Genomic DNA, 144,179 nt, shown 5'->3' on the forward strand with positions numbered 1-144,179 from the left:
AAATACCAGATATACAGTTGAAGTCGGAAGTTTACATATACTTAGGTTGAAATCATTAAAACTCGTTTTTCAACCACTCCACAAATTTCTTGTTAACAAACTATGGTTTTGGCAAGTCGGTTAGGACATCTACTTTGAGCAAGACACAACTCATTTTTCCAACAATTGACAATTGTTTACAGACAGATTATTTAACTTATAACTCACTGTTTCACAATTCCAGTGGGTCAGAAGAATTCCAGAAAATGATGTCATGGCTTTAGAATCTTATGATAGGCTAATTGACATAATTTAAGTCTATAGGAGGTGTACCTGTGGATGTATTTCAAGGCCTACCTTCAAACTCAGTGCCTCTTTGCTTGACATCATGGGAAAATCACAAGAAATCAGCCAAGACCTCAGAAAAAAGATTGTAGACCTCCAAGTCTGGTTCATCCTTGGGAGCAATTTCCAAATGCCTGTTGGTACCACATCCATCTATACAAACAAGAGTACCCAAGTATAAACACCATGGGACCACGCAGCCATCATACCGCTCAGGAAGGAGACACGTTCTGTCTCCTAGAGAAGAACGTACTTTGGTGCGAAAAGTGCAAATCAATCCTAGAACAACAGCAAAGGACCTTGTGAAGATGCTGGAGGAAACAGGTACAAAAGTACCTTTATCCACAGTAAAACGAGGCCTATATCGACATAATCTCAGCAAGGAAAAAGCCACTGCTCCTCCTCCTCCTGCTGCCAACCTTGATAAAAATGCCAGACTACGGTTTGCAACTGCACATGGGGACAAAGATTGTATTTTTTGGAGAAATGTCCTCTGGTCTGATGAAAGAAAAATATAACTGTTTGGCCATAATGACCATCGTTATGTTTGGAGGAAAAAGGGGGAGGCATGCAAGCCGGAGACCATCATCCCAACCGTGAAGCATGGGGGTGGCAGCATCATGTTGTGGGGGTGGCAGCATCATGTTGTTGGGCTGCTTTGCTGCAGGAGGGACTGGTGCACTTCACAAAACAGATGGCATCATGAGGGAGGAAAATTATGTGGATATATTGAAGCAACATCTCAAGACACCAAATGGGTATTCCAAATGAACAATGAGCCCAAGCATACCTCCAAAGTTGTGGCAAAATGGCCTAAGGACAACAAAGTCAAGGTATTGGAGTGGCCATCACAAAGCCCTGACCTCAATCCTATAGAAAATTTGTGGGCAGAACTGAAAGCGTGTGCGAGCAAGGAGGCCTACAAACCTGACTCAGTTACACCAGCTCTGTCAGGAGGAATGGGCCACAATTCACCCAACTTATTGTGGGAACCTTGTGGAAGGCTACCTGAAACGTTTGACCCAAGTTAAACAATTTAAAGGCAATGCTACCAAATACTAATTGAGTGTATGTAAACTTCTGACCCACTGGGAATGTGATAAAGTAAATAAAAGCTGAATTAAATCATTCTCTCTTCTATTATTATGATATTTCACATTCTTAAAATAAAGTGGTGATCCTAACTGACCTAAGACAAGGAATGTTTACTAGGATTAAATGTCAGGAATTGTGAAAAACTGAGTTTAAATGTATTTGGCTAAAGGTGTATGTAAACTTCTGACTTCAACTGTACACCATTATTGAGAAGCAAACAAAACAAAATCAGTTTTTTGACTCAAGTCGGCATGAGGCTTGATACAAATTGATGGAAAGCGGTGTTGGGGGGAAAAACACATGACATCATAACATCAACGTACACAAACATCAAGTGTGGGGTTACAATAGGCAGTAAACATACATTTATTTCCTCCTGTGAGACAGGGATGCAGCTTGAGCCCCACCCTCGAACAGATTGCAGCACCTCTTCAACAACAACTACATGACCGAAAGTTTCTGAGGTCTGTTGAGAGAAAGCAGCACCGTGTAGTCAGCTGGTCTGTTGAGAGAAAGCAGCACCGTGTAGTCAGCTGGTCTGTTGAGAGAAAGCAGCACCGTGTAGTCAGCTGGTCTGTTGAGAGAAAGCAGCACCGTGTAGTCAGCTGGTCTGTTGAGAGAAAGCAGCACCGTGTAGTCAGCTGGTCTGTTGAGAGAAAGCAGCACCGTGTAGCCAGCTGGTCTGTTGAGAGAAAGCAACACCGTGTAGCCAGCTGGTCTGTTGAGAGAAAGCAGCACCGTGTAGTCAGCTGGTCTGTTGAGAGAAAGCAGCACCGTGTAGTCAGCTGGTCTGTTGAGAGAAAGCAACACCATGTAGCCAGCTGGTCTGTTGAGAGAAAGCAGCACCGTGTAGTCAGCTGGTCTGTTGAGAGAAAGCAGCACCATGTAGCCAGCAGGTCTGTTGAGAGAAAGCAGCACCGTGTAGTCAGCTGGTCTGTTGAGAGAAAGCAGCACCGTGTAGTCAGCTGGTCTGTTGAGAAAAAGCAGCACCAGCCAGCTGGTCTGTTGAGAGAAAGCAGCACCGTGTAGTCAGCTGGTCTGTTGAGAGAAAGCAACACCATGTAGCCAGCTGGTCTGTTGAGAGAAAGCAACACCATGTAGCCAGCTGGTCTGTTGAGAGAAAGCAACACCATGTAGCCAGCTGGTCTGTTGAGAGAAAGCAGCACCGTGTAGCCAGCTGGTCTGTTGAGAGAAAGCAGCACCATGTAGCCAGCTGGTCTGTTGAGAGAAAGCAACACCATGTAGCCAGCTGGTCTGTTGAGAGAAAGCAGCACCGTGTAGCCAGCTGGTCTGTTGAGAGAAAGCAGCACTGTGTAGCCAGCTGGTCTGTTGAGAGAAAGCAGCACCGTGTAGTCAGCTGGTCTGTTGAGAGAAAGCAACACCATGTAGTCAGCTGGTCTGTTGAGAGAAAGCAACACCATGTAGCCAGCTGGTCTGTTGAGAGAAAGCAGCACCATGTAGTCAGCAGGTCTGTTGAGAGAAAGCAGCACCGTGTAGTCAGCTGGTCTGTTGAGAGAAAGCAGCACCGTGTAGTCAGCTGGTCTGTGGAGAGAAAGCAGCACCATGTAGCCAGCTGGTCTGTTGAGAGAAAGCAGCACCATGTAGTCAGCTGGTCTGTTGAGAGAAAGCAGCACCATGTAGCCAGCTGGTCTGTTGAGAGAAAGCAGCACCGTGTAGTCAGCTGGTCTGTTGAGAGAAAGCAGCACCATGTAGCCAGCTGGTCTGTTGAGAGAAAGCAGCACCGTGTAGTCAGCTGGTCTGTTGAGAGAAAGCAGCACCGTGTAGCCAGCTGGTCTGTTGAGAGAAAGCAGCACCGTGTAGCCAGCTGGTCTGTTGAGAGAAAGCAGCACCGTGTAGCCAGCTGGTCTGTTGAGAGAAAGCAGCACTGTGTAGCCAGCTGGTCTGTTGAGAGAAAGCAGCACCGTGTAGCCAGCTGGTCTGTTGAGAGAAAGCAGCACCATGTAGCCAGCTGGTCTGTTGAGAGAAAGCAACACCGTGTAGCCAGCTGGTCTGTTGAGAGAAAGCAGCACCGTGTAGCCAGCTGGTCTGTTGAGAGAAAGCAGCACCGTGTAGCCAGCTGGTCTGTTGAGAGAAAGCAGCACCGTGTAGTCAGCTGGTCTGTTGAGAGAAAGCAGCACCGTGTAGCCAGCTGGTCTGTTGAGAGAAAGCAGCACCGTGTAGTCAGCTGGTCTGTTGAGAGAAAGCAGCACCGTGTAGCCAGCTGGTCTGTTGAGAGAAAGCAGCACCGTGTAGCCAGCTGGTCTGTTGAGAGAAAGCAGCACCGTGTAGTCAGCTGGTCTGTGGAGAGAAAGCAGCACCATGTAGTCAGCTGGTCTGTTGAGAGAAAGCAGCACCATGTAGTCAGCTGGTCTGTTGAGAGAAAGCAGCACCGTGTAGCCAGCTGGTCTGTTGAGAGAAAGCAGCACCGTGTAGTCAGCTGGTCTGTTGAGAGAAAGCAGCACCGTGTAGCCAGCTGGTCTGTTGAGAGAAAGCAGCACCGTGTAGTCAGCTGGTCTGTTGAGAGAAAGCAGCACCGTGTAGCCAGCTGGTCTGTTGAGAGAAAGCAGCACCGTGTAGCCAGCTGGTCTGTTGAGAGAAAGCAGCACCGTGTAGCCAGCTGGTCTGTTGAGAGAAAGCAGCACCATGTAGCCAGCTTGTCTGTTGAGAGAAAGCAGCACCGTGTAGTCAGCAGGTCTGTTGAGAGAAAGCAGTCAGAGGTAGTAAATGTCAAACAGGGATTACCGGATTAATAACACCTTTAAATATCCCTCCAATACTCCCTGTGTCGTCCCAAATGGCACCCTACTCCCTTTATAGTGCACATCTGTTGACCAGGGCCCATATTGGGACTATTGGGACCCATATCTTTCCTCTCATATAATTTCATCCATTTCTTCTTCTTCTTCTTCCTTCTCTCTATTCTGTCTGTTTCACTGGTCTAGAAGAAGAAGAAACGTACACCTATTTAGGCGAGGTGCAGGCTAGCGGAGTAGAAAACTTGTAAATAAAGGAGAGCCGCACACTCTAGGTCAGATGCAAACATTTAATACCAACGTTTTGACAGCCAAGCTGTCTTCATCAGGGTATGATCACAAACACTGTGGGATGACTTGTTTATATAGTGTCGAAAGACACACAGGTGTCTGTAATCATGTCTCTTCCCTCTCATCAAATTTCATCCATTTTTTCTTCTTCTCTATTCTCTCTTCTTCTTCTTCTTTATTCTCACTTCTTCTTCTTCTTCTTCTTCTTCTTCTTCTTCTTCTTCTTCTCTATTCTCTCTTCTACTTCCTCCTCTCTACTCTGTCTGTTTCACTGGTCTAACAGGGGCTGTTGAGGGAGGTACGGGAGATAAGACCCAGTCACAGGCAAAAAATTCCCCAAAGACTTTAATCTCTCTTTCCATCCTCTCTCTGTCAGTCTGACAGTGTCCTTTCTCCACTAGTCTGTGTGTGTGTGTGTGTGTGTGTGTGTGTACAGTGAGAGGAGATTGGGTGGGGGGACATCATATTAGGAAGACAGAACCATCTTTACATTCAACCTATATGTGATATTGAGACAGACACATACACATGTTCACAGACCAAATATACATGTGATATGGAGCTGCTGCCAGGTAGTGGGGAGATTGTTTACATGGGTTCTCCAGAAAATGTCAGTTATGCCCGCTTGTATTTCACACCAAGGACCAGGTGGTAGTTTATTTTACAGTAGGAATATCGAAAAGTCAAGGGGGAGAGAGAGAGAGAGAGAGAGAGAGAGAGAGAGAGAGAGAGAAGAGAGTTTCTGACAAGAGAACTGTCAAGTTCTCCAATTGCAGATCAATAAAGGTCTCCCAAAAATGTACTTAGAAATACACTAACCATTAGGACCTTTATTACCTTATTACCGTATTACCTTCCTAATATTGAGTTGCACCACCTTTTGCCCTCAGAACAGCTTCAATTCGTCAGGCATGGATTCTATTATGTGTCAAATGCGTTCCCCAAGGATACTGGCCCATGTTGACTCTGGCTGGATAACCTTTGGGTGGTGGACCATTCTTGATACACATGGGAAACTGTTGATCAAAAAAAAAAACAGCAACGTTGGAGTTCTTGACACACTCAAACTGGTGCGCCTGGCCCAGTTCAAAGTCACTTGCTTATTCACCCTCTGAATGGCACTCATAAACAATCCTTCTTTAACCTGTCTGCTCCCTTCAAGACAAAGGAGATGATTGCGGACTTCAGGAAAAAGAGGATCGAGCCCCACGTTCTCATCGACAGAGCTGTTGTTGACCAGGTTGAGTTCAAGTTCCACATCACCAACAAACTAACATGGTCCAAGCGCACCAAACATGTTGTGAAGAGGGCACGACAAAACCTATTCCCCCTCAGGAGACTGAAAAGATAATGTTCTACAGCTACACCATCGAGAGCATCCTAACTGGTTGCATCACTGCCTGGTATGGCAACTGCGCTGCCTCCGACCACACCATCGAGACCATCCTAACTGGTTGCATCACTGCCTGGTATGGCAACTGCTCTGCCTCCGACCACACCATCGAGAGCATCCTAACTGGTTGCATCACTGCCTGGTATGGCAACTGCTCTGCCTCCGACCACACCACCGAGAGCATCCTAACTGGTTGCATCACTGCCTGGTATGGCAACTGCTCTGCCTCCGACCACACCATCGAGAGCATCCTAACTGGTTGCATCACTGCCTGGTATGGCAACTGCTCTGCCTCCGACCACACCATCGAGAGCATCCTAACTGGTTGCATCACTGCCTGGTATGGCAACTGCTCTGCCTCCGACCACACCATCGAGAGCATCCTAACTGGTTGCATCACTGCCTGGTATGGCAACTGCGCTGCCTCCGACCACACCACCGAGAGCATCCTAACTGGTTGCATCACTGCCTGGTATGACAACTGCTCTGCCTCCGACCACACCATCGAGAGCATCCTAACTGGTTGCATCACTGCCTGGTATGGCAACTGCTCTGCCTCCGACCACACCATCGAGAGCATCCTAACTGGTTGCATCACTGCCTGGTATGGCAACTGCTCTGCCTCCGACCACACCATCGAGAGCATCCTAACTGGTTGCATCACTGCCTGGTATGGCAACTGCTCTGCCTTCCGACCACACCATCGAGAGCATCCTAACTGGTTGCATCACTGCCTGGTATGGCAACTGCGCTGCCTCCGACCACAAGGCACTACAGGGATCAGTGCCTGGTATGGCCCAGCTCTATCACTGGGGCCAAACTGGTCCTGCATCATGCCAGGACCTCTACCACAAGGCAGTGTCAGGGAAGGCCTGGTATGGCAAATTGTCAAAGACTCCAGTGCATCACTGCCGGTATGGCAAGTGCCAAGTCTAGGTCCAAGAGGCTTCTAAACAGCTTGCATCACCCCCAAGACATAAGACTCCTTCCTGAACATCTAATCAAATGGCAACCTGAACTATTTGCATTGCTCCTCCCCCCTCTTTACATCTCTGTTACGCTCTGTTGTTATCATCTATGCGTAGTCACTTAATAACGCTACCTACATGTACATATTACCTCAACGCACATTGACTCTGTACCGGTAACCCCCTGTATATAGTCTTGCTACTGTTATTTTACTGCTGCTCTTTAATTAAAAATGCAACCTGAAAGCATTCATTTTCTCCCCCTCTTTACATCTCTGTTACGCTCAGTTGTCTATCTACACCTGTTGTATTCATGTACATATTTCACATTGAGGTCTACTAACACCTGTATATAGTCTTCAGTTATTTTACTGTAAGGTCTTTAATTACTTATGACTGTTGTATTCTAATTCTTATTCACTTTAAAAATACATATATATATTAAACTGCATTGTTGGTTATTCAAGAAAGCATTTCACTGTAAGGTCTACGTAGACCTGTTGTATTCGGCACATGTGACTAATAACATTTGATGTGATCATCTACATTGATTGAAGTGCATTTAGGGACATCATTAAGGGATGATAGCTTTCATCTGCATTCACCTGGTCAGTGTATGTCATGGAAAGAGCAGGTGTTCCTAATGTTTTGTACACTCGGTGTGGGCTGTGAATTTGTCTCGACAGCCAGTGACATCTTTTCAATAATTGCTTGGATGTTGAATAAGATTTTGCCGATTTTTCATTTTTTTTTTTTAAGTATGTACCTGTGCACGCAACCTTAAGACTTTAAACTTTATCAAATATCATAAATATATTCCATTGTTTTAATTTGTGACGAAATGTATTGCGCAATAATGTATTATTATTATTATTATTATTATTATTATTATTTAAATAAGTCGCTCTGGATAAGAGCGTCTGCTAAATGACTTAAATGTAATGTAAATGTTAAATGAACAGAGGTTTCGTATTCGCGCCCCCTAGCGTCCGTGGGAAACAGTGGGATTAAATTTGTCATCTCTCGCCCTCCGTATTTCTCATGACGACATATCGTCTGTGAAGAGCAGATTCTGGAAAGCCAGGAGAGAAAGAGGATTTACTCTTTATTTCTAAACAACACACGAAGTATCTGTCATTTGAGATAAAAAAATAAATAAAAAAAAATGGGTAAGTTACGATCTTGTGTTTCTAGACCACACGGGGCGAGAGAATAACGAGCGTTTGGATCCAATTCTTGTCAAATCCCTGCTAGCTAAGTTCGCTAAGTGAACTCCCTAGTCGACGTAGCGAGCAAACCAAAAATATTGTTTATAATATCGTAATGACTATGGGTGCTCGTCTACAAATTGGCCACCTTTCCTGGTAAAATGTTGTTCTTTTAGACGACGTTTCCTTCAACAAAGCAGCGTTATGAGCTAATTTAGCCATTTCAACAGCTAACGTTACATGCGTCGTCTGTTAGCTAGTAATACGCGTTTTGCTGTGTGTTAGAAGGTAACGTTAGCATGGAAGCGAACTAGTACGCAGGTGGTTAAGCTAGTTAACTGTCAATTTAACTAGGTACTGAAGTTAGCAACCAGCCATACCACTGGTACGTTTTATATTGACTGAGTTAACTAGGGTGGACCACACCTACGTTATTTTTTTGTTTGTTGACAAGCTACAGTTAACTAGTTGGCTATCTAGCTAGCTACATATACTCAAACGTTGCTACCACAAGGTTCATAACTGAACTAACTGAGCTTGCTCGCTAGCTATCATACTCCATTGAATTTAATGCATTGTCACATTTGTGTCACAAGACTGTGTGACCCAAGTGAAGACTGCTGCTCAAGACCGCTAGCTAGCCAGAAGTTATTTCCAGTATGTTTTATTTTGAACTCGACGTTAGCCACATGTCAAACTCAAGACACGTGGAAAATGGCTGAATTTCTATTGATAGTGTAATAGAGATCTCTCAACTATTTAGGCAGGGAGGTGTCAGTTGTTTACTTTTAGTTTGAGGGGAGAGAGGGGCACTGATAGAAAACACTGGAAGTGTGTGTCCAGTAGAGAGAACGAACATTATCACCTAGCCAAATGAGTATCATCACTTTTTCCAGGTTCTCTTTGTCCTCAACATATCTGACCACCTTCTCACTTGCTGCTTCTCTCTCCACCTTTCCTTCTGACCACTGACTAGTAGTGTTTCCCTCTGACCACTGACTAGTAGTGTTTCCCTCTGACCACTGACTAGTAGTGTTTCCCTCTGACCACTGACTAGTAGTGTTTCCCTCTGACCACTGACTAGTAGTGTTTCCCTCTGACCACTGACTAGTAGTGTTTCCCTCTGACCACTGTAGTGTTTCCCTCTGACCACTGACTAGTAGTGTTTCCCTCTGACCACTGACTAGTAGTAGTGTTTCCCTCTGACCACTGACTAGTAGTGTGTCTGACCCTGACTGACCACTGACTAGTAGTGTTTCCCTCTGACCACTGACTAGTAGTGTTTCCTTCTGACCACTGACTAGTAGTGTTTCCCTCTGACCACTGACTAGTAGTGTTTCCTTCTGACCACTGACTAGTAGTGTTTCCCTCTGACCACTGACTAGTAGTGTTTCCCTCTGACCACTGACTAGTAGTGTTTCCTGACTAGTAGTGTTCCCTCTGACCACTGACTAGTAGTGTTTCCCTCTGACCACTGACTAGTAGTGTTTCCCTCTGACCACTGACTAGTAGTGTTTCCCTCTGACCACTGACTAGTAGTGTTTCCCTCTGACCACTGACTAGTAGTGTTTCCCTCTGACCACTGACTAGTAGTGTTTCCCTCTGACCACTGACTAGTAGTGTTTCCCTCTGACCACTGACTAGTAGTGTTTCCCTCTGACCACTGACTAGTAGTGTTTCCCTCTGACCACTGACTAGTAGTGTTTCCCTCTGACTAGTAGTGTTTCCCTCTGACTAGTAGTGTTTCCCTCTGACTAGTAGTGTTTCCCTCTGACTAGTAGTGTTTCCCTCTGACCAGTAGTGTTTCCCTCTGACTAGTAGTGTTTCCCTCTGACTAGTAGTGTTTCCCTCTGACTAGTAGTGTTTCCCTGACTGACTAGTAGTGTTTCCCTGACTGACTAGTAGTGTTTCCCTCTGACTAGTAGTGTTTCCCTCTGACTAGTAGTGTTTCCCTCTGACTAGTAGTGTTTCCCTCTGACTAGTAGTGTTTCCCTCTGACTAGTAGTGTTTCCCTCTGACTAGTAGTGTTTCCCTCTGACTAGTAGTGTTTCCCTCTGACTAGTAGTGTTTCCCTCTGACTAGTAGTGTTTCCCTCTGACTAGTAGTGTTTCCCTCTGACTAGTAGTGTTTCCCTCTGACTAGTAGTGTTTCCCTCTGACTAGTAGTGTTTCCCTCTGACTAGTAGTGTTTCCCTCTGACTAGTAGTGTTTCCCTCTGACTAGTAGTGTTTCCCTCTGACTAGTAGTGTTTCCCTCTGACTAGTAGTGTTTCCCTCTGACTAGTAGTGTTTCCCTCTGACTAGTAGTGTTACCCTCTGACCACTGACTAGTAGTGTTTCCCTCTGACCACTGACTAGTAGTGTTTCCCTCTGACCACTGACTAGTAGTGTTTCCCTCTGACCACTGACTAGTAGTGTTTCCCTCTGACCACTGACTAGTAGTGTTTCCCTCTGACCACTGACTAGTAGTGTTTCCTTCTGACCACTGACTAGTAGTGTTTCCCTCTGACCACTGACTAGTAGTGTTTCCCTCTGACCACTGACTAGTAGTGTTTCCCTCTGACCACTGACTAGTAGTGTTTTTCTGACCACTGACTAGTAGTGTTTCCCTGACCACTGACTAGTAGTGTTTCCCTGACCACTGACTAGTAGTGTTTCCCTGACCACTGACTAGTAGTGTTTCCCTGACCACTGACTAGTAGTGTTTCCCTCTGACCACTGACTAGTAGTGTTTCCCTGACCACTGACTAGTAGTGTTTCCCTCTGACTAGTAGTGTTTCCCTCTGACCACTGACTAGTAGTGTTTCCCTCTGACTAGTAGTGTTTCCCTGACTAGTAGTGTTTCCCTCTGACTAGTAGTGTTTCCCTCTGACTAGTAGTGTTTCCCTCTGACTAGTAGTGTTTCCCCCTCTGACTAGTAGTGTTTCCCTCTGACTAGTAGTGTTTCCCTCTGACTAGTAGTGTTTTTCCCTCTGACTAGTAGTGTTTCCCTCTGACTAGTAGTGTTTCCCTCTGACTAGACTAGTAGTTTCCCTCTGACTAGTAGTGTTTCCCTAGTAGTGTTTCTGACTAGTAGTGTTTCCCTCTGACTAGTAGTGTTTCCCTCTGACTAGTAGTGTTTCCCTCTGACTAGTAGTGTTTCCCTCTGACTAGTAGTGTTTCCCTCTGACCAGTAGTGTTTCCCTCTGACTAGTAGTGTTTCCCTCTGACTAGTAGTGTTTCCCTCTGACTAGTAGTGTTTCCCTCTGACTAGTAGTGTTTCCCTCTGACTAGTAGTGTTTCCCTCTGACTAGTAGTGTTTCCCTCTGACTAGTAGTGTTTCCCTCTGACTAGTAGTGTTCTCCACATATCTAAATGTCCTTCACTTGCTCCTCCTTTCTCACTCTCTGCACTTTTAAAAGTAGTTTAGTTTCATCATGCATGAGCTATCATGTCGTTATCAGACAGTTGCCCTTGTGTTGAGTGGCTCACTTCTCCTCTGGTCAAACTAGTTTGTACTCACTGAGCAACATCAACATGCCAATCGCCCTCTGTGCTGTGTGTGTTTCAAGAGTTCAAGTTGTATTAATCATATGTACATGGTAGAGGTCGACCGATTTATGATTTTTCAATGCCGGTACTGATTATTGGGGGACCAAAAAAGCAGTAGAGTAATCGGTAATTTAAAAAAAAAAGTGAATTAATTAATTTATTTGTATTAATGATAATTAAAACAATACTGAATGAACACTTTTATTTTAACTTAATATAATGCATCAATCAAATCAATTTAGCCTCAAATAAATAATGAAACATGTTCAATTTGGTTTAAATAATGCAGAAGCAAAGTGTTGGAGAAGAAAGTAAAAGTGCAATATGTGCCATGTAAAAAAAGCTACCGTTTATGTTCCTTGCTCAGAACATATGAGAGCTGGTTGTTATAGGACAATTTCTCTCTATACCATTTGTATTTCATATACCTTTGACTATTGGATGTTCTTATATGCACTATAGTATTGCCAGTGTAACAGTATAGCTTCCGTCCCTCTCCTCGCCCCTACCTGGGCTCGAACCAGGAACACAACGACAACAGCCAGCCTCGAAGCATCGTTACCCATCGCTCCACAAAAGCCGCGGCCCTTGCGGAGCAAGGGGAACAACTACTCCAAGTCTCAGAGTGAGTGACGTTTGAAACGCTATTAGCGCTCACCCCGCTAACTAGCGAGCCATTTCACATCGGTTACACCAGCCTAATCTCGGGAGTTGATAGGCTTGAAGTCATAAACAGCTGCTGGCAAACGCACAAAAGTGCTGTTTGAATGAATGCTTACGAGCCTGCTGCTGCCTACCACCGCTCAGTCAGACTGCTTTATCAAATCATAGATTTAATTATAACATAACACACAGAAATACGAGCCTTTGAATCCAGAAACTATCATCTCGAAAACCAAACGTTTATTCTTTCAGTGAAATACGGAACCGTTCCGTATTTTATCTAACGGGTGGCATCCATCAGTCTAAAATTCCAACCTTCAATGTTACGTCATAATTATGTAAAATTCCTGCAAATTAGTTCGCAATGAGCCAGGCAGCCCAAACTGTTGCATATACCCTGACTCTGCGTGCAATGAACGCAAGAGAAGTGACACAATTTCACCTGGTTAATATTGCCTGCTAACCTGGATTTCTTTTAGCCAAAATATGCAGGTTTAAAAATATATACTTCTGTGTATTGATTTTAAGAAAGGCATTGATGTGTATGGTTAGGTACAGTCGTGCAACGATTGTGCTTTTTTCGCAAATGCTCTTTTGTTAAATCATCCCCTGTTTGGCAACTTGGTAGTAGTCTTTGTTAGGAAGAAATGGTCTTCACACAGTTCGCAACGAGCCAGGCAGCCCAAACTGCTGCATATACCTTGACTCTGTTGCAAGAGAAGTGACACATTTTCCCTAGTTAAAAGAAATTCATGTTAGGAGGCAATATTAACTAAATATGCAGGTTTAAAAATATATACATGTCTATTGATTTTAAGAAAGGCATTGATGTTTATGGTTTGGTACACGTTGGAGCAACGACAGTCCTTTTTCGCGAGTGCGCACCGCATAGATTATATGCAACGCAGGACACGCTAGATCAAATCAGATTTATTTATATAGCCCTTCGTACATCAGCTGATATCTCAAAGTGCTGTACAGAAACCCAGCCTAAAACCCCAAACAGCAAGCAATGCAGGTGTAGATGCACGGTGGCTAGAAAATACTCCCTAGAAAGGCCAAAACCTAGGAAGAAACCTAGAGAGGAACCAGGCTATGTGGGGTGGCCAGTCCTCTTCTGGCTGTGCCGGGTGTAGATTATAGCAGAACATGGCCAAGATGTTCAAATGTTCATAAATGACCAGCATGGTCCAATATTAATAAGGCAGAACAGTTGAAACTGGAGCAGCAGCACGCCCAGGTGGACTGGGGACAGCAAGAAGTCATCATGTCAGGTAGTCCTGAGGCATGGTCCTGGGGCTCAGGTCCTCCGAGAGAAAGAGACAATTAGAGAGAGCACACTTTAATTCACACAGGACACCGAATAGGACAGGAGAAGTACTCCAGATATAACAAACTGAACCTAGCCCCCGACACAAACTATTGCAGCATAAATACTGGAGGCTGAGACAGGAGGGGTCAGGAGACACTGTGGCCCCATCCGAGGACACCTTAAGCCATGTGTCAGTCAGGCCAATCACATCAAGATTATGATCAGTGATTAGTTCATTGACTATAGATAAACTAGTAATATCATCAACCATGTGTAGTTAACTAGTGATTTAAGATTGATTGATTGTTTTTTACAAGATAAGTTTATATATATATATATATAAGTTATATATATATAAGTTTAATGCTAGCTAGCAACTTACCTTGGCTTCTTACGGCATTTGCGTAACAGGCAGGCTCCTCGTGGAGTGCAATGTAATCAGGTGGTTAGAGCGTTGGACTAGTTAACCGAAAGGTTGCAAGATTGAATCCCCCGAGCTGACAAGGTAAAAATCTGTCGTTCTGCCCCTGAACAAGGCAGTTAACCCACCATTCCTAGGCTGTCATTGTAAATAAGAATGTGTTCTGAACTGACTTTTCTCGTTAAATAAAGGTGTATAAAAACAAACGAAAACAAGAAATAATTTGCCAAATCACTGCCCAAAAATACCGATTTCCGATTGTTATGAAAACTTGAAATCGTTCCTAATTAATCGGCCATTCCGATTAATCGGTCGACCTCTAGTACCTGTATTCACCGTCCAATGAAATGCATTCCTTGCTGGTTCTGTCTTGACAATGCAACAACACTAAATGATAAAATATCTGAATAAGAACAAAGTAAATATCCTAGTAGAATATATATATGTATGTATGTATGTATGTATGTATGTATGTATGTATGTGTGTGTGTGTGTGTGTGTGTGTGTGTGTGTGTTTAAGCAGAACTATAATACAGGAAGGCACAATTTATATTGTAATATTTACACATGTATCAAGGAGAGGGGATTTGGGGGGGCAAGTGTTTTAAATTATGCAATATTAGCAATGATAAACAAGAGTCTGGTAGCATCAGTTGTGATGTGGGTGTGGATATATGTACTGTTTTGTCTATGTGGGTGTGGATATACAGTGGGGAGAACAAGTATTTGATACACTGCCGATTTTGCAGGCTTTCCTACTTACAAAGCATGTAGAGGTCTGTAATTTTTATCATAGGTACACTTCAACTGTGAGAGACGGAATCTAAAACAAAAATCCAGAAAATCACGTATGATTTTTAAGTAATTAATTAGCATTTTATTGCTTGACATTAAGTATTTGATCACCTACCAACCAGTAATAATTCCGGCTCTCACAGACCTGTTCTCCACTCATTACCTGCATTAACTGCACCTGTTTGAACTCTTTTACATGTATAAAAGACACCTGTCCACACACACTCAATCAAACAAGGCTCCAACCTCTCCACAATGGCCAAGACCAGGGAGCTGTGTAAGGACATTAGGGATAAAATTGTAGACCTGCACAAGTCTGGGATGGGCTACAGGACAATAGGCAAGCAGCTTGGTGTGAAGGCAACAACTGTTGGCGCAATTATTAGAAAATGGAAGAAGTTCAAGATGACGGTCAATCACCCTCTGTCTGGGGCTCCATGCAAGATCTCACCTCGTGGGGCGTCAATGATCATGAGGAAGGTGAGGGATCAGCCCAGAACTACACGGCAGGACCTGGTCAATGACCTGAATGGAGCTGGGACCACAGTCTCAAAGAACCACACACACTACGTTGTCATGGATTAAAATCCTGCAGCGCACGCAAGGACCCCCTGCTCAAGCCAGCACATGTCCAGGCCCGACTGAAGTTTGCCAATGACCATCTGGATGATCCAGAGGAGGAATGGGAGAAGGTCATGTGGTCTAATGAGACAAAAATAGAGCTTTTTGGTCTAAACTCCACTTGCCGTGTTTGGAGGAAGAAGAAGGATGAGTACAACCCCAAGAGCACCATCCCAACCGTGAAGCATGGAGGTGGAAACATCCTTCTTTGGGGATGCTTTTCTGCAAAGGGGACAGGACGACTGCATCGTATTGAGGGGAGGATGGATGGGGCCATGTATCGCGAGATTTTGGCCAACAACCTCCTTCCCTCAGTAAGAGCATTGAAGATGGGTCGTGGCTGGGTCTTCCAGCATGACAACGACCCGAAACACACAGCCAGGGCAACTAAGGATTGGCTCCGTAAGAAGCATCTCAAGGTCCTGGAGTGGCCTAGCCAGTCTCCAGACTAAAAATCTTTGGAGGGCGCTAAAAGACCGTATTGCCCAGCGACAGCCCCGAAACCTGAAGGATCTGGAGAAGGTCTGTATGGAGGAGTGGGCCAAAATCCCTGCTGCAGTGTGTGCAAACCTGGTCAAGAACTACAGGAACCGTTATGATCTCCGGCCTCCTGACCCTTCCTTCCAGGAACAAATAGTGGTTGAGTCTCGTTTATGGGTTGTACAGGTTGAAGCCACACCCTGCCCTGCCCTCTCTTTACACACACAAGGGCCGGAACCATACCAGTATTACCATATTCGTTAGTATCGTGGCAAGGAAACAAAACACAAATCAGATGTAACTTTATTAGGAAAACATTATTGTAGTCCAGAGTCGCATGTATTTATTTTCCGATCTATAGCAGACACTATTTTACATACAGCAGGTTTGAAGACTATATACTGCTTCATGTTACATGTTTTGCTCTGGTGTTGCTTCTGGTAACGAGTCCGGCTGCTTCTGGTAACGGGTCTGGTGTCCAGTCTGGCTGCTTCTGGTAACTGGTCTGGTGTCCAGTCTGGCTGCTTCTGGTACTGGTCTGGTGTCCAGTCTGGTGGTAACGGGTCTGGCTGCTTCTGGTAACTGGTCTGGCTGCTTCTGGTAACGGGTCTGGTGTCCAGTCTGGCTGCTTCTGGTAACGGGTCTGGTGTCCAGTCTGGCTGCTTCTGGTAACGGGTCTGGTGTCCAGTCTGGCTGCTTCTGGTAACGGGTCTGGTGTCCAGTCTGGCTGCTTCTGGTAACGGGTCTGGTGTCCAGTCTGGCTGCTTCTGGTAACGGGTCTGGTGTCCAGTCTGGCTGCTTCTGGTAACGGGTCTGGTGTCCAGTCTGGCTGCTTCTGGTAACTGTCCAGTCTGGCTGCTTCTGGTAACTGGGTCTGGTCTGGTCCAGTCTGGCTGCTTCTGGTAACGGGTCTGGTGTCCAGTCTGGCTGCCAGTCTGGCTGCTTCTGGTAACGGGTCTGGGCTGGTTCCAGTCTGGCTGCTTCTGGTAACGGGTCTGGTGTCCAGTCTGGCTGGTAACGGGTCTGGTGTCCAGTCTGGCTGCTTCTGTTAACGAGTCTGGTACCATGACTGCACAAATGCTGAGTTGGGGCAGTTTGCACAGTGGTCAGTCGGCTGGCTGATCAGGCACTTCCTGCTAACTCAGCAATTAACTCTCCTGAATCAATGTTTTTGTCTGCCAGCTGAATGCTGGAGAATAGAGCCTCTGTCTGTGGGCTGCATCTCTGTGTCTGTGGGGCAGTGTTGTCTGTGTGTTTCCACTGTCTGTGTGTGTTTTGGTTTATGACAAGTCAGAGAGAAGTTAACTTGGGCTATATGTAAGTCTCTATTTGAATATCCAGTGTAATTTTACCCATGTGGCAGTGCTCTGTTTCCAGGAGATTGTTTATACTGGGCTCACATACCCCCCACCCCTGTGACCTCACCAAGCCTATACTCTGGGATCTGAGACACACACAATAGACTTCCTGTGGAAGAGTCTTGTTCCTTGGGAAATGTGTTACTTCTCTTGAGTGTTTTTCCTGACGACTGTTGCTAGACTTCAATTTGTTGAAGGCCTAACCGTTCTATGATAAACTTTGTAAAATAAATAAAAGTTCTGTCCTTAAGATCGGATTAGTTGGACTTGTTGTTATAAAGATGATCTAACGTGTGTGTGTGTGTGTGCGCTTCAGAGCCGTCAGCCAGTCCAGCGAAGGATAACCACAGGATGAACAGCTACAAGAACAAAGCCCTGAATGTGGAGGAGATGAGACGCAGGAGAGAGGAGGAGGGTGTCCAGCTGAGGAAGCAGAAACGAGAACAACAGGTACACATCCTAGAGCCCCTAGCCTAGAGCCCCTAGCCTAGAGCCCCTAGCCTAGAGCCCCTAGCCTAGAGCCCCTAGCCTAGAGCCCCTAGCCTAGAGCCCCTAGCCTAGAGCACCTAGCTCACTGCTAGTGTCTAAACAGGAGAGGTACAGAACCTAACCCACCTGTATAACACCTAGCCTAGAGCACCTAGCCTAGAGCACCTAGCCTAGAGCACCTAGCTCACTGCTAGTGTCTAAACAGGAGAGGTACAGAACCTAACCCACCTGTATAACACCTAGCCTAGAGCACCTAGCCTAGAGCACCTAGCTCACTGCTAGTGTCTAAACAGGAGAGGTACAGAACCTAACCCACCTGTATAACACCTAGCCTAGAGCACCTAGCCTAGAACACCTAGCTCACTGCTAGTGTCTAAACAGGAGAGGTACAAAACCTAACCCACATGTATAACACCTTTTTAAAAACATTATTTAAACTTTTATTTATACAGGTTTTTCTCATAGCAGCAGGGAGAACAACGTTTCAGACAGAACAACATTAAACAAAACTATAAACACACATACAGTACAACAAAAACATTTTTACTTTAAAAACACAAACATCTGGACTAAAAACAGCTGTCCTAAAAACAATTACACTCTTCTGTGATTATATACATCGATCAAGTGTTTAAACTCCACCAACGAAACTAGATCGTCACATTTTTAAATGTTCAGGAGAGAATTCCAGGACCACGGAGCTGAATAACTAAAACTATTTGAACCATGTCCTGTTCTAATGTTTGGTACTGTTAGAAGCAAATAAGAACGGGACCGTAATTTATATTTATTTACTGACCTGACTAAAAAAAGAACAGAGATAAAATGGCATTTTACCCAACATGGCCTTATAAATGAGTGTATACCAGTGTTTAAGCCAGGAGAGGTCAATGAGAACCAGCCAACAGCTGTATAACACCTTTTAAACACATTTTCAAATGATGTGTACAGGTTTTTCTGATTGGATAAACCTTTTGAGGGCTAGCAATGATAGACTGAATCAGCAGGGAGTGCAGACAAAACAACATTAATCAAAACTATAAACACTACAGTACAACAAAAACATTTTTACTTTAAAAACACAATCAAGTGCTCTCAGGGTGTGGCTGAAAACTGCAATGATTATACTGAATCAAGTGTTTAAACTCCACCAAGGAAACTAGATCGTCACATTTTAAAATGTTCAGGGCTGCATGATACACTGAATAAAACAAGTGCTCTAATGTTTGGTCGTTGGCTGTAAGGGCTTTATATTTATTTACACTGAATAAAAGTGCTTTCAGCCTTATAAATGGTCAGTGGCTGAGAGGCTGCAATGACCAGCCACTGTAGACAATCAATGATGTGTTAGGGTTGTGGCTGTGGGCTGCAATGATACACTGAATCAAGTGCTCTCAGGGTCGTGGCTGAGGGCTGCAATGATACACTGAATCAAGTGCTCTCAGGGTCGTGGCTGTGGGCTGCAATGATACACTGAATCAAGTGCTCTCAGGGTCGTGGCTGAGGGCTGCAATGATACACTGAATCAAGTGCTCTCAGGGTCGTGGCTGAGGGCTGCAATGATACACTGAATCAAGTGCTCTCAGGGTCGTGGCTGAGGCCTGCATATATAGGTAACATCTGTAAAACCGCCAGTAACCACCATCGTAACCAGCTCCTTCCTGGCCTCAAAAGAAAAACCATCCTTATGCCGGTAATAAAACCTATTCTCAGCTTGAGCTTCCTTACATGCACAGTGAAGCTCAGCTTATATCATCAACCCACACACCCAAATATTTGTACACTTTTAATTAACTTGCTCTATAGTATGTCCAGCCAATGTAGCAATGACATGATTAGTAACATGCCTGGCATTTGAAAATACCATGCATTTAGTTTAACCTGAATTTAGAACCAGCTTTAAATCATACAGATTCTGTTGTAGGATGTTAAATGCTCTTTGGGCATTTTCAAAAGCTAACACCTAGCCCGACAACACCTAGCCCGACAACACCTAGCCCGACAACACCTAGCCCGACAACACCTAGCCCGACAACACCTAGCCCGACAACACCTAGCCCACTGCTCGTGTCTAAACAGGAGAGGTACAGAACCTAACCCACCTGTATAACACCTACCACAGTTTACTATCCTCTTCCGAGGCAGAATACACACACACACACACACACACACACACACACACACACACACACACACACACACACACACACACACGCACACACACACAGAGAAACTGATCTGCTGTTGCTCTCCTGTATTCGGCAGCTGTTCAAGAGGAGAAACGTTGACATGTTGAACGAGGAAGGAGTCATGTTTGAGAGTCCACTGGTCGACTCGTACGTGGACTCCACAGCCACAGAGGAAGGTGTCCTAACGAGACGCCTGGTGGAAATGCTCTTCTCAGAGGACCCAGAGCTCCAACTCACCACCACACAGACGTTCAGGAAACTACTGTCCAAAGGTACCAGGCTGTTCAGTGAATATCACCAGGAAACTCTGTGGTCTCTGTGTATAGCCGTGCCCTTCACTCCTTGTCCAAGGGACTCTCGGGCTGTTGTCCCTCCTGGGGGGCTGTTGTCCCTCCTGCTCCAAGCCCAGCACTAACTCTGCTGATTCGGCGACCTCCCTCTAGGGTGGTAAAGGTTGAGTCCTTGGTGCTAATTGTTACATCATTACTCATATATTCTGTCTGATGTGTTCCAGAACCCAATCCACCTATTGACGAGGTCATCAACACCCCAGGCATTGTAGAGAGGTTTGTAGAGTTCCTCAAGATGAGCGTCAACTGCACATTACAGGTGAGACCTTGGAAATATTAGGAAACAGTTTGTACTGGTAAAATAGAAAAGTTATAACCCAGACAAATCCTAGAAACTTAAGAGGATGGTCAGGCTTTTCATTTACTACTAATACATAGTGGATATCGTTGTGAATTATTGCTGTCTACAATAACATTTATGTCGAGTTTTATTACACAATACCGATGTGTTATTAATACTGTGTGTGTGTGTGTGTGTGTGTGTGTGTGTGTGTAGTTTGAGGCAGCCTGGGCCTTGACCAACATAGCATCAGGTACATCCATGCAGACTAACATAGTAATCGAGGCAGGAGCAGTCCCCATCTTTATAGAACTACTCAACTCGGACTTTGAAGATGTTCAGGAACAGGTAAAGGCCCCCGTGTTCATATAAACAGTCATGGAGTTGTTTTATTACAAGACCGGCTATAATTTATACCAAGCTGTGGTGTTGGAACAGTACGATCAGAACCTGCTCTCTCTCCCCCTCTCTCTCCTCCTCTCCCCCTCTCCTCTCCCCCCTCCTCTCCCCTCTCTCTCCCCCTCTCTCTCCCCCTCTCTCTCCCCTCCCTCTCCCCCTCTGCAGTACCCCCCTCTCTCTCCTCCTCTCCCCCCTCTCTCCTCCTCTCCCCCTCTCTCTCCTCCTCCCCCTCTCTCTCCCTCCTCTCCCCCTCTCCTCTCCCCCCCTCTCTCCTCTCCCCCTCTCCTCTCCCCCCTCTCTCCCCCTCTCTCCTCCCCCCCCTCTCTCTCTCTCCCCCCCTCTCCTCTCTCCCCCCTCTCTCTCCCCTCTCTTCTCTCCCCCCTCTCCCCCCCTTTCCTCTCTCAGGCAGTGTGGGCGTTGGGTAACATAGCAGGGGACAGTGCAGTGTGCAGAGACTACGTACTCAACTGTAATATCCTGCCACCACTATTAATGTGAGCGCACACAATCACACACTACTGTTTATGTTGATGTGTCAGTGAAATCAGAGTGGAGGTCCTGTGTCCTCTGATATCTACTACTCTCATGGTTCCTCTCCCCGGTTCCTCTCCAGGCTTCTGACTAAATCCACCAGACTGAGCATGACCAGGAATGCAGTGTGGGCTCTGTCTAACCTGTGCAGGGGGAAGAGCCCCCCACCTGTATTTGAGAAGGTAACACACTAATCCCACCCACTGCCCCCCCCCCCGGCCCCATCTCTATATTAGATGTATCCAAAGAGCCCTATAGAAGTCTAAATGAAACCATCTCTATATTAGATGTATCCAAAGAGCCCTATGGAAGTCTAAATGAAACCATCTCTATATTAGATGTATCCAAAGAGCCCTATAGAAGTCTAAATGAAACCATCTCTATATTAGATATATCCAAAGAGCCCTGTTGAAGTCTAAATGAAACCATCTCTATATTAGATGTATCCAAAGAGCCCTGTTGAAGTCTAAATGAAACCATCTCTATATTAGATGTATCCAAAGAGCCCTATGGAAGTCTAAATGAAACCATCTCTATATTAGATGTATCCAAAGAGCCCTATGGAAGTCTAAATGAAACCATCTCTATATTAGATGTATCCAAAGAGCCCTATGGAAGTCTAAATGAAACCATCTCTATATTAGATGTATCCAAAGAGCCCTATGGAAGTCTAAATGAAACCATCTCTATATTAGATGTATCCAAAGAGCCCTATAGAAGTCTAAATGAAACCATCTCTATATTAGATGTATCCAAAGAGCCCTATGGAAGTCTAAATGAAACCATCTCTATATTAGATGTATCCAAAGAGCCCTATGGAAGTCTAAATGAAACCATCTCTATATTAGATGTATCCAAAGAGCCCTGTTGAAGTCTAAATGAAACCATCTCTATATTAGATATATCCAACCAGGAAAGATTTGAGGGGCTAGGGAAGGAGGATGTTAAGGGGGAAGGCAACCCTCTGCTTCATCGTCTCTGCATATGTCTCCACTACTTTAACACAGCTTCTGTTGTCTGATCCCCCCCAGCTGAAAATAGGCATGGTGTCAGACATAGTTCACATTTGTAGAATGGTTTGGAGCCAGGAAGGAATGTTGGTGTAGTCAGAACATTCTAATAGGATAAGGATTAGTGTTCTATAAATCTGATCTCTGATTGGTGTGTCCTTATTATCACTACCCCTCTCTCTGTGTGTCCTTATTATCACTACCCCTCTCTGTGTGTGTGTCCTTATTATCACTACCCCTCTCTCTGTGTGTGTCCTTATTATCACTACCCCTCTCTCTGTGTGTGTCCTTAATATCACTACCCCTCTCTGTGTGTGTGTCCTTATTATCACTACCCCTCTCTCTGTGTGTGTCCTTATTATCACTACCCCTCTCTCTGTGTGTGTCCTTATTATCACTACCCCTCTCTCTGTGTGTGTCCTTATTATCACTACCCCTCTCTCTGTGTGTGTCCTTATTATCACTACCCCTCTCTCTGTGTGTGTCCTTATTATCACTACCCCTCTCTCTGTGTGTGTCCTTAATATCACTACCCCTCTCTGTGTGTGTCCTTATTATCACTACCCCTCTCTCTGTGTGTGTCCTTAATATCACTACCCCTCTCTGTGTGTCCTTATTATCACTACCCCTCTCTCTGTGTCCTTATTATCACTACCCCTCTCTCTGTGTCCTTATTATCACTACCCCTCTCTGTGTGTGTCCTTAATATCACTACCTCTCTCTCTGTGTGTGTCCTTAATATATATATATATATATATATATATATGCCATTTAGCAGACGCTTTTATCCAAAGCGACTTACAGTCATGTGTGCATACATTCTACGTATGGGTGGTCCCGGGGATCGAACCCACTACCCTGGCGTTACTGTGTGTGTCCTTAATATCACTACCTCTCTCTCTGTGTGTGTCCTTAATATCACTACCTCTCTCTGTGTCCTTAATATCACTACCTCTCTCTGTGTCCTTAATATCACTACCTCTCTCTGTGTCCTTAATATCACTACCTCTCTCTGTGTCCTTAATATCACTACCTCTCTCTGTGTCCTTAATATCACTACCTCTCTCTCTGTGTGTGTCCTTAATATCACTACCTCTCTCTGTGTCCTTAATATCACTACCTCTGTGTCCTTAATATCACTACCTCTCTCTCTGTGTGTGTCCTTAATATCACTACCTCTCTCTGTGTCCTTAATATCACTATCTCTCTCTCTGTGTGTATGCTACAATCTAAACGGTAACAGCTAGCTAAGCCTAAAGAAGTAGGTTAACTCCATAATTGGTATAAAGACTTTCCAAACCGCTTGTAGTTGAAAGCAGTGGACTCATTGAGTTCTGAATGTGAACCATAACCTCTAGCTCGGTGAACTCAGTCTTTTGACTCCTATAGGGCACTACTAGTGACCAGGGCTCTATGTAGGAGATGAGGTTTTATTTGCCTCAGTCTGTAATGCTGTGTTATTCCCTGCTGTTAGTTAGTTAGCTAGCTAGCTACTGGTTTAATCTACTCGTGACCAGGGCCCTATGTAGGAGATGAGGTGTTATTCCCTGCTGTTAGCTAGTTAGCTAGCTAGCTACTGGTTTAATCTGCTAGTGACCAGGGCCCTATGTAGGAGATGAGGTGTTATTCCCTGCTGTTAGCTAGTTAGTTAGCTAGCTAGCTACTGGTTTAATCTACTAGTGACCAGGGCCCTATGTAGGAGATGAGGTGTTATTCCCTGCTGTTAGCTAGTTAGCTAGCTAGCTAGCTACTGGTTTAATCTGCTAGTGACCAGGGCCCTATGTAGGAGATTAGGTGTTATGTGCCTCAGTCTGGAGTCCATGGAGCTGGTCTGTAATGCTGTGTTATTCCCTGCTGTTAGTTAGTTAGCTAGCTAGCTACTGGTTTAATTTGCTAGTGACCAGGGCCCTATGTAGGAGATTAGGTGTTATGTGCCTCAGTCTGGAGTCCATGGAGCTGGTCTGTAATGCTGTGTTATTCCCTGCTGTTAGTTAGTTAGCTAGCTAGCTACTGGTTTAATCTACTAGTGACCAGGGCCCTATGTAGGAGATGAGGTGTTATTCCCTGCTGTTAGCTAGTTAGTTAGCTAGCTACTGGTTTAATCTACTAGTGACCAGGGCCCTATGTAGGAGATGAGGTGTTATTCCCTGCTGTTACTTAGTTAGCTAGCTAGCTACTGGTTTAATCTACTAGTGACCAGGGCTCTATGTAGGAGATGAGGTGTTATTCCCTGCTGTTACTTAGTTAGCTAGCTAGCTACTGGTTTAATCTACTAGTGACCAGGGCTCTATGTAGGAGATGAGGTGTTATTCCCTGCTGTTACTTAGTTAGCTAGCTAGCTACTGGTTTAATCTACTAGTGACCAGGGCTCTATGTAGGAGATGAGGTGTTATTCCCTGCTGTTAGTTAGTTAGCTAGCTAGCTACTGGTTTAATCTGCTAGTGACCAGGGCTCTATGTAGGAGATGAGGTTTTATTTGCCTCAGTCTGTAATGCTGTGTTATTCCCTGCTGTTAGCTAGTTAGTTAGCTAGCTACTGGTTTAATCTACTAGTGACCAGGGCCCTATGTAGGAGATGAGGTGTTATTCCCTGCTGTTACTTAGTTAGCTAGCTAGCTACTGGTTTAATCTACTAGTGACCAGGGCTCTATGTAGGAGATGAGGTGTTATTCCCTGCTGTTACTTAGTTAGCTAGCTAGCTACTGGTTTAATCTACTAGTGACCAGGGCTCTATGTAGGAGATGAGGTGTTATTCCCTGCTGTTAGTTAGTTAGCTAGCTAGCTACTGGTTTAATCTGCTAGTGACCAGGGCCCTATGTAGGAGATTAGGTGTTATGTGCCTCAGTCTGGAGTCCATGGAGCTGGTCTGTAATGCTAGCTCATCGTAGCTAGCTACTGGTTTAATCTGCTAGTGACTCAAGCCAGCCAGAACATAAAAGCCCCAGTGACTAACTGACAGCATGTGACCAGGGGGGACGGTATGTGAGGAGGTGGGAGTTTCTCTCACCCTGTGTGACTCTCTCAGTTGGCTGAAGTGTTATACCTCTTCGTCAGCCCTGTTTCTCTGTTGGCATTTAATACAAGAGGGACAGGAAGCCATTTTTAAAACTTGAGATTCACCCTGGGTGAGGAGATCAGTCTCTGTGTCCCAATAGCCTTTGACTGTCACCTTTCCCTTAGTCACAGTAACTCCATTTAATGGGCTGTTATAGTGGCAGAGAGGGCGTAGTATTCAGCCCTATCAGTTGTACTAAATGAGATGAGGAGGACAGAGCATGTTAAGAGTCATTTTTTCATATTGAAATCATTGACTTAGCACAGAATGAATCCCTACGCATTATACAAAGAGAATATCCACATTCAGAGCGTGATGTCAGCTCTGTCCTATCAGAATATCAGTGTTCAGAGCGTGATGTCAGCTCTGTCCTATCAGAATATCAGTGTTCAGAGCGTGATGTCAGCTCTGTCCTATCAGAATATCAGTGTTCAGAGCGTGATGTCAGCTCTGTCCTATCAGAATATCAGTGTTCAGAGCGTGATGTCAGCTCTGTCCTATCAGAATATCAGTGTTCAGAGCGTGATGTCAGCTCTGTCCTATCAGAATATCAGAGTTCAGAGCGTGATGTCAGCTCTGTCCTATCAGAATATCAGTGTTCAGAGCGTGATGTCAGCTCTGTCCTATCAGAATATCAGTGTTCAGAGCGTGATGTCAGCTCTGTCCTATCAGAATATCAGAGTTCAGAGCGTGATGTCAGCTCTGTCCTATCAGAATATCAGCATTCAGAGTGTGATGTCAGCTCTGTCCTATCAGAATATCAGAGTTCAGAGCGTGATGTCAGCTCTGTCCTATCAGAATATCAGTGTTCAGAGCGTGATGTCAGCTCTGTCCTATCAGAATATCAGTGTTCAGAGCGTGATGTCAGCTCTGTCCTATCAGAATATCAGTGTTCAGAGCGTGATGTCAGCTCTGTCCTATCAGAGTTCAGAGCGTGATGTCAGCTCTGTCCTATCAGAATATCAGAGTTCAGAGCGTGATGTCAGCTCTGTCCTATCAGAATATCAGTGTTCAGAGCGTGATGTCAGCTCTGTCCTATCAGAATATCAGAGTTCAGAGCGTGATGTCAGCTCTGTCCTATCAGAATATCAGTGTTCAGAGCGTGATGTCAGCTCTGTCCTATCAGAGTTCAGAGCGTGATGTCAGCTCTGTCCTATCAGAATATCAGTGTTCAGAGTGTGATGTCAGCTCTGTCCTATCAGAATATCAGTGTTCAGAGCGTGATGTCAGCTCTGTCCTATCAGAATATCAGTGTTCAGAGTGTGATGTCAGCTCTGTCCTATCAGAATATCAGAGTTCAGAGCGTGATGTCAGCTCTGTCCTATCAGAATATCAGTGTTCAGAGTGTGATGTCAGCTCTGTCCTATCAGAATATCAGTGTTCAGAGCGTGATGTCAGCTCTGTCCTATCAGAGTATCAGTGTTCAGAGCGTGATGTCAGCTCTGTCCTATCAGAATATCAGTGTTCAGAGCGTGATGTCAGCTCTGTCCTATCAGAATATCAGAGTTCAGAGTGTGATGTCAGCTCTGTCCTATCAGAATATCAGTGTTCAGAGCGTGATGTCAGCTCTGTCCTATCAGAATATCAGTGTTCAGAGCGTGATGTCAGCTCTGTCCTATCAGAATATCAGTGTTCAGAGCGTGATGTCAGCTCTGTCCTATCAGAATATCAGAGTTCAGAGCGTGATGTCAGCTCTGTCCTATCAGAATATCAGTGTTCAGAGTGTGATGTCAGCTCTGTCCTATCAGAGTATCAGTGTTCAGAGCGTGATGTCAGCTCTGTCCTATCAGAATATCAGTGTTCAGAGCGTGATGTCAGCTCTGTCCTATCAGAGTTCAGAGCGTGATGTCAGCTCTGTCCTATCAGAATTCAGAGCATGATGTCAGCTCTGTCCTATCAGAATATCAGAGTTCAGAGTGTGATGTCAGCTCTGTCCTATCAGAATGAGAATATCAGCATTCAGAACGTGATGTCAGCTCTGTCCTATCAGAATGAGAATATCAGAGTTCAGAACGTGATGTCAGCTCTGTCCTATCAGAATATCAGAGTTCAGAGTGTGATGTCAGCTCTGTCCTATCAGAATCAGAATATCAGAGTTCAGAACGTGATGTCAGCTCTGTCCTATCAGAATATCAGAGTTCAGAACGTGATGTCAGCTCTGTCCTATCAGAATATCAGAGTTCAGAACGTGATGTCAGCTCTGTCCTATCAGAATATCAGAGTTCAGAGCGTGATGTCAGCTCTGTCCTATCAGAATATCAGAGTTCAGAGCGTGATGTCAGCTCTGTCCTATCAGAATGAGAATATCAGCATTCAGAACGTGATGTCAGCTCTGTCCTATCAGAATATCAGAGTTCAGAGTGTGATGTCAGCTCTGTCCTATCAGAATGAGAATATCAGCATTCAGAACGTGATGTCAGCTCTGTCCTATCAGAATGAGAATATCAGAGTTCAGAACGTGATGTCAGCTCTGTCCTATCAGAATATCAGAGTTCAGAGTGTGATGTCAGCTCTGTCCTATCAGAATCAGAATATCAGAGTTCAGAACGTGATGTCAGCTCTGTCCTATCAGAATATCAGAGTTCAGAACGTGATGTCAGCTCTGTCCTATCAGAGTTCAGAGCGTGATGTCAGCTCTGTCCTATCAGAATATCAGAGTTCAGAGCGTGATGTCAGCTCTGTCCTATCAGAATATCAGAGTTCAGAGCGTGATGTCAGCTCTGTCCTATCAGAATCAGAATATCAGAGTTCAGAACGTGATGTCAGCTCTGTCCTATCAGAATATCAGAGTTCAGAACGTGATGTCAGCTCTGTCCTATCAGAATATCAGAGTTCAGAACGTGATGTCAGCTCTGTCCTATCAGAGTTCAGAGCGTGATGTCAGCTCTGTCCTATCAGAATATCAGAGTTCAGAGCGTGATGTCAGCTCTGTCCTATCAGAATATCAGAGTTCAGAGCGTGATGTCAGCTCTGTCCTATCAGAATATCAGCATTCAGGGTCTTTTCGGGAAATGTCAAACTTCACTCACACACTCTTAGAACCCAGACCAACAGTTCCTCTGTCCCCCCAGGTGTCCTCCTGTCTGTCCTCTGGTCTGTCCTACCTCTCTGATAGAATACACTAACTGTCCCTGTCTGTCCTACCTCTGATAGAATACACTAACTGTCCCTGTCTGTCCTACCTCTCTGATAGAATACACTAACTGTCCCTGTCTGTCCTACCTCTCTGATAGAATACACTAACTGTCCCTGTCTGTCCTACCTCTCTGATAGAATACACTAACTGTCCCCCTGTCGGTCCTACCTCTCTGATAGAATACACTAACTGTCCCCCTGTCGGTCCTACCTCTCTGATAGAATACACTAACTGTCCCCCTGTCTGTCCTACCTCTCTGATAGAATACACTAACTGTCCCTGTCTGTCCTACCTCTCTGATAGAATACACTAACTGTCCCTGTCTGTCTGATAGAATACACTAACTGTCCCTGTCTGTCCTACCTCTCTGATAGAATACACTAACTGTCCCTGTCTGTCCTACCTCTCTGATAGAATACACTAACTGTCCCTGTCTGTCCTCTCTGATAGAATACACTAACTGTCCCTGTCTGTCCTACCTCTCTGATAGAATACACTAACTGTCCCCCTGTCTGTCCTCCAGGTGTTCTCCTGTCTGTCCTCTGTCCCCCTGTCTGTCCTACCTATCTGATAGAATACACGAACTGTCCCCCTGTCGGTCCTCTGTCCCCCAGGTGTCCTCCTGTCTGTCCTCTGTCCCCCTGTCTGTCCTACCTCTCTGATGGAATACACTAACTGTCCCTGTCTGTCCTACCTCTCTGATAGAATACACTAACTGTCCCCCTGTCGGTCCTCTGTCCCCCAGGTGTCCTCCTGTCTGTCCTCTGTCCCCTGTCTGTCCTACCTCTCTGATAGAATACACTAACTGTCCCCCTGTCGGTCCTCTGTCCCCCAGGTGTCCTCCTGTCGGTCCTCTGTCCCCCTGTCTGTCCCCCCTGTCCTCTGTCCCCCTGTCTGTCCTACCTCTCTGATAGAATACACTAACTGTCCCCCTGTCGGTCCTCTATCCTCCAGGTGTCCCCTTGTCTACAGGTCCTGTCTAGACTGTTGTTCAGCAGTGATTCAGATCTGTTAGCAGATGCCTGCTGGGCTCTGTCCTACCTCTCTGACGGACCCAACGAGAAGATCCAGGCTGTCATCGACTCCGGCGTCTGCAGGCGCCTCGTAGAGCTGCTCATGTAAGTGTGTGTGTTTCTGCAGACGCCTCGTAGAGCTGCTCATGTAAGTGTGTGTGTTTCTGCAGGTGCCTCGTAGAGCTGCTCATGTAAGTGTGTGTGTTTCTGCAGGCGCCTCGTAGAGCTGCTCATGTAAGTGTGTGTGTTTCTGCAGGTGCCTCGTAGAGCTGCTCATGTAAGTGTGTGTGTTTCTGCAGGCGCCTCGTAGAGCTGCTCATGTAAGTGTGTGTGTTTCTGCAGGCGCCTCGTAGAGCTGCTCATGTAAGTGTGTGTGTTTCTGCAGGTGCCTCGTAGAGCTGCTCATGTAAGTGTGTGTGTTTCTGCAGGCGCCTCGTAGAGCTGCTCATGTAAGTGTGTGTGTTTCTGCAGGCGCCTCAGAGTTGTGTGTGTTTGTGCGTGCAGACTTCAGGGGCCTCAGCGCAGTGAGTTTTGAATGTTCCCTCTGTCAGGCACACAGACTACAAGGTGGCGTCTCCTGCTCTGAGAGCAGTGGGGAACATCGTCACGGGAGACGACATCCAGACGCAGGTGGTGTTGAACTGTTCAGCCCTGCCCTGTCTGCTCCACCTGCTGAGTAGTCCTAAAGAATCCATCCGGAAAGAAGCCTGCTGGACCGTCTCCAACATCACCGCTGGCAACAGGGCTCAGATACAGGTGAGGTCCAGACTTTATGCATCACCGCTGGCAACAGGGCTCAGATACAGGTGAGGTCCAGACTTTATACATCGCCGCTGGCAACAGGGCTCAGATACAGGTGAGGTCCAGACTTTATGCATCACCGCTGGCAACAGGGCTCAGATACAGGTGAGGTCCAGACTTTATACATCACCCCTGGCAACAGGGCTCAGATACAGGTGAGGTCCAGACTTTATGCATCACCGCTGGCAACAGGGCTCAGATACAGGTGAGGTCCAGACTTTATACATCACCGCTGGCAACAGGGCTCAGATACAGGTGAGGTTCAGACTTTATGCATCACCGCTGGCAACAGGGCTCAAATACAGGTGAGGTCCAGACTTTATACATCACCGCTGGCAACAGGGCTCAGATACAGGTGAGGTCCAGACTTTATACATCACCGCTGGCAACAGGGCTCAGATACAGGTGAGGTCCAGACTTTATGCATCACCGCTGGCAACAGGGCTCAGATACAGATGAGGTCCAGACTTTATACATCACCCCTGGCAACAGGGCTCAGATACAGGTGAGGTCCAGACTTTATACATCACCGCTGGCAACAGGGCTCATACAGGTGAGGTCCAGACTTTATACATCACCCCTGGCAACAGGGCTCAGATACAGGTGAGGTCCAGACTTTATACATCACCCCTGGCAACAGGGCTCAGATACAGGTGAGGTCCAGACGTTATACATCACCCCTGGCAACAGGGCTCAGATACAGGTGAGGTCCAGACGTTATACATCACCCCTGGCAACAGGGCTCAGATACAGGTGAGGTCCAGACTTTATACATCACCCCTGGCAACAGGGCTCAGATACAGGTGAGGTCCAGACTTTATACATCACCCCTGGCAACAGGGCTCAGATACAGGTGAGGTCCAGACTTTATACATCACCCCTGGCAACAGGGCTCAGATACAGGTGAGGTCCAGACTTTATACATCACCCCTGGCAACAGGGCTCAGATACAGGTGAGGTCCAGACTTTATGCATCACCGCTGGCAACAGGGCTCAGATACAGGTGAGGTCCAGACTTTATACATCACCGCTGGCAACAGGGCTCAGATACAGGTGAGGTCCAGACTTTATACATCACCCTGGCAACAGGGCTCAGATACAGGTGAGGTCCAGACTTTATGCATCACCGCTGGCAACAGGGCTCAGATACAGGTGAGGTCCAGACTTTATGCATCACCGCTGGCAACAGGGCTCAGATACAGGTGAGGTCCAGACTTTATACATCACCCCTGGCAACAGGGCTCAGATACAGGTGAGGTCCAGACTTTATACATCACCCCTGGCAACAGGGCTCAGATACAGGTGAGGTCCAGACGTTATACATCACCCCTGGCAACAGGGCTCAGATACAGGTGAGGTCCAGACTTTATACATCACCCCTGGCAACAGGGCTCAGATACAGGTGAGGTCCAGACTTTATACATCACCGCTGGCAACAGGGCTCAGATACAGGTGAGGTCCAGACTTTATACATCACCCTTGGCAACAGGGCTCAGATACAGGTGAGGTCCAGACTTTATACATCACCCCTGGCAACAGGGCTCAGATACAGGTGAGGTCCAGACTTTATACATCACCCCTGGCAACAGGGCTCAGATACAGGTGAGGTCCAGACTTTATACATCACCCCTGGCAACAGGGCTCAGATACAGGTGAGGTCCAGACTTTATACATCACCCCTGGCAACAGGGCTCAGATACAGGTGAGGTCCAGACTTTATACATCACCCCTGGCAACAGGGCTCAGATACAGGTGAGGTCCAGACTTTATACATCACCCCTGGCAACAGGGCTCAGATACAGATGAGGTCCAGACTTTATACATCACCGCTGGCAACAGGGCTTAGATACAGGTGAGGTCCAGACGTTATACATCACCCCTGGCAACAGGGCTCAGATACAGGTGAGGTCCAGACTTTATACATCACCGCTGGCAACAGGGCTCAGATACAGGTGAGGTCCAGACTTTATACATCACCCCTGGCAACAGGGCTCAGATACAGGTGAGGTCCAGACGTTATACATCACCCCTGGCAACAGGGCTCAGATACAGGTGAGGTCCAGACTTTATACATCACCCCTGGCAACAGGGCTCAGATACAGGTGAGGTCCAGACGTTATACATCACCCCTGGCAACAGGGCTCAGATACAGGTGAGGTCCAGACGTTATACATCACCCCTGGCAACAGGGCTCAGATACAGGTGAGGTCCAGACGTTATACATCACCCCTGGCAACAGGGCTCAGATACAGGTGAGGTCCAGACGTTATACATCACCCCTGGCAACAGGGCTCAGATACAGGTGAGGTCCAGACGTTATACATCACCCCTGGCAACAGGGCTCAGATACAGGTGAGGTCCAGACGTTATACATCACCCCTGGCAACAGGGCTCAGATACAGGTGAGGTCCAGATACCGTTCTCTTCAGATGCGTAACACAGACTGGTACAGTACAGACACTACACAGGTCCAAAGAGGTCTTCAGGATCTGGGTCTTATCTCAGTCTTCGGTCTGCATTAAGGGCTTGTGTTGCCTCTCTCCCGTTTAGGTTGCGGGCATCTCTGTCTCCACTCAACCGTTTTCACTTCCTCTCGTTTCTCCTAAGACGGTGATCGACGCCAACATCTTCCCTGTGCTGATCGACATCCTGCAGAAGGCAGAGTTCAGAACCAGGAAGGAAGCAGCCTGGGCCATTACTAACGCCACCTCTGGAGGAACACCTGAACAGATCAGGTAATAAAGCCACGCCCACATCACCAGAACAGATCAGGTAATAAAGCCACGCCCACCTCTGGAGGAAGAACAGATCAGGTAATAAAGCCACGCCCACCTCACCAGAACAGATCGGGTAATAAAGCCACGCCCACCTCACCAGAACTGATCGGGTAATAAAGCCACGCCCACCTCACCAGAACTGATCGGGTAATAAAGCCACGCCCACCTCACCAGAACTGATCGGGTAATAAAGCCACGCCCACCTCACCAGAACATATCGGGTAATAAAGCCACGCCCACCTCACCAGAACATATCGGGTAATAAAGCCACGCCCACCTCACCAGAACATATCGGGTAATAAAGCCACGCCCACCTCACCAGAACAGATCGGGTAATAAAGCCACGCCCACCTCACCAGAACAGATCGGGTAATAAAGCCACGCCCACCTCACCAGAACAGATCGGGTAATAAAGCCACGCCCACCTCACCAGAACAGATCGGGTAATAAAGCCACGCCCACCTCACCAGAACAGATCGGGTAATAAAGCCACGCCCACCTCACCAGAACAGATCGGGTAATAAAGCCACGCCCACCTCACCAGAACAGATCGGGTAATAAAGCCACGCCCACCTCACCAGAACAGATCGGGTAATAAAGCCACGCCCACCTCACCAGGACAGATCGGGTAATAAAGCCACGCCCACCTCACCAGGACAGATCGGGTAATAAAGCCACGCCCACCTCACCAGGACAGATCGGGTAATAAAGCCACGCCCACCTCACCAGGACAGATCGGGTAATAAAGCCACGCCCACCTCACCAGGACAGATCGGGTAATAAAGCCACGCCCACCTCACCAGGACAGATCGGGTAATAAAGCCACGCCCACCTCACCAGGACAGATCGGGTAATAAAGCCACGTCCACCTCACCAGGACAGATCGGGTAATAAAGCCACGCTCACCTCACCAGGACAGATCGGGTAATAAAGCCACGCCCACCTCACCAGGACAGATCGGGTAATAAAGCCACGCCCACCTCACCAGGACAGATCGGGTAATAAAGCCACGCCCACCTCACCAGGACAGATCGGGTAATAAAGCCACGCCCACCTCACCAGGACAGATCGGGTAATAAAGCCACGCCCACCTCACCAGGACAGGATTAGAGAGGGAGGGGACGCTCCTCACCAGGACAGGATTAGAGAGGGAGGGGACGCTCCTCACCAGGACAGGATTAGAGAGGGAGGGGACGCTCCTCACCAGGACAGGATTAGAGAGGGAGGGGACGCTCCTCACCAGGACAGGATTAGAGAGGGAGGGGACGCTCCTCACCAGGACAGGATTAGAGAGGGAGGGGACGCTCCTCACCAGGACAGGATTAGAGAGGGAGGGGACGCTCCTCACCAGGACAGGATTAGAGAGGGAGGGGACGCTCCTCACCAGGACAGGATTAGAGAGGGAGGGGACACTCCTCACCAGGACAGGATTAGAGAGGGAGGGCGCTCCTCACCAGGACAGGAGAGGGAGGGGCTCCTCACCAGGACAGGATTAGAGAGGGAGGGACGCTCCTCACCAGGACAGGATTAGAGAGGGAGGGGACGCTCCTCACCAGGACAGGATTAGAGAGGGAGGGGACGCTCCTCACCAGGACAGGATTAGAGAGGGAGGGGACGCTCCTCACCAGGACAGGATTAGAGAGGGAGGGGACGCTCCTCACCAGGACAGGATTAGAGAGGGAGGGGACGCTCCTCACCAGGACAGGATTAGAGAGGGAGGGGACGCTCCTCACCAGGACAGGATTAGAGAGGGAGGGGACGCTCCTCACCAGGACAGGATTAGAGAGGGAGGGGACGCTCCTCACCAGGACCTCACCAGGACAGGATTAGAGAGGGAGGGGACGCTCCTCACCAGGACAGGATTAGAGAGGGAGGGGACGCTCCTCACCAGGACAGGATTAGAGAGGGAGGGGACGCTCCTCACCAGGACAGGATTAGAGAGGGAGGGGACGCTCCTCACCAGGACAGGATTAGAGAGGGAGGGGACGCTCCTCACCAGGACAGGATTAGAGAGGGAGGGGACGCTCCTCACCAGGACAGGATTAGAGAGGGAGGGACCGCACCTCACCAGGACAGGATCAGAGAGGGAGGGGACGCTCCTCACCAGGACAGGATTAGAGAGGGAGGGGACGCTCCTCACCAGGACAGGATTAGAGAGGGAGGGGACGCTCCTCACCAGGACAGGGGGACGCTCCTCACCAGGACAGGATTAGAGAGGGAGGGGACGCTCCTCACCAGGACAGGATTAGAGAGGGAGGGGACGCTCCTCACCAGGACAGGATTAGAGAGGGAGGGGACGCTCCTCACCAGGACAGGATTAGAGAGGGAGGGACGCTCCTCACCAGGACAGGATTAGAGAGGGAGGGGACGCTCCTCACCAGGACAGGATTAGAGAGGGAGGGGACGCTCCTCACCAGGACAGGATTAGAGAGGGAGGGGACGCTCCTCACCAGGACAGGATTAGAGAGGATTAGGAGGGGGGACGCTCCTCACCAGGACAGGATTAGAGAGGGAGGGGACGCTCCTCACCAGGACAGGATTAGAGAGGGAGGGACGGGACGCTCCTCACCAGGACAGGATTAGAGAGGGAGGGGACGCTCCTCACCAGGACAGGATTAGAGAGGGAGGGACGCTCCTCACCAGGACAGGATTAGAGAGGGAGGTGACGCTCCTCACCAGGACAGGATTAGGGAGGGGAGGGAGGGGACGCTCCTCACCAGGACAGGATTAGAGAGGGAGGGGACGCTCCTCACCAGGACAGGATTAGAGAGGGAGGGGACGCTCCTCACCAGGACAGGATTAGAGAGGGAGGGGACGCTCCTCACCAGGACAGGATTAGAGAGGGAGGGGACGCTCCTCACCAGGACAGGATTAGAGAGGGAGGGACGCTCCTCACCAGGACAGGATTAGAGAGGGAGGGGACGCTCCTCACCAGGACAGGATTAGAGAGGGAGGTGACGCTCCTCACCAGGACAGGATTAGAGAAGGGATTAGCTCCTCACCAGGACAGGAAGAGGGAGGGGACGCTCCTCACCAGGACAGGATTAGAGAGGGAGGGGCTCCTCAGGACAGGATCACCAGGGGATTAGAGAGGGAGGGGACGCTCCTCACCAGGACAGGATTAGAGAGGGAGGGGACAGTAGCTGGACATGTAATGAAACCTAGTCCATGTCAGAAGAGGGAGGGGACGCTCCTCACCAGGACAGGATTAGAGAGGGAGGGGTCTATGGGATTGGTGGTAGTTTTTCCCCTGTTTCCTCCTGGAGTCTGTGATTCCAGTCTTAGCGGTGTTTCCATGGTCTGCATTCGGTAATACCAAGGTTGTCCCCGTTATACCAAACAGGAGCTTGTGTGTGTGTGTGTGTGTGTGTGTGTGTGTGTGTGTGTGTGTGTGTGTGTGTGTGTGTGTGTGTGTGAGGCTGAAAGCTTTTTGTCTATGTTGAATTATGCAGCAGTTCTTGTTCCCTCCGTCAGTGGAATGTCACGAGACACTGACACACGTTCTGTCTCGGGCCGCTGCATTTTGTCAGGCGTCTGGATTGTACCGAACACATTCCATATTCATTATCGAGGGTTCATGTTGCAGTCACTCACACAAGTCCTGCTCTCTCTCTCTCTCTCTCTTCAAAGGGCTTTTATTGGCATGGGAAACATATGTCTACATTGCCAAAGCAAGTGAAATAAACAATAAAACAGTAGTCCTCCCAGTGTTGCGCATCGTTCTAAGGCACTGCATCGCAGTGTTGCGGCGTCACTACAGCCTGGGGTTGGATCCCAGGCTGTAGTCATTACCAGCCGTGACCTGAAGTCCCGTAGGGACAATTGGCCCAGTGTCGTTAGGGTAGGGTTTGGCCGAGGGGGCTTGGCTCATCGCGCTCTAGCGACTCCTTGTGGTGGGTTCGGGCACCTGCAGGCTGACTTCGGTTGTCAGTTGAGCAGTGTTTTATTTATTTTATTTAACCAGGTAGGCCAGTTGAGAACAAGTTCTCATTTACAACTGTGACCTGGCCAAGATAAAGCAAAGTAGTGGGACAAAAACAACAACACAGAGTTACACATTAACAAACGTAGGGTCAATAACACAATAGATTTTTCTATGTGCAGTGTGTGCAAATGTAGATTAAGGAGGTAAAGGCAATAAATAGGCCATAGAGGTGAAATAATTACAATTTAGCGTTAACACTGTAAGATGTGCAGATGATGATATGCAAGTAGAGATACTGGAGGGCAAAAGAGCAACACAAAATAATAGCTATATGGGGATGAGGTAGTTAGATGGGCTGTTTTACAGATGGGCTATGTACAGGTGCAGTGATCTGTGGGCTGTGTACAGGTGCAGTGATCTGTGAGCTGCTCTGACAGCTGGTTCTTAAACCAATTGAAGGAGATATGAGTCTCCAGCTTCAGTGATTTTTGGCCATTTGTTCCAGTCATTGGCAGCAGAGAACTGGTAGGAAAGGCGGCCAAAGGAGTTGTTGGCTTTGGAGATGACCAGTGAAATATACCTACTGGAGTTAAATCCAACACATTGGTGCAGCTGGCTTCCGGGTCAAACGAGCAGGTGTTAAAAAGCACGGTTTGGCTCTCCCGATCCTGCAGCAATGAGACAAGATCGTAATCATGAAATTGGGGAGAAAACATTTGTTTTTATAAATATGAACAGTAAACATTACATTCTAATCCGTCAATTCAAATAAAATTATTTTGGAATTTGAAGATCTTGCCTTGTCTCTCAGAGCTTTGTGGTGGTGATGTTTAGGCTGAGGTATGTGTAGTTGTTTGTGGTGGTGATGTTTAGGCTGAGGTATGTGTAGTTGTTTGTGGTGGTGATGTTTAGGCTGAGGTATGTGTAGTTGTTTGTGGTGGTGATGTTTAGGCTGAGGTATGTGTAGTTGTTTGTGGTGGTGATGTTTAGGCTGAGGTATGTGTAGTTGTTTGTGGTGGTGATGTTTAGGCTGAGGTATGTGTAGTTGTTTGTGGTGGTGATGTTTAGGCTGAGGTATGTGTAGTTGTTTGTGGTGGTGATGTTTAGGCTGAGGTATGTGTAGTTGTTTGTGGTGGTGATGTTTAGGCTGAGGTATGTGTAGTTGTGGTTGATGTTTGGCTGATGTTTAGTTGCTGGTGGTGATGTTTAGGCTGAGGTTGTTTGTGTGGTGGTGATGTTTAGGCTGAGGTATGTGTAGTTGTTTGTGGTGGTGATGTTTAGGCTGAGGAGGTATGGTGGTGATGTTTAGGCTGTATGTGTAGTTGTTTGGTGGTGATGTTTAGGCTGAGGTATGTGTAGTTGTTTGGTGGTGATGTTTAGGCTGAGGTATGTGTAGTTGTTTGGTGGTGATGTTTAGGCTGAGGTATGTGTAGTTCTTTGTGTGCTCCAGGGCAACGGTGTCTAGATGGAATTTGTTTATTTGTTGTCCTGGTAACTGGACCTTTTTTTGGAACACCATTCTTTTTTGTCTTTCTGAGATTTACTGTCAGGGTCCAGGTCTGTCAGGGTCCAGGTCTGTCAGGGTCCAGGTCTGTCAGGGTCCAGGTCTGTCAGGGTCCAGGTCCAACACAATCTCTTCCTGTCTCTCCCTTTTTCTTCATCTTTAATTCTCTCTCTCTCTGTCTCTCTCTGTCTCTCTCTCTGTCTCTCTCTGTCTCTAGGTACCTGTGAACCTGGGCTGTATCAAGCCTCTGTGTGACCTGTTGACCGTGATGGACAGTAAGATAGTCCAGGTGTCTCTGAACGGTCTGGAGAACATTCTGAGACTGGGAGATCAAGAGGCCAAGCAGGATGCAGGACCCAGTGGTGCCGGCATTGTCCCCTACTGCTCTCTCATAGAGGAGGCCTACGTACACACACACACATCAACCCCTACTGCTCTCTCTCTAGTCTTTCTGTCTCTGTCTCTCTCTCTCTGTCTCTGTCTCTCTCTCTGTCTCTGTCTCTCTCTGTCTCACACACACTCATCAACCCCTACTGCTCTCTCTCTAGAGGAGGCCTATGGTCTCTCTGTACACACACACATCAACCCCTACTGCTCTCTCATAGAGGAGGCCTATGGTCTGTACACACACATCAACCCCTACTGTCTCTCTCTGAGGCCTCTCTCTGCTGCTCTCTCTAGAGGAGGCCTCTCTGTCTGTACTCTGTCACACATCAACCCCTACTGCTCTCTCTGAGGCCTATAGTATGTACATACACACATCAACCCCTACTGTCTCTCTCTCTATAGTCTGTCTCTACATCTGTCTCATCTCTCTGTCTCTACTCTCTCTCTGAGGCCTCTCTGTCTCATCAACCCCTCTGAGGCCTATAGTATGTGTCACACATCAACCCCTCTGCTCTCTCATAGAGGAGGCCTATAGTATGTACATACACACATCAACCCCTACTGCTCTCTCATAGAGGAGGCCTATAGTATGTACATACACACATCAACCCCTACTGCTCTCTCTGAGGCCTATAGTATGTACATACACACATCAACCCCTACTGCTCTCTCATAGAGGAGGCCTATAGTGTGTACACACATCAACCCCTACTGCTCTCTCATAGAGGAGGCCTATAGTATGTACATACACACATCAACCCCTACTGCTCTCTGAGGCCATTACAGTGAGGGGAAAAAGTATTTGATCCCCTGCTGATTTTGTACGTTTGCCCACTGACAAAGAAATGATCAGTCTATAATTTTAATGGAAGGTTTATTTGAACAGTGAGACAGAATAACAACACACAAATCCAGAAAAACGCATGTCAAAAATGTTATAAGTTGTTTGCATTTTAATGGGGGAATGTAGGTATTAGACCCTGTCTCAATCAGAAAGATTTCAGGCTCCCAGGTGTCTTTTATACAGGTAATGAGCTGAGATTAGGAGCACACTCTTCAAGGGAGTGCTCCTAATCTCAGTTTGTTACCTGTATAAAAGACACCTGTCCACAGAAGCAATCAATCAATCAGATTCCAAACTCTCCACTATGGCCAAGACCAAAGAGCTCTCCAAGGATGTCAGGGACAAGATTGTAGATCTACACAAGGCTGGAATGGGCTACAAGACCATCGCCAAGCAGCTTGGTGAGAAGGTGACAACAGTTGATGTGATTATTCGCAAATGGAAGAAACACAAAAGAACTGCCAATCTCCCTCTGCCTGGGGCTCCATGCAAGATCTCACCTCGTGGAGTTGCAATGATCATGAGAACAGTGAGGAATCAGCCCAGAACTACACGGAGGATCTTGTCAATGATCTCAAGGCAGCTGGGACCATAGTCACCAAGAAAACAATTGGTAACACACTACGCCGTGAAGGACTGAAATCCTGCAGCGCCCGCAAGGTCCCCCTGCTCAAGAAAGCACATATACATGCCCGTCTGAAGTTTGCCAATGAACATCTGAATGATTCAGAGGACAACTGGGTGAAAGTGTTGTGGTCAGATGAGACCAAAATGAAGCTCTTTGGCATCAACTCAACTCGCTGTGTTTGGAGGAGGAGGAATGCTGCCTATGACCCCAAGAACACCATCCCCACCGTCAAACATGGAGGTGGAAACATTATGCTTTGGGGGTGTTTTTCTGCTCAGGGGACAGGACAACTTCACCGCATCAAAGGGACGATGGACAGGGCCATGTTGGGTGAGAACCTCCTTCCCTCAGCCAGGGCATTGAAAATGGGTCGTGGATGGGTATTCCAGCATGACAATGACCCAAAACACACAGCCAAGGCAACAAAGGAGTGGCTCAAGAAGAAGCACATTAAGGTCCTGGAGTGGCCTAGCCAGTCTCCAGACCTTAATCCCATAGAAAATCTGTGGAGGGAGTTGGAAGGTTCGAGTTGCCAAACGTCAGCCTCGAAACCTTAATGACTTGGAGATGATCTGCCAAGAGGAGTGGGACAAAATCCCTCCTGAGATGTGTGCAAAGCTGGTGGCCAACTACAAGAAACGTCTGACCTTTGTGATTGCCAACAAGGGTTTTGCCACCAAGTACTAAGTCATGTTTTGCAGAGGGGTCAAATACTTATTTCCCTCATTTAAAAATGCAAGTCAATTTTATAACATTTTTGACATGCGTTTTTCTGGATTTTTGTTGTTATTCTGTCTCTCACTGTTCAAATAAACCTTCCATTAAAGTTCTAGACAGATCATTTCTTTGTCAGTGGGCAAACGTACAAAATCAGCAGGGGATCAAATACTTTTCCCCCTCACTGTAGTACGTACATTTGGAAAGTATTCATACCACTTAAATCTACAAACCCCATAATGACAACAGGTTTTTAAAACCGGAAATATCACATTTACGTAAGTATTCAGACCCTTTACTCAGTATTTTGTTGAAGCACCTTTTGGCAGCGATCACAGCCTCCATTCTTCTTGGGTTTGATGCTACAAGCTTGGCTCACCTGTATTTGGGGAGTTTCTCCCATTCCTCTCTGTAGATCCTCTCAAGCTCTGTCAGGTTGGATGGGGATCGTCACTGCACAGCTATTTTCAGGTCTCTCCAGAGATGTTTGATCGGGTTAAATTCCGGGCTCTGGCTGGGCCACTCAAGGGCATTATGAGACCTGTCCCAAAGCCATTCCTGCGTTGTCTTGATGGAAGGTGAACCTATGACGCTACAAGCTTGTCACGCCAGCATTTGGGGAGGTTCTCCCATTCTTTTCTGTTGGAAGGAGAACCTTTGCCCCAGTCTGAGGTCCTGAGCACTCCGGAGCAGGTTTTCATCAAGGATCTCTCTGTACTTTGCTTTAGGTACCTTTTGGCAAACTCCAAGCGGGCTGTCATGCCTTTTTACTGAGGAATGGCTTCCATCTGGCTACTCTAACAAAGGTCTGGTGGAGTGCTGCAGAGATGGTTGTCCTTCTGGAATGTTCTCCCATCTCCACAGAGGAACTCTGGAGCTCTGTCAGTGATCATCGGGTTCTTCACCTCCCTGACCAAGGCCCTTCTACCCTTATTGGTCAGTTTGGCCAGGAGGCTAGCTCTATGAAGAGTATTGGTGGCTTCCATTTAATAATGATGGAGGCCACTGTGTTCTTGGGGACCTTTGATGCTGCAGAAATGTTTTGGTACCCTTCCCTAGATCTGTGCCTCGACACAATCCTGTCTCTGAGCTCTACGGACAATTCCTTCAACCTCATGTCTTGGTTTTTGCTCTGACATGCACTGTCAACTGTGGGACCTTATATAGACAGGTGTGTTCCTTTCCAATGTCCAATCAATTGAATTTACCACAGGTGGACTCCAATCAAGTTGTAGAAACATCTCAAGGATGATCAATGGAAACAGGATGCACCTGAGCTTAATTTTCGACTCTCATAGCAAAGGGTCTGAATACTTATGGTATTTCTGGGGGCGTTTAATCGAAAAACATGTTTCGCTTTGTCATTATGGGGCGTTGTGTGTAGATTTATATAACATGTGGAAAAGGTCAAGGGGTCTGAATACTTGCTGAAATGCACTGTATAATACCAACAACTGCTACTGTTCTGAGGTACATGTACACAAACGCATTCATACAGTATAGGCACGTGACTGACTGACAGAGACAGACACGTTCGTACAGTACACAAACGCACTTCCGCAGACAGACAGACAGACAGACAGACAGACAGACAGTTGCATAATCTACCGCGGTGTATGAATAAATAAACTCTCCTCTCCATCTCCAGGTCTGGATAAGATCGAGTTCCTTCAGAGCCATGAGAACCAAGAGATCTACCAGAAGGCCTTTGATCTGATAGAGCACTACTTTGGAGTGGAGGAGGAGGACCAGAACCTGGCTCCTCAGGTAGACCAGGTCAACCAGCAGTTCCTCTTCCCCCAGCAGGAAGCACCCATGGAGGGCTTCCAGCTATAACGCCCTCCCTTCCCTTTGGTTCATCCAAACATCACTCATTTACCTACCCATGGATCCCATTGGAAGGCTTTCGGTTAACTTCTTCCCCCATATCCCCTACCAATGGAGGGTTTTGAGGTAAATTAGGGTCCCTGTGTCCCTCCCACCACCACCCATCCTATATGCCCCAGCCCGTGGCTAGCTCTGCTACCCCAAACCTCTCCTGTGCACTATCCATTCTCCACTGTGACCTTCCAGGCTCAACCGTGGAAGATAGAACGTTGTCCTCTCCCTCCTCTCCCATGGAAGGCTTTATCCAACCTATATTACCCAATCCCCGTGAGCGTGTCTCTACCTACCCAAACAGATCAGACACTTCTAACAGAACACCACGCCTCGGCCGAGGAGCCAATCGGAGAGCTGAACTCGCACCACATGACCTGATGATAAAAACACAGCTCTTCCAGATCGGTGATCACACACCAGGGCCGTGATCACACACCAGGGCCGTGATCACACACCAGGGCCGTGATCACACACCAGGGCAGTGATCACACACCAGGGCAGTGATCACACACCAGGGCAGGTTTGAAACGCGTAGATACATTGAGAAATACCGCCAGTACTGTTGATAGTCCTGATTTTCTTCTGACAGTAGCAGTGGCTTGTTGTGGTTTTTACTGCTCCCTGTCAGCCCGTAGGGATGACCTTTAGGATGTGGGGGGTCAAATCTGACCTCGAGTGATGAGTGTTATTTCACTTATTTATCCTTTTGTCAGCCCTGTCCCCCCCCCTGGCCTGTTCTGAAGCACATCTCAGTGTACCACCTGAAGACTAGTGTCCCCAGACTGAAGGCTTCCTTACTGTTAGCAATAGAACTCAGAGGCCAAGCCCTCATTCACATTGGTTTCTGTCTGATCAGACATGCAGGGTTCCACTAAAACAATTCTGGGGATTCTTAGTAATTCTAGAATTCTGGTTTGGAGTGTTGACCCAAGGTTCTCTCCTTCTAGAACTGACGGTCCTTTCTCTACTATTTAATTTCTTACAACTTTTAGCAACTTTTTTTTTTTGTTTGCATCAGATGATTTCTTGGACCTGGGGAGGGATGACGAGGGTGGAGCAAAATGTTGGGGTCTAAATCGTAAAACCAGGAAAACTTCTGGGCGTGGAGTGGGATGGGGAAGAGGATTTAAGGTGAGGGAGGGGGGGTCCATATTGAATCGTATAACAGTTAAAATACCTATGTTGCTAGCTTGATCTGAAGTTGATATAGCTAGAGATATAATGTTCGTTGTGTGCTGTGTTCTTAATAACCATAGATTTGAATTATGACGTGAGTCTAGCTATTAAAATGGCAGACCGCTGGGGGGCTACAGTAACTTGAGATAAAAACATGTAACTCAGCTTCACGTAAATCAGGCATCAATGTCAGATTCACTGTGATATCCTATTTACTCACCTGCATGGGACGCGTTCTGAATGGCACGCTAAGCCCTATGGGCCCTGGTCTAAAATAGTGTAATATATAGGGCCCTGGTCTAAAATAGTGTACTATATAGGGCCCTAGTCTAAAATAGTTTACTCTATAGGGATTAGTGTCCTGGTCTAAAGTAGTGCACTATATAGGGATTAGGGCCCTGGTCTAAAGTAGTGTACTATATAGGGCCCTGGTCTAAAGTAGTGTGCTATATAGGGCCCTGGTCTACAATAGTGTACTATATAGGGCCCTGGTCTAAAGTAGTGTACTATAATAGGGAATAGGGTGTCATTTGGAACAGAGATCCAGTGTAAATAGATATGTTTGTGCTGGCTGAGTTGCATTAGGCCCTGTGATTTGGTGTGTCCCCCCCGGTGTGTATGTATGCTGGGGTTTGGTGTGTCCCCCCCGGTGTGTATGTATGCTGGGGTTTGGTGTGTGTCCCCGGTGTGTATGTATGCTGGGGTTTTACCCCCCCCGGTGTGTATGTATGCTGGGGTTTGGTGTGTCCCCCGGTGTGTATGTATGCTGGGGTTTGGTGTCCCCCCGGTGTGTATGTATGCTGGGGTTTGGTGTGTCCCCCCGGTGTTTATGTATGCTGGGGTTTGGTGTCCCCGGTGTGGATGTATGCTGGGGTTTGGTGTGTCCCCGGTGTGTATGTATGCTGGGGTTTGGGGTGTTTATGTATGCTGGGGTTTGGTGTGTCCCCCCCGGTGTGTATGTATGCTGGGGTTTGGTGTGTCCCCCGGTGTGTATGTATGCTGGGGTTTGGTGTGTCCCCCAGGGTGTGTATGTATGCTGGGGTTTGGTGTGTCCCCGGTGTGTATGTACACCTGGGGTTTGGTGCGTCCCCGGTGTTTATGTATGCTGGGGTTTGGTGTGTCCCCCGGTGTGTGTATGCTGGGGTTTGGTGTGTCCCCCCCGGTGTTTATGTATGCTGGGGTTTGGTGTGTCCCCCCCCGGTGTGGATGTATGCTGGGGTTTGGTGTGTCCCCCCGGTGTGTATGTATGCTGGGGTTTGGTGTCCCCCCGGTGTTTATGTATGCTGGGGTTTGGTGTGTCCCCCCGGTGTGTATGTATGCTGGGGTTTGGTGTGTCCCCCCCGGTGTGTATGTATGCTGGGGTTTGGTGTGTCCCCCCCCGGTGTGTATGTATGCTGGGGTTTGGTGTGTCCCCCCCCGGTGTGTATGTATGCTGGGGTTTGGTGTGTCCCCCCCCGGTGTGTATGTATGCTGGGGTTTGGTGTGTCCCCCCCCGGTGTGTATGTATGCTGGGGTTTGGTGTGTCCCCCCCCGGTGTGTATGTATGCTGGGGTTTGGTGTGTCCCCCCCCGGTGTGTATGTATGCTGGGGTTTGGTGTCCCCCCCCCCGGTGTGTATGTATGTCCCCCTGTGTGTATGTATGCTGGGGTTTGGTGTCCCCCGGTGTGTATGTATGCTGGGGTTTGGTGTGTCCCCCGGTGTGTATGTATGCTGGGGTTTGGTGCGTCCCCCGGTGTGTATGTATGTCTCCCCCTGGTGTTTGGTGTGTCCCCGGTGTGTATGTATGCTGGGGTTTGGTGTGTCCCCCCGGTGTGTATGTATGCTGGGGTTTGGTGTGTCCCCCGGTGTGTCCCCCCGGTGTGTATGTATGCTGGGGTTTGGTGTGTCCCCCCGGTGTGTCCCCCCGGTGTGTATGTATGCTGGGGTTTGGTGTGTCCCCCGGTGTGTATGTATGCTGGGGTTTGGTGTGTCCCCCGGTGTGTATGTATGTGTGTCCCCCGGTGTGTATGTATGCTGGGGTTTGGTGTGTCCCCCGGTGTGTATGTATGCTGGGGTTTGGTGTGTCCCCCGGTGTGTATGTATGCTGGGGTTTGGTGTGTCCCCCGGTGTGTATGTATGCTGGGGTTTGGTGTCCCCCCCGGTGTGTATGTATGCCCCGGTGTGTATGTATGCTGGGGTTTGGTGTGTCCCCCGGTGTGTATGTATGCTGGGGTTTGGTGTGTCCCCCCGGTGTTTATGTATGCTGGGGTTTGGTGTGTCCCCCCCCGGTGTGTATGTATGCTGGGGTTTGGTGTGTCCCCCCGGTGTGTATGTATGCTGGGGTTTGGTGTGTCCCCCCGGTGTGTATGTATGCTGGGGTTTGGTGTGTCCCCCCGGTGTGTATGTATGCTGGGGTTTGGTGTGTCCCCCGGTGTGTTGTATGCTGGGGTTTGGTGGGGTTTGTCCCCCCGGTGTGTTTGTATGCTGGGGTTTGGTGTGTCCCCCCCCGGTGTGTATGTATGCTGGGGTTTGGTGTGTCCCCCCGGTGTGTATGTATGCTGGGGTTTGGTGTGTCCCCCCCCGGTGTGTATGTATGCTGGGGTTTGGTGTGTCCCCCCCGGTGTGTATGTATGCTGGGGTTTGGTGTGTCCCCCCCGGTGTGTATGTATGCTGGGGTTTGGTGTGTCCCCCCCCGGTGTGTATGTATGCTGGGGTTTGGTGTGTCCCCCCGGTGTGTATGTATGCTGGGGTTTGGTGTGTCCCCCGGTGTGTATGTATGCTGGGGTTTGGTGTGTCCCCCCTGGGGTTTGGTGTGTCCCCCCGGTGTTTATGTATGCTGGGGTTTGGTGTTCCCCCCGGTGTGTATGTATGCTGGGGTTTGGTGTGTCCCCCCCCGGTGTGTATGTATGCTGGGGTTTGGTGTGTCCCCCCCCGGTGTGTATGTATGCTGGGGTTTGGGTGTCCCCCCGGTGTGTATGTATGCTGGGGTTTGGTGTGTCCCCCCGGTGTGTATGTATGCTCCCCCGGTGGGGTTTGGGGTTTGGTGTGTCCCCCCCGGTGTGTATGTATGCTGGGGTTTGGTGTGTCCCCCCCCGGTGTGTATGTATGCTGGGGTTTGGTGTGTCCCCCCGGTGTGTATGTATGCTGGGGTTTGGTGTGTCCCCCGGTGTGTATGTATGCTGGGGTTTGGTGTGTCCCCCCGGTGTGTATGTATGCTGGGGGGTTTGGTGTGTGTCCCCCCGGTGTGTATGTATGCTGGGGTTTGGTGTGTCCCCCCCCGGTGTTTATGTATGCTGGGGTTTGCATGGTGTTCCTATTGCCCTGCAGTCACACAGTATCCTTTTGCCAAACACCTGGAATTATCGTTGGGAGAGGGTGTGAGAGTGCCATAATTTAAGTCTTAGAAAATTCAACCAAGATATTATTTTTAAGCAATAAGGTCCGAGGGGGTTGTGGTATATGGCCAATATACCACGGTTAAGAGCTTTTCTTATCCACGACGCAACGCGGAGTGCCTGGAAACAGCCCTTAGCCGTGTTATATTGCCCATATACCACAAACCCCCAAGGTGCCTTATTGCTATTATAAACTAGGTGGTTCGAGCTCTGAATGCTGATTGGCCCGACCATATGTGGTATATCAGACCGTATAAAACGGTTATGACAACATGTATTTTTACTGCTCTAATTACATTGGTAACCAGTTTAATAGAGCCCGAGGTGTGGTGTATATGGCCAATATACCACAGCTAAGGGCTGTGTCCAGGCACTCAGCGTTGCATCGTACTGGGTATCATTGTGATGGCGATACGTATTGGGTACCATTGTGGTGGCCATACTCACTGGGTACCATTGTGGTGGCGACACGCACTGGGTACCATTGTGGTGGCCACACGCACTGGGTACCATTGTGGTGGCCACACGCACTGGGTATCATTGTGGTGGCCACACGCACTGGGTACCATTGTGGTGGCCACACGCACTGGGTACCATTGTGGTGGCCACACGCACTGGGTACCATTGTGGTGGCCACACGCACTGGGTACCATTGTGGTGGCCACACGCACTGGGTACCATTGTGGTGGCCACACGCACTGGGTACCATTGTGGTGGCCACACGCACTGGGTACCATTGTGGTGGCCACACGCACTGGGTACCATTGTGGTGGCCACACGCACTGGGTACCATTGTGGTGGCCACACGCACTGGGTACCATTGTGGTGGCCACACGCACTGGGTACCATTGTGGTGGCCACACGCACTGGGTACCATTGTGGTGGCCACACGCACTGGGTACCATTGTGGTGGCCACACGCACTGGGTACCATTGTGGTGGCCACACGCACTGGGTACCATTGTGGTGGCCACACGCACTGGGTACCATTGTGGTGGCCACACGCACTGGGTACCATTGTGGTGGCCACACGCACTGGGTACCATTGTGGTGGCCACACGCACTGGGTACCATTGTGGTGGCCACACGCACTGGGTACCATTGTGGTGGCCACACGCACTGGGTACCATTGTGGTGGCCACACGCACTGGGTACCATTGTGGTGGCCACACGCACTGGGTACCATTGTGGTGGCCACACGCACTGGGTACCATTGTGGTGGCCACACGCACTGGGTACCATTGTGGTGGCCACACGCACTGGGTACCATTGTGGTGGCCACACGCACTGGGTACCATTGTGGTGGCCACACGCACTGGGTACCATTGTGGTGGCCACACGCACTGGGTACCATTGTGGTGGCCACACGCACTGGGTACCATTGTGGTGGCCACACGCACTGGGTACCATTGTGGTGGCCACACGCACTGGGTATTGATATCTATTATTCACTGTCACATTAGAAAAGTGTACAGCTCCCCTTATTCTTCTCATAGGCTGCATTTTAAATGACACTTTGTTCCTCTTAGTGCACTCGTTTCGCCACCTAGGGAGTCTCTGGCCAGAGGTAGAGGCCACTCGTTTCGCCACCTCGGGAGTCTCTGGCCAGAGGTAGAGGCCACTCGTTTCGCCACCTCGGGAGTCTCTGGCCAGAGGTAGAGGCCACTCGTTTCGCCACCTAGGGAGTCTCTGGCCAGAGGTAGAGGCCACTCGTTTCGCCCACCTAGGGAGTCTCTGGCCAGAGGTAGAGGCCACTCGTTTCGCCACCTCGGGAGTCTCTGGCCAGAGGTAGAGGCCACTCGTTTCGCCACCTCGGGAGTCTCTGGCCAGAGGTAGAGGCCACTCGTTTCGCCCACCTAGGGAGTCTCTGGCCAGAGGTAGAGGCCACTCGTTTCGCCACCTCGGGAGTCTCTGGCCAGAGGTAGAGGCCACTCGTTTCGCCACCTAGGGAGTCTCTGGCCAGAGGTAGAGGCCACTCGTTTCGCCACCTCGGGAGTCAGAGGTAAAGGCACTATATCAGACAAGGTGTCATGCATCTAACGACAACCAGGGTTTGGCAAAGGATAAGTGTTTTTATTTTATTTAGACCGTGACGAACCTAACCGCAACAGAAATGAAGTTAAGATGTATTTGCACAGACACTTCATGCACACTGCACACGGCTCACACGGATGAGTGCTACACACGGAGAATCAACTTCCATTATCCACCTTGTTGAAGGAACATTATTGCATTTTTTCTTTCTGTGCTATATTGGGTTTTCAATGCGGTATGTTCACTCAATGTTTTGCCACTTCCTTATCGCCACTATTGAGATTGTGCTTCGATTTTTATTTTTAAGAATGCACCAACCCACAATGCATCACATTCACAGCATCCTTTAAAATCTCTTTTTTTTTCTTTTCTTTTTTTTTAGGAGAAAATGTCATTTTTAGTTTTGACTTTTTTTTTTTCTTGAGGAAGTGCAGGGGTGTGTACTGTCTGGTAATATGCTCAGTTAAAAAAATATATACAGGATAAAAACATAGTCATTTCATGTGGAGAGTTGGAAAATAAACACATTCGTTAGATTAGCATTGAAATCGTGACCATCAACTGGATGGAAAAACTGTTTCAAATTCATAGAATGAAAATGTAAAAGTTGTTTGCTGAGCAGTTAGCTGAAATCCAGTGTTTATTTCCCACTTTGTTGGCGAACTGCTTTACATTCACTTTGTCATTTTCAAATAATAATAATAATAATAATAATAATAATTCAAACTCTTCCACATGTCAATTATTACGTTGTCTTTTAACCTTGTTTTTTTGTTATCTTCAACCTAGGTATTATGGAAGCTTTTTTCTCCTTTCTGTTACCTGACTGAAAAGATGGTTCGATTGATATGCCCTTATTAAGACACAGATCTAGGATCAGCTTGCCCTCCTTTAAATCCTGACGTGTAAACATTTTAACGGGGCAAAAGCTAAACTGATCATAGATCAGTCTCTGGGTTGAGTGGAGCCTGAAACAGTTTAGTGGTGACAGTTTGACTGACCGGCACTGTGTGTGGAAGCGATAGATGTACAATTTGCATGTCCTCATCAGTCGCAGCTTGTTCTGTGGATCAAATGTTTCCCCTGGTTGAGCAGAACCAAACTGGTTTGAGGTAAACAAAATCAGAATTTACAGAGCTGTTTTTATTTCAAACTTAATGCCTAAACTTTCATTTTTGGAAGGGCATCTGTAACTCATCTTTAAAAAAAAATATATATATATATATATATATATATATATATATATTTTACTTGATATGCTAGCTATGAGGACCCTAGTCATTGCACATGTTTATATAGAAAGTCATCCCCTATGGTTATATTGTCCTTCCTGATGTGATGTCTCGGCAGGTTGACCCTGTGAGGATGCGGACCATGACTTTGTACAATGTCATAGCTTGTTATTATGTTCAATTTGCAAAATGGTGGTTTTTCATGGTCTGCAAAATGGTGATTTTTTTTTTTTTCATGTTCTACAAAATGGTGATTTTTTTTCCCCATGGTCTATACAAAAGGGTGATTTTTTTTTTTCTCCATGGTCTACAAAATTGTGATTTTTTTTTTTTCCATGGTCTACAAAAGGGTGATTTTTTTTTTCATGGTCTGCAAAATGGTGATTTTTTTTCCATGGTCTGCAAAAGGGTGATTTTTTTTCCATGGTCTACAAAAGGGTGATTTTTTTCCATGGTCTACAAAAGGGTGATTTTTTTCCATGGTCTACAAAAGGGTGATTTTTTTCCATGGTCTACAAAAGGGTGATTTTTTTCCATGGTCTACAAAAGGGTGATTTTTTTCCATGGTCTACAAAAGGGTGATTTTTTTCCATGGTCTACAAAAGGGTGATTTTTTTCCATGGTCTACAAAAGGGTGATTTTTCTTCATGGTCTACAAAAGGGTGATTTTTTTCATGGTCTACAAAAGGGTGATTTTTCATGGTCTGCAATGGTTTTGGACTCGTTGACCTTTGGTTGACATGCAAAATGTATTGACGTTGGTGAGAGACTAAGCGTGTCATTGATCTGTCATGGACAGGAAAGTAACAGTAATAGGCTATTATAGGAGTCTATGCACTTTGGTCCTCTAAAGGGAAATGGTTGTCCACAGAACAAGTGTTCCAAACTGACATTTTGAGACTAAATAAATCTTGGAAAACGTGAAAAAATTTGCTAAAGAACTTTTGACTCTACATCACTAACACATGTGGGAGGAGCATTTTTAAATCAGAAGTCCTCTCCTTGTTTTTGTTTTTTTTCTCTCGACTTCTGCGTGCAGTCTACCAACAGACTTCCAGGAAAGTAAAATAAAAATAAAAACACAAAATAAACAAATATATTTATATTTATGAAGAAAAACAAAAGTGCCAATCCTGACCAACTAAAGACTTGAGGGTGATTTACATAACTTTTGACTTGATTCATTTTTCAATTTTCTTAATATTTCCTTGAATGTGCACACGTTTTGTGCAAAAACATTGCTGCTCTATTTTCTATTATAGTTCCATGATGTGGTTTCTCTGAAAGTGGCATTCTCTACTGCTTTTGCACTGTGGGATTGGGTCAGAACAGTCATTTTAAATCGGCAAAAAAAAAAGAAACTAATTTATTCCATCATGCTGATCCGTCTAACTAAATATTGATGCTCTCTTTTCTTTTTTTGTACAGTGTAATGCATTGTTGATTTCACTGTGCAGACCTCACACTGCAGCTGGGGGACAGACAGCCTAGACGTTCGTTAGAAAGATGCAGGGCCATCAAGTGTAATTTTAGCCTGAGGCAAAGACTGCACTGCACATTATTAGGGCCCTGAGTTTTTCCTAGTCAGGTCACATGGTCTGGAAAAGCTCCCGGCCCTGTTTATCAGGTCAGTTATCGTATCAGGCCAATACAGGGCCACGTTCAGTAGCCAAACGTTGTTGCATATTTAACATGTCATGTTTGGTTTTACGTAGATAGAAATATTTCTGAACGTTTGAAAATGTTGCGTTCCTGCTGAACGTGCCCCGGGGTTTCTTCACCTAAACTACCATGTTTGCACATAATGAGTCAAACCCATCTTATCACAAAGAACTAAACAGCCAATTCAAAATGGACACTACTCACTGAAGTTTTTTTAAATAAAAAAAAATTAAATAAATTAACATTATTTTTTTCTTTCTTGATTTTGAGCAGCTATACCATTACATGGATATGGATGGTTCTAGAATGTTTCAGTGGCATAATCTTCTTGGCTGTCCAGACCCAGTCAATCAACCAAAACAACCAATCACTTGTCCTGAGACTTCTCTCAGCTATTTCTTGATTTAGCACAAGGACTCAGAGACACTTCTCTTGAGATGGGAAGCTAAATGGAAGCTACGTTATTGGCTGAGAATTAACAACCTAACAAGTTACAAGTAATAAATATTCTCCAAAAGTCGGCCATCCCAAGAGGTTTATTCTGCGTCCCGAAGTGCACCCTATTCCCTATTTAATGAACAACTTTTGACCAGGAGTCCATGAAGTTCTGGTCAAAAATAGTGCACAATATACCCCCACAGTGGAGTTGTAATAATACCCATAATACCTAGTGGTCAAACGGAAATAATTCTAATTGTTTTTTTCAACCATTTGATTTTTTTCCCCCATAAGAGATTTTTAGAAACACTTAAAATAAGGGCTGTGTTTTGTGTAGGCTTTACCCCGGGGTGACATGTGAATAACCGTGTAGATCTCTCTAGGACAAGGTGACTCAATATTAATCGGCTCTTTTTTTACTCGCAGAATTGAAAATACTTAAAGTAGACGACATGCAAGACTACAAATCCCTGCATGCTTCTCCATGTCATCTCTAGCTGACATCTTTGCTAACAGGTATTGTGTCAATTTAAAACGTGCACAAGACAGTTCACAGAATTGTACATTATTTTATTAAAGAAATGTAGCTAATTTATTCATTAATCCATTTAGCTAGCATTAGATAATTAATCCATAGATTCTTACCTTTGCCTCGATACGTCAGTCATCATGGTATTTGTAGTTCTTTATGATAGCCACATTAGTAGCTAATTAGCGTTTCGTTTTGGTGGGGGAGTACAGGCAAACATATTAAGTCACCTTGTCCGGTTGAGATTTGAGCGGTTATCAAAACGTGACTCCCACTGAGACGACTGCAGGGATTCGGGTCACGGCCAGGGTAAGCCTACCCTGGCGTGACTCCCACTGAGACGACTGCAGGGATTCGGGTCACGGCCAGGGTAAGCCTACCCTGGCGTGACTCCCACTGAGACGACTGCAGGGATTCGGGTCACGGCCAGGGTAAGCCTACACGGAACACAGCCCATGTTTTAAGTGTTCCTAAAAATAAAATACAACTGGGAAATATGAATGATGGGAAAACAATTGGTGCCATTTTCCTGTTTGACCACTATGTTTTTATAGGCATTATGACTCATACTGTGGTACATTTTATAGAGGGAATAGTGGCATTTTGGGAGGGAGCTTAATACTTATTTTTCAGGTGTTTGCCCTCTTCAAGAGGGCAATTAACAGAGATGACTGGTCAACAGTTTTCTAGAACAAATCTGGGATGCAGGAATGTGAAATTTACATTAAAAAAATGATAATCAAGTGTCCAAGTGGAACTGTGTGATTTATAATTTGGGGGGTGCTTATATTTTGTTCTCTTACACACAAGTGTGTAATGGAAATATATATATATTTTGTTTGTTGCATATCTGACTTCCACTGAGACGACTGCAGGGATTCGAGTCACGGCCAGGGTCGCTATTGTACAGTGCCCCTGGAAATATGTACATGAGCTGGAGGGATCATCCATATTTTTTTAATGACAGCTGAAATCCTTTTTAAGGCATAGTAAAGGGATAGGGAGTTTTTCCCCTGACCAAATGACAAGGAGAAACTGGCTGTGTCCCAAATGGGCACTTATATACCCTATAGAGTGCACTACTTTTGACCCAGAGACCTATTAGGTCCTAGTCAAAAATGGCGAACCACATAGGGAATGGGGTGCCATTTGCTCTAGTGTCTGTTTCCCTGTCAGGGCCTTTGGTCAGGAACAACTCCAAGGCATGGATTTGAAAAATATATATAATTAAGATACATGTCTTCTGGCCTAGATTGTGTAAATGTGTATAACTGAGACAAAGGTGTCTGAAAATCCCAAGCCACGCCTTAGTGCTTGGCTTTGTCAAATAAATTATGCTATCTAGGCTATAATTGTTTACAATGCTACGTGTTTATAAAGTGTTTTTTCATATGTCATAACTGACCAGTCCTGATGTATTCTCTGGTCCTCTCTCATTTCGCTCTCTTTCAATGTATTTATTTACAAAACAAATATTTTTTTTCTTTTTTTGCTTATGATAACCCATATTATACTGTGACTTGACATTACCGACGGTATGAATGAGTGACTGATACACTTCAACTGAACATGACACACAAACATGAACACACAAACAAAACAAACGAAAAACAAATGCATTAACAAATATTAGAAATGTATAAAAAAAAATTGTCCAGTGGAAACTGTACAAAACAAATCCCCGAGAAATAAAATGTTGCAACCCTTTTTCTCCTCTTTTTCCAATTCTTTAACAAGTTTTGAATGACTAAAAGATACGAAAACGTACTTTTGCTGCCACATGTGTAAGATGTTGAATGAACGTTTTTGTAGTTCTGAGTTGAGGGTTTGAACTACATTTTCCACAAGATTGTCAGTTACGCACTTCCGTGGTTCATTGCGTATTTCCTGTATCGGTTGGCAGGAGGAAAGGCAGCAGGCGACGCCGGAGTGTGTTTATTGAGTTGGATCAAGAAGGTTATCAGTCATTTTTATGTTCTAATAAAGTACCGGAGAAGACGGTTCCACTTTGACCCCCAGCTGGAGGCGTAAACAGAAGACCAGCAGCAATACATCCCTGTGTCAACAGCAAGTCAAACTTCTCAGCTCAGGAAGACTTCTACAGACGGAGAGGTTTAAAATATACTCAGGAAGACTTCTACAGACGGAGAGGTTTAAAATATACTCAGGAAGACTTCTACAGACGGAGAGGTTTAAAATATACTCAGGAAGACTTCTACAGACGGAGAGGTTTAAAATATACTCAGGAATACTTCTACAGACGGAGAGGTTTACGGAATTGTTTAAAATAGTTGGGAGGAAAGGAAGCCACAGAATAATTTGGTCATCAACAAATAGCCCAGTTCCTTTGTTTCTCACTATTCCAGAGTATTTAAACGGATTCTCCTAAATAAATGGAAATTGAGCTGCTACATGATTTGTCTGTATTATGCACAATAATCTGGCACTAATCAGACCTTCTGATTTAGTTCATTTTTAACGACTACCAAACACTGAAAATGGTCACTAACCAGATTTCCATACCAGTGAAGTACAGGCCTGATGGTAAACTTCCCAGAGGTCGACTAAAACAGACGGGATCTTTTACGTTGTGGACCTCCCACTATGACTCAGGCTACGTTCAAGAGGTTTGATATATGGCTAAGGGCTGTCCTTAACCATAATATATATATATAAAACCCCCAGAGTTGCCTTATTGTTAATGTAAACTGGGTAGCAACGTAATTAGAGCCGTACAAATAAAATGGTGGGCTGTTAGCCAATCAGGCTTCAGGGCTCGAACCACTCAGTTTATAATAGGAATCTCATTGAGGTGGGAGGAGTCGCTATATTGTGACAGAACGATCAGTAGTTAAATAATGGCATGCCGCTCATCTCAGCTTTTTTTATATATTTTATCTGCAACATCAGTTTTATACTTGCATGGAAATGAGCTGCCAAGTTGTCTAGATAAACCAAATGATTTTATCATTTTCAAAGATCATGTTATTTAGAACACAAAAAGTACGAAGTCGATGACAAATGTTTTTTTTTTTTTCTATATAAAAACAAGTTATATGCACATTTCACAACTGAACACCCAAAACAAGCACCATATCTGTTAACCTTTACAGTAGAAAATAGCAGGGGTTTAAAACGTGAGCCGGTTCCCAACGGTTGAAGGCTGGAGTTGCCTCTCCATGCTGATCTTGGGGTTTTTCCTTGATGGGAAAGCTGGATTGTTCCAGGGGTCATAAGTCAGGAGAATTACTTTCTAGACTGGGTTGTTGTTGTTGTTGTTTTGCAAACAGAGTTTGACTAACACATTACGATCACATCTTACGTGGGAATACTTGGTGTTTTTACAGTCTTTATGTACAACAATGAATAATAATACGACAAGTTCAGCCTGTCAGTTGGTGAAGCCCTGCCCTCTGTGTGACCTAGTAAAGACAAGTCAACATTTTGTTAATTTTAGAAATATAAAACGAGGAAGCCAGCATGGAGCGTACAGTCAGAAACTAACCCTGGGAGAAGAGGAAGCCAACATGGAGCGTACAGTCAGAAACTAACCCTGGGAGAAGAGGAAGCCAGCATGGAGAGGAACAGTCAGAAACTAACCCTGGGAGAAGAGGAAGCCAACATGGAGAGGAACAGTCAGAAACTAACCCTGGGAGAAGAGGAAGCCAAAATGGAGCGTACAGTCAGAAACTAACCCTGGGAGAAGAGGAAGCTAACATGGAGCGTACAGTCAGAAACTAACCCTGGGAGAAGAGGAAGCCAGCATGGAGCGTACAGTCAGAAACTAACCCTGGGAGAAGAGGAAGCCAACATGGAGAGGAACAGTCAGAAACTAACCCTGGGAGAAGAGGAAGCCAACATGGAGCGTACAGTCAGAAACTAACCCTGGGAGAAGAGGAAGCCAACATGGAGCGTACAGTCAGAAACTAACCCTGGGAGAAGAGGAAGCCAGCATGGAGTGTACAGTCAGAAACTAACCCTGGGAGAAGAGGAAGCCAACATGGAGCGTACAGTCAGAAACTAACCCTGGGAGAAGAGGAAGCCAACATGGAGTGTACAGTCAGAAACTAAACCTGGGAGAAGAGGAAGCCAACATGGAGCGTACAGTCAGAAACTAACCCTGGGAGAAGAGGAAGCCAACATGGAGCGTACAGTCAGAAACTAACCCTGGGAGAAGAGGAAGCCAACATGGAGTGTACAGTCAGAAACTAAACCTGGGAGAAGAGGAAGCCAACATGGAGCGTACAGTCAGAAACTAACCCTGGGAGAAGAGGAAGCCAACATGGAGCGTACAGTCAGAAACTAACCCTGGGAGAAGAGGAAGCCAGCATGGAGCGTACAGTCAGAAACTAACCCTGGGAGAAGAGGAAGCCAACATGGAGAGGAACAGTCAGAAACTAACCCTGGGAGAAGAGGAAGCCAGCATGGAGCGTACAGTCAGAAACTAACCCTGGGAGAAGAGGAAGCCAGCATGGAGAGGAACAGTCAGAAACTAACCCTGGGAGAAGAGGAAGCCAGCATGGAGCGTACAGTCAGAAACTAACCCTGGGAGAAGAGGAAGCCAGCATGGAGCGTACAGTCAGAAACTAACCCTGGGAGAAGAGGAAGCCAACATGGAGAGTACAGTCAGAAACTAACCCTGGGAGAAGAGGAAGCCAACATGGAGCGTACAGTCAGAAACTAACCCTGGGAGAAGAGGAAGCCAGCATGGAGCGTACAGTCAGAAACTAACCCTGGGAGAAGAGGAAGCCAACATGGAGCGTACAGTCAGAAACTAACCCTGGGAGAAGAGGAAGCCAGCACGGAGAGGAACAGTCAGAAACTAACCCTGGGAGAAGAGGAAGCCAACATGGAGCGTACAGTCAGAAACTAACCCTGGGAGAAGAGGAAGCTAACATGGAGCGTACAGTCAGAAACTAACCCTGGGAGAAGAGGAAGCCAGCATGGAGCGTACAGTCAGAAACTAACCCTGGGAGAAGAGGAAGCCAACATGGAGAGGAACAGTCAGAAACTAACCCTGGGAGAAGAGGAAGCCAAAATGGAGCGTACAGTCAGAAACTAACCCTGGGAGAAGAGGAAGCTAACATGGAGCGTACAGTCAGAAACTAACCCTGGGAGAAGAGGAAGCCAGCATGGAGCGTACAGTCAGAAACTAACCCTGGGAGAAGAGGAAGCCAACATGGAGAGGAACAGTCAGAAACTAACCCTGGGAGAAGAGGAAGCCAACATGGAGCGTACAGTCAGAAACTAACCCTGGGAGAAGAGGAAGCCAACATGGAGCGTACAGTCAGAAACTAACCCTGGGAGAAGAGGAAGCCAGCATGGAGTGTACAGTCAGAAACTAACCCTGGGAGAAGAGGAAGCCAACATGGAGCGTACAGTCAGAAACTAACCCTGGGAGAAGAGGAAGCCAACATGGAGTGTACAGTCAGAAACTAAACCTGGGAGAAGAGGAAGCCAACATGGAGCGTACAGTCAGAAACTAACCCTGGGAGAAGAGGAAGCCAACATGGAGCGTACAGTCAGAAACTAACCCTGGGAGAAGAGGAAGCCAACATGGAGTGTACAGTCAGAAACTAAACCTGGGAGAAGAGGAAGCCAACATGGAGCGTACAGTCAGAAACTAACCCTGGGAGAAGAGGAAGCCAACATGGAGCGTACAGTCAGAAACTAACCCTGGGAGAAGAGGAAGCCAGCATGGAGCGTACAGTCAGAAACTAAACCTGGGAGAAGAGGAAGCCAACATGGAGAGGAACAGTCAGAAACTAACCCTGGGAGAAGAGGAAGCCAGCATGGAGTGTACAGTCAGAAACTAACCCTGGGAGAAGAGGAAGCCAACATGGAGAGGAACAGTCAGAAACTAACCCTGGGAGAAGAGGAAGCCAGCATGGAGTGTACAGTCAGAAACTAACCCTGGGAGAAGAGGAAGCCAGCATGGAGTGTACAGTCAGAAACTAACCCTGGGAGAAGAGGAAGCCAGCATGGAGCGTACAGTCAGAAACTAACCCTGGGAGAAGAGGAAGCCAGCATGGAGCGTACAGTCAGAAACTAACCCTGGGAGAAGAGGAAGCCAACATGGAGCGTACAGTCATAAACTAACCCTGGGAGAAGAGGAAGCCAACATGGAGCGTACAGTCAGAAACTAACCCTGGGAGAAGAGGAAGCCAACATGGAGCGTACAGTCAGAAACTAACCCTGGGAGAAGAGGAAGCCAACATGGAGAGGAACAGTCAGAAACTAACCCTGGGAGAAGAGGAAGCCAGCATGGAGCGTACAGTCAGAAACTAACCCTGGGAGAAGAGGAAGCCAACATGGAGCGTACAGTCAGAAACTAACCCTGGGAGAAGAGGAAGCCAGCATGGAGAGGAACAGTCAGAAACTAACCCTGGGAGAAGAGGAAGCCAACATGGAGAGGAACAGTCAGAAACTAACCCTGGGAGAAGAGGAAGCCAGCATGGAGCGGAACAGTCAGAAACTAACCCTGGGAGAAGAGGAAGCCAGCATGGAGAGGAACAGTCAGAAACTAACCCTGGGAGAAGAGGAAGCCAGCATGGAGCGTACAGTCAGAAACTAACCCTGGGAGAAGAGGAAGCCAGCATGGAGAGGAACAGTCAGAAACTAACCCTGGGAGAAGAGGAAGCCAGCATGGAGTGTACAGTCAGAAACTAACCCTGGGAGAAGAGGAAGCCAACATGGAGCGTACAGTCAGAAACTAACCCTGGGAGAAGAGGAAGCCAGCATGGAGAGGAACAGTCAGAAACTAACCCTGGGAGAAGAGGAAGCCAACATGGAGTGTACAGTCAGAAACTAACCCTGGGAGAAGAGGAAGCCAGCATGGAGTGTACAGTCAGAAACTAACCCTGGGAGAAGAGGAAGCCAGCATGGAGTGTACAGTCAGAAACTAACCCTGGGAGAAGAGGAAGCCAGCATGGAGTGTACAGTCAGAAACTAACCCTGGGAGAAGAGGAAGCCAGCATGGAGTGTACAGTCAGAAACTAACCCTGGGAGAAGAGGAAGCCAGCATGGAGCGTACAGTCAGAAACTAACCCTGGGAGAAGAGGAAGCCAGCATGGAGTGTACAGTCAGAAACTAAACCTGGGAGAAGAGGAAGCCAGCATGGAGAGGAACAGTCAGAAACTAACCCTGGGAGAAGAGGAAGCCAGCATGGAGAGGAACAGTCAGAAACTAACCCTGGGAGAAGAGGAAGCCAACATGGAGAGGAACAGTCAGAAACTAACCCTGGGAGAAGAGGAAGCCAACATGGAGAGGAACAGTCAGAAACTAACCCTGGGAGAAGAGGAAGCCAGCATGGAGAGGAACAGTCAGAAACTAACCCTGGGAGAAGAGGAAGCCAGCATGGAGAGGAACAGTCAGAAACTAACCCTGGGAGAAGAGGAAGCCAGCATGGAGAGGAACAGTCAGAAACTAACCCTGGGAGAAGAGGAAGCCAACATGGAGCGTACAGTCAGAAACTAACCCTGGGAGAAGAGGAAGCCAACATGGAGAGGAACAGTCAGAAACTAACCCTGGGAGAAGAGGAAGCCAGCATGGAGCGTACAGTCAGAAACTAACCCTGGGAGAAGAGGAAGCCAGCATGGAGCGTACAGTCAGAAACTAACCCTGGGAGAAGAGGAAGCCAGCATGGAGTGTACAGTCAGAAACTAAACCTGGGAGAAGAGGAAGCCAGCATGGAGAGGAACAGTCAGAAACTAACCCTGGGAGAAGAGGAAGCCAACATGGAGAGGAACAGTCAGAAACTAACCCTGGGAGAAGAGGAAGCCAACATGGAGAGGAACAGTCAGAAACTAACCCTGGGAGAAGAGGAAGCCAACATGGAGCGTACAGTCAGAAACTAACCCTGGGAGAAGAGGAAGCCAGCATGGAGAGGAACAGTCAGAAACTAACCCTGGGAGAAGAGGAAGCCAGCATGGAGTGTACAGTCAGAAACTAACCCTGGGAGAAGAGGAAGCCAGCATGGAGAGGAACAGTCAGAAACTAACCCTGGGAGAAGAGGAAGCCAACATGGAGTGTACAGTCAGAAACTAACCCTGGGAGAAGAGGAAGCCAACATGGAGAGGAACAGTCAGAAACTAACCCTGGGAGAAGAGGAAGCCAGCATGGAGCGTACAGTCAGAAACTAACCCTGGGAGAAGAGGAAGCCAGCATGGAGCGTACAGTCAGAAACTAACCCTGGGAGAAGAGGAAGCCAACATGGAGTGTACAGTCAGAAACTAACCCTGGGAGAAGAGGAAGCCAACATGGAGTGTACAGTCAGAAACTAACCCTGGGAGAAGAGGAAGCCAACATGGAGGAACAGTCAGAAACTAACCCTGGGAGAAGAGGAAGCCAGCATGGAGAGGAACAGTCAGAAACTAACCCTGGGAGAAGAGGAAGCCAGCATGGAGAGGAACAGTCAGAAACTAACCCTGGGAGAAGAGGAAGCCAGCATGGAGAGGAACAGTCAGAAACTAACCCTGGGAGAAGAGGAAGCCAGCATGGAGCGAACAGTCAGAAACTAACCCTGGGAGAAGAGGAAGCCAACATGGAGAGGAACAGTCAGAAACTAACCCTGGGAGAAGAGGAAGCCAGCATGGAGAGGAACAGTCAGAAACTAACCCTGGGAGAAGAGGAAGCCAGCATGGAGAGGAACAGTCAGAAACTAACCCTGGGAGAAGAGGAAGCCAGCATGGAGAGGAACAGTCAGAAACTAACCCTGGGAGAAGAGGAAGCCAGCATGGAGGTACAGTCAGAAACTAACCCTGGGAGAAGAGGAAGCCAACATGGAGTGTACAGTCAGAAACTAACCCTGGGAGAAGAGGAAGCCAACATGGAGAGGTACAGTCAGAAACTAACCCTGGGAGAAGAGGAAGCCAACATGGAGAGGAACAGTCAGAAACTAACCCTGGGAGAAGAGGAAGCCAACATGGAGAGGAACAGTCAGAAACTAACCCTGGGAGAAGAGGAAGCCAACATGGAGAGGAACAGTCAGAAACTAACCCTGGGAGAAGAGGAAGCCAGCATGGAGAGGAACAGTCAGAAACTAACCCTGGGAGAAGAGGAAGCCAACATGGAGAGGAACAGTCAGAAACTAACCCTGGGAGAAGAGGAAGCCAGCATGGAGAGGAACAGTCAGAAACTAACCCTGGGAGAAGAGGAAGCCAGCATGGAGAGGAACAGTCAGAAACTAACCCTGGGAGAAGAGGAAGCCAGCATGGAGAGGAACAGTCAGAAACTAACCCTGGGAGAAGAGGAAGCCAGCATGGAGAGGAACAGTCAGAAACTAACCCTGGGAGAAGAGGAAGCCAACATGGAGAGGAACAGTCAGAAACTAACCCTGGGAGAAGAGGAAGCCAGCATGGAGAGGAACAGTCAGAAACTAACCCTGGGAGAAGAGGAAGCCAGCATGGAGAGGAACAGTCAGAAACTAACCCTGGGAGAAGAGGAAGCCAACATGGAGAGGAACAGTCAGAAACTAACCCTGGGAGAAGAGGAAGCCAACATGGAGAGGAACAGTCAGAAACTAACCCTGGGAGAAGAGGAAGCCAACATGGAGAGGAACAGTCAGAAACTAACCCTGGGAGAAGAGGAAGCCAGCATGGAGAGGAACAGTCAGAAACTAACCCTGGGAGAAGAGGAAGCCAACATGGAGAGGAACAGTCAGAAACTAACCCTGGGAGAAGAGGAAGCCAACATGGAGAGGAACAGTCAGAAACTAACCCTGGGAGAAGAGGAAGCCAACATGGAGAGGAACAGTCAGAAACTAACCCTGGGAGAAGAGGAAGCCAACATGGAGAGGAACAGTCAGAAACTAACCCTGGGAGAAGAGGAAGCCAGCATGGGAGGAACAGTCAGAAACTAACCCTGGGAGAAGAGGAAGCCAGCATGGAGAGGAACAGTCAGAAACTAACCCTGGGAGAAGAGGAAGCCAGCATGGAGAGGAACAGTCAGAAACTAACCCTGGGAGAAGAGGAAGCCAGCATGGAGAGGAACAGTCAGAAACTAACCCTGGGAGAAGAGGAAGCCAGCATGGAGAGGAACAGTCAGAAACTAACCCTGGGAGAAGAGGAAGCCAACATGGAGAGGAACAGTCAGAAACTAACCCTGGGAGAAGAGGAAGCCAGCATGGAGAGGAACAGTCAGAAACTAACCCTGGGAGAAGAGGAAGCCAACATGGAGAGGAACAGTCAGAAACTAACCCTGGGAGAAGAGGAAGCCAACATGGAGGAACAGTCAGAAACTAACCCTGGGAGAAGAGGAAGCCAACATGGAGAGGAACAGTCAGAAACTAACCCTGGGAGAAGAGGAAGCCAACATGGAGAGGAACAGTCAGAAACTAACCCTGGGAGAAGAGGAAGCCAACATGGAGAGGAACAGTCAGAAACTAACCCTGGGAGAAGAGGAAGCCAACATGGAGGAACAGTCAGAAACTAACCCTGGGAGAAGAGGAAGCCAACATGGAGAGGAACAGTCAGAAACTAACCCTGGGAGAAGAGGAAGCCAGCATGGAGAGGAACAGTCAGAAACTAACCCTGGGAGAAGAGGAAGCCAACATGGAGGAACAGTCAGAAACTAACCCTGGGAGAAGAGGAAGCCAACATGGAGAGGAACAGTCAGAAACTAACCCTGGGAGAAGAGGAAGCCAACATGGAGAGGAACAGTCAGAAACTAACCCTGGGAGAAGAGGAAGCCAGCATGGAGAGGAACAGTCAGAAACTAACCCTGGGAGAAGAGGAAGCCAGCATGGAGAGGAACAGTCAGAAACTAACCCTGGGAGAAGAGGAAGCCAACATGGAGGAACAGTCAGAAACTAACCCTGGGAGAAGAGGAAGCCAGCATGGAGAGGAACAGTCAGAAACTAACCCTGGGAGAAGAGGAAGCCAGCATGGAGGAACAGTCAGAAACTAACCCTGGGAGAAGAGGAAGCCAACATGGAGAGGAACAGTCAGAAACTAACCCTGGGAGAAGAGGAAGCCAGCATGGAGAGGAACAGTCAGAAACTAACCCTGGGAGAAGAGGAAGCCAACATGGAGAGGAACAGTCAGAAACTAACCCTGGGAGAAGAGGAAGCCAGCATGGAGAGGAACAGTCAGAAACTAACCCTGGGAGAAGAGGAAGCCAGCATGGAGAGGAACAGTCAGAAACTAACCCTGGGAGAAGAGGAAGCCAGCATGGAGAGGAACAGTCAGAAACTAACCCTGGGAGAAGAGGAAGCCAGCATGGAGAGGAACAGTCAGAAACTAACCCTGGGAGAAGAGGAAGCCAGCATGGAGGAACAGTCAGAAACTAACCCTGGGAGAAGAGGAAGCAACATGGAGAGGAACAGTCAGAAACTAACCCTGGGAGAAGAGGAAGCCAACATGGAGAGGAACAGTCAGAAACTAACCCTGGGAGAAGAGGAAGCCAGCATGGAGAGGAACAGTCAGAAACTAACCCTGGGAGAAGAGGAAGCCAACATGGAGAGGAACAGTCAGAAACTAACCCTGGGAGAAGAGGAAGCCAACATGGAGAGGAACAGTCAGAAACTAACCCTGGGAGAAGAGGAAGCCAGCATGGAGAGGAACAGTCAGAAACTAACCCTGGGAGAAGAGGAAGCCAGCATGGAGAGGAACAGTCAGAAACTAACCCTGGGAGAAGAGGAAGCCAGCATGGAGAGGAACAGTCAGAAACTAACCCTGGGAGAAGAGGAAGCCAACATGGAGAGGAACAGTCAGAAACTAACCCTGGGAGAAGAGGAAGCCAACATGGAGGAACAGTCAGAAACTAACCCTGGGAGAAGAGGAAGCCAGCATGGGAGGAACAGTCAGAAACTAACCCTGGGAGAAGAGGAAGCCAGCATGGAGAGGAACAGTCAGAAACTAACCCTGGGAGAAGAGGAAGCCAGCATGGAGAGGAACAGTCAGAAACTAACCCTGGGAGAAGAGGAAGCCAACATGGAGAGGAACAGTCAGAAACTAACCCTGGGAGAAGAGGAAGCCAACATGGAGAGGAACAGTCAGAAACTAACCCTGGGAGAAGAGGAAGCCAGCATGGAGAGGAACAGTCAGAAACTAACCCTGGGAGAAGAGGAAGCCAACATGGAGAGGAACAGTCAGAAACTAACCCTGGGAGAAGAGGAAGCCAACATGGAGAGGAACAGTCAGAAACTAACCCTGGGAGAAGAGGAAGCCAACATGGAGGAACAGTCAGAAACTAACCCTGGGAGAAGAGGAAGCCAACATGGAGAGGAACAGTCAGAAACTAACCCTGGGAGAAGAGGAAGCCAACATGGAGGAACAGTCAGAAACTAACCCTGGGAGAAGAGGAAGCCAACATGGGAGGAACAGTCAGAAACTAACCCTGGGAGAAGAGGAAGCCAACATGGAGAGGAACAGTCAGAAACTAACCCTGGGAGAAGAGGAAGCCAGCATGGAGAGGAACAGTCAGAAACTAACCCTGGGAGAAGAGGAAGCCAACATGGAGAGGAACAGTCAGAAACTAACCCTGGGAGAAGAGGAAGCCAGCATGGAGAGGAACAGTCAGAAACTAACCCTGGGAGAAGAGGAAGCCAGCATGGAGAGGAACAGTCAGAAACTAACCCTGGGAGAAGAGGAAGCCAGCATGGAGAGGAACAGTCAGAAACTAACCCTGGGAGAAGAGGAAGCCAGCATGGAGAGGAACAGTCAGAAACTAACCCTGGGAGAAGAGGAAGCCAACATGGAGAGGAACAGTCAGAAACTAACCCTGGGAGAAGAGGAAGCCAGCATGGAGAGGAACAGTCAGAAACTAACCCTGGGAGAAGAGGAAGCCAGCATGGAGAGGAACAGTCAGAAACTAACCCTGGGAGAAGAGGAAGCCAACATGGAGAGGAACAGTCAGAAACTAACCCTGGGAGAAGAGGAAGCCAACATGGAGAGGAACAGTCAGAAACTAACCCTGGGAGAAGAGGAAGCCAGCATGGAGAGGAACAGTCAGAAACTAACCCTGGGAGAAGAGGAAGCCAACATGGAGAGGAACAGTCAGAAACTAACCCTGGGAGAAGAGGAAGCCAACATGGAGAGGAACAGTCAGAAACTAACCCTGGGAGAAGAGGAAGCCAACATGGAGAGGAACAGTCAGAAACTAACCCTGGGAGAAGAGGAAGCCAGCATGGAGAGGAACAGTCAGAAACTAACCCTGGGAGAAGAGGAAGCCAGCATGGAGAGGAACAGTCAGAAACTAACCCTGGGAGAAGAGGAAGCCAACATGGAGAGGAACAGTCAGAAACTAACCCTGGGAGAAGAGGAAGCCAACATGGAGAGGTACAGTCAGAAACTAACCCTGGGAGAAGAGGAAACCAGCATGGAGAGGAACAGTCAGAAACTAACCCTGGGAGAAGAGGAAGCCAGCATGGAGAGGAACAGTCAGAAACTAACCCTGGGAGAAGAGGAAGCCAGCATGGAGAGGAACAGTCAGAAACTAACCCTGGGAGAAGAGGAAGCCAGCATGGAGAGGAACAGTCAGAAACTAACCCTGGGAGAAGAGGAAGCCAGCATGGAGAGGAACAGTCAGAAACTAACCCTGGGAGAAGAGGAAGCCAGCATGGAGAGGAACAGTCAGAAACTAACCCTGGGAGAAGAGGAAGCCAACATGGAGAGGAACAGTCAGAAACTAACCCTGGGAGAAGAGGAAGCCAGCATGGAGAGGAACAGTCAGAAACTAACCCTGGGAGAAGAGGAAGCCAGCATGGAGAGGAACAGTCAGAAACTAACCCTGGGAGAAGAGGAAGCCAGCATGGAGAGGAACAGTCAGAAACTAACCCTGGGAGAAGAGGAAGCCAGCATGGAGTGAACAGTCAGAAACTAACCCTGGGAGAAGAGGAAGCCAGCATGGAGAGGGACAGTCAGAAACTAACCCTGGGAGAAGAGGAAGCCAACATGGAGAGGTACAGTCAGAAACTAACCCTGGGAGCAGAGGAAGCCAGCATGGAGAGGAACAGTCAGAAACTAACCCTGGGAGAAGAGGAAGCCAACATGGAGAGGAACAGTCAGAAACTAACCCTGGGAGAAGAGGAAGCCAACATGGAGAGGAACAGTCAGAAACTAACCCTGGGAGAAGAGGAAGCCAGCATGGAGAGGAACAGTCAGAAACTAACCCTGGGAGAAGAGGAAGCCAACATGGAGAGGAACAGTCAGAAACTAACCCTGGGAGAAGAGGAAGCCAGCATGGAGAGGAACAGTCAGAAACTAACCCTGGGAGAAGAGGAAGCCAGCATGGAGAGGAACAGTCAGAAACTAACCCTGGGAGAAGAGGAAGCCAGCATGGAGAGGAACAGTCAGAAACGAACCCTGGGAGAAGAGGAAGCCAACATGGAGAGGAACAGTCAGAAACTAACCCTGGGAGAAGAGGAAGCCAGCATGGAGAGGAACAGTCAGAAACTAACCCTGGGAGAAGAGGAAGCCAGCATGGAGAGGAACAGTCAGAAACTAACCCTGGGAGAAGAGGAAGCCAACATGGAGAGGAACAGTCAGAAACTAACCCTGGGAGAAGAGGAAGCCAACATGGAGAGGAACAGTCAGAAACTAACCCTGGGAGAAGAGGAAGCCAACATGGAGAGGAACAGTCAGAAACTAACCCTGGGAGAAGAGGAAGCCAGCATGGAGAGGAACAGTCAGAAACTAACCCTGGGAGAAGAGGAAGCCAGCATGGAGAGGAACAGTCAGAAACTAACCCTGGGAGAAGAGGAAGCCAACATGGAGAGGAACAGTCAGAAACTAACCCTGGGAGAAGAGGAAGCCAACATGGAGAGGAACAGTCAGAAACTAACCCTGGGAGAAGAGGAAACCAACATGGAGAGGAACAGTCAGAAACTAACCCTGGGAGAAGAGGAAGCCAGCATGGAGAGGGACAGTCAGAAACTAACCCTGGGAGAAGAGGAAGCCAGCATGGAGAGGAACAGTCAGAAACTAACCCTGGGAGAAGAGGAAGCCAGCATGGAGAGGAACAGTCAGAAACTAACCCTGGGAGAAGAGGAAGCCAGCATGGAGAGGAACAGTCAGAAACTAACCCTGGGAGAAGAGGAAGCCAGCATGGAGAGGAACAGTCAGAAACTAACCCTGGGAGAAGAGGAAGCCAGCATGGAGAGGAACAGTCAGAAACTAACCCTGGGAGAAGAGGAAGCCAACATGGAAACAGAGAGGAACAGTCAGAAACTAACCCTGGGAGAAGAGGAAGCCAACATGGAGAGGAACAGTCAGAAACTAACCCTGGGAGAAGAGGAAGCCAGCATGGAGAGGAACAGTCAGAAACTAACCCTGGGAGAAGAGGAAGCCAACATGGAGAGGAACAGTCAGAAACTAACCCTGGGAGAAGAGGAAGCCAACATGGAGAGGAACAGTCAGAAACTAACCCTGGGAGAAGAGGAAGCCAGCATGGAGAGGAACAGTCAGAAACTAACCCTGGGAGAAGAGGAAGCCAACATGGAGTGTACAGTCAGAAACTAACCCTGGGAGAAGAGGAAGCCAGCATGGAGTGTACAGTCAGAAACTAACCCTGGGAGAAGAGGAAGCCAACATGGAGTGGAACAGTCAGAAACTAACCCTGGGAGAAGAGGAAGCCAGCATGGAGAGGAACAGTCAGAAACTAACCCTGGGAGAAGAGGAAGCCAGCATGGAGTGGGACAGTCAGAAACTAACCCTGGGAGAAGAGGAAGCCAACATGGAGAGGAACAGTCAGAAACTAACCCTGGGAGAAGAGGAAGCCAACATGGAGAGGAACAGTCAGAAACTAACCCTGGGAGAAGAGGAAGCCAGCATGGAGAGGAACAGTCAGAAACTAACCCTGGGAGAAGAGGAAGCCAACATGGAGAGGGACAGTCAGAAACTAACCCTGGGAGAAGAGGAAGCCAACATGGAGAGGAACAGTCAGAAACTAACCCTGGGAGAAGAGGAAGCCAGCATGGAGCGTACAGTCAGAAACTAACCCTGGGAGAAGAGGAAGCCAACATGGAGAGGAACAGTCAGAAACTAACCCTGGGAGAAGAGGAAGCCAACATGGAGAGGAACAGTCAGAAACTAACCCTGGGAGAAGAGGAAGCCAACATGGAGAGGAACAGTCAGAAACTAACCCTGGGAGAAGAGGAAGCCAGCATGGAGAGGAACAGTCAGAAACTAACCCTGGGAGAAGAGGAAGCCAACATGGAGAGGAACAGTCAGAAACTAACCCTGGGAGAAGAGGAAACCAGCATGGAGAGGAACAGTCAGAAACTAACCCTGGGAGAAGAGGAAGCCAACATGGAGAGGAACAGTCAGAAACTAACCCTGGGAGAAGAGGAAGCCAGCATGGGAGGAACAGTCAGAAACTAACCCTGGGAGAAGAGGAAGCCAGCATGGAGCGGAACAGTCAGAAACTAACCCTGGGAGAAGAGGAAGCCAACATGGAGAGGGACAGTCAGAAACTAACCCTGGGAGAAGAGGAAGCCAGCATGGAGTGGACAGTCAGAAACTAACCCTGGGAGAAGAGGAAGCCAGCATGGAGTGGACAGTCAGAAACTAACCCTGGGAGAAGAGGAAGCCAACATGGAGAGGGACAGTCAGAAACTAACCCTGGGAGAAGAGGAAGCCAGCATGGAGAGGAACAGTCAGAAACTAACCCTGGGAGAAGAGGAAGCCAGCATGGAGAGGAACAGTCAGAAACTAACCCTGGGAGAAGAGGAAGCCAACATGGAGAGGAACAGTCAGAAACTAACCCTGGGAGAAGAGGAAGCCAACATGGAGAGGGACAGTCAGAAACTAACCCTGGGAGAAGAGGAAGCCAACATGGAGAGGAACAGTCAGAAACTAACCCTGGGAGAAGAGGAAGCCAACATGGAGAGGAACAGTCAGAAACTAACCCTGGGAGAAGAGGAAGCCAACATGGAGAGGAACAGTCAGAAACTAACCCTGGGAGAAGAGGAAGCCAGCATGGAGTGAACAGTCAGAAACTAACCCTGGGAGAAGAGGAAGCCAGCATGGAGTGGACAGTCAGAAACTAACCCTGGGAGAAGAGGAAGCCAGCATGGAGTGGACAGTCAGAAACTAACCCTGGGAGAAGAGGAAGCCAGCATGGAGTGGACAGTCAGAAACTAACCCTGGGAGAAGAGGAAGCCAGCATGGAGAGGAACAGTCAGAAACTAACCCTGGGAGAAGAGGAAGCCAGCATGGAGTGGACAGTCAGAAACTAACCCTGGGAGAAGAGGAAGCCAGCATGGAGTGGACAGTCAGAAACTAACCCTGGGAGAAGAGGAAGCCAGCATGGAGAGGGACAGTCAGAAACTAACCCTGGGAGAAGAGGAAGCCAGCATGGAGTGGACAGTCAGAAACTAACCCTGGGAGAAGAGGAAGCCAGCATGGAGAGGGACAGTCAGAAACTAACCCTGGGAGAAGAGGAAGCCAGCATGGAGAGGGACAGTCAGAAACTAACCCTGGGAGAAGAGGAAGCCAGCATGGAGTGGACAGTCAGAAACTAACCCTGGGAGAAGAGGAAGCCAGCATGGAGAGGGACAGTCAGAAACTAACCCTGGGAGCAGTAAAACACAACATATGTTGATCTATGATTTAAAATAACTTCGAGCCGGTGACTATTGTTCAACGGGGAATGTTTGCAGTGGATTCCTGTTCAACTCTTCATCTGGACTGATCTGAGAACTGTGAAAGCAGTATGGCCTCAGTCTTATCAGAGGGATTTGCTTTCACCAAGTTACCTCGGGTCAGTGAAGAGAGCGGAAATAAGGTAGGAATTCAATCCAAGCCCTGTTAGAGCAGCGCACTAGACGGCCGACAACACAGTAAAGGCATTTCCCTCTGACGGTAACCGTAGGTACAACATCAGCTCAAGCTGACATGATGACTCCTTGCTGTCCCCAGTCCACCTGGCCGTGCTGCTGCTCCAGTTTCAACTGTTCTGCCTGCGATTATTATTATTTGACCATGCGAACATCTTGGCCATGTTCTGTTATCTCCACCCGGCACAGCCAGAAGAGGACTGGACACCCCTCAGAGCCTGGTTCCTCTGTAGGTTTCCTCCTAGGTTTTGGCCTTTCTAGGGAGTTTTTCCTAGCCACCGTGCTTCTACACCTGCATTGCTTGCTGTTTGGGGGTTTTAGGATGGGTTTCTGTACAGCACTTTGAGACATCAGCTGATGTACGAAGGGCGATATAAATAAATTTGATTTGAAGCGACCGTACGTCTGTTAGAGAGCAGTGTGCACGACAGCAGGAACTGGGATTAAATCCCAACCAGGCTGTTTTAGACTATTGAAATGGGACCCTACTGCTTCAGATCCTCATAACTAAACACATGGTATAAAAAAACAACAACATTTAAATAGGTGGCAGAGACACGAGTTAATAAAAGAGCATTTCAACACTGACACAGGCTAAAACATTTGACTGTTTGAGGAAATACTGAAAGTGTGTTGAGAGAATAATTTTACAGTCCATTTTCGATGGATTAGATTCACAACTGGAAGCCCCTGTTTATCTGCTGCTCCCCACTTCAGGACGTCTTCGTTTCTTCTGTTGGCCTGGTGGTGAAATGAACAAATGCTAGTTGACTGGGCTTAGACCGGATCAGTTACATTTAAAGTCAAGTGTTGTGGTTACGACTCACCCTGTTGTGTCCATCTTCTCCTCTGTCTCTTTCTCCTCTTTCACATCTAAGGAAAACAGAACATGTCAGTGTGTCGTCATGTCCAGCGTCCCGGGGCCAGTCAGTGTGTCGTCATGTCCAGCGTCCCGGGCCAGTCGTCATGTCCAGCGTCCCGGGGCCAGTCAGTGTGTCGTCATGTCCAGCGTCCCGGGGCCAGTCAGTGTGTCGTCATGTCCAGCGTCCCGGGGCCAGTCAGTGTGTCGTCATGTCCAGCGTCCCGGGGCCAGTCAGTGTGTCGTCATGTCCAGCGTCCCGGGGCCAGTCAGTGTGTCGTCATGTCCAGCGTCCCGGGGCCAGTCAGTGTGTCGTCATGTCCTGCGTCCCGGGGCCAGTCAGTGTGTCGTCATGTCCAGCGTCCCGGGGCCAGTCAGTGTGTCGTCATGTCCAGCGTCCCGGGGCCAGTCAGTGTGTCGTCATGTCCAGCGTCCCGGGGCCAGTCAGTGTGTCGTCATGTCCAGCGTCCCGGGGCCAGTCAGTGTGTCGTCATGTCCAGCGTCCCGGGCCAGTCAGTGTGTCGTCATGTCCAGCGTCCCGGGCCTGTCAGCGTGTCGTCGTGTCCTGTCAGTGTGTCGTCGTGTCCTGTCAGTGTGTCGTCGTGTCCTGTCAGTGTGTCGTCGTGTCCTGTCAGTGTGTCGTCGTGTCCTGTCAGTGTGTCGTCGTGTCCTGTCAGTGTGTCGTCGTGTCCTGTCAGTGTGTCGTCGTGTCCTGTCAGTGTGTCGTCGTGTCCTGTCAGTGTGTCGTCGTGTCCTGTCAGTGTGTCGTCGTGTCCTGTCAGTGTGTCGTCGTGTCCTGTCAGTGTGTCCTGTCAGTGTGTCCTGTCCAGTCAGTGTGTCTGTCGTGTCCTGTCAGTGTGTCCTGTCAGTGTGTCGTCGTGTCCTGTCTGTGTGTCGTCGTGTCCTGTCAGTGTGTCGTCGTGTCCTGTCAGTGTGTCGTCGTGTCCTGTCAGTGTGTCGTCGTGTCCTGTCAGTGTGTCGTCGTGTCCTGTCAGTGTGTCGTCGTGTCCTGTCAGTGTGTCGTCGTGTCCTGTCAGTGTGTCGTCGTGTCCTGTCAGTGTGTCGTCATGTCCAGTCAGTGTGTCGTCGTGTCCAGTCAGTGTGTCGTCGTGTCCTGTCAGTGTGTCGTCGTGTCCTGTCAGTGTGTCGTCGTGTCCTGTCAGTGTGTCGTCGTGTCCTGTCAGTGTGTCGTCGTGTCCTGTCAGTGTGTCGTCGTGTCCTGTCAGTGTGTCGTCGTGTCCTGTCAGTGTGTCGTCGTGTCCTGTCAGTGTGTCGTCGTGTCCTGTCAGTGTGTCGTCGTGTCCTGTCAGTGTGTCGTCGTGTCCTGTCAGTGTGTCGTCGTGTCCTGTCAGTGTGTCGTCATGTCCTGTCAGTGTGTCCTGTCAGTGTGTCAGTGTGTCCTGTCAGTGTGTCGTCGTGTCCTGTCAGTGTGTCGTCGTGTCCTGTCAGTGTGTCGTCGTGTCCTGTCAGTGTGTCGTCGTGTCCTGTCAGTGTGTCGTCGTGTCCTGTCAGTGTGTCGTCGTGTCCTGTCAGTGTGTCGTCATGTCCTGTCAGTGTGTTAGTTGTTTACCTTTCTTCTCCTCTGCCTCCTTCTCTTTCTCCTCCTCAGTCTTGACTCGTTTGGTCTTCTTGTGGTTGGCAGCGTTCCTCCTTCCCCCTCCTCCCTGTCCCTCATCCTCAGAGTCGGAGAACTCCTCTTCACAGGCTATCCTCTTATCATGGGCCCGAACTATACAGGAACACACACACAGTCCAATAAGAGATTCATAACACGCGATGAGACAGTACTCTTGTTGGAGGAGCTAGTGGGTGTGTGTGTACTTACTGGAGATGCGTTTGTCAGGGCTCTCGTCCTCCTCATCTCCAGAGTCGGGGTGTGGAGCGTCTTCTGGGATGGCCTGCATCTGAACCCCCGGGGCGTGGGGCAGCATGCGCAGGTTCTCAAACAGCCTCTGTCTGGGGAGGGAGAGAGATGCTGAGTACGGTCACTACCGGTCAAAAGTTTTAGAACACCTACTCATTCAAGGGTTTTTCTTTATTTTTTACTATCTACATTGTATAATTATTTGATTTAACCAGGAAAGTCAGTTAATAAATCTTATTTTCAATGACGGCCTAGGAACAGTGGGTTAACTGCCTGTTCAGGGGCAGAACGACAGATTTGTACCTTGTCAGCTCGGGCGTTTGAACTTGCAACCTTCCAGTTACTAGTCCAACACTCTAACCACTAGGCTAACCACTAGGTACCGCCCCTACACTCTAACCACTAGGCTACCTGCCGACCCTACACTCTAACCACTAGGCTACCTGCCGACCCTACACTCTAACCACTAGGCTACCTGCCGTCCCTACACTCTAACCACTAGGCTACCTGCCGACCCTACACTCTAACCACTAGGCTACCTGCCGCCCCTACACTCTAACCACTAGGCTACCTGCCGACCCTACACTCTAACCACTAGGCTACCTGCCGACCCTACACTCTAACCACTAGGCTACCTGCCGACCCTACACTCTAACCACTAGGCTACCTGCCGACACTACACTCTAACCACTAGGCTACCTGCCGACCCTACACTCTAACCACTAGGCTACCCTGCCGCCCCTCCCTCCACTCTAACCACTAGGCTACCTGCCGTCCCTACACTCTAACCACTAGGCTACCTGCCGCCCCTACACTCTAACCACTAGGCTACCCTGCCCCCCCTCCACTCTAACCACTAGGCTACCTGCCGTCCCTACACTCTAACCACTAGGCTACCTGCCGACCCTACACTGTAACCTCTAGGCTACCTGCCGTCCCTACACGCTAACCTCTAGGCTACCTGCCGTCCCTACACTCTAACCTCTAGGCTACCTGCCGTCCCTACACTCTAACCTCTAGGCTACCTGCCGTCCCTACACTCTAACCACTAGGCTACCCTGCCACCCCTACACTCTAACCACTAGGCTACCTGCCGTCCCTACACTCTAACCACTAGGCTACCTGCCGACCCTACACTCTAACCACTAGGCTACCTGCCGTCCCTACACGCTAACCTCTAGGCTACCTGCCGTCCCTATACTCTAACCTCTAGGCTACCTGCCGTCCCTATACTCTAACCTCTAGGCTACCTGCCGTCCTTATACTCTAACCTCTAGGCTACCTGCCGTCCCTACACTCTAACCTCTAGGCTACCTGCCGTCCCTACACTCTAACCACTAGGCTACCTGCCGTCCCTACACTCTAACCACTAGGCTACCTGCCGTCCCTACACTCTAACCACTAGGCTACCTGCCGCCCCTACACTCTAACCACTAGGCTACCTGCCGCCCCTACACTCTAACCACTAGGCTACCCTGCCGCAAATAATAGTGAATACATCAAAACTATGGAATCATGTAGTAATAAAAAAAAGTTAAATCAAAATATATTTTAGGTTTGAGTTTCTTCAAAGTACCCACCCTTTGCACACTCTTGGCATTCTCTCAACCAGCCTCATGAGGTAGTTACCTGGAATGCATTGCAATTAACAGGTGTGCCTTGGTAAAAGTTAATTTGTGGAATTTCTTTCCTTCTTAATGCGTCTGAGCCAATCAGTTGTGACAAGATAGGGGGGGTATACAGAAGATTTACCAAATAGGGCCTCCTCTGTATACCACCCGTACCTTGTCACAACACAACGCATTAAGGAAAGAAATTCCACAAATTAACTTTTACCAAGGCACACCTGTTAATTGAAATGCATTCCAGGTGACTACCTCATGAAGCTGGTTGAGAGAATGCCAAGCTGTCAAGGCAAAGGGTGGCTACTTTTGAAGAATCTCAAATATATTTTGATTTCTTTAACACTTTTTTTGGTTACTACATGATTCCATAGTTTCTTTTTTACGTAGCTTAGACCTACTGGTTGTGTGATTTGGGATCTATCGTCCCAGTGTGTTTGGAGTAGGCCATTTATTTCACACAGAACGACAAGCTGACCAATAGACTAGGTCAACTTCGGTACTATAGTAGATTAGGCCTAAGTGATTGTCTTGTTGCCCGAGGAAAAGTAACTTAAAATGTGGACTGTTATTGTCGGAAATCAGGGAGAAGGACGTGAGCCATTGCATCCTCTGTCAACATGAATAACCGTCATTTAAATATGTGATTTTATTTTACCTTTTATTTTACTAACAAATTCTTATTTTCAAAGACGGCCTGGGAACAGTGGGTTAACTGCCTGTTCAGGGGCAGAACGACAGATTTTGTACCTTGTCAGCTGGTGGATTTGAACTTGCAACCTTTCGGTTACCAGTCCAACGCTCTAACCACTAGGCTACCCTGCCGCCCCCCTCTAACCACTAGGCTACCCTGCCACCCCCCTCTAACCACTAGGCTACCCTGCCGCCCCCCTCTAACCACTAGGTTACCCTGCCGCCCCCCTCTAACCACTAGGCTACCCTGCCCCCTCTAACCACTAGGCTACCCTGCCCCCTCTAACCACTAGGCTACCCTGCCCCCTCTAACCACTAGGCTACCCTGCCCCCTCTAACCACTAGGCTACCCTGCCCCCTCTAACCACTAGGCTACCCTGCCCCCTCTAACCACTAGGCTAACCACCCTGCCGCCCCCTCTAACCACTAGGCTACCCTGCCGCCCCCTCTAACCACTAGGCTACCCTGCCGCCCCCTCTAACCACACTAGGCTAACCCTAGGCTACCTGCCGCCCCCTCTAACCACTAGGCTACCCTGCCGCCCCCCTCTAACCACTAGGCTACCCTGCCGCCCCGGCATGTGTGTAGTAGACACCATAATTCAAACCCGGCACCACATTTTCCCCAACAGAAACCCCGCTGTGCGAGAGCGCGGTGGCTCTCTGTGTAACTTACTTGATCTTCTCCAGGTAATCATTGGTGTTCTGGTTGGTCATGTTAGACGGGCTGATGTGGAGCTTGAAGTCAGGACCAAAGTATTCAAAGTAATCGTTGTAAGGCAGCTCTGATTGGACGAGAATTCATTATAAAGTCAAAAGTGAAGCAGCGAGACTGAGATCTTACGCTGATGCTTAATGGTAGAACGAGATGTGTGTGTGTGTACCGTTAGGTATGATGCTGTGTGTGTGTGTGTAGGTATAATGCTGTGTGTGTGTGTGTGTGTGTGTGTGTGTGTGTGTGTACCGTTAGGTATAATGCTGTGTGTGTGTGTGTGTACCGTTAGGTATAATGCTGTGTGTGTGTGTGTAGGTATAATGCTGTGTGTGTGTGTGTGTGTGTGTACCGTTAGGTATAATGCTGTACCAGAGCCACAGCGGTGTGTGTGTGGTCCAGTATAAGTGTGCCACGTTACCGGATGGTATAACCTCCACCTCCCAGGTACATCAACAGTATAATGCTGTGTGTGTGTGCAGGTTGAAACTCTTCATGTACTCAACACACTTAGCATGACCTGAAACACAGCTGTGTGTGGGTTCAACGGTCCAAAACTTTATTGTCCATAATCTTCTGTCTTCACATGCATAATGCTGTGTGTGCAGGTCTGCCGAGGTATAATGCCTGGCTGGCTGGCAGACCGGTATAATGCTGTGTGGCTGGCTGGCAGACCGACATAATGCTGTGTGTGTGTGTGTACCGTTAGGTATAAACGCCTGGCTGGCTGGCAGACCGACAGTATAATGCTGTGCTGGCTGGTGACCGTTAGGTATAATGCTGTGGCTGGCTGGCAGTATAACCGAGGTAGAACGCCTGGCTGGCTGCAGACCGAGGTATAATGCGCCTGGCTGGCTGGAAGACCGTTAGGTAGAACTGTGTGTGTGTGTGTGTGTGTGTGTGTGTGTGTGTGTGTGTGTGTGTGTGTGTGTGTGTGCCTGGCTGGCTGGAAGATGCTGTCCAGAGCCACAGCCTGGCTGTCCAGCAGAAGCCACGACGGATGGTATAACCTCCACCTCCCAACATCAACAGAGGCAGGTTGAAACTCTTCATGGACTCAACACACTTAGCATGACCTGAAACACAGCGTCAGGGGTTCAACGGTCCAAAACTTTATTGTCCATTCTTCTGTCTTCACATGCATGTGGCGCAGGTCTGCCGACAGAACGCCTGGCTGGCTGGCAGACCGACAGAACGCCTGGCTGGCTGGCAGACCGACAGAACGCCTGGCTGGCTGGCAGACCGACAGAACGCCTGGCTGGCTGGCAGACCGACAGAACGCCTGGCTGGCTGGCAGACCGACAGAACGCCTGGCTGGCTGGAAGACCGACAGAACGCCTGGCTGGCTGGCAGACCGACAGAACGCCTGGCTGGCTGGCAGACCGACAGAACGCCTGGCTGGCTGGCAGACCGACAGAACGCCTGGCTGGCTGGCAGACCGACAGAACGCCTGGCTGGCTGGCAGACCGACAGAACGCCTGGCTGGCAGGCAGACCGACAGAACGCCTGGCTGGCTGGCAGACGGACAGAACGCCTGGCTGGCTGGCAGACGGACAGAACGCCTGGCTGGCAGGCAGACCGACAGAACGCCTGGCTGGCTGGCAGACCGACAGAACGCCTGGCTGGCAGGCAGACCGACAGAACGCCTAGCAGAACGCCTGGCTGGCAGGCAGACCGACAGAACGCCTGGCTGGCTGGCAGACCGACAGAACGCCTGGCTGGCTGGCAGACCGACAGAACGCCTGGCTGGCAGGCAGACCGACAGAACGCCTGGCTGGCAGGCAGACCGACAGAACGCCTGGCTGGCTGGCAGACCGACAGAACGCCTGGCTGGCAGGCAGACCGACAGAACGCCTGGCTGGCAGGCAGACCGACAGAACGCCTGGCTGGCTGGCAGACCGACAGAACGCCTGGCTGGCTGGCAGACCGACAGAACGCCTGGCTGGCTGGCAGACCGACAGAACGCCTGGCTGGCAGGCAGACCGACAGAATGCCTGGCTGGCAGGCAGAATACTAAACAAGCCTACACATCAATACCAACACCATTAGAGCAGGATCATTAAAACTACATTGTTCCACTCTTACTGTAACGCCACCCGAAAACACAAACTGTTGAGTAAAATCTGTGTTACCTTTGGTCAGGTTGAAACAGCCCAGTCTGTCTCCTGAGAGAGAGTCCTAGCAACACACACACACACACACACACACACACACACACTGAAGACAGCCCTCCTTCAGGTGCGTTACCTTTGATGGTGAGGTTGAAACAGCCCAGTCTGTCTCCTGAGAGAGAGTCGGCTCCACACTGTAACACGACTGCACTGGGCTGGAACATCTCCATCACTTTAGCCATCACCTAGCAACACACACACACATTGATTACAACAACAACAACAACAAGGTTACCTTTTGTGTGTGTATGGAACAAAAATACTGAATGCCTTGCAGTGAAAAGCAGCAGGAGACTCACAGGTTTGAAGATGGCTTCGTAAGACTCATCGTCGATGCCGTCTCTGAGAGGGTAGTTTACAGCGTAGTACTTCCCCTTCCCTGCTCCAATGTCCTACACACACACACACACACACACACACACACACACACACACACACACACACACACACACACACACACACACACACAGTATTGTACATTCTGGACTACAGAAACGACTCAAATATAGGCAGACACTCCAGAGGGGGAAGTATAATCACACACAGAGGAACACCCCCCCCCCAGCACAGAGAGGAACACCCCCCCCCCTCCCCAGCACAGAGAGGAACACCCCCCACACCCAGGAACACAGAGGAAATCTACTGTGCCCCCCCCCAGCACAGAGGAACACCCCACCCACCCCCCCAGCACTGGTACCAGGAAGAACATTCTCCCAGCACAGGACACACCCCCCAGCCACACCCAGCACAGAGAGGTCTCCGGTACCCCAGCACACAGAGGAACACACTGAAATCTACAGTGCTTCCGGTACCCCCCCAGCACACAGACACACTCACTCACCCTCAGGTCTCCGGTACCAGAGGACACACACTCACCCTGAGGTCTCCGGTACCAGAGGAACATTCTCCCACACACACACACACACACTCAGGTCTCCGGTACCAGAGGACACACACTCACCCTGAGGTCTCCGGTACCAGAGGACACACACACACACACACACTCAGGTCTCCGGTACCAGAGGACACACACTCACCCTCTAAGGTCTCCGGTACCAGAGGACACACACTCACCCTCTCAGGTCTCCGGTACCAGAGGACACACACTCACCCTCAGGTCTCCGGTACCAGAGGACACACACACACCCTCAGGTCTCCGGTACCAGAGGACACACACACACCCTCAGGTCTCCGGTACCAGAGGACACACACACACACTCAGGTCTCCGGTACCAGAGGACACACACACACACTCAGGTCTCCGGTACCAGAGGACACACACTCACCCTCAGGTCTCCGGTACCAGGGAAGTATTCTCCCAGAGGACACACACACACACTCACCCTCAGGTCTCCAGTACCAGGGAAGTATTCTCCCAGAGGACACACACACACCCTCAGGTCTCCGGTACCAGAGGACACACACACACACTCACCCTCAGGTCTCCGGTACCAGAGGACACACACACACACTCAGGTCTCCGGTACCAGAGGACACACACACACACTCACCCTCAGGTCTCCGGTACCAGAGGACACACACACTCACTCACCCTCAGGTCTCCGGTACCAGAGGACACACACACACACACTCACCCTCAGGTCTCCGGTACCAGGGAAGTATTCTCCATACTTGTGGAAGGACACCGTCATGACCCGGTCTGTGGTGAAGAAAGCCTCTTCCACTCCGTCTCCATGGTGAATGTCGATGTCTATGTACAAGACCCTCTGGTGGTACCTGACAGGACAGACAACTCATTACACACCGATAGGTTCTGACCGCTAACCTTTACAATATGGTTAAATCATCAGGTGTCCTAGAGAAAGGAGAAGGGTCACAGTCAGGTTGTCTACACCAGAAGTGAATGGTTCGCTGTAGGGGGAACGTCTACACCAGAAGTGAATGGTTCGCTGTAGGGGGAACGTCTACACCATAAGTGAATGGTGAATGGTTCGCTGTAGGAGGAACGTCTACACCAGAAGTGAATGGTTCGCTGTAGGAGGAACGTCTACACCAGAAGTGAATGGTGGTACCTGACAGGACAGACAACTCTACACCAGAAGTGAATGGTTCTGCCGCTACACCAGAAGTGAATGGTTAAATCAGGGGGAACGTCTACACCAGAAGTGAAGAAGGGTCACCAGAAGTGAATGGTTCGCTGTAGGGGAACGTCTACACCAGAAGTGAATGGTTCGCTGTAGGAGGAACGTCTACACCAGAAGTGAATGGTTCGCTGTAGGGGGAACGTCTACACCAGAAGTGAATGGTTCGCTGTAGGGGGAACGTCTACACCAGAAGTGAATGGTTCGCTGTAGGGGGAACGTCTACACCAGAAGTGAATGGTTCGCTGTAGGGGGAACGTCTACACCAGAAGTGAATGGTTCGCTGTAGGGGGAACGTCTACACCAGAAGTGAATGGTTCGCTGTAGGGGGAACGTCTACACCAGAAGTGAATGGTTCGCTGTAGGAGGAACGTCTACACCAGAAGTGAATGGTTCGCTGTAGGGGGAACGTCTACACCAGAAGTGAATGGTTCGGAGTAGTAGACCAGAGGGAAGGAGACGGAGTAGTAGACCAGAGGGAAGGAGACGGAGTAGTAGACCAGAGGGAAGGAGACGGAGTAGTACACCAGAGGGAAGGAGACGGAGTAGTACACCAGAGGGAAGGAGACGGAGTAGTAGACCAGAGGGAAGGAGACGGAGTAGTAGACCAGAGGGAAGGAGACGGAGTAGTAGACCAGAGGGAAGGAGACGGAGTAGTAGACCAGAGGGAAGGAGACGGAGTAGTAGACCAGAGGGAAGGAGACGGAGTAGTAGACCAGAGGGAAGGAGACGGAGTAGTAGACCAGAGGGAAGGAGACGGAGTAGTAGACCAGAGGGAAGGAGACGGAGTAGTAGACCAGAGGGAAGGAGACGGAGTAGTAGACCAGAGGGAAGGAGACGGAGTAGTAGACCAGAGGGAAGGAGACGGAGTAGTAGACCAGAGGGAAGGAGACGGAGTAGTAGACCGGAGGGAAGGAGACGGAGTAGTAGACCGGAGGGAAGGAGACGGAGTAGTAGACCAGAGGGAAGGAGACGGAGTAGTAGACCGGAGGGAAGGAGACGGAGTAGTAGACCGGAGGGAAGGAGACGGAGTAGTAGACCGGAGGGAAGGAGACGGAGTAGTAGACCAGAGGGAAGGAGACGGAGTAGTAGACCAGAGGGAAGGAGACGGAGTAGTAGACCAGAGGGAAGGAGACAGAGTAGTAGACCAGAGGGAAGGAGACGGAGTAGTAGACCAGAGGGAAGGAGACGGAGTAGTAGACCAGAGGGAAGGAGACGGAGTAGTAGACCAGAGGGAAGGAGACGGAGTAGTAGACCAGAGGGAAGGAGACGGAGTAGTAGACCAGAGGGAAGGAGACGGAGTAGTAGACCAGAGGGAAGGAGACGGAGTAGTAGACCAGAGGGAAGGAGACGGAGTAGTAGACCAGAGGGAAGGAGACGGAGTAGTAGACCAGAGGGAAGGAGACGGAGTAGTAGACCAGAGGGAAGGAGACGGAGTAGTAGACCAGAGGAAGGAGACGGAGTAGTAGACCAGAGGAAGGAGACGGAGTAGTAGACCAGAGGAAGGAGACGGAGTAGTACACCAGAGGAAGGAGACGGAGTAGTACACCAGAGGGAAGGAGACGGAGTAGTACACCAGAGGGAAGGAGACGGAGTAGTACACCAGAGGGAAGGAGACGGAGTAGTACACCAGAGGGAAGGAGACGGAGTAGTAGACCAGAGGAAGGAGACGGAGTAGTAGACCAGAGGGAAGGAGACGGAGTAGTACACCAGAGGGAGGGAAGGACACACACAGTAGTACACCAGAGGAACGACACTTCAAGGAATTCTGTGTCTTTCCCCAGAAGTGAAAGACGGAAGACAAGAAGACGTAGCCCAAGGGAAGGGCGTAGTCAGAGGGGTGAGGTAGTACACCAGAGGGAAGGAGGCGTAGTCAGAGGGGGTGAGGTGGCCCAACGGGTGGTTGACGGGTAGGCCCAGAGGGAAGGAGACGGGGTGAGGTGGTAGACCAGAGGGAAGGAGCGTAGTACCAGAGGGGCGAGGTGGCCCAAGGAAGGCGGTAGACCAGAGGGGGCGAGGTGGCCCCAGACGAGGGAAGGGCGGTCAGAGGGGGAGAGGTAGTAGACCAAGGGAAGGGGCGGAGTAGTAGACCAGAGGGAAGGAGACGGGTACACCAGAGGGAAGGGGCGGTCGGGTGAGGTAGGCCCAATGAGGGGCGTAGTCGGGTGAGGTGGCCCAACGGGTGGTTGAGGTGGCCCAACGGGTGAGGTGGTTGAGGTGGCCCAACGGGTGAGGTGGTTGAGGTGGCCCAACGAGGGGCGTAGACCAGAGGGGGTGAGGTAGTAGGCCAGGAGGAAGGAGACGGAGTAACAGAGGGAAGCGGTAGACCAGGAGGAAGGTGAGGTGGGCCCAACGAGGGGCGGTCGGGTGAGGTGGCCCAACGAGGGGCGGTCGGGTGAGGTGGCCCAACGGGGTGAGGAGGTTGACGGGTAGGCCCAACGAGGGGCGGTCGGTAGTGAGGTGGCCCAACGAGGGGAGGGGTGAGGTGGCTCAACGAGGGGCGGGTGAGGTGGCTCAACGGAGACCGGGGAAGGGTGAGGTGGCTAGACCAACAGAGGGACCTGAGGGCGGGTGAGGTGGACCTCAACAGAGGGGGGCGGAGGTGAGGTGGCTCAAAGGGAGGGGACCAGAGGGGTGAGGTGACCTCAACGGAGGGGCGGGTGAGGTGACTAGACCAGACGGAAGGGCGGGGTGAGGTGGCTCAACGGAGGGGGCGGGTGAGGTGGCTCAACGGAGGGGCGGGGTGACGGGTGGCTCAACGGAGGGGCGGGGTGGGGTGGCTCAACGGAGTAGGGCGGGTGAGGTGGCTCAACGGAGGGGCGGGTGAGGTGGCTCAACGGAGGGGCGGGTGAGGTGGCTACACCAACGGGGAGCAGAGGAAAGATGGCCCAAAGGAGGGGGTGTACACCAGAGGGGTGACGGGTGGCCCAACGGGGGGGAAGGGGGGTGACCACACAGGGCTCTTACTGGCACCAGAGGAAGGGCAGCTCCAGGATGGACCAGAGGGGAGGACGATGTCGTTGACGTAGCAGAACCCAGAGGCCTCAGACTTCTTGGCATGATGGAGTCCTCCGGCCCAGTTGATGGCGATGTCCGTCTGCTGCTTGTTCAGCTTCACTGCCCCCGCTACACACACAGATTAGAGGACAGAGACAGGCAATAGTAGGAGAGAGAGAGAGGACAGAGACAGGCACCAAGGAGAGAGAGAGAGGACAGAGACAGTCAATAAGGAGAGAGGACAGAGACAGGCAATAAGGAGAGAGGACAGAGACATTCAATAAGGAGAGAGAGAGAGAGGACAGAGACAGTCAATAAGGAGCGAGAGAGAGAGGACAGAGAGAGAGGACAGAGACAGTCAATAAGGAGAGAGGACAGAGACAGTCAATAAGGAGAGAGAGAGAGAGGACAGAGACAGTCAATAAGGAGCGAGAGAGAGGACAGAGACAGTCAATAAGGAGCGAGAGAGAGGACAGAGACAGTCAATAAGGAGCGAGAGAGAGGACAGAGACAGTCAATAAGGAGCGAGAGAGAGGACAGAGACAGTCAATAAGGAGAGAGAGGACAGAGACAGACAATAAGGAGAGAGGACAGAGACAGTCAATAAGTGAGAGAGAGGACAGAGACAGGCAATAAGGAGCGAGAGAGAGGACAGAGACAGGCATAAGGAGCGAGAGAGAGGACAGAGACAGTCAATAAGGAGAGAGGACAGAGACAGGCAATAAGGAGCGAGAGAGAGGACAGAGACAGGCAATAAGGAGCGAGAGAGAGGACAGAGACAGTCAATAAGGAGAGAGGACAGAGACAGTCAATAAGGGGCGGTCAGGTGAGAGAGGACAGAGACAGACAATAAGGAGACAGAGGACAGAGACAGTCAATAAGGAGAGAGGACAGAGACAGTCAATAAGGAGAGAGGACAGAGACAGTCAATAAGGAGAGAGGACAGAGACAGGCAATAAGGAGCGAGAGAGAGGACAGAGACAGGCAATAAGGAGCGAGAGAGAGGACAGAGACAGGCAATAAGGAGCGAGAGAGAGGACAGAGACAGTCAATAAGCGAGCGAGAGAGAGGACAGAGACAGTCAATAAGGAGCGAGAGAGGACAGAGACAGTCAATAAGGAGCGAGAGAGAGGACAGAGACAGTCAATAAGGAGCGAGAGAGAGGACAGAGACAGTCAATAAGGAGCGAGAGAGAGGACAGAGACAGGCAATAAGGAGAGAGGACAGAGACAGGCAATAAGGAGAGAGGACAGAGACAGTCAATAAGGAGAGAGGACAGAGACAGGCAATAAGGAGAGAGAGAGAGGACAGAGACAGGCAATAAGGAGCGAGAGAGAGGACAGAGACAGGCAATAAGGAGCGAGAGAGAGGACAGAGACAGTCAATAAGGAGAGAGAGAGAGGACAGAGACAGTCAATAAGGAGCGAGAGAGAGGACAGAGACAGGCAATAAGGAGAGAGGACAGAGACAGTCAATAAGGAGAGAGGACAGAGACAGTCAATAAGGAGAGAGGACAGAGACAGTCAATAAGGAGAGAGGACAGAGACAGGCAATAAGGAGCGAGAGAGAGGACAGAGACAGGCAATAAGGAGACAGGAGGAGAGAGGACAGAGACAGGCAATAAGAGAGCGAGAGAGAGGACAGAGACAGTCAATAAGGAGCGAGAGAGAGGACAGAGACAGTCAATAAGGAGCGAGAGAGAGGACAGAGACAGTCAATAAGGAGCGAGAGAGAGGACAGAGACAGTCAATAAGGAGAGAGAGGACAGAGACAGTCAATAAGGAGAGGAGGACAGAGACAGGCAATAGGAGCGAGGAGAGAGGACAGAGACAGACAATAAGGAGAGAGGACAGAGACAGTCAATAAGGAGCGAGAGAGAGGACAGAGACAGTCAATAAGGAGCGAGAGAGAGGACAGAGACAGACAATAAGGAGAGAGGACAGAGACAGTCAATAAGGAGAGAGGACAGAGACAGTCAATAAGGAGCGAGAGAGAGGACAGAGACAGTCAATAAGGAGAGAGGACAGAGACAGTCAATAAGGAGAGAGGACAGAGACAGTCAATAAGGAGCGAGAGAGAGGACAGAGACAGACAATAAGGAGAGAGGACAGAGACAGTCAATAAGGAGAGGACAGAGACAGTCAATAAGGAGCAGAGAGAGAGGACAGAGACAGGCAATAAGGAGCGAGAGAGAGGACAGAGACAGTCAATAAGGAGAGAGAGAGAGAGGACAGAGACAGTCAATAAGGAGCGAGAGAGAGGACAGAGAGAGAGGACAGAGACAGTCAATAAGGAGAGAGGACAGAGACAGGCAATAAGGAGCGAGAGAGAGGACAGAGACAGGCAATAAGGAGCGAGAGAGAGGACAGAGACAGTCAATAAGGAGAGAGAGAGAGGACAGAGACAGTCAATAAGGAGCGAGAGAGAGGACAGAGAGAGAGGACAGAGACAGTCAATAAGGAGCGAGAGAGAGGACAGAGACAGTCAATAAGGAGCGAGAGAGAGGACAGAGAGAGAGGACAGAGACAGGCAATAAGGAGCGAGAGAGAGGACAGAGACAGTCAATAAGGAGCGAGAGAGAGGACAGAGACAGTCAATAAGGAGGAGACCTATAAGGAGGAGATGAGACTTACCGACAGAGCCTCCCGTTGAGAGCTGACAGAACTCAAACAGGCCGTCAAACACTGGGCAGTCCTCTCCCACATTAACTGTTAGAGAGCAGCAAGGATAGAAGACACTCATTTGAGATGTGTGATTGAATCCTGCACATTCGTTCCAATTGCATTAAAGCAAACCTTGGTTTTGGGGTGAACTATCCCTTTAAATAACACATAGGGCCGCCCCACCTAAACAATGCTTAGGGGGAAACACTGTCCGCTACTCACATCTCTGCATCTGCTTGCTGTGCTCTGACATGTTGTCTGGCCGGATGGAACGCAAGAACTTGATGTAGTCGTCACTGTGGTACTTGGTCATCTCCTCTCCACTGGCCTTGTGAGGTCTCTAGGAGGTCGGAGGAAATCAAAAAGGGATGGAGAAAAAAAAGTCAGTTAAAAATGTTTTTTTTTTTTTTTTTAAAGGTGGAAAGCACCTGGTTGCTAAAAATGGTCACCTAATTTCATCTGATATTATCAATAACCCAAAATATATGGAAGGTCAGAAAACGTATTGTCCACAACTATCCATCTCGGTCTTTATAAGTCTGTAGGACTTTGGACCAGCTCAACTATACAGAAAGTTACTTTGGACCTGTAGTGTAAAAGTGTGTTGAAGAATTAGGAGTCCACTCGTATCAGCTTCAGTCCTATACAATATATTTATAACATGTTTTTTTATTCAACAGAGCAAGTCAGTTATGAACAAAATTCTTATTTACAATAACTGCCTATCCCGGCCAAACCCGAACAGCGCCGGGCCAATTGTGCTCCCAATCATGACCGGTTATGATACAGCCTGGAATCGAACCAGGGTCTGTAGTGACGCCTCTAGCACCGAGATGCAGTGCCTTAGACCGCTGCGCCATCCTCTATAGACCCATCTCTTGGCCACGTTCTGAAAAGTATCGCTTTGGCTTATTTGATGTTTAGGATTATTTTTTAATGTGTGCATCACTAATTAGGAAGTTTGTATATTTCTTTTTTTAAAGTGTATAAACCCCCTGTAGCTGCTGTGCTTACATATATCTCCATCTTCCTGTACAGTCCATAGTTGAGCAGGAGGTTGTGGGTCATACGGATCCTGTGGGGTTTCATGGGATGTCCCTGGCCATAGTAATAATTACCTACGTCGCCTGGGGAGAGGAAATATGAGGTTTAGACAAACTACCGAAACAACATTTCCTTCCACCTAGCCCCAGAGATAAGGTATGTAACTGTGTTCTTTAACATTTCTCATTTTAGCTTTATGCGTTTATCCAGAGCGACTTACAGGGTCAATAAAAGACACTGTTCACCTGGTCGTCTCTGGGATTCGAACGAGCAACCTTTCTATTACAGTCTCTCCCAGGCTCTTAGCGGTCGATTTAAAGTGCCGGCTTTTGTTCCAGGCTATAGCACTATCACGCCTGAATCACACATGCAAGCCTGGTAGCTACACAGCACGAAACACAAATTATAATAGTAATCAAATGGGCAGCCTCTGAAAAGTGATCTGAATCTACAGGCTCAAACCCCTCTCTCTCACACACACACCTATACAACACCGCTAGCTACATGATAACCCCACTTTACTAAACAAATGGTGTAGATAAATAAGAAGAGGCCATTTGTGATTCAAAGACACTCAATTCCTAACCATCTCCTCGTTATTAGGCTAGGTGTCGCAAATTTAGAAAAGCATCAACTTGCTAGCAAGCTAGATATCGGAAATTTAGCTCATTTGGGGGAAAAAAAAAAAAAAAAAAAGACCATTCAAGTTGCTTTGGCTAGCTCACCAAAAAAAAACGTATTCCTAACTAGGTTAACTAGGTTAACCAGGCTGACTAACTTAGCTAGCGAGCTAACCACTCTGCGGCTACAGTAACGTTAGCATGCTAACTCACCTCCGGCACTTCAACGTGGATCAACAGCAAAAATATACTTTTTTTTTTTATCGAGCACCAAAATCCTTCGCCGATACAATCAATAATATTGCAGACAAGACACACACTAAGCTACATAACAATACATCTTACCATCATAATAATAGCAAACTTTCTTCTTTGTTCCTCCTGCAGACGACAGCGCCATTTTACTGTAATTAACAGGGGCGCCGTTCTTTGTGCCGCACACGGGATCATTTTTTACACCACCGTCTCGACCAATCAACCGAAGGATGTACACTAGTTTCTGTCTGTGATGGCATGTTATGTGCTTCTAACAAGTCGACAATATATGTATATATATGTGTATATATATATGTATGTATATGTATGTATATGTATGTGTATATATATATGTATGTATGTGTGTATATATATATATATATATGTATGTGTATATATATATGTATGTATGTGTGTATATATATATGTATGTGTGTATATATATATATGTGTATATATATGTGTGTGTATATATATATATGTGTGTATATATATATGTATGTGTGTATATATATGTATGTGTGTATATATATATATATGTGTATATATATATATATGTGTATATATATGTATGTGTATATATATATGTGTGTGTGTGTGTATATATATATATATGTGTGTGTGTGTGTGTGTGTGTGTGTGTGTGTGTGTGTGTGTGTGTGTGTGTGTGTGTGTGTGTGTGTGTGTGTATATAACAAGTCGACAATGTATGTATGTATGTATGTATGTATGTATGTATGTATGTATGTATGTATGTATGTATGTATGTATGTATGTATATATATATGTATGTATATATATGTGTGTGTGTGTATATATATATATATATATTGAATAAATAAATCCTTATATAAATTCCTCATATTGCTGTATGATGAACGCCAATTTTTCCAACCTACACTGCAAGACTAAGGATCTTGCACACAACCGATACATTCCTGTACAATGATCTTGCACAATATTGTTTCTCTCACATTGAGCTGTATATTGAAGTGCATCGGCAAAAAGGATGATGTTGATGATTGTCTGCTACAGGAACCTTCATACGTAATTTTCAAAAGTCCAACTTTTAGCCACCAGATGGGTCCATTGTACTACAATAAGATAGTCTGCTCAGCTTTGCACGTGTTTGTTGCTTATATATATTTTTTAAAAGAAGCTTCCCACAGAGTTTCAAACTATAGTCCTACCATCTCTGGCACTATACCTGTCTGAACAACAGCACACCTGTCTGCTACCCCACCCTTCTTAAAGGGGCAGTTCAGTATCTGTGCTGAAATCGTCCTGGCATAAGTGACATAAATGGTCTGCTTTATTTGTCAGGAACTCAGTCTGGTTCTCAAAATGTGTTTCTATTGTTATGTCAGTCACTGACAGTCACTCTGCTGTAAAATTGGACAGTTTATGTCTCTGCAACCATGTCAAAAATCAAAACAAATCCAATTGTATTCGGCACATTGGCCCAAATGCAACAGGTGTAGTAGACCTTACCATGAAACGCTTGCTTATTTTAAAAAGTTGAAATAAAAGATAAATAAAGACTAAACTAAAGTAAGAAAAAATAAATAACACAATAAAATAAGAATGGCGAGGCTTTAGATTATACAAGAGGTACCAGTACAGAGTCAATGTGGAGGCTATATACAAGAGGTACCAGTACAGAGTCAATGTGGAGGCTATATACAAGAGGTACCAGTACAGATTCAATGTGGAGGCTATATACAGGGGTACCAGTACAGAGTCAATGTGGAGGCTATATACAAGAGGTACCAGTACAGATTCAATGTGGAGGCTATATACAGGGGGTACCAGTACAGAGTCAATGTGTGGGAGTACAAGTTAGTCGAGGTAATTGAGGTAATATGTACATGCAGGTAGTTGTAAAGTGACTATGCATAGATAATAAACAGCAAGTAGTAGCAGCGTAAAAATGGGGGTCAATGAAAATTGGAAGCACAGAACTTTCCTAGAACTAAGGAGCATTTGCAAATAAATTAATAAAACATCCTACATTGTGATTTTCTGGATTTTTTTCTTCTAATTTTGTCTGTCATAGTTGAAGTGTACCTATGATGAAAATGACAGGCCTCTCTCATCTTTTTATGTTGGAGAACTTGCACAATTGGTGGCTGACCAAACACTTTTTTTGCCCCACTGTATAGGGTATTTATTCACAGTGATCTCAGCTATGTCTCAGCTACTCACCAGCTGTCTGTCTATGAAGAATAACAGGTCAATGCACCAACAACATCACTTCAGTCCCCTTGATCTAAGGTAAGATATCATAACAACAACTGGCACTACAGCAGACTGGAACTGGCACTACAGCAGACTAGAACTGGGACTACAGCAGACTGGAACTGGCACTACAGCAGACTGGAACTGGGACTACAGCAGACTGGAACTGGGACTACAGCAGACTGGAACTGGGACTACAGCAGACTGGAACTGGGACTACAGCAGACTGGAACTGGGACTACAGCAGACTGGAACTGGGACTACAGCAGACTGGAACTGGCACTACAGCAGACTGGAACTGGGACTACAGCAGACTGGAACTGGCACTACAGCAGACTAGAACTGGCACTACAGCAGACTGGAACTGGGACTACAGCAGACTAGAACTGGGACTACAGCAGACTGGAACTGGGACTACAGCAGACTGGAACTGGGACTACAGCAGACTGGAACTGGCACTACAGCAGACTGGAACTGGGACTACATCAGACTGGAACTGGCACTACAGCAGACTGGAACTGGGACTACAGCAGACTGGAACTGGGACTACAGCAGACTGAAACTGGGACTACAGCAGACTGAAACTGGGACTACATCAGACTAGAACTGGGACTACAGCAGACTGGAACTGGGACTACAGCAGACTGGAACTGGGACTACAGCAGACTGGAACTGGGACTACAGCAGACTGGAACTGGGACTACAGCAGACTGGAACTGGGACTACAGCAGACTGGAACTGGGACTACAGCAGACTGGAACTGGGACTACAGCAGACTGGAACTGGCACTACAGCAGACTGGAACTGGGACTACAGCAGACTGGAACTGGGACTACAGCAGACTGGAACTGGGACTACAGCAGACTGGAACTGGCACTACAGCAGACTGGAACTGGCACTACAGCAGACTGGAACTGGCACTACAGCAGACTGGAACTGGGACTACATCAGACTGGAACTGGCACAACATCAGACTGGAACTGGGACTACAGCAGACTGGAACTGGGACTACAGCAGACTGGAACTGGCACTACAGCAGACTGGAACTGGGACTACATCAGACTGGAACTGGCACAACATCAGACTGGAACTGGGACTACAGCAGACTGGAACTGGGACTACAGCAGACTAGAACTGGCACTACAGCAGACTGGAACTGGGACTACAGCAGACTGGAACTGGGACTACAGCAGACTGGAACTGGCACTACAGCAGACTGGAACTGGGACTACAGCAGACTGGAACTGGGACTACATCAGACTGGAACTGGCACTACAGCAGACTGGAACTGGCACTACAGCAGACTGGAACTGGCACTACAGCAGACTGGAACTGGGACTACAGCAGATTGGAACTGGGACTACAGCAGATTGGAACTGGGACTACAGCAGACTGGAACTGGGACTACAGCAGACTGGAACTGGGACTACAGCAGACTGGAACTGGGACTACAGCAGACTGGAACTGGGACTACAGCAGACTGGAACTGGGACTGCAGCAGACAAGAACTGGGACTACAGCAGACTGGAACTGGGACTACAGCAGACTAGTCTGTCTATGCTTTTATGTTAATGATTTTCTTTGTGGGGACCATTTTGAATTTGGACAACAACAAAACATTTACAGAAATGGCAAATATTTGATCAGTGGAGTCAAGAAGGTGAGTGAGGATTCTCCTGTTCTACATTGTCTGTCTATGAAGGGTGACAAGTCAATGAACCAACCCCTTAATTAACTCCAGTCCTGTTTTATTGGGCTATGCTGATCCTGGGAACGTGGCCTATGGTATCTGATTTGGGCAGTGTAGCTCAGAGCAGTCAAGTCCTGTCTGACCTGCACTGCCTATTGCTACGAGAGCCATGTCAGGCAACACTGTCCCAGCACTGCAGAAACATGTCTTGGCCCAGGTCAGGGGACAGGGGACACAAAGGTCATGATGATGATGCAATAAAGTCTGAGAGTCCCAAACAGGTCAGTAGTAATATGCCATAATTACTGTGTGTGTCATGATTTGTCCTCAGGACAGGACTGACGAGGAGAGGTGGCTTGTATGTAAAAAAAATAAAAAATAAAGATGAAGAAGAATATTTTGATTAGAAACTTTTCTGAACTAATCTGTGAGCTGGAGCAGGAGATCTCTGAACTGAAGAACATCTCTCAGCTAAAAAAAAAAACAGATTTGGACTAGGAGATCTCTGATGTCAAAGGTTACATACGCAAGTGAGCTGAATAAAGGGAATGCTGTGCTAAAACAAGAAACAACGTTCAAGAAACAAAGGAGGGTGGGGCCTCCCGAGTGGCACAGCGTTATAAGGCACTGAGGCATCACTACAGACCCGGGTTCGATCCCAGGCTGTCTCATAACCGGTTGGCCCAGCACCGTCCAGGTTAGGAGAAGGTTTGGCCCGGGGGGGGGCTTTACTTGGTTCTTCGAGCTCTAGCGACTCCTTATGGCGGGCCGGGCGCCTGCAGGCTGACCTCTGCCGTCAGTTGAATGGTGTTTCCTCCGACAGATTGGGGAAAGGGGGATACCTGTCCTTGCCAGTGTCTTGTGGGACTCAGACACAACAATTTATCCTCCCTTATCCAACCATTACAGTGTTTTAATATTTCGTTTTAATATTTCTGTTTAAGACTTTTAAAGTTTCAGATGTTTTATCCCTCTCATTCAACTGTCTTTTATTAATTTAATCTTACAGTATCAATCGACCACAAGCACGCATTCGTATAAAGTGAGTGATGACAAACACAAGTGCAGTTGGCATTGAATATCCCATATTGGGGCGGCAGGGGTAGCCTAGTGGTTAGAGTGTAGGGGCGGCAGGGGTAGCCTAGTGGTTAGAGTGTAGAGGCGGCAGGGTAGCCTAGTGGTTAGAGTGTAGAGGCGGCAGGGTAGCCTAGTGGTTAGAGTGTAGAGGCGGCAGGGTAGCCTAGTGGTTAGAGTGGAGGGGCGGCAGGGTAGCCTAGTGGTTAGAGTGTAGAGGCGGCAGGGGTAGCCTAGTGGTTAGAGTGTAGAGGCGGCAGGGTAGCCTAGTGGTTAGAGTGTAGAGGCGGCAGGGTAGCCTAGTGGTTAGAGTGTAGAGGCGGCAGGGTAGCCTAGTGGTTAGAGTGTAGAGGCGGCAGGGTAGCCTAGTGGTTAGAGTGGAGGGGCGGCAGGGTAGCCTAGTGGTTAGAGTGTAGGGGCGGCAGGGGTAGCCTAGTGGTTAGAGTGTAGAGGCGGCAGGGTAGCCTAGTGGTTAGAGTGTAGAGGCGGCAGGGTAGCCTAGTGGTTAGAGTGGAGGGGCGGCAGGGTAGCCTAGTGGTTAGAGTGTAGAGGCGGCAGGGTAGCCTAGTGGTTAGAGTGTAGAGGCGGCAGGGTAGCCTAGTGGTTAGAGTGTAGAGGCGGCAGGGTAGCCTAGTGGTTAGAGTGTAGAGGCGGCAGGGTAGCCTAGTGGTTAGAGTGGAGGGGCGGCAGGATAGCCTAGTGGTTAGAGCGTTGGACTAGTAACCGAAAGGTTTCAAGTTCAACCCCCCGAGCTGACAAGGTACAAATCTGTCGTTCTGCCCCTGAACAGGCAGTTAACCCACTGTTCCCAGGCCGTCATTGAAAATAAGAATGTGTTCTGAACTGACTTGCCTGGTTAAATAAAGGATAAATAAATGTTGCATAGTGTTGTTGTTTTTTTTTTTAGTTTCTGTGCCTCCTTTGTATTTTTTGACAATAGTCGACAACAAGGATGATGTGGAGAATAATCCATTGTCTATGTTTTGTATCACCCTGATCTGTTCCACCTGTTGTGCTTCTCCCCCCACCAGGTGTCTCCTATTGTCCCCCATTATCCCCTGTGTATTTATACCTGTGTTTTCTGTCTGTCTGTTGCCAGTTCATCTTGTTTTGTATCACCCTGATCTGTTCCACCTGTCTTGTGCTTGTCCCCCCACCAGGTGTCTCCTATTGTCCCCCATAATCCCCTGTGTATTTATACCTGTGTTTTCTGTCTGTCTGTTGCCAGTTCATCTTGTTTTGTATCACCCTGATCTGTTCCACCTGTTGTGCTTGTCCCCCCCACCAGGTGTCTCCTATCTTGTTTTGTCCCCCATTATCCCCTGTGTATTTATACCTGTGTTTTCTGTCTGTCTGTTGCCAGTTCATCTTGTTTTGTATCATTATCCCCTGTATTTATACCTGTGTTTTCTGTCTGTCTGTTCCACATCTTGTTTTGTTGTGCTTGTGCTTCTCCCCCCACCAGGTGTCTCCTATTGTCCCCCATTATCCCCTGTGTATTTATACCTGTGTTTTCTGTCTGTCTGTTGCCAGTTCATCTTGTTTTGTATCACCCTGATCTGTTCCACCTGTTGTGCTTCTCCCCCCACCAGGTGTCTCCTATTGTCCCCCATTATCCCCTGTGTATTTATACCTGTGTTTTCTGTCTGTCTGTTGCCAGTTCATCTTGTTTTGTCAGGTCTCACCAGCGTGTATCCCCTATTCGTCTGCGCTCAAGTTTTTGTTTTCTAGTCTCCCGGTTCTGACCTTTCTGCCTGTCCTGACCCTGAGCCTGCCTGCCGTTCTGTCCCTGATTGACTATGCCTTGGATTACGAACCTCCGTCTGCCCTCGACCTGCCCTCGACCTGCCCCTTTAATACAATCATTATTCTGAGAATAGAACTATCCACCTCCTGTGTCTACATCTGGGTCATACCCTGAGCCGTGATATGTTTGTTTAAAATGTGCATCTGATATGATTGATAAAATCTTACAATTTTTGACAAATATACCGTTTTAATTCATTAGATAATGATACGGTTCAGTATGAAAACTCACTTCCTTGATAGTCCAAGTAGACAAGTACCTAATGACCTCATCCACAGTAGTAAACTGTAACGCCAGGGTATCTAATGATGCACTCATCCACAGTAGTAGATTTATAGTAAACCTAATGACCTCATCCACAGTAGTAAACTAGTACCCTAATGACCTCCTCCACAGTAGTAAACTAGTACCTAATGACCTCCTCCACAGTAGTAAACTAGTACCTAATGACCCTCATCCACAGTAGTAGGACTAGTACCTAATGACCTCATCCACAGTAGTAAACTAAACTAGTAGTAAACTAGTACCTAATGACCTCATCCACAGTAGTAAACTAGTACCTAATGACCTCATCCACAGTAGTAAGACTAGTACCTAATGACCTCATCAGTAGTAGACTAGTACCAGTAGTAGACTAGTACCTAATGACCTCATCCACAGTAGTAGGCTAATGTACCAGTAGTAACTAGTACCTCCTCCACAGTAGTAAACTAGTACCTAATGACCTCATCCACAGTAGTAGACTAGTACCTAATGACCTCATCCACAGTAGTAGACTAGTACCTAATGACCTCATCCACAGTAGTAGACTAGTACCTAATGACCTCATCCACAGTAGTAAACTAGTACCTAATGACCTCATCCACAGTAGTAAACTAGTACCTAATGACCTCATCCACAGTAGTAGACTAGTACCTAATGACCTCATCCACAGTAGTAAACTAGTACCTAATGACCTCATCCACAGTAGTAGACTAGTACCTAATGACCTCATCCACAGTAGTAGACTAGTACCTAATGACCTCATCCACAGTAGTAGACTAGTACCTAATGACCTCATCCACAGTAGTAGACTAGTACCTAATGACCTCATCCACAGTAGTAAGCTACCTAACGACCTCAACCACATTAGCAAGCTTCCTGAAGACCTTATCCACAGTAATAAGCTACGTAACGACCTCATTCACGTATTCACAAATTGTCAGTTCAGTGATTAGATTACTAGACTTTGAGTTCGACAAATGCCTCTGCAATCTGTGCAAAATGGCTGAAGCAACACAAATGTGGAGCTACATCTGTGTTTGAATAATTCATCATTGTTTGAAGGCTGGGATGACTAGAAATAACTCTGATCTCAACTCATCATATCACCATGTGAACTAGGTCAGTGGGCGTATCCCCAATGGCACCCTATTCCCCATAGGACTCTGGTCCAAATTAGTGCACTATATACAGTATAGTGAATAGGATGTCATTTGGGATACAAACCTACAACCAACCCAGATCAGGATCAACGATTTAGAGTTCAACAAACTCAATTGAATTAACTTTATTGAGGAAGAATACACGAGGAGAAGTTATTTCTCGTGTGATTTGAGGAGGTATATAAGTCCTAAGCAAGGACGTCTTGCGAGATGCTGTCACTACAGGGGTTACAGAGGTCACGGGGATAATGTGGGCGCGCATGCAAGGATCATTGGTTGCTTTCCAATTCTCTACCATTTTTCCAGAAGTGTGCACTTGTTCTGTTCACTACTTATTACACATCTAAAAGCATTGGATTGGTGGAGGAATGGGCTAGTGAGAGTTTTCCACACGTTGGGAAGAAAGAGAGACAAAACAGGTACACAGGGAGAATCTCAATTGCATTTGCTTGACTCCTCACATCTCAAAACACATTGGAGGAGAAGGTCAGAGGGAAGTCCCTCTAACTATCTTATCCCATATGTTTTTGAAAAGGAGATGAGGAGAGAGGACGCGAGGAGTCAAGAAAAATATATTGAGATTGTGCCATAGCCCTAGGATGTAGCATCATGCGGTGGATCTCAATACTCTGCAGTAGTCTCCTCTCCATCAGCACTTACCAATACTCCATCAAAACGTATTATCTGTGTGAAACTAATAGCCTAAGTAATAAATGATGACAAATTAGGTATCGTCCCCTCTTGTTTTCAGTTGTAGGTGGTTTACTACTTTGTGTGATTGGTTGATTACGTATTTAATTGGTCAGGCTTGTCAAGAATGTCAGGCTCTCTCTTAGATGGACATTCATCTTGGGATTATGAACTATGAGAAGTCTAAAACACATCAATGTGCTCTTACAAGAATCACATTCCTATCGGAAAATGTAATGTAACTCATTGATTCTTAGAATTGGAAAGCACATTGTACACTGAACAAAAATATAAACGCAACATGTGAAGTGTTGGTCCCATGTTTGAAGAGCTGAAATAAAATATCCCAGAAATTTTCCAGATGCTCAAAAAGCTTATTTCTCTCTCAAGTTTTCTGCCTAAATGTGTTTACATCCCTGTTAGTGAGCATTTATCCTTTGCCAAGATAATCGATCCATCTGACAGATGTGGCATATCAAGAAGCGGATTAAACAGCATGATCATTACACAGGTGCACCTTGTGCTGGGGACAATAAAAGGCCTCTCTAAAATGTGCAGTTTTGTCACACAACACAATGCTACAGATGTCAAGTTTTGAGGGAGCGTGTAATTGGCATGCTGACTGCAGGAATGTCCACCGGCGCTCTTGCCAGATAATGTAATGTTCCATTCTCTACCATAAGCCGCCTCCAATGTAGTTTTAGAGAATTTGGCGGTACGTTCAACTGGCCTCTCGCAACCGCAGTGTATGGTGTCGTGTGGGTGAGCCCTTTGCTGATGTCAATGTTGTGAACAGAGTTCCCCATTGGTGGAGGTGGGGTTATGATATGGGCAGGCATAAGCTACGGATAAAGAACACAATTGCATTTTATCGATGGCAATTTGAATACAGTGATACTGTGACAATATCCTGAGGCCCGTTGTCGTGCCATTCCTCCGCCGCCATCACCTTTCAGCATCATAATGTACTGCTTCACGTCTCAAGGATCTGAACACAATTCCTGGTAGCTGAAAATGTCCCAGTTTTTCCATGGCCTGCATACTCACCAGACATGTCAGCCATTGAGCATGTTGGGGATGCTCTGGATTGACGTGTACGACAGCATGTTCCAGTTCCCGCCAATGTCTAACAACGTCACACAGCTATTGAAGAGGAGCGGGACAACATTCCACAGGCCACAATCAACAGCCTGATCAACTCTATGAGAAGGAGATGTGTGGCGCTGCATGAGATACCGACTGGTTTCCTGATCCACACCTCTACCTTTTTCTATATTCCCAGTCATGTGAAAATCCATAATTAGGACCTAATGAATTTATTTCAATTGACTGATTTCCTCATATGAACTGTAAAGGCTTCAAAATGGTTGCATGCTGTGTTTATTGATTTTGTTCGGGTAAAAGAGGAATGTTTATGACCACAATAAACAGTAAATCCGGATTTTGTTTCCCCCAGCCAGCGCGCTGTACTACTAAATCACCCTTCCCACCTAAAAATAACAATATCCATACAACAATGGGCAGGTATTGGTAACCAACATTTATTTACCATTTTCAACTTTACAATAAAACCATAAACATCTGTCAACATTAGCAAAATAAAGAACAGAATCAGTCCAACGTATTTACAGAGACCATCGAGCAAGAGTCAGGCTTACACACCACAGACAGATCAACAACTCTGCTTCGTTTTAAAACTGCAACAGTGAACATAGCAAGCTTAATTGTTATTTTTTTATTTCTCTTATTTTTTTTATAGCCAAGATAAAAATCTAAACTTATTGATTTCTTCTTCTTTAAAACAAAACAAGACATAGCTTCTCTGAATCTTTAAAATGGTTCTCTATTGTAACACCACAAAATACTTCAAATTTTGGGTTAAAATATAGGAATGTATAAAGTTGGCAAGTCTTTTTTGTTTATTTCTTGTTTATTTATTTTATTTCATGTGGTGGTTGGTTGGTGTCTCGCTCGTTCGCGTTGATGCATCTTTTTGAGCTGGGTGTTTTGAGAAAGACAACTCAACTCCCATCCATAACTGTGTCTTCCACTCTCCCCCCTTTGTCCCACAGCAATCAGCACATAATACTAATGGGTTCAGATGTCTCGCTGTAACCAGGGGTCGTAACCAGGGAAGTGAACTAGTGAATCTAGTCTGTCATCTTGTTACCATGACAAAAGTGGCACGAAGGAGTCTCTCACATAAATGTGTATATATTTACATACACATATATCTATACATATGTATACATATACACACATATATAAATATATATATATATAACTAAAAAATTTTCTCTCTCTCTCTCTTGAAAAACAGTTCACAGTCCTTGTTGTGGGTCAAGATACAATCACTCTGCTTTCTGTTGGGAGGAAGCTGGTGCCGTGGGGGTCGAGCTGGTCTCCTCTGTTGGTTTGGTGGGCTCTGGGGCAGGAGCAGCCGCCTCCTCCACCTTCACCTCCTCTTTAGGAGCCTCCTTCACCTCCTCAGCTTTAGCCTGCACCTCCTCTGCCTTCGGGGCTTCTGTAGCAGGAGCAGCAGCTTCCTCCTTCAGCGCCTCCTCTTTCTTCTCCTCCGAAGCCACAGCGGCTCCGTTCTCAGCTGGTTTCTCCTCAGCGGGAGCGGCCGCCTCCTCCTTCACCACCTCCTCTTTCTTGGTCTTCTTCAGTTTCAGGCCCTTGAAGTTGAATGATTTCTTCAGGGAGAACTTCTTCTTTTTCTTGGGGGTGTCCTTGGTGGCGGCCTCACCTGCCGGTTTGGCGGTATCCTTGTCGGCGGCTGGCGCTGGCTCGATGGCGTCCCCTCCTGCACCAGCCTCGGGCTCTTTGGCGGCGTCAGTGGAACCGTTGGTGGCGGCCGTCTCTGTGGCAGAGACGTCGCCGTTGGACTTGACATGGCCATTCTCCTAGGAGGAAAGGAGGGAAATTGAAGGAACTAAAATTAGAGGATGGTTTAAAAATAAATATATATAATACAATTAAATTAATAAAGAAAATACGTTAGACGTTAGATTTTTACACTGTGACTCAAACACAACCATCAACACATTTAGCTATATAACGATGATTCGTCGTCCTCATCAATTAACCACCGTGTCGCTCAAAAGCCGACGCCTTGTAGAACCACAAGAAAACGACAGGCGGCGACGGTGCAACATCACACACAAGAGGGGGGTATCTTTTCAATAAAGACCTGGCCGAGTCGATGAAAAAAACAATAAATTATATTTAAATAAAAAAAATTCAATGAAACTGATGATGCATTGACAAAAATGTACATTCATTTCACAAGGTGAAGATGTGATTTATGTCGATTTTGCATTTGTCTATAAAATAACGTTTACAGTCACTGATCGAGACATGTCTAGACTCTCGGGGTCTTGAGGGGCTGCAACTTCATCCATCATGGATGGGCGTGCATAAATTCGGTGTGATTAGATTGATATCCACTGTTAAAACGCTGCTTTTGAATCCATAATTCACAAATTGTCTCTGATATTTTAAGCATGAGTGGGTAGCTTGTCTACGTGCGCACTCGCCTTTCCAAACCCCCTCATGGCCACGGCTTTGGGACTGTAACCGAGCTAGTGAGGCTCACAAGAACCAAGGTTCGTTAACGGTGGCATATGCCCCCGGTCCAAACCCCGATTAGATATTATATCACGGCTTTAGCAGCAAGCACGTTGGCAGTTCCATCCCCCCCGCGTCTCAATCTAGTGTTGGTAACTAGCTACCCGTCACTGGTGACCATGCGAGCCAGACTAAACCAAGATGCACATTTATCCCCTAATAATATAATCGAAACAGACCAACCTCGTTTTTAAAATTAAATAGCAACATTATACTACAGAAAAATATTAGCTAAGCTAATTTTTAGTTAGTTGAGTAAAAAAGGTGTGTCGTCTGGTGGCCCAGGGATGAGAGCGTATCATACCTGTCCGTTCGTTTTGACGGAAACCTTATTCGCGACGGCAGCCGCGTCCGCGGCAGCAGTTTTCGCCTCCCCAACTACCTCTCCTTTGGACGCTTGGGAACCCATCGTTGTTCGGTGTTTTTAAATAAAATTTCAAAGGAAAAACACAAAAAGTGGTCTCAATTTAATCCAGCCCCGCGCAGTGTTATGGATCCAATGGAAAAATAAAAGGCGATCGTATAATTTTGGGGGGGAGGTCCTTTGAAGAAAAAAATAATAGCTAGTTTCTTTTACTTTTTTTCCCTCGCACTTCAACCTGTCGCTCCCGTAGAAGGATACCCACTAGTTTCAACAGTGGCTGAACGCAGCGCTTGAATATAGACCAAGATACCACCAACGGGCGTGGTCACACGAGTCTATCCAATCATGTGCGCCTTTATGAGTTCTCTCCGCCCTCTTCAAAAGACGCTAAAACATTTTCTCCACAAACATCATATCCCAATGTTCTCTCTCTCCAACATCATATTACACTGGCCTCTCTCTCCAACATCATATTACACTGGTCTCTCTCTCTCTCCAACATCATATTACACTGGTCTCTCTCTCCAACATCATATTACACTGGTTTCTCTCTCTCTCTCTAACATCATATTACACTGGTCTCTCTCTCTCCAACATCATATTACACTGGTCTCTCTCTCTCTAACATCATATTACACTGGTCTCTCTCTCTAACATCATATTACACTGGTCTCTCTCTCTAACATCATATTATACTGGTCTCTCTCTCTCTCCAACATCATATTATAATGGTCTCTCTCTCTCTCTAACATCATATTATAATGGTCTCTCTCTCTCTAACATCATATTATAATGGTCCCTCTCTCTCCAACATCATATTACACTGGTCTCTCTCTCTAACATCATATTACACTGGTCTCTCTCTCTAACATCATATTATACTGGTCTCTCTCTCTCTCCAACATCATATTATAATGGTCTCTCTCTCTCTAACATCATATTATAATGGTCTCTCTCTCTCTCTAACATCATATTATAATGGTCCCTCTCTCTCCAACATCATATTACACTGGTCTCTCTCTCTCTCCAACATCATATTATAATGGTCTCTCTCTCTCCAACATCATATTACACTGGCCTCTCTCGCTCTCCAACATCATATTACACTGGTCTCTCTCTCTCTAACATCATATTACACTGGTCTCTCTCTCTCTCTAACATCATATTACACTGGCCTCTCTCTCTCTCCAACATCATATTACACTGGTCTCTCTCTCTAACATCATATTATAATGGTCTCTCTCTCTACAACATCAGATTATAATAGTCTCTCTCTCTCTCTAACATCACATTATAATGGTCTCTCTCTCTCTCCAACATCATATTACACTGGTCTCTCTCGCTCTCCAACATCATATTACACTGGTCTCTCTCTCCAACATCATATTACACTGGTCTCTCTCTCTCTAACATCATATTACACTGGTCTCTCACTCTCTCCCTCTCCAACATCATATTATAATAGTCTCTCTCTAACATCATATTACACTGGTCTCTCCCTCTCTCTCTCTCTAGCATCATATTATAATGGTCTCTCTCTCTCTCTAACATCATATTATAATGGTCTCTCTCTCTCTACAACATCATATTATAATGGTCTCTCTCTCTCTACAACATCATATTATAATGGTCTCTCTCTCTAACAACATATTATAATAGTCTCTCTCTCTAACATCATATTATACTGGTCTCTCTCTCTCTCCAACATCATATTATAATGGTCTCTCTCTCTCTCTAACATCATATTATAATGGTCCCTCTCTCTCCAACATCATATTACACTGGTCTCTCTCTCTCTCCAACATCATATTACACTGGTCTCTCTCGCTCTCCAACATCATATTACACTGGTCTCTCTCTCCAACATCATATTACACTGGTCTCTCTCTCTCTAACATCATATTACACTGGTCTCTCACTCTCTCCCTCTCCAACATCATATTATAATAGTCTCTCTCTAACATCATATTACACTGGTCTCTCTCTCTCTCTCTCTAGCATCATATTATAATGGTCTCTCTCTCTCTCTAACATCATATTATAATGGTCTCTCTCTCTCTACAACATCATATTATAATGGTCTCTCTCTCTCTACAACATCATATTATAATGGTCTCTCTCTCTAACAACATATTATAATAGTCTCTCTCTCTAACATCATATTATACTGGTCTCTCTCTCTCTCCAACATCATATTATAATGGTCTCTCTCTCTCTCTAACATCATATTATAATGGTCCCTCTCTCTCCAACATCATATTACACTGGTCTCTCTCTCTCTCCAACATCATATTACACTGGTCTCTCTCTCTCTAACATCATATTACACTGGTCTCTCTCTCTCTCTCTCTCTCTCTCTCTCTCTAACATCATATTATAATGGTCTCTCTCTCTAACATCATATTATAATGGTCTCTCTCTCTCTCTAACATCATATTATAATGGTCTCTCTCTCTCTACAACATCATATTATAATGGTCTCTCTCATATTATAATACAACATCATATTATAATGGTCTCTCTCTCTCCAACATCATATTATAATGATCTCTCTCTCTCTCTAACATCATATTATAATGGTCCCTCTCTCTCCAACATCATATTATAATAGTCTCTCTCTCTCTCTAACATCATATTACACTGGTCTCTCTCTCTCTAACATCATATTATAATGGTCTCTCTCTCTCCAAAATCATATTACACTGGTCTCTCTCGCTCTCCAACATCATATTACACTGGTCTCTCTCTCCAACATCATATTACACTGGTCTCTCTCTCTCTAACATCATATTACACTGGTCTCTCTCCCTCTCCAACATCATATTATAATAGTCTCTCTCTCTCTAACATCATATTACACTGGTCTCTCTCTCTCTCTCCAACATCATATTATAATGGTCTCTCTCTCTCTCTAACATCATATTATAATGGTCTCTCTCTCTCTCCAACATCATATTATAATGGTCTCTCTCTCTCTAACATCATATTACACTAGTCTCTCTCTCTCTAACATCATATTATAATATTCTCTCTCTCTCTCCAACATCATATTATAATGGTCTCTCTCTCTACAACATCATATTACACTGGTCTCTCTCTCTCCAACATCATATTATAATGGTCTCTCTCTCTCTCCAACATCATATTATAATGGTCTCTCTCTCTCTCTCCAACATCATATTATAATGGTCTCTCTCTCTCTCTAACATCATATTATAATGGTCTCTCTCTCTCTACAACATCATATTACACTGGTCTCTCTCTAACATCATATTATAATGGTCTCTCTCTCTCTCTCCAACATCATATTATAATGGTCTCTCTCTCTCTCTCTCCAACATCATATTATAATGGTCTCTCTCTCTCTCTAACATCATATTATAATGGTCTCTCTCTCTCTAACATCATATTACACTGGTCTCTCTCTCTCTAACATCATATTATAATGGTCTCTCTCTCTCTCTCTCTCCAACATCATATTACACTGGTCTCTCTCTCTCTCCAACATCATATTACACTGGTCTCTCTCTCTCTCTAACATCATATTATAATGGTCTCTCTCTCTCTAACATCATATTATAATGGTCTCTCTCTCTCTAACATCATATTATAATGGTCTCTCTCTCTCTCCAACATCATATTATAATGGTCTCTCTCTCTAACATCATATTACACTGGTCTCTCTCTCTCTAACATCATGTTATAATGGTCTCTCTCTCTACAACATCATATTATAATAGTCTCTCTCTCTCTAACATCACATTATAATGGTCTCTCTCTCTCCAACATCATATTACACTGGTCTCTCTCGCTCTCCAACATCATATTACACTGGTCTCTCTCTCTCTCCAACATCATATTACACTGGTCTCTCTCTCTCTAACATCATATTACACTGGTCTGTCTCTCTCTCTCTCTAACATCATATTATAATGGTCTCTCTCTCTAACATCATATTATAATGGTCTCTCTCTCTCTCTCTCTCTCTCTCTCTAACATCATATTATAATGGTCTCTCTCTCTCAACATCATATTATAATGGTCTCTCTCTCTCTCTCTCTAACATCATATTATAATGGTCTCTCTCTCTCTAACATCATATTATAATGGTCTCTCTCTCTCAACATCATATTATAATGGTCTCTCTCTCTCAACATCATATTATAATGGTCTCTCTCTCTCTCAACATCATATTACACTGGTCTCTCTCTCTCCAACAACATCATATTACACTGGTCTCTCTCTCTCCAACATCATATTACACTGGTCTCTCTCTAACATCATATTACACTGGTCTGTCTCTCTCGCTAACATCATATTATAATGGTCTCTCTCCAACATCATATTATAATGGTCTCTCTCTCAACATCATATTATAATGGTCTCTCTCTCTCTAACATCATATTATAATGGTCTCTCTCTCTCTAACATCATATTATAATGGTCTCTCTCTCTCTACAACATCATATTATAATGGTCTCTCTCTCTAACATCATATTATAATGGTCTTCTCTCTCTCCAACATCATATTATAATGGTCTCTCTCTCTACAACATCATATTACACTGGTCTCTCTCTCTCCAACATCATATTATAATGGTCTCTCTCTCTCCAACATCATATTATAATGGTCTCTCTCTCCAACATCATATTATAATGGTCTCTCTCTCAACATCATATTATAATGGTCTCTCTCTCTCTAACATCATATTACAATGGTCTCTCTCTCTACAACATCATATTACACTGGTCTCTCTCTCTAACATCATATTATAATGGTCTCTCTCTCTCCAACATCATATTACACTGGTCTCTCTCTCCAACATCATATTACACTGGTCTCTCTCTCTCTCTAACATCATATTATAATGGTCTCTCTCTCTAACATCATATTGTAATGGTCTCACTCTTCAAAAGACGCTAAAACATTTTCTCCACAAACATCATATCCCAATGTTCTCTCTCTCCAACATCATATTAGACTGGTCTCTCTCTCTCTCCAACATCATATTACACTGGTCTCTCTCTCTCTCTAACATCATATTATAATGGTCTCTCTCTCTCTAGCATCATAATATAATGGTCTCTCTCTCCAACATATTATAATGGTCTCTCTCTCTCTCCAACATCATATTACACTGGTCTCTCTCTCGCTAACATCATATTACACTGGTCTCTCTCTCTAACATCATATTACACCGGTCTCTCTCTCTAACATCATATTATAATGGTCTCTCTCTCTAACATCATATTACACTGGTCTCTCTCTCTCTCTCAACATCATATTATAATAGGCTCTGTCTCTAACATCATATTATACTGGTCTCTCTCTCTCTAACATCATATTATAATAGTCTCTCTCTCTCTCCAACATCATATTATAATGGTCTCTCTCTCTGCAACATCATATTACACTGGTCTCTCTCTCTCTAACATCATATTATAATGGTCTCTCTCTCTCTACAACATCATATTACACTGGTCTCTCTCTCTAACATCATATTATAATGGTCTCTCTCTCTCCAACATTATATTATAATCCAACATCATATTACACTGGTCTCTCTCGAACATCATATTACACTGGTCTCTCTCTCTAACATCATATTATAATGGTCTCTCTCTCTCTCTCCAACATCATATTATCTACAACATCAGATTATAATAGTCTCTCTCTCTCTCTAACATCACATCCAACATCATATTACATCGGTCTCTCTCTCTCTCTAACATCATATTATAATGGTCTCTCTCTCTCTAACATCATATTATAATAGTCTCTCTCTCTCTAACATCATATTATAATGGTCTCTCTCTGTAACATCATATTATAATGGTCTCACTCTTCAAAAGACGCTAAAACATTTTCTCCACAAACATCATATCCCAATTCTCCAACATCATATTAGACTGTCTCTCTCTCTCTCTCCAACATCATATTCTCTCTCTCTCTCCAACATCATATTACACTGGTCTCTCTCTCTCTAACATCATATTACACTGGTCTCTCTCTCTCCAACATCATATTACACTGGTCTCTCTCTCTAACATCATATTATAATGGTCTCTCTCTCTCTCTCTAGCATCATATTATTCAACATATTATAATGGTCTCTCTCTCTCTCCAACATCATATTACACTGGTCTCTCTCTCTCTAACATCATATTACACTGGTCTCTCTAACATCATATTACACTGGTCTCTCTCTCTAACATCATATTATAATGGTCTCTCTCTCTCTCTCTCCAACATCATATTATAATGGTCTCTCTCTCTCTCTAACATCATATTATAATGGTCTCTCTCTCTCTACAACATCATATTACACTGGTCTCTCTCTAACATCATATTATAATGGTCTCTCTCTCTCTCTCCAACATCATATTATAATGGTCTCTCTCTCTCTCTCTCCAACATCATATTATAATGGTCTCTCTCTCTCTCTAACATCATATTATAATGGTCTCTCTCTCTCTAACATCATATTACACTGGTCTCTCTCTCTCTACAACATCATATTATAATGGTCTCTCTCTCTCCAACATCATATTACACTGGTCTCTCTCTCTCTCTCCAACATCATATTACAATGGTCTCTCTCTCTCTCTAACATCATATTATAATGGTCTCTCTCTCTCTAACATCATATTATAATGGTCTCTCTCTCTCTAACATCATATTATAATGGTCTCTCTCTCTCCAACATCATATTATAATGGTCTCTCTCTCTAACATCATATTACACTGGTCTCTCTCTCTCTAACATCATGTTATAATGGTCTCTCTCTCTACAACATCATATTATAATAGTCTCTCTCTCTCTAACATCACATTATAATGGTCTCTCTCTCTCCAACATCATATTACACTGGTCTCTCTCGCTCTCCAACATCATATTACACTGGTCTCTCTCTCTCTCCAACATCATATTACACTGGTCTCTCTCTCTCTAACATCATATTACACTGGTCTGTCTCTCTCTCTCTCTAACATCATATTATAATGGTCTCTCTCTCTAACATCATATTATAATGGTCTCTCTCTCTCTCTCTCTCTCTCTCTCTCTCTCTAACATCATATTATAATGGTCTCTCTCTCTCTCCAACATCATATTATAATGGTCTCTCTCTCTAACATCATATTACACTGGTCTCTCTCTCTCTAACATCATGTTATAATGGTCTCTCTCTCTACAACATCATATTATAATAGTCTCTCTCTCTCTAACATCACATTATAATGGTCTCTCTCTCTCCAACATCATATTACACTGGTCTCTCTCGCTCTCCAACATCATATTACACTGGTCTCTCTCTCTCTCCAACATCATATTACACTGGTCTCTCTCTCTCTAACATCATATTACACTGGTCTGTCTCTCTCTCTCTCTAACATCATATTACACTGGTCTCTCTCGCTAACATCATATTATAATGGTCTCTCTCTCCAACATCATATTATAATGGTCTGTCTCTCTCTCTAACATCATATTATAATGGTCTCTCTCTCTCTAACATCATATTATAATGGTCTCTCTCTCTCTAACATCATATCATAATGGTCTCTCTCTCCCTACAACATCATATTATAATGGTTTCTCTCTCTAACAACATATTATAATAGTCTCTCTCTCTCTCCAACATCATATTATAATGGTCTCTCTCTCTACAACATCATATTACACTGGTCTCTCTCTCTCCAACATCATATTATAATGGTCTCTCTCTCTCTCCAACATCATATTATAATGGTCTCTCTCTCCAACATCATATTATAATGGTCTCTCTCTCTCTAACATCATATTATAATGGTCTCTCTCTCTACAACATCATATTACACTGGTCTCTCTCTCTAACATCATATTATAATGGTCTCTCTCTCTCCAACATTATATTATAATGGTCTCTCTCTCTCCAACATCATATTACACTGGTCTCTCTCTCCAACATCATATTACACTGGTCTCTCTCTCTCTCTAACATCATATTATAATGGTCTCTCTCTCTAACATCATATTGTAATGGTCTCACTCTTCAAAAGACGCTAAAACATTTTCTCCACAAACATCATATCCCAATGTTCTCTCTCTCCAACATCATATTAGACTGGTCTCTCTCTCTCTCCAACATCATATTACACTGGTCTCTCTCTCTCTCTAACATCATATTATAATGGTCTCTCTCTCTCTAGCATCATAATATAATATCTCCAACATATTATAATGGTCTCTCTCTCTCTCCAACATCATATTACACTGGTCTCTCTCTCGCTAACATCATATTACACTGGTCTCTCTCTCTAACATCATATTACACCGGTCTCTCTCTCTAACATCATATTATAATGGTCTCTCTCTCTAACATCATATTACACTGGTCTCTCTCTCTCTCCAACATCATATTATAATAGGCTCTGTCTCTAACATCATATTATACTGGTCTCTCTCTCTCTAACATCATATTATAATAGTCTCTCTCTCTCTCCAACATCATATTATAATGGTCTCTCTCTCTGCAACATCATATTACACTGGTCTCTCTCTCTCTCTAACATCATATTATAATGGTCTCTCTCTCTCTACAACATCATATTACACTGGTCTCTCTCTCTCTAACATCATATTATAATGGTCTCTCTCTCTCCAACATTATATTATAATGGTCTCTCTCTCTCCAACATCATATTACACTGGTCTCTCTCTCTCTCCAACATCATATTACACTGGTCTCTCTCTCTCTCGAACATCATATTACACTGGTCTCTCTCTCTAACATCATATTATAATGGTCTCTCTCTCTCTCTCCAACATCATATTACATCGGTCTCTCTCTCTACAACATCAGATTATAATAGTCTCTCTCTCTCTCTAACATCACATTATAATGGTCTCTCTCTCTCTCTCCAACATCATATTACATCGGTCTCTCTCTCTCTCTAACATCATATTATAATGGTCTCTCTCTCTCTAACATCATATTATAATAGTCTCTCTCTCTCTAACATCATATTATAATGGTCTCTCTCTGTAACATCATATTATAATGGTCTCACTCTTCAAAAGACGCTAAAACATTTTCTCCACAAACATCATATCCCAATGTTCTCTCTCTCCAACATCATATTAGACTGGTCTCTCTCTCTCTCTCCAACATCATATTACACCGGTCTCTCTCTCTCTCTAACATCATATTACACTGGTCTCTCTCTCTCTAACATCATATTACACTGGTCTCTCTCTCTCCAACATCATATTACACTGGTCTCTCTCTCTAACATCATATTATAATGGTCTCTCTCTCTCTCTAGCATCATATTATAATGGTCTCTCCAACATATTATAATGGTCTCTCTCTCTCTCCAACATCATATTACACTGGTCTCTCTCTCTCTAACATCATATTACACTGGTCTCTCTAACATCATATTACACTGGTCTCTCTCTCTAACATCATATTATAATGGTCTCTCTCTCTAACATCATATTACACTGGTCTCTCTCTCTCTCCAACATCATATTATAATAGTCTCTCTCTCTAACATCATATTATAATAGTCTCTCTCTCTCTCCAACATCATATTATAATGGTCTCTCTCTCTACAACATCATATTACACTGGTCTCTCTCTCTCTCCAACATCATATTATAATGGTCTCTCCCTCTCTCTAACATCATATTATAATGGTCTCTCTCTCTCTACAACATCATATTACACTGGTCTCTCTCTCTCTAACATCATATTATAATGGTCTCTCTCTCTCCAACATTATATTATAATGGTCTCTCTCTCTCCAACATCATATTACACTGGTCTCTATCTCTCTCCAACATCATATTACACTGGTCTCTCTCTCTAACATCATATTATAATGGTCTCTCTCTCTCTCTAGCATCATATTATAATGGTCTCTCCAACATATTATAATGGTCTCTCTCTCTCTCCAACATCATATTACACTGGTCTCTCTCTCTCTAACATCATATTACACTGGTCTCTCTAACATCATATTACACTGGTCTCTCTCTCTAACATCATATTACACTGGTCTCTCTCTCTCTCCAACATCATATTATAATAGTCTCTCTCTCTAACATCATATTATAATGGTCTCTCTCTCTACAACATCATATTACACTGGTCTCTCTCTCTCTCCAACATCATATTATAATGGTCTCTCTCTCCAACATCATATTATAATGGTCTCTCTCTCTCTAACATCATATTATAATAGTCTCTCTCTCTCTCCAACATCATATTATAATGGTCTCTCTCTCTACAACATCATATTACACTGGTCTCTCTCTCTCTCTAACATCATATTATAATGGTCTCTCTCTCTACAACATCATATTATAATGGTCTCTCTCTCTAACATCATATTACACTGGTCTCTCTCTCTCTCTCTAACATCATATTATAATGGTCTCTCTCTCTCTCTAACATCATATTATAATGGTCTCTCTCTCTCTCCAACATCATATTATAATGGTCTCTCTCTCTCTACAACATCATATTATAATGGTCTCTCTCTCTACAACATCATATAATAATGGTCTCTCTCTCTCTAACATCATATTATAATGGTCTCTCTCTCTCTAACATCATATTATAATGGTCTCTCTCTCTAACATCATATTATAATAGTCTCTCTCTCCAACATCATATTATAATTGACTGTATTGAGCGATTGAATGGCGAGAGTCGTAGGAGTAGGAGTGTAAGAAGACTGGCAAAATTATATCGCGCTCGTGCAATGATGTGCGCATCTACTAGGTCGAATACAGATTGAACAACATAACATTTCCCCGGAAACCCGATGTTTAATTGCATTGAATGATATGTCTGGCAGAAATGCATGTTTGAATCAGGCACGTTTCATTTTATTCAACGTTCCGGGCTTGTATAGGTGTCGTGAAAGGAAACGTTCCTGGTGCAAACGTTGATTTCTGCCCCACATAGGATTCATTCAATGCAACTCAAAAGTCGTGTTGCCAGGCAACCTTGACGCGCGTTCAAAGGTTTGTTTGTTCCCCCTCGGTTTGTCAACAACAACAACACCAACATCCCAACAACATGTGACGTGGCCATCGCGCACATTCCAACCGTTTGCGCACACAAACATAAGCTACACTCTACAGCTCTTTAGGAATTCTAGCCAGCTGTTTATTTTAGACAGCCACACATTCATGCCAGACTTCCACTTCCAATCACCTTTATTGATGACATCTCTTCGTTAATAATGCAACTTTTTTTTTTTTTTTTAAACAACAACACCTATAGCTCGGGAATGCATTTAGACTGGTTTAATGGGGAAACCAAGGCGAGCACAGTCAAATCAATATATTTTACCAGAAGGAGATGAACATTTTACCTGTTGAATCCATCACATACACACTGTCTGCCATGGTTTGTAAATGTAAACCCTGGCCTGATCCTGGTTGGCTGGCACATTATGACACAATGTTCCAGAAAGAAAGAGAGAATGGCCGTATATATCTAAACATCATATCCCCTTTACAATAACCCGAAACGGATTGTGGGCTGTGCTGATTTTAGACGGGATGCTAAGCCATGTTAACGTCTTACCGTATTTAGGCTTACCGTTGTTTTTCACGGTCTGCGCAGGCTCAGTGATTATGTTTTGATCTGATTGTGAAACAAATCACTTAAAAACTAAGGACATCTACACAGTTCAGCATAATAATTCCTTAATAATTAATTTAGCTGATACTCCCCACTGCACCACACTGACTTCCTTCCGTCCTAATTTAGACACATTTCTGCGTATCATTTTCTACATTTGGTAGGCCATTTGTTTGTCATCTCAGTTAGATACATGCAGCTTCTCTTCTGTCGTACCTTGTTGCCAGAATAATGTTTTACATTGATAGAATGATTGGTAATCTAGTTTAACAACGGGTAAATTTCTCTGTTTCGTTTAGGGACCGGGGAGAAAACACAATAACAAAACAAAACAAAAAAATATCCTTGTTCCTGTGCAAAATGTCCAAATGTCATCAGAAAATTCAAAACGGAGAAAATTATGAATGACTTCAGTTGATTTTGGGTGCGTCATTTATGCAGTTGAAATACTGTGTCAACGATTACACCTTACAGACTCATTCACATTTTCTCAAGAGATGCTGAAATAAATAAATAACATTTACAAAATTAACATTCGTTCATACATTTTATGGGAAAAAATGCATAATTCTGCAGGAGGTTAATATTCCTTTACATGTGAGAGGTTATCGGTCTACAGTCAGTGTCCATATTTCAGTTAATATTCCGTTTAACCCATATGAACTTAGACAAGGAATCTTCTGTTTATTCATGGGTACAGGGATACTTGTGAGCGGGATACCAAAGATGCATGTAAACAGCTTATCCTGAATAGTGTGTGCATGTAACCTGGTCAATGAGAGAAAGAGAGACCGAGAGAGAGCGAGAAAGAGAGTGAGAGAGAAGGTTAAGTGAGCGAGAGAGAGTGAGAGAGCGAGAGAGAGCGAGAAAGAGAGAGCGAGAAAGAGAGAGCGAGAAAGAGAGAGCGAGAGAGAGACGTTAAGTGAGCGAGAGAGAGAGCGAGTGCCAACCATGGAGCCACACTGTTAAACTTCCTCACATCCCTCCTCTCTCTTCCTCCGTCTCTCTCTCCCGCACCTCCCTCTCATTACTCTCCCTCACCTCCTTCTCCCTCACTCCCCTCTCCCTCTCCTTTCTCACCATGACATATCGTCTCCACTGTCTGGCTGTAGAATGCGTGGCATGCCTTGAGGCAAATTTGACATTTCTCACTTTTTCTGAGAATGGACTGGGCCAGGCAGAAACACTCTTAAGGGTTAAAGGCCCAATGCAGCCGTTTGAAGTCATTCCATCTTAAAAGGCACAAGAAAGAGGACTTAAACACCCACCGTCTCGGTTTTGTTCTGAAGTTGTTTTTGTAGTTAAAAACAGGTAAGATTAGCATTCCTGCAGCATTATTTTGTTGAAAGATAATTTGAACTCTGAGAAATTAACTAATTGATTGCACCCAAATTGGTTGGATTTGTGTAATACTCAATAAATATAGCACCCAACATTCAATTTGGATAAAAAACCTAAAAAAAAAACCCTAAAAATGGTTAAGACACGAGGGTCTGTCGGTGAGATTTGATCATTTATTTAGATTCCTTAAGTTTGATTCATTTATGTTTGGTACAAATTGAATGTTGGGTACTGTATTTATCGAATACTATATGAATCCTATCAATTGAAATGACCAATTTGCGTTCACTCATTTAGCTTTCTGAGAGTTCAAATTGTCTTTCAACAAAATAATGTGTCAGGAATGCTTGTCTAATCTGTTTTTAACTACATAAACCATTTCAGAAGCATCTGAGATGGTGCCTTAATGAAATGAAATGGAACGATCCTGAAATAGATTTTCATTACAATATAATGTTTCTAGGACTGTCTGGGAGTGGTCTGAGGGGGGAGGGGACAACTGAAAACTAGCTGTTATTGGCAGAGAGGTTTGGAACTCTCTTTCTTATTGGTCTATTTCACTAATTTACCTCATGGTGATGTCACCATGGAAAGCCGAAACTCCTGACCATTCAAACCTGCTGATAAGAAGTTCAAATCAAATGTTACTAGTCACATGCGCCGAATACAACAGGTGTTGTACACCTTACAGTGAAATGCTGAATACAACAGGTGTTGTACACCTTACAGTGAAATGCTGAATACAACAGGTGTTGTACACCTTACAGTGAAATGCTGAATACAACAGGTGTTGTACACCTTACAGTGAAATGCTGAATACAACAGGTGTTGTACACCTTACAGTGAAATGCTGAATACAACAGGTGTTGTACACCTTACAGTGAAATGCTGAATACAACAGGTGTTGTACACCTTACAGTGAAATGCTGAATACAACAGGTGTAGTACACCTTACAGTGAAATGCTGAATACAACAGGTGTTGTACACCTTACAGTGAAATGCTGAATACAACAGGTGTAGTAGACCTCACAGTGAAATGCTGAATACAACAGGTGTAGTAGACCTTACAGTGAAATGCTGAATACAACAGGTGTTGTACACCTTACAGTGAAATGCTGAATACAACAGGTGTTGTACACCTTACAGTGAAATGCTTACTTTCGAGCCCCAAACCAACAATGCATTTAAAACAAATACAGATAAGAATAAGAGATAAAAGTAACAAGTAATTAAACAGCAGGAGTGAAATAACAATACCAAGACTATATACAGGGGGGTACTGGTACAGAGTCAATATGGAGACTATATACAGGGGGGTACCGGTACAGAGTCAATATGGAGACTATATACAGGGGGGTATTGGTACAGAGTCAATATGGAGACTATATACAGGGGGGTATTGGTACAGAGTCAATATGGAGACTATATACAGGGGGTATTGGTACAGAGTCAATATGGAGACTATATACAGGGGGTATTGGTACAGAGTCAATATGGAGACTATATACAGGGGGTATTGGTACAGAGTCAATATGGAGACTATATACAGGGGGTATTGGTACAGAGTCAATATGGAGACTATATACAGGGGGTATTGGTACAGAGTCAATATGGAGACTATATACAGGGGGTATTGGTACAGAGTCAATATGGAGACTATATACAGGGGGTACTGGTACAGAGTCAATATGGAGACTATATACAGGGGGTACTGGTACAGAGTCAATATGGAGACTATATACAGGGGGTATTGGTACAGAGTCAATATGGAGACTATATACAGGGGGTATTGGTACAGAGTCAATATGGAGACTATATACAGGGGGTACTGGTACAGAGTCAATATGGAGACTATATACAGGGGGTATTGGTACAGAGTCAATATGGAGACTATATACAGGGGGTATTGGTACAGAGTCAATATGGAGACTATATACAGGGGGTATTGGTACAGAGTCAATATGGAGACTATATACAGGGGGTATTGGTACAGAGTCAATATGGAGACTATATACAGGGGGTATTGGTACAGAGTCAATATGGAGACTATATACAGGGGGTACTGGTACAGAGTCAATATGGAGACTATATACAGGGGGTATTGGTACAGAGTCAATATGGAGACTATATACAGGGGGTATTGGTACAGAGTCAATATGGAGACTATATACAGGGGGTACTGGTACAGAGTCAATATGGAGACTATATACAGGGGGTACTGGTACAGAGTCAATATGGAGACTATATACAGGGGGTATTGGTACAGAGTCAATATGGAGACTATATACAGGGGGGTATTGGTACAGAGTCAATATGGAGACTATATACAGGGGGTATTGGTACAGAGTCAATATGGAGACTATATACAGGGGGTATTGGTACAGAGTCAATATGGAGACTATATACAGGGGGTATTGGTACAGAGTCAATATGGAGACTATATACAGGGGGTATTGGTACAGAGTCAATATGGAGACTATATACAGGGGGTACTGGTACAGAGTCAATATGGAGACTATATACAGGGGGTATTGGTACAGAGTCAATATGGAGACTATATACAGGGGGTATTGGTACAGAGTCAATATGGAGACTATATACAGGGGGTATTGGTACAGAGTCAATATGGAGACTATATACAGGGGGTATTGGTACAGAGTCAATATGGAGACTATATACAGGGGGTATTGGTACAGAGTCAATATGGAGACTATATACAGGGGGTATTGGTACAGAGTCAATATGGAGACTATATACAGGGGGTATTGGTACAGAGTCAATATGGAGACTATATACAGGGGGTATTGGTACAGAGTCAATATGGAGACTATATACAGGGGGTATTGGTACAGAGTCAATATGGAGACTATATACAGGGGGTATTGGTACAGAGTCAATATGGAGACTATATACAGGGGGTATTGGTACAGAGTCAATATGGAGACTATATACAGGGGGTATTGGTACAGAGTCAATATGGAGACTATATACAGGGGGTATTGGTACAGAGTCAATATGGAGACTATATACAGGGGGTATTGGTACAGAGTCAATATGGAGACTATATACAGGGGGTATTGGTACAGAGTCAATATGGAGACTATATACAGGGGGGTACCGGTACAGAGTCAATATGGAGACTATATACAGGGGGGTACTGGTACAGAGTCAATATGGAGACTATATACAGGGGGGTATTGGTACAGAGTCAATATGGAGACTATATACAGGGGGGTATTGGTACAGAGTCAATATGGAGACTATATACAGGGGGGTACTGGTACAGAGTCAATATGGAGACTATATACAGGGGGGTATTGGTACAGAGTCAATATGGAGACTATATACAGGGGGGTATTGGTACAGAGTCAATATGGAGGCTATATACAGGGGGTATTGGTACAGAGTCAATATGGAGACTATATACAGGGGGTATTGGTACAGAGTCAATATGGAGACTATATACAGGGGGTATTGGTACAGAGTCAATATGGAGACTATATACAGGGGGTATTGGTACAGAGTCAATATGGAGACTATATACAGGGGGTATTGGTACAGAGTCAATATGGAGACTATATACAGGGGGTATTGGTACAGAGTCAATATGGAGACTATATACAGGGGGTATTGGTACAGAGTCAATATGGAGACTATATACAGGGGGTATTGGTACAGAGTCAATATGGAGACTATATACAGGGGGTATTGGTACAGAGTCAATATGGAGACTATATACAGGGGGTATTGGTACAGAGTCAATATGGAGACTATATACAGGGGGTATTGGTACAGAGTCAATATGGAGACTATATACAGGGGGTATTGGTACAGAGTCAATATGGAGACTATATACAGGGGGGTATTGGTACAGAGTCAATATGGAGACTATATACAGGGGGTATTGGTACAGAGTCAATATGGAGACTATATACAGGGGGTATTGGTACAGAGTCAATATGGAGACTATATACAGGGGGTATTGGTACAGAGTCAATATGGAGACTATATACAGGGGGTATTGGTACAGAGTCAATATGGAGACTATATACAGGGGGTACTGGTACAGAGTCAATATGGAGACTATATACAGGGGGTATTGGTACAGAGTCAATATGGAGACTATATACAGGGGGTATTGGTACAGAGTCAATATGGAGACTATATACAGGGGGTATTGGTACAGAGTCAATATGGAGACTATATACAGGGGGTATTGGTACAGAGTCAATATGGAGACTATATACAGGGGGTATTGGTACAGAGTCAATATGGAGACTATATACAGGGGGTATTGGTACAGAGTCAATATGGAGACTATATACAGGGGGTATTGGTACAGAGTCAATATGGAGACTATATACAGGGGGTATTGGTACAGAGTCAATATGGAGACTATATACAGGGGGTATTGGTACAGAGTCAATATGGAGACTATATACAGGGGGTATTGGTACAGAGTCAATATGGAGACTATATACAGGGGGTATTGGTACAGAGTCAATATGGAGACTATATACAGGGGGTATTGGTACAGAGTCAATATGGAGACTATATACAGGGGGTATTGGTACAGAGTCAATATGGAGACTATATACAGGGGGTATTGGTACAGAGTCAATATGGAGACTATATACAGGGGGTATTGGTACAGAGTCAATATGGAGACTATATACAGGGGGTATTGGTACAGAGTCAATATGGAGACTATATACAGGGGGTACTGGTACAGAGTCAATATGGAGACTATATACAGGGGGTATTGGTACAGAGTCAATATGGAGACTATATACAGGGGGTATTGGTACAGAGTCAATATGGAGACTATATACAGGGGGTATTGGTACAGAGTCAATATGGAGACTATATACAGGGGGTATTGGTACAGAGTCAATATGGAGACTATATACAGGGGGTACTGGTACAGAGTCAATATGGAGACTATATACAGGGGGTATTGGTACAGAGTCAATATGGAGACTATATACAGGGGGTATTGGTACAGAGTCAATATGGAGACTATATACAGGGGGGTACTGGTACAGAGTCAATATGGAGACTATATACAGGGGGGTACTGGTACAGAGTCAATATGGAGACTATATACAGGGGGGTATTGGTACAGAGTCAATATGAGACTATATACAGGGGGTACTGGTACAGAGTCAATATGGAGACTATATACAGGGGGGTATTGGTACAGAGTCAATATGGAGACTATATACAGGGGGGTATTGGTACAGAGTCAATATGGAGACTATATACAGGGGGTATTGGTACAGAGTACTATATACAGGGGGTATTGGTACAGAGTCAATATGGAGACTATATACAGGGGGTACTGGTACAGAGTCAATATGGAGACTATATACAGGGGGTATACAGAGGGACTATATACAGGGGGGTATTGGTACAGAGTCAATATGGAGACTATATACAGGGGGTATTGGTACAGAGTCAATATGGAGACTATATACAGGGGGTATTGGTACAGAGTCAATATGGAGACTATATACAGGGGGTATTGGTACAGAGTCAATATGGAGACTATATACAGGGGGTATTGGTACAGAGTCAATATGGAGACTATATACAGGGGGTACTGGTACAGAGTCAATATGGAGACTATATACAGGGGGTACTGGTACAGAGTCAATATGGAGACTATATACAGGGGGTACTGGTACAGAGTCAATATGGAGGCTATATACAGGGGGTACTGGTACAGAGTCAATATGGAGACTATATACAGGGGGTACTGGTACAGAGTCAATATGGAGACTATATACAGGGGGTACTGGTACAGAGTCAATATGGAGACTATATACAGGGGGTACTGGTACAGAGTCAATATGGAGACTATATACAGGGGGTACTGGTACAGAGTCAATATGGAGACTATATACAGGGGGTACTGGTACAGAGTCAATATGGAGACTATATACAGGGGGTACTGGTACAGAGTCAATATGGAGACTATATACAGGGGGTACTGGTACAGAGTCAATATGGAGACTATATACAGGGGGTATTGGTACAGAGTCAATATGGAGACTATATACAGGGGGTATTGGTACAGAGTCAATATGGAGCTATATACAGGGGTATTGGTACAGAGTCAATATGGAGACTATATACAGGGGGTACTGGTACAGAGTCAATATGGAGACTATATACAGGGGGTATTGGTATAGATCAATATGGAGACTATATACAGGGGTACTGGTACAGAGTCAATATGGAGACTATATACAGGGGGTACTGGTACAGAGTCAATGTGGAGACTATATACAGGGGGTATTGGTACAGAGTCAATATGGAGACTATATACAGGGGGTACTGGTACAGAGTCAATATGGAGACTATATACAGGGGGTACTGGTACAGAGTCAATATGGAGACTATATACAGGGGGTATTGGTACAGAGTCAATATGGAGACTATATACAGGGGGGTACTGGTACAGAGTCAATATGGAGACTATATACAGGGGGTATTGTTACAGAGTCAATATGAGACAATATACAGGGGGTAGTACAGAGTCAATATGGAGACTATATACAGGGGGTACTGGTACAGAGTCAATATGTAGACTATATACAGGGGGTACTGGTACAGAGTCAATATGGAGACTATATACAGGGTGGTACTGGTACAGAGTCAATATGGAGACTATATACAGGGGGTATTGGTACAGAGTCAAGAGACTATATACAGGGGGTACCGGTACAGAGTCAATATGGAGACTATATACAGGGGGTATTGGTACAGAGTCAATATGGAGACTATATACAGGGGGTACCGGTACAGAGTCAATATGGAGACTATATACAGGGGGTATTGTTACAGAGTCAATATGGAGACTATATACAGGGGTACTGGTACAGAGTCAATATGGAGACTATATACAGGGGGGTACTGGTACAGAGTCAATATGGAGACTATATACAGGGGGGTATTGGTACAGAGTCAATATGGAGACTATATACAGGGGGGTATTGGTACAGAGTCAATATGGAGGCTATATACAGGGTGTTACGGTACAGAGTCAATATGGAGACTACATACAGGGGGGTACCGGTACAGAGTCAATGTGGAGACTATATACAGGGGGGTACCGGTACAGAGTCAATGTGGAGGCTATATACAGGGGGTACTGATACAGAGTCAGTGTGGAGGCTATATACTGGGGGTAGCAGTACAGAGTCAATGTGGAGGCTATATACAGGGGGTACAGGTACAGAGTCAATGTGGAGGCTATATACAGGTGGGTACTGATACAGAGTCAATGTGGAGGCTATATACTGGGGGTACCGGTACAGAGTCAATATACAGGAGGTACTGGTACAGAGTCAATGTGGAGGCTATATACAGGTGGGTACTGATAAAGAGTCAATGTGGAGGGTATATACAGGGGGTACCGGTACAGAGTCAATGTGGAGGCTATATACAGGTGGGTACTGATACAGAGTCAATGTGGAGGCTATATACTGGGGGTACCGGTACAGAGTCAATATACAGGAGGTACTGGTACAGAGTCAATGTGGAGGCTATATACAGGTGGGTACTGATAAAGAGTCAATGTGGAGGGTATATACAGGGGATACCGGTACAGAGTCAATGTGGAGGCTATATACAGGGTGTTACGGTACAGAGTCAATGTGGAGGCTATATACAGGGTGTTACGGTACAGAGTCAATGTGGAGGCTATATACAGGGGGTACCGGTACAGAGTCAATATACAGCCATCGATCACGTTACACCATTCATTTTTATGTGAAGACTCAATAGCACGTTGAAGCCAAATTACATCGGTTAAGGGACTGGATGGGGACAGGGACTGGATGGGGACAGGGACTGGATGGGGACAAGGACTGGATGGGGACAGGGACTGGATGGGGACAGGGACTGGATGGGGACAGGGACTGGATGGGGACAGGGAATGGATGGGGACAAGGACTGGATGGGGACAGGGACTGGGTGGGGACAGGGACTGGGTGGGGACAGGGACTGGATGGGGACAGGGACTGGATGGGGACAGGGACTGGATGGGGACAGGGGCTGGATGGGGACAGGGACTGGATGGGGACAAGGGCTGGATGGGGACAGGGACTGGATGATGACAGGGACTGGATGGGGACAGGGACTGGGTTGGGACAGGGACAGGGTTGGGGCAGGGGATGGATGGGGGCAGGGACTGGATGGGGACAGGGGCTGGATGGGGACAGGGGCTGGATGGGGACAGGGACTGGATGGGGGCAGGGACTGGATGGGGACAGGGACTGGATGGGGACAGGGACTGGGTGGGGGGACTGGATGGGGACAGGAACTGGATGGGGACAGGGACTGGATGGGGACAAGGACTGGATGGGGACAGGGACTGGATGGGGACAGGGACTGGATGGGGACAGGGACTGGATGGGGACAGGGAATGGATGGGGACAAGGACTGGATGGGGACAGGGACTGGGTGGGGACAGGGACTGGGTGGGGACAGGGACTGGATGGGGACAGGGACTGGATGGGGACAGGGGCTGGATGGGGACAGGGACTGGATGGGGACAAGGGCTGGATGGGGACAGGGACTGGATGATGACAGGGACTGGATGGGGACAGGGACTGGGTTGGGACAGGGACAGGGTTGGGGCAGGGGATGGATGGGGGCAGGGACTGGATGGGGACAGGGGCTGGATGGGGACAGGGGCTGGATGGGGACAGGGACTGGATGGGGGCAGGGACTGGATGGGGACAGGGACTGGATGGGGACAGGGACTGGGTTGGGACAGGGGCTGGATGGGGACAGGGACTGGATGGGGACAGGGACTGGATGGGGCAGGGATGGATGGGGGCAGGGACTGGATGGGGACAGGGGCTGGATGGGGACAGGGGCTGGATGGGGACAGGGACTGGGTTGGGACAGGGACTGGGTTGGGACAGGGACTGGGTTGGGACAGGGGCTGGATGGGGACAGGGACTGGATGGGGACAGGGACTGGATGGGGACAGGGACTGGGTTGGGACAGGGACTGGATGGGGACAGGAACTGGATGGGGACAGGGACTGGATGGGGACAGGGACTGGGTTGGGACAGGGACTGGATGGGGACAGGGACTGGATGGGGACAGGGACTGGATGGGGACAGGGGCTGGATGGGGACAGGGACTGGATGGGGACAGGGGCTGGATGGGGACAGGGACTGGATGGGGACAGGGACTGGGTTGGGACAAGGACAGGGTTGGGGCAGGGGATGGATGGGGCAGGGACTGGATGGGGACAGGGGCTGGATGGGGACAGGGCCTGGGTTGGGACAGGGACTGGGTTGGGACTGGGTTGGGACAGGGACTGGATGGGGACAGGGACTGGATGGGGACAGGGACTGGATGGGGACAGGGACTGGATGGGGACAGGGGCTGGATGGGGACAGGGACTGGGTTGGGACAGGGACTGGATGGGGACAGGGACTGGATGGGGACAGGGGCTGGATGGGGACAGGGACTGGATGGGGACAGGAACTGGATGGGGACAGGGTCTGGATGGGTACAGGGACTGGGTTGGGACAGGGACTGGATGGGGACAGGGGCTGGATGGGGACAGGGACTGGATGGGGACAGGGACTGGATGGGGACAGTGGCTGGATGGGGACAGGGACTGGATGGGGACAGGGGCTGGATGGGGACAGGGACTGGATGGGGACAGGGACTGGGTTGGGATAAGGACTGGATGGGGACAGGGACTGGATGGGGACAGGGACTGGGTTGGGACAGGGACTGGGTTGGGGCAGGGGATGGATGGGGGCAGGGACTGGATGGGGACAGGGGCTGGATGGGGACAGGGACTGGATGGGGACAGGGACTGGGTTGGGACAGGGAATGGGTTGGGACAGGGAATGGGTTGGGACAGTGGATGGGTGGGGACAGGGGCTGGATGGGGACAGGGGCTGGATTGGGACAGTAGTTGGATGGAAACAGTGGCTGGGTTGGGACAGTGTCTGGGTTGGGACAGTGGCTGGATGGGGAGAGTGGCTGGGTGGGGACAGTGGCTGGGTGGGGACAGGGGCTGGGTTGGGACAGGGGCTGGGTTGGGACAGTGGCTGGGTGGGGACAGTGGCTGGATGGGGACAGGGACTGGGTGGGGACAGTGGCTGGGTGGGGACAGTGGCTGGATGGGGACAGGGGCTGGATGGGGACAGGGACTGGGTGGGGACAGTGCTGGATGGGGACAGGGACTGGGTGGGGAGAGTGGCTGGATGGGGACAGTGTCTAGGTTGGGACAGTGGCTGGGTGGGGACAGGGGCTGGATGGGGACAGTGTCTGGGTTGGGACAGTGGCTGGGTTGGGACAGTGGCTGGGTTGGGACAGTGGCTGAGTGGGGACAGTGGCTGGGTGGGGACAGTGGCTGGATGGGGACAGTGGCTGGGTTGGGACAGTGGCTGAGTGGGGACAGTGGCTGGGTGGGGACAGTGGCTGGGTGGGGACAGTGTCTGGGTTGGGACAGTGGCTGGGTTGGGACAGTGGCTGGGTGGGGACAGTGGCTGGGTGGGGACAGGGGCTGGGTGGGGACAGTGGCTGGGTGGGGACAGGGGCTGGATGGGGACAGTGGCTGGGTGGGGACAGTGGCTGGGTTGGGACAGTGGCTGGGTGGGGACAGTGGCTGGGTGGGGACAGGGGCTGGGTGGGGACAGTGGCTGGGTGGGGACAGTGGCTGGGTGGGGACAGGGGCTGGATGGGGACAGTGTCTGGATGGGGACAGGGGCTGGGTGGGGACAGTGGCTGGATGGGGACAGGGGCTGGATGGGGACAGGGACTGGGTGGGGACAGTGGCTGGGTGGGGACAGTGGCTGGATGGGGACAGGGGCTGGATGGGGACAGGGACTGGGTGGGGACAGTGGCTGGGTGGGGACAGTGCTGGATGGGGACAGGGACTGGGTGGGGAGAGTGGCTGGATGGGGACAGTGTCTAGGTTGGGACAGTGGCTGGGTGGGGACAGGGGCTGGATGGGGACAGTGTCTGGGTTGGGACAGTGGCTGGGTTGGGACAGTGGCTGGGTTGGGACAGTGGCTGAGTGGGGACAGTGGCTGGGTGGGGACAGTGGCTGGATGGGGACAGTGGCTGGGTTGGGACAGTGGCTGAGTGGGGACAGTGGCTGGGTGGGGACAGTGGCTGGGTGGGGACAGTGTCTGGGTTGGGACAGTGGCTGGGTTGGGACAGTGGCTGGGTGGGGACAGTGGCTGGGTGGGGACAGGGGCTGGGTGGGGACAGTGGCTGGGTGGGGACAGGGGCTGGATGGGGACAGTGGCTGGGTGGGGACAGTGGCTGGGTGGGGACAGTGGCTGGGTGGGGACAGTGGCTGGGTGGGGACAGGGGCTGGGTGGGGACAGTGGCTGAGTGGGGACAGGGGCTGGGTGGGGACAATGGCTGGGTGGGGACAGTGGCTGGGTGGGGACAGTGGCTGGGAGAGGATGGGGGCTGGGTGGGGAAAGTGGCTGGGTTGGGACAGGGGCTGGGTGGGGACAGTGGCTGGGTGGGGACAGGGGCTGGGTGGGGACAGTGGCTGGGAGAGGATGGGGGCTGGGTGTGGAGAGTGGCTGGGTTGGGACAGTGGCTGGGAGAGGATGGGGGCTGGGTGGTGGAGAGTGGCTAGGTGGGGACAGTGGCTGGGAGAGGATGGGGGCTGGGTGGGGACAGTGGCTAGGTGGGGACAGTGGCTGGGAGAGGATGGGGGCTGGGTGGGGACAGTGGCTGGGTGGGGACAGTGGCTGGGAGAGGATGGGGGCTAGGTAGGGACAGTGGCTGGGAGAGGATGGGGGCTGGGTGGGGACAGTGGCTAGGTGGGGACAGTGGCTGGGAGAGGATGGGGGCTGGGTGGTGGAGAGTGGCTGGGAGAGGATGGGGGCTGGGTGGTGGAGAGTGGCTGGGAGAGGATGGGGGCTGGGTGGTGGAGAGTGGCTGGGAGAGGATGGGGCTGGGTGGTGGAGAGTGGCTAGGTGGGGACAGTGGCTGGGAGAGGATGGGGCTGGGTGGTGGAGAGTGGCTGGGTGGGGACAGTGGCTGGGAGAGGATGGGGGCTGGGTGGGGACAGTGGCTGGGAGAGGATGGGGGCTGGGTGGTGGAGAGTGGCTAGGTGGGGACAGTGGCTGGGAGAGGATGGGGGCTGGGTGGTGGAGAGTGGCTGGGAGAGGATGGGGGCTGGGAGAGGATGGGGGCTGGGTGGGGACAGTGGCTGGGAGAGGATGGGGGCTGGGTGGTGGAGAGTGGCTAGGTGGGGACAGTGGCTGGGAGAGGATGGGGGCTGGGTGGTGGAGAGTGGCTGGGAGAGGATGGGGGCTGGGTGGTGGAGAGTATACAGTACCAGTTTGGACACACCTACTCATTCAAGTTTTTTTTGTCACGCCTTTACTATTTTCTACATTGTAAAATAATAGTGAAGACATCAAAACTATGAAATAACACATATGGAATCATGTAGTGACCCAAAAATGTGTTTAAACAACTCTAAATATATTTCAGATTTTAGATTCTTCAAAGTAGCCACCTTTTGCCTTGATGATAGCTTTGCACACTCTTGGCAACAGTCTTGAAGGAGTTCCCACATATGCTGAGCACTTGTTGGCTGCTTTTCCTTCACTCTGTGGTCCAACTCATATCAAACCATATCAATTGGGTTGAGGTCAGGTGATTGTGGAGGCCAGGTCATCTGATGCAGCACTCCATCACTCTCCTTGGTCAAATAGCCCTTACAAAGCCGGGAGGTGTGTTGGGTCATTGTCCTGTTGAAAACCAAATGATAGTCCCACTAAGCACAAACCAGATGGGATGGCGTATCACTGCAGAATGCAGTGGTAGCCATGCAGGATAAGTGTGCCTTGAATTCTAAATAAATCACTGACAGTGTCACCAGCAAAGCACCTCCACACCATAACACCTCCTCCTCCATGCTTCATGGTGGGAAATACACATGCTGAGATCATCCGTTCACCTACTCTGCATCTCACAAAGACACAGCGGTTGGAACCAAAAATCTCCAATTTGGACTCAGAGACCAAAGGCCTAGTTTACACCGGTCTAATGTCCATTGCTTGTGTTTCTTAGAACATGCAAGTCTCTTCTTCTTATTGGTGTCCTTTAGAAGTGGTTTCTTTGCAGTAATTCGACCATGAAGGCCTCTCCTCTGAACAGTTGATGTTGAGATGTGAACAGCACAGGACAGGACAGGGGTGAAGGGTTAGATTAGAACAGAACAGGACAGGACAGGACAGGACAGGACAGGACAGTGGTGATAGGTTAGATTAGAACAGGACAGGGGTGAAGGGTTAGATTAGAACAGGACACTGGTGAAGGGTTAGATTAGAACAGGACAGGACAGGACAGGGGTTAGGGGTTAGTTTATATCAGGCCTGGGGTGAAAGGTTAGAGTAAGTGAGTGAGTAAGTGAGTGAGTTAAAGTCAGTGAAATTGTGTTTCTAAAGTACAGACTGGACATATACTGACTGATGTGTTCTCACAGAACTGGAATTATTTTCCATAGAACTGCCACAGAATGTACCTACACACCAACCTCACCCCATCAAGTCATTGGAAATTACCTGAGGGCACACAGATGGTTATGTTTTCATCCCTTAACTGATCATCAGGTAAATTACACAATAAGAGGTGCTTCTCATTGAAAAAAACAAATGTGGATTCCAGTTAGAGTCAAGATTTCATCAGCTTTGACAGTAACAGGTAGGTCTCCTATTTACAGTAGTAACAGGTGGGTCTCCTATTTACAGTAACAGGTGTGTATCCTATTTACAGTAACAGGTAGGTCTCCTATTTACAGTAACAGGTGTGTCTCCTATTTACAGTAAAAGGTAGGTCTCCTATTTACAGTAACAGGTGTGTCTCCTATTTACAGTGACAGGTGTGTATCCTATTTAAAATAACAGGTGTGTCTCCTATTTACAGTAACAGGTGGGTCTCCTATTTACAGTAACATGTGTGTCTCCTATTTACAGTAACAGTTGTGTATCCTATTTACAGTAACAAGTGGGTCTCCTATTGACAGTAACAGGTGGGTCTCCTATATACAGTAATAGGTGTGTCTCCTATTTACAGTAACAGGTGTGTATCCTATTTACAGTAACAGGTGTGTCTCCTATTTACAGTAACAGGTGTGTCTCCTATTTACAGTAACAGGTAGGTCTCCTATATACAGTAACAGGTGTGTCTCCTATATACAGTAACAGTTGGGTCTATAAATCACAGTAACAGGTGGGTCTCCTATATACAGTAACGGGTGTGTCTCCTATTTACAGTAACAGGTGTGTCTCCTATTTACAGTAAAAGGTAGGTCTCCTATTTACAGTAACAGGTGTGTCTCCTATTTACAGTGACAGGTGTGTATCCTATTTAAAATAACAGGTGTGTCTCCTATTTACAGTAACAGGTGGGTCTCCTATTTACAGTAACATGTGTGTCTCCTATTTACAGTAACAGGTGTGTATCCTATTTACAGTAACAGGTGGGTCTCCTATTGACAGTAACAGGTGGGTCTCCTATATACAGTAATAGGTGTGTCTCCTATTTACAGTAACAGGTGTGTATCCTATTTACAGTAACAGGTGTGTCTCCTATTTACAGTAACAGGTGTGTCTCCTATTTACAGTAACAGGTAGGTCTCCTATATACAGTAACAGGTGTGTCTCCTATATACAGTAACAGGTGGGTCTACTATTTACAGTAACAGGTGGGTCTCCTATATACAGTAACGGGTGTGTCTCCTATATACAGTAACGGGTGTATCTCCTATTTACAGTAACAGGTGTGTCTCCTATTTACAGTAACAGGTGGGTCTCCTATTTACAGCAACAGGTGGGTCTCCTATTTAAAATAACAGGTGTGTCTCCTATTTACAGTAACAGGTGTGTCTCCTATTTACAGTAACAGGTGGGTCTCCTATTTACAGTAAGAGGTGGGTCCTCTAAAGTAACAGGTGGGTCTCCTATTTACAGTAAGAGATGGGTCTTCTATATAGTCACAGGTGGGTCTTCTATTTACAGTAACAGGTGGGTCTCCTATTTACAGTAACAGGTGGTTCTCCTAATTACAGTAACAGGTGGGTCGGAATAGGGCTTCTGTTTACCATGTCACAACACAACTGATTGGCTCAACCGCATTTAGAAGGAACAACATTCCACAAATGATATTTTAAGAAGGCACACCTGTTAATTGAATTGCATTCCCGGTGACTACCTCATGAAGCTGGTTGAGAGAATGCCAAGAGTGTGCAAAACTGTCATCAAGGCAAAGGGTGTCTATTTGAGGAAGCTCTGATATAAAAATATTTGATTAACACTTTTTTGGTTACTGCATGATTCCATATGTGTTATTTCATAGTTCTGATGTCTTCACTATTATTCTACAATGTAGAAAATAGTACAAATAAAGAAAAACCCTGGAATGAGTAGGTGTTCTAAAACTTTTATCCGGTAGCATAAGTATTCAGACCTTTTGCTATGAGACTGTAAATTGAGCTCAGATGCATTCTGTTTCCATTGATCATCCCTGAGATGTTTCTACAACTTGATCGGAGTCCACCTGTGGTAAATGCAATGGATTGGACAAGATTTGGAAAGGCACACACCTGTCTATATAAGGTCCCACAGTTGACAGTGCATGTCAGAGCAAAAACCAAGCCACGAGGTCGAAGGAATTGTCCGTAGAGCTCCAAGACAGAAATATCTAAAAACCTGTTTTTGCTTTGTCACTATGGGGTATTGTGATGTCACTATGGGGTATTGTGATGTCACTATGGGGTATTGTGTGTAGATTGATGAGGGAAAAACTATTTAATTCATTTTAGAATAAGGCTGAAACGTAACAAAATTTGGAAAAAGTCAAGAAGTCCAAACACTTTCCGAATGCAGTGTGTACCGTCCTTTAGGGCTCTGCAATACCTAATACCACCCCTGAGGAACTAGAGGAGGGGTTAGATACAACAGGACAGTACAGGACAGGACAGGGGTTAGATACAACAGGACAGGACAGTACAGGGGTTAGATAGGACAGTACAGGACAGGGGTTAGATAGAACAGGACAGGACGGGGGTTAGATACAACAGGACAGGACAGTACAGGGGTTAGATAGGACAGGACGGGGGTTAGATACAACAGGACAGTACAAGGGTTAGATACAACAGGACAGGACAGGACAGGGGTTAGATAGAAAAGGACAGGACAGGGGTTAGATAGGACAGGACAGTACAAGGGTTAGATACAACAGGACAGGACAGTACAGGGGTTAGATACAACAGGACAGGACAGGACAGGGGTTAGATAGAACAGGACAGGACAGGGGTTAGATACAACAGGACAGGGATTAGATACAACAGGACAGGACAGGACAGGGGTTAGATAGAACAGGACAGGGGTTAGATACAACAGGACAGGGGTTAGATAGAACAGGACAGGGGTTAGATACAACAGGACAGGCCAGGGGTTAGATAGGACAGGACAGGACAGGACAGGGGTTAGATAGAACAGGACAGGGGTGAAGGGTTAGATTAGAACAGGACATGACAGGGGTTAGGGGTTAGTTTATATCAGGCCTGGGGTGAAAGGTTAGAGTAAGTGAGTGAGTTAAAGTCAGTGAAATTGTGTTTCTAAAGTACAGACTGGACATATACTGATGTGTTCTCACAGAACTGGAATTATTTTCCATAGAACTGCCACAGAATGTACCTGCACACCAACCTCACCCCATCAAGTCATTGGAAATTACCTGAGGGCACACAGATGGTTATGTTTTTTCAACCCTTAACTGATCATCAGGTAAATTTCACAATAAGAGGTGCTTCTCATTGAAAAAAACAAATGTGGATTCCAGTTAGAGTCAAGATTTCATCAGCTTTGACAGTAACAGGTGGGTCTCCTATTTACAGTAACAGGTGGGTCTCCTATATACAGTAACAGGTGGGTCTCCTATTTACAGTAACAGGTGGGTCTCCTATATACAGTAACAGGTGGGTCTCCTATTTACAGTAACAGGTGTGTATCCTATTTACAGTAACAGGTGTGTATACTATTTACAGTAACAGGTAGGTCTCCTATTCACAGTAACAGGTAGGTCTCCTATTTACAGTAACAGGTAGGTCTCCCATTTACAGTAACAGGTGGGTATCCTATTTACAGTAACAGGTGGGTCTCCTATTTACAGTAACAGGTAGGTCTCCTATTTACAGTAACAGGTGGGCTCTCCTATTTTCAGTAACAGGTAGGTCTCCTATTTACAGTAACAGGTGTGTATCCTATTTACAGTAACAGGTGGGTCTCCTATTGACAGTAACAGGTGGGTCTCCTATATACAGTAATAGGTGTGTCTCCTATTTACAGTAACAGGTGTGTATCCTATTTACAGTAACAGTTGTGTCTCCTATTTACAGTAACAGGTAGGTCTCCTATATACAGTAACAGGTGTGTCTCCTATATACAGTAACAGGTGGGTCTACTATTTACAGTAACAGGTGGGTCTCCTATATACAGTAACAGGTGTGTATCCTATTTACAGTAACAGGTGTGTATCCTATTTACAGTAACAGGTGGGTATCCTATTTACAGTAACAGGTGGGTCTCCTATTTACAGTAACAGGTAGGTCTCCTATTTACAGTAACAGGTGGGCTCTCCTATTTACAGTAACAGGTAGGTCTCCTATTTACAGTAACAGGTGGGTCTCCTATTCACAATAACAGGTGGGTCTCCTATTTACAGTAACAGGTGGGTCTCCTATTTACAGTAACAGGTAGGTCTCCTATTTACAGTGACAGGTGGGTCTCCTATTTACAGTAACAGGTAGGTCTCCTATTTACAGTAACAGGTGTGTCCCCTATTCACAGTAACAGGTAGGTCTCCTATTTACAGTAACAGGTGGGTCTCCTATATACAGTAACAGGTGGGTCTCCTATTTACAGTAACAGGTGGGTCTCCTATATACAGTAACAGGTGGGTCTCCTATTTACAGTAACAGGTGTGTCTCCTATATACAGTAACATGGGGGCCTCCTATTTACAGTAACAGGTGTGTCTCCTATTTACAGTAACAGGTGGGTCTCCTATTTACAGTAACAGGTGTGTCCCCTATATACAGTAACAGGTGGGTCTACTATTTACAGTAATAGATGGGTCTCCTATATACAGTAACAGGTGGGTCTCCTATTTACAGTAACAGGTGTGTCTCCTATTTACAGTAACAGGTGGGTCTCCTATTTACAGTAACAGGTGGGTCACCTATTTGCAGTTACGGGGGGGGGGCGTGGAGGAAGGATAGCAAGGGAGATTGGAAAGAGAAAGAAGGGGGTAGCAAAGGGAACCGGGGTTGGGAGAAGAAAGTAGAAAACGAGTATTGGGAAGGTGGTACGGAAAGGGGGAGAAATTAGGATTGTTTTTTTTTGTGTCCAAAACTTTATGTAAAAATCTACCTTAACTGAAGACAAATACCACATAAATACCATTAAATACTGTGAGTAATGTGGAGTAACATCTTCTATCATGATCTTCTGAATCCATCTATCAACATGGGCCCTTTACATACTGGTCACTAATTACAAGCTATGGCTATATCCTCTACCTCTCTGGGACAATAACAGACACATGGACTAGCTTCATAAACTCTGAGATAACAGACATATGGACTAGCTTCATAAACTCTGAGATAACAGATATATGGACTAGCTTCATAAACTCTGAGATAACAGACATGTGGACTAGCTTCATAAACTCTGAGATAACAGACATGTGGACTAGCTTCATAAACTCTGAGACAATAACAGACATATGAACTAGCTTCATAAACTCTGAGACAACAGACAGATGGACTAGCTTCATAAACTCTGAGATAACAGACATATGGACTAGCTTCATAAACTCTGAGACAACAGACATATGGACTAGCTTCATAAACTCTGAGATAACAGACATATGGACTAGCTTCATAAACTCTGAGATAACAGACATATGGACTAGCTTCATAAACTCTGAGATAACAGACAGATGGACTAGCTTCATAAACTCTGAGATAACAGACATATGGACTAGCTTCATAAACTCTGAGACAACAGACAGATGGACTAGCTTCATAAACTCTGAGACAACAGACAGATAGACTAGCTTCATAAACTCTGAGACAACAGACAGATGGACTTGCTTCATAAACTGTCGAACAGCACAGTGTTGGGGATACATTTTATTTGAAATTAAATTGAACTTTTATTTAACTTAAATGAATCTTAAATAAAGAATGACTGATGTTGTCTCTAGACGGTCATACGGGGCCAGCTGTGCCCCGCTAACATTAAGGTTATATCTGATCCTAAGAGGTACTATTGAAGTCGTAATGGTATTTTTCATGCTTCCATTTTCAGTATGAATCTAATTGGAATCGACCTAAATGCCCTGAGAGTTCCCAGCTCCATGTCTCTTATAGTGTAGCTCTGTCTCTCGACCAGACAAGAGGTCTTTCAGGGGGGGAAAGAGAGGTGCTTTCCATGGTGAACACAGAGAGGATAAACACACAGCAATGCATTATGGTGTAATTCACTTCCAGTAAGCCGTGCATTTACTTTCACTATCTCTCTCTCTCTCTCTCTCTCTCTCTCTCTCTCTGTCTCTCTCTCTCTCTCTCTCTCTCTCTCTCTCTCTCTCTCTCTCTCTCTCTCTCTCTCTCTCTCTCTCTCTCTCTCTCTCTCTCTCTCTGTCTCTCTCTCTCTCTCTCTCTCTCTCTCTCTGTCTCTCTCTCTCTCTCTGTCTCTCTCTGTCTCTCTCTGTCTCTCTCTCTCTCTCTCTCTCTCTCTGTGTCTCTCTCTCTCTGTGTCTCTCTCTCTGTCTCTCTCTGTCTCTCTCTCTCTCTGTCTCTCTCTGTCTCTCTCTGTCTCTCTCTCTGTCTCTCTCTCTCTCTCTCTCTCTCTGTCTCTCTCTCTGTCTCTCTCTCTCTCTCTCTCTCTCTCTCTCTCTCTCTCTCTCTCTCTCTCTCTCTCTCTCGTGTCCAGTGTGGGAATCCCAGGATCTCAGGGGGAAACTAGTTCAGCGAGTGAGTCTGTGTGTGGGTGTGTGCACGTGTGTGGGGGTGTGTTTATATATTAAGTTAAACCTAAGTACATATTATATACTGCAGTCGTGGATCACTATCTAGTCAGATAACTGCACACACACACACACACACACACACACACACACACACACACACACACACACACACACACACACACACACACACACACACACACACACACACACACACACACACTCACTCACACACACACTCACTCACTCACTCACTCACTCACTCACTCACTCACTCACCACCACCACTCACTCACCACTCACTCACTCACCACCACTCACTCACTCACTCACTCACTCACTCACTCACTCACTCACAATTCTCTTTCTGGATAACGAGCCACACAATGTAGCCCATGTAATCTCATCACTGAGACCATGGCCTGTGTCTATCAGTAATGAGCTAATGAGACAAATGGTTTGTTTACCACAGGGGTTACGTCCCTAATGGAGCCCTATTCCCTATATAGTGCACAACTTTAGACCAGGGAACACAGGGCTCTATGTAGGGAATAAGGTGTCATTTAGACCAGAGCCCTATTCCCTATATAGTGCACAACTTTAGACCAGGGAAGACAGGGCTCTATGTAGGGAATAAGGTGTCATTTAGACCAGAGCCCTATTCCCTATATAGTGCACAACTTTAGACCAGGGAACACAGGGCTCTGTAGGGAATAAGGTGTCATTTGGACCAGAGCCCTATTCCCTATATAGTGCACAACTTTAGACCAGGGAAGACAGGGCTCTATGTAGGGAATAAGGTGTCATTTGGGAGGTAATGGAGATAAGGAAAGTGTCAGCACGAGAGAGAGAGACAGAGAGAGAGACAGAGAGAGAGACAGAGAGAGGACACAACAGGTCACAACAGGACCATCAGGGCCCAACAGGACCCAACAGGACCCAACAGGGCCCAACAGGACTCAACAGGACCCAACAGGACATAACATGACCCAATAGGACCCAACAGGCCCCAACAGCACATAACATGACCAAACAGGACTCAACAGGACCCAACAGGACCCAACAGGACCCAACAGGACATAACATGACCCAATAGGGCCCAACAGGACATAACATGACCCAATAGGGCCCAACAGGACCCAACAGGACATAACATGACCCAATAGGACCCAACAGGACCCAACAGGACATAACATGACCCAATAGGGCCCAACAGGACCCAACAGGACATAACATGACCCAATAGGGCCCAACAGGACCCAACAGGACATAACATGACCCAACAGGACCCAACAGGACCCAACAGGACATAACATGACCCAACAGGACCCAACAGGACCCAACAGGACATAACATGACCCAATAGGGCCCAGGGCAATAGGCTTGATCAATGGTCTTAATCAATAGGCTTGATCAATGGTCTTAATCAATAGGCTTGATCAATGGTCTTAATCAATAGGCTTGATCAATGGTCTTAATCAATAGGCTTGATCAATAGGAGTTACCAATAGGCTTGATCAATGGTCTTTATCAATGGTCTTTACCAATAGGCTTTATCAATGGTCTTTATCAATAGGCTTTATCAATGGTCTTAATCAATAGGTTTAATCAATGGTTTTAATCAATAGGCTTTATCAATAGGAGTTACCAATAGGCTTTACATCAAATCAAATCAAATCAAATACACTTTTATTTGTCACATACACATGGTTAGCAGATGTTAATGTGAGTGTAGCGAAATGCTTGTGCTTCTAAATCCGACACTGCAGTAATAACCAACAAGTGATCTAACTAACAATTCCAAAACTACTGTCTTATACACAGTGTAAGGGGATAAAGAATATGTACATAAGGATATATGAATGAGTGATGGTACAGAGCAGCATAGGCAAGATACAGTAGATGGTATCGAGTACAGTATATACATATGAGATGAGTATGTAAACAAAGTGGCATAGTTAAAGAGGCTAGTGATACATGTATTACATAAGGATGCAGTCGATGATATAGAGTACAGTATATACGTATGCATATGAGATGAATAATGTAGGGTATGTAACATTATATTAGGTAGCATTGTTTAAAGGGCTAGTGATATATTTTACATCATTTCCCATCAATTCCCATTATTAAAGTGGCTGGAATTGAGTCAGTGTCAGTGTGTTGGCAGTTTAACAGTCTGATGGCCTTGAGATAGAAGCTGTTTTTCAGTCTCTCGGTCCCAGCTTTGATGCACCTGTACTGACCTCGCCTTCTGGATGATAGCGGGGTGAACAGGCAGTGGCTCGGGTGGTTGTTGTCCTTGATGATCTTTATGGTCTTCCTGTAACATCGGGTGGTGTAGGTGTCCTGGAGGGCAGGTAGTTTGCCCCCGGTGATGCGTTGTGCAGACTTCACTACCCTCTGGAGAGCCTTACGGTTGAGGGCGGAGCAGTTGCCGTACCAGGCGGTGATACAGCCCGCCAGGATGCTCTCGATTGTGCATCTGTAGAAGTTTGTGAGTGCTTTTGGTGACAAGCCGAATTTCTTCAGCCTCCTGAGCTTGAAGAGGCGCTGCTGCGCCTTCTTCACGATGCTGTCTGTGTGAGTGGACCAATTCAGTTTGTCTGTGATGTGTATGCCGAGGAACTTAAAACTTACTACCCTCTCCACTACTGTTCCATCGATGTGGATAGGGGGGTGTTCCCTCTGCTGTTTCCTGAAGTCCACAATCATCTCCTTAGTTTTGTTGACGTTGAGTGTGAGGTTATTTTCCTGACACCACACTCCGAGGGCCCTCACCTCCTCCCTGTAGGCCGTCTCGTCGTTGTTGGTAATCAAGCCTACCACTGTTGTGTCGTCCGCAAACTTGATGATTGAGTTGGAGGCGTGCGTGGCCACGCAGTCGTGGGTGAACAGGGAGTACAGGAGAGGGCTCAGAACGCACCCTTGTGGGGCCCCAGTGTTGAGGATCAGCGGGGTGGAGATGTTGTTGCCTACCCTCACCACCTGGGGGCGGCCCGTCAGGAAGTCCAGTACCCAGTTGCACAGGGCGGGGTCGAGACCCAGGGTCTCGAGCTTGATGACGAGCTTGGGGGGTACTATGGTGTTGAATGCCGAGCTGTAGTCGATGAACAGCATTCTCACATAGGTATTCCTCTTGTCCAGATGGGTTAGGGCAGTGTGCAGTGTGGTTGAGATTGCATCGTCTGTGGACCTATTTGGGCGGTAAGCAAATTGGAGTGGGTCTCGGGTGTCAGGTAGGGTGGAGGTGATATGGTCCTTGACTAGTCTCTCAAAGCACTTCATGATGACGGAAGTGAGTGCTACGGGGCGGTAGTCGTTTAGCTCAGTTACCTTAGCTTTCTTGGGAACAGGAACAATGGTGGCCCTCTTGAAGCATGTGGGAACAGCAGACTGGTATAGGGATTGATTGAATATGTCCGTAAACACACCGGCTTTCTTAAGAGACAGAGATGGCCGTCTCGTTATTTCTTACATTAGTACCCCAGGTCATCGTAGGTTTCATTACATACAGTCGAGAAGAACTACGGAATATAAGACCAGCGTCATCTTAATCAATAGGCTTGATCAATAGGAGTTACCAATAGGCTTTATCAATGGTCTTAATCAATAGGCTTTATCAATAGGCTTTATCAATGGTCTTTATCAATGGTCTTTATCAATAGGCTTTATCAATGGTCTTTATCAATGGTCTTTATCAATAGGCTTTATCAATGGTCTTTATCAATAGGCTTGATCAATGGTCTTTATCAATGGTCTTTATCAATAGGCTTAGTCAATAGGCTTTATCAATAGGCTTTCATATAAGCCATGTTAAACAGCTAACAAACCACATCTCTCTCTCTCGCACGCAGACACGCACGCACTCACACACACACACACGCACGCACGCACGCACACACACACACACACACACAGAGGCACGCACGCCTGGCACGTACAGAGCATTATAAACGGTGTCAGCCCAATACGTCCCTTGTGACACAAGGGGTATGCCAGCGACCTTATTACCATGACAACAGCTTTACTCAGGACAGAATCATGGTAACCCTGACCCAATATGAGTCATATAATACTGTGATGGTTTCATATAGGGCAGACCATAAGAATGTGTGTGTGTGTGTGTGTGTGTGTGTGTGTGTGTGTGTGTGTGTGTGTGTGTGTGTGTGTGTGTGTGTGTGTGTGTGTGTGTGTGTGTGTGTGTGTGTGTGTGTGTGTGTGTGTGTGTTTGTCACCATGTTGCCATGCAAACACAGATTACAAAGGTATAGCAGGCCATGCTAAAATGGTTCTCACTTCCCCTCACAGTATCCATTCTGTGTTTGCCTTGTGTGTGTGTGTGTGTGTGTGCGCCCGTGTGAGAACACTAAAATAAACAGTTCTGCAAACACCCCTCCCTCCCTCCCTCCCTCCCTCCCTCCCTCCCTCCCTCCCTCCCTCCCTCCCTCCCTCCCTCCCTCCCTCCCTCCCTCCCTCCCTCCCTCCCTCCCTCCCTGCCTCCCTCTCCTTAACCTGAGGAGGAGGAGGGGGGGATACATACATTTGTCTTAGTTCTTTGTAGTTGTCACTTCTCAGATAGGACAGATAGGACATCTCAAGGACATTGAGATGCCTCAAAAGTACTGTTGGATTTTCTATACTCAACAGAAAATAAATCCTTAATATTACCCAATATTGCAGTGCAAGCAGGGATATTCTGAATTCTTACTCAATGGAGAAGGAGCAAGAGAACCCGGGGGAAGGGAACAGAGATTAGGGTCATTGAAAGAGGAAATTAGAGAGCAACATGTATGGTGACTCAGAGAAGGACTGAGGGATTGATGACTCAGAGAGACAGAGGCAGAAAGAGAGAGAGAGAGAGGGAGAGAGAGACAGAGAGACAGAGAGAGAGAGAGAGAGAGAGAGAGAGAGAGAGAGAGAGAGAGAGAGAGAGAGAGAGAGAGAGAGAGAGAGAGAGTGAGAGAGAGAGAGAGATGGTGTGTGTAGAATAGTGATGAATGGGCTGTTGATGGCACACTGACCCACTAATGCTCCAGCTGCATTATGACAGTGGGCCTCCACTGTCCTAGTGGAACACGGACACACACACGTGCACGGACACACATGGCTCTGTCTCTTCTTTCAGCTCCTCTCGTCTCCCCCTTTCTCCCTAAATACTGCTTCTCACCCTCGTCACCCTGTATCTTCCTTTATCCCCCTATCACCCGTTATCACACTTAATCTTCCTTTATCACCCTCTATCTACCTTTATCTCCCATTATCACCCTTTATAACCCTTTATCCCCCTATCACCCGTTATCACACTTAATCTTCCTTTATCACCCTCTATCTACCTTTATCTTCCATTATCACCCTGAATCTCCCTTTATCCCCCTATCAATCTTTGTCTCCCCTTATCTCCCTTTATCCCCCTATCAATCTTTGTCTCCCCTTATCTCTCTTTATCCCCCTATCAATCTTTGTCTCCCCTTATCTCCCTTTATCCCTATCAATCTTTGTCTCCCCTTATCTCCCTTTATCCCCCTATCAATCTTTATCTCCCCTTATCTCCCTTTATCCCCCTATCAATCTTTATCTCCCATTATCTCCCATTATCACCTTGAATCTCCCTTTATCCCCATTATCAATCTTTATCTCCCTTTATCTCCCTTTATCCCTTTATTTTTGTTCAGTATAATTTCTGCATCTATATTTTTGTTCAGTATAATTTCTGTAGTCAAAAAACGTCTGTAATTCCATGACAATTTCAGTACAAAAAAAATGATGAGGGATTTGCTGATGTCGTCCTCCTGTCAGGACAAATTTATTTTACGTCTAATAGGAAGCAGCCCAGATGTTACTCTAGGACACAGGAAGTAGCACACCGCAGACAGGAAGCAGTCATACATAGCACCATGTTCCTGTAGTTTTATATCAGTGTTATTTTTAGAACTTCCTATTTTTTTTTAATGTTGGACTGAAGAGAGGACCGGCTACATCTTCACGATTTATGATGTAGGGCTGATGTGAAGTGAAATGTGTTAGCATGGGATCCATGGTGAAACTGGGTTATTGTCATCCTAAGCAAGGTCATTGTCAAGGTCTACTACACCTGTTATATTCAGCATTTCACTGTGAGGTCTACTACACCTGTTGTATTCAGCATTTCACTGTAAGGTCTACTACACCTGTTGTATTCAGCATTTCACTGTGAGGTCTACTACACCTGTTGTATTCAGCATTTCACTGTGAGGTCTACTACACCTGTTGTATTCAGCATTTCACTGTGAGGTCTACTACACCTGTTGTATTCAGCATTTCACTGTAAGGTCTACTACACCTGTTGTATTCAGCATTTCACTGTAAGGTCTACTACACCTGTTGTATTCAGCATTTCACTGTGAGGTCTACTACACCTGTTGTATTCAGCATTTCACTGTGAGGTCTACTACACCTGTTGTATTCAGCATTTCACTGTGAGGTCTACTACACCTGTTGTATTCAGCATTTCACTGTGAGGTCTACTACACCTGTTGTATTCAGCATTTCACTGTGAGGTCTACTACACCTGTTGTATTCATCATTACACTGTAAGGTCTACTACACCTCTTGTATTCAGCATTTCACTGTGAGGTCTACTACACCTGTTGTATTCAGCATTTCACTGTGAGGTCTACTACACCTGTTGTATTCAGCATTTCACTGTAAGGTCTACTACACCTGTTGTATTCAGCATTTCACTGTGAGGTCTACTACACCTGTTGTATTCAGCATTTCACTGTGAGGTCTACTACACCTGTTGTATTCAGCATTTCACTGTAAGGTCTACTACACCTGTTGTATTCAGCATTTCACTGTGAGGTCTACTACACCTGTTGTATTCAGCATTTCACTGTGAGGTCTACTACACCTGTTGTATTCAGCATTTCACTGTAAGGTCTACTACACCTGTTGTATTCAGCATTTCACTGTGAGGTCTACTACACCTGTTGTATTCAGCATTTCACTGTGAGGTCTACTACACCTGTTGTATTCAGCATTTCACTGTGAGGTCTACTACACCTGTTGTATTCAGCATTTCACTGTAAGGTCTACTACACCTGTTGTATTCAGCATTTCACTGTGAGGTCTACTACACCTGTTGTATTCAGCATTTCACTGTGAGGTCTACTACACCTGTTGTATTCAGCATTTCACTGTGAGGTCTACTACACCTGTTGTATTCAGCATTTCACTGTGAGGTCTACTACACCTGTTGTATTCATCATTTCACTGTAAGGTCTACTACACCTCTTGTATTCAGCATTTCACTGTGAGGTCTACTACACCTGTTGTATTCAGCATTTCACTGTGAGGTCTACTACACCTGTTGTATTCAGCATTTCACTGTAAGGTCTACGACACCTGTTGTATTCAGCATTTCACTGTGAGGTCTACTACACCTGTTGTATTCAGCATTTCACTGTGAGGTCTAATACACCTGTTGTATTCAGCATTTCACTGTAAGGTCTACTACACCTGTTGTATTCAGCATTTCACTGTGAGGTCTACTACACCTGTTGTATTCAGCATTTCACTGTGAGGTCTACTACACCTGTTGTATTCAGCATTTCACTGTAAGGTCTACTACACCTGTTGTATTCAGCATTTCACTGTGAGGTCTACTACACCTGTTGTATTCAGCATTTCACTGTGAGGTCTACTACACCTGTTGTATTCAGCATTTCTTTGACTGTGAGGTCTACTACACCTGTTGTATTCAGCATTTCACTGTGCGGTCTACTACACCTGTTGTATTCAGCATTTCACTGTGAGGTCTACTACACCTGTTGTATTCAGCATTTCACTCTAAGGTCTACTACACCTGTTGTATTCAGCATTTCACTGTAAGGTCTACTACACCTGTTGTATTCAGCATTTCACCTTGAGGTCTACTACACCTGTTGTATTCAGCATTTCACTGTGAGGTCTACTACACCTGTTGTATTCAGCATTTCACTGTGAGGTCTACTACACCTGTTATATTCAGCATTTCACTGTGAGGTATACTACACCTGTTGTATTCAGCATTTCACTCTAAGGTCTACTACACCTGTTGTATTCAGCATTTCACTGTAAGGTCTACTACACCTGTTGTATTCAGCATTTCACTGTGAGGTCTACTACACCTGTTGTATTCAGCATTTCACTGTGAGGTCTACTACACCTGTTGTATTCAGCATTTCACTGTGAGGTCTACTACACCTGTTATATTCAGCATTTCACTGTGAGGTCTACTACACCTGTTGTATTCAGCATTTCACTGTGAGGTCTACTACACCTGTTGTATTCAGCATTTCACTGTGCTGTCTACTACACCTGTTGTATTCAGCATTTCACTGTGAGGTATACTACACCTGTTGTATTCAGCATTTCACTCTAAGGTCTACTACACCTGTTGTATTCAGCATTTCACTGTAAGGTCTACCTACACCTGTTGTATTCATCATTTCACTGTGAGGTCTACTACACCTGTTGTATTCAGCATTTCACTGTGAGGTCTACTACACCTGTTGTATTCAGCATTTCACTGTGAGGTCTACTACACCTGTTGTATTCAGCATTTCACTGTGAGGTCTACTACACCTGTTGTATTCAGCATTTCACTGTGAGGTCTACTACACCTGTTGTATTCAGCATTTCACTGTGAGGTCTACTACACCTGTTGTATTCAGCATTTCACTGTGAGGTCTAATACACCTGTTGTATTCAGCATTTCACTGTAAGGTCTACTACACCTGTTGTATTCAGCATTTCACTGTGAGGTCTACTACACCTGTTGTATTCAGCATTTCACTGTGAGGTCTACTACACCTGTTGTATTCAGCATTTCACTGTAAGGTCTACTACACCTGTTGTATTCAGCATTTCACTGTGAGGTCTACTACACCTGTTGTATTCAGCATTTCACTGTGAGGTCTACTACACCTGTTGTATTCAGCATTTCACTGTGAGGTCTACTACACCTGTTGTATTCAGCATTTCACTGTAAGGTCTACTACACCTGTTGTATTCAGCATTTCACTGTGAGGTCTACTACACCTGTTGTATTCAGCATTTCACTGTGAGGTCTACTACACCTGTTTCTATTCAGCATTTCACTGTGAGGTCTACTACACCTGTTGTATTCATCATTACACTGTAAGGTCTACTACACCTGTTGTATTCAGCATTTCACTGTAAGGTCTACTACACCTGTTGTATTCAGTATTTCACTGTAAGGTCTACTACACCTGTTGTATTCAGCATTTCACTGTGAGG

At 46.7% G+C, this 144,179-nt stretch overlaps 5 protein-coding genes and 2 long non-coding RNA genes across 23 annotated transcripts; 2 read left to right on the forward strand and 5 right to left on the reverse strand.

Moving 5' to 3' along the window:
- Positions 1-7,873: 7,873 nt before the first annotated feature.
- LOC127909171 (importin subunit alpha-7-like) lies at positions 7,874-44,217 on the forward strand. Its single transcript, XM_052469299.1, has 14 exons — positions 7,874-7,993; positions 17,528-17,661; positions 19,966-20,161; positions 20,404-20,498; positions 20,736-20,867; positions 21,324-21,412; positions 21,532-21,631; positions 29,604-29,767; positions 30,214-30,418; positions 33,071-33,198; positions 38,006-38,009; positions 38,887-39,075; position 41,195; positions 42,894-44,217. The coding sequence occupies exons 1-14, from the start codon at positions 7,990-7,992 to the stop codon at positions 43,079-43,081; spliced, it is 1,629 nt and encodes a 542-aa protein (XP_052325259.1). The 5' UTR covers positions 7,874-7,989; the 3' UTR covers positions 43,082-44,217.
- Positions 44,218-56,519: 12,302 nt separating this feature from the next.
- LOC127909173 (uncharacterized) lies at positions 56,520-57,771 on the reverse strand. The gene is made up of 2 exons (XR_008070048.1): positions 57,644-57,771; positions 56,520-57,360 (listed from the first exon to the last, which is right to left on the reverse strand). It is a non-coding gene; the product is annotated as an uncharacterized LOC127909173 (long non-coding RNA).
- Positions 57,772-65,887: 8,116 nt separating this feature from the next.
- On the forward strand, positions 65,888-71,526 carry LOC127909164 (involucrin-like). 14 transcript variants are annotated; one of them, XM_052469273.1, is made up of 3 exons: positions 65,888-66,847; positions 68,725-69,011; positions 70,683-70,863. In XM_052469273.1, coding segments are annotated over exons 1-3 (1,209 nt in total). In that variant the 5' UTR covers positions 65,888-65,927; the 3' UTR covers positions 70,685-70,863. The 14 variants fall into 14 exon arrangements, with proteins under 14 accessions (XP_052325233.1, XP_052325231.1, XP_052325226.1 ...); XM_052469271.1 differs by lacking the exon at positions 70,683-70,863 and adding an exon at positions 70,303-70,334; XM_052469266.1 differs by lacking the exon at positions 70,683-70,863 and adding an exon at positions 69,969-70,152 and having other exon boundaries at positions 68,725-69,058.
- A 471-nt stretch (positions 71,527-71,997) lies between these two features.
- On the reverse strand, positions 71,998-89,178 carry LOC118397717 (probable histone deacetylase 1-B). Its single transcript, XM_052469300.1, has 14 exons — positions 89,038-89,178; positions 88,043-88,155; positions 87,251-87,368; positions 86,999-87,073; positions 84,369-84,494; positions 80,862-81,019; positions 79,566-79,658; positions 79,343-79,451; positions 78,034-78,171; positions 77,060-77,168; positions 74,031-74,161; positions 73,776-73,934; positions 72,174-72,219; positions 71,998-72,087 (listed from the first exon to the last, which is right to left on the reverse strand). Exons 1-14 carry the CDS (start codon positions 89,090-89,092, stop codon positions 72,060-72,062), a joined length of 1,458 nt encoding a protein of 485 aa, XP_052325260.1. The 5' UTR covers positions 89,093-89,178; the 3' UTR covers positions 71,998-72,059.
- Positions 74,456-75,677, reverse strand: LOC127909175 (uncharacterized). Of its 4 annotated transcripts, XR_008070052.1 has the most exons (4): positions 75,341-75,677; positions 75,224-75,276; positions 74,935-75,094; positions 74,456-74,736 (listed from the first exon to the last, which is right to left on the reverse strand). It is a non-coding gene; the product is annotated as an uncharacterized LOC127909175 (long non-coding RNA). The 4 variants fall into 4 exon arrangements; XR_008070050.1 differs by lacking the exon at positions 74,935-75,094 and having other exon boundaries at positions 74,456-74,801; positions 75,192-75,276; XR_008070053.1 differs by lacking the exon at positions 74,935-75,094 and having other exon boundaries at positions 74,456-74,704; positions 75,160-75,276.
- A 10,211-nt stretch (positions 89,179-99,389) lies between the features above and the next one.
- Positions 99,390-102,147, reverse strand: LOC118380490 (MARCKS-related protein 1-B-like). Its single transcript, XM_035767470.1, has 2 exons — positions 101,805-102,147; positions 99,390-100,776 (listed from the first exon to the last, which is right to left on the reverse strand). Exons 1-2 carry the CDS (start codon positions 101,907-101,909, stop codon positions 100,222-100,224), a joined length of 660 nt encoding a protein of 219 aa, XP_035623363.1. The 5' UTR covers positions 101,910-102,147; the 3' UTR covers positions 99,390-100,221.
- Positions 102,148-114,696: 12,549 nt separating this feature from the next.
- Positions 114,697-140,788, reverse strand: LOC127909602 (uncharacterized). The gene is made up of 3 exons (XM_052471766.1): positions 140,741-140,788; positions 125,052-126,619; positions 114,697-114,739 (listed from the first exon to the last, which is right to left on the reverse strand). Exons 1-3 carry the CDS (start codon positions 140,786-140,788, stop codon positions 114,697-114,699), a joined length of 1,659 nt encoding a protein of 552 aa, XP_052327726.1.
- Positions 140,789-144,179: the final 3,391 nt, after the last annotated feature.

The sequence above is a fragment of the Oncorhynchus keta genome, chromosome 19 (genome assembly GCF_023373465.1).
Source record: "Oncorhynchus keta strain PuntledgeMale-10-30-2019 chromosome 19, Oket_V2, whole genome shotgun sequence".
Taxonomy (NCBI): domain Eukaryota; kingdom Metazoa; phylum Chordata; class Actinopteri; order Salmoniformes; family Salmonidae; genus Oncorhynchus; species Oncorhynchus keta.

Coding starts and splice junctions, on each gene's coding strand:
- LOC118380490 (XM_035767470.1), bottom strand. CDS start 101,909: ATGGGTTCCCAAGCGTCCAAAGGAGAGGTAGTTGGGGAGGCGAAAACT. Junction 100,777..101,804: donor CCGTCAAAACGAACGGACAG/GTATGATACGCT, acceptor CTTTCCTCCTAG/GAGAATGGCCATGTCAAGTC.
- LOC118397717 (XM_052469300.1), bottom strand. CDS start 89,092: ATGGCGCTGTCGTCTGCAGGAGGAACAAAGAAGAAAGTTTGCTATTAT. Junction 87,074..87,250: donor CAGCAAGCAGATGCAGAGAT/GTGAGTAGCGGA, acceptor GCTCTCTAACAG/TTAATGTGGGAGAGGACTGC. Junction 84,495..86,998: donor CTCAACGGGAGGCTCTGTCG/GTAAGTCTCATC, acceptor CTGTGTGTGTAG/CGGGGGCAGTGAAGCTGAAC.
- LOC127909164 (XM_052469263.1), top strand. CDS start 65,928: ATGGAGAGGAACAGTCAGAAACTAACCCTGGGAGAAGAGGAAGCCAGC.
- LOC127909171 (XM_052469299.1), top strand. Junction 17,662..19,965: donor AGCAGAAACGAGAACAACAG/GTACACATCCTA, acceptor TGTATTCGGCAG/CTGTTCAAGAGGAGAAACGT. Junction 20,499..20,735: donor GCGTCAACTGCACATTACAG/GTGAGACCTTGG, acceptor GTGTGTGTGTAG/TTTGAGGCAGCCTGGGCCTT.
- LOC127909602 (XM_052471766.1), bottom strand. CDS start 140,788: ATGTATGACTGCTTCCTGTCTGCGGTGTGCTACTTCCTGTGTCCTAGA. Junction 126,620..140,740: donor GCTACTTCCTGTGTCCTAGA/GTAACATCTGGG, acceptor GTCCCTACCTAG/CCCCCATCCTCTCCCAGCCA. Junction 114,740..125,051: donor CCCTGTCCCCATCCAGCACT/GTCCCCACCCAG, acceptor GTGCCTTTTAAG/ATGGAATGACTTCAAACGGC.